This window comes from Carassius auratus, chromosome 8 (genome assembly GCF_003368295.1).
Source record: "Carassius auratus strain Wakin chromosome 8, ASM336829v1, whole genome shotgun sequence".
NCBI lineage: Eukaryota > Metazoa > Chordata > Actinopteri > Cypriniformes > Cyprinidae > Carassius > Carassius auratus.
In genome coordinates, this window is record NC_039250.1 from 6310625 (window position 1) to 6434943 (window position 124319).

General features: G+C 38.8%; 3 protein-coding genes across 6 annotated transcripts; 1 reads left to right on the plus strand and 2 right to left on the minus strand.

Annotated features, from left to right (window-relative positions):
• The first annotated feature begins 460 nt into the window (after nucleotides 1–460).
• On the plus strand, nucleotides 461–75480 carry LOC113107106 (zinc finger protein GLIS1-like). 4 transcript variants are annotated; one of them, XM_026269328.1, is made up of 11 exons: nucleotides 461–1089; nucleotides 1201–1569; nucleotides 29420–29612; nucleotides 31829–33026; nucleotides 49546–49707; nucleotides 52516–52614; nucleotides 53980–54148; nucleotides 60397–60553; nucleotides 71976–72136; nucleotides 73856–74014; nucleotides 74640–75480. In XM_026269328.1, exons 2-11 carry the CDS (start codon nucleotides 1251–1253, stop codon nucleotides 74771–74773), a joined length of 2751 nt encoding a protein of 916 aa, XP_026125113.1. In that variant the 5' UTR covers nucleotides 461–1089; nucleotides 1201–1250; the 3' UTR covers nucleotides 74774–75480. The 4 variants fall into 4 exon arrangements, with proteins under 4 accessions (XP_026125113.1, XP_026125112.1, XP_026125114.1 ...); XM_026269327.1 differs by having other exon boundaries at nucleotides 464–1089; nucleotides 52516–52626; XM_026269329.1 differs by having other exon boundaries at nucleotides 464–1089; nucleotides 29450–29612; nucleotides 52516–52626.
• An 11913-nt stretch (nucleotides 75481–87393) lies between these two features.
• Nucleotides 87394–113102, minus strand: LOC113107108 (40S ribosomal protein S8-like). The gene is made up of 6 exons (XM_026269332.1): nucleotides 112846–113102; nucleotides 103034–103131; nucleotides 102696–102795; nucleotides 96250–96425; nucleotides 89231–89360; nucleotides 87394–88830 (listed from the first exon to the last, which is right to left on the minus strand). Exons 1-6 carry the CDS (start codon nucleotides 112847–112849, stop codon nucleotides 88721–88723), a joined length of 618 nt encoding a protein of 205 aa, XP_026125117.1. The 5' UTR covers nucleotides 112850–113102; the 3' UTR covers nucleotides 87394–88720.
• Nucleotides 97727–100506, minus strand: LOC113107107 (uncharacterized). The gene is made up of 2 exons (XM_026269331.1): nucleotides 99558–100506; nucleotides 97727–97893 (listed from the first exon to the last, which is right to left on the minus strand). Exons 1-2 carry the CDS (start codon nucleotides 100066–100068, stop codon nucleotides 97733–97735), a joined length of 672 nt encoding a protein of 223 aa, XP_026125116.1. The 5' UTR covers nucleotides 100069–100506; the 3' UTR covers nucleotides 97727–97732.
• Nucleotides 113103–124319: the final 11217 nt, after the last annotated feature.

Sequence of the window (124319 nt, forward strand, 5' to 3'; positions counted from 1 at the left end):
AGCTTACCCTCCACATAACATCAATATTAAATCACGCCAAAATTCACGATCAAATCTTACTAAGGCAAAGGTTATGGTTATGTTTGCGTTGCTCTGTAACTAAATATTCATAAACCTTTGCCATAGCAGGCTTTGCTGATTCGCCAGGCGACCATCGACCACTTTCCTTCAGCAAACATCTGGAAGAACGTCATAGAGCATAATTAATATTCATGAGCCAACCTTCGCCATAGTAAGAATAATAACTTGGCTTTGTAATCTAAAAATGAACTTTTTTTTGTATTTGAATCATAGTGGGCCCATTTTTGGTTTTTAAAAAGTACTATGCTAATTCCACATTGTTTATGTATTTTTTTATTTATTTTTTTGTTTATAAAAAGTTCCAAGGTCTTTATAATTATTAAACCGACTGCTGTGTATAATGTTAGTTTCTAAAAATGTCCATAAGATGTCACTGTTGATATGTCTTGACTACAACACTTTTCTATTGTTTTAGCCTTTTGCAAAAAGCACTTTTTTTAATACTCTGCGATTCTCTACCGAAAATCTGAAAAAATAGCCTAACATATGATTCTTACGCTTGTTCCACATCATTCTCTACGTAATAGCCTAATATATATTTATTATTCATCTGTGTACACTTAATGGTCTTTTTTTTGTCTATTACACAATATATCTTAAATTATTTGTTGCTGTGTGATGACAAATCTTACCTCTGTCATGGGTTGATTATCTGAGGAATCTGTACAGAACTGTTTTAGTTGTAAAATGCAAATTATTAGTAGCCTACCAGTTTGATGCTCCTCCAGATCAATTTCACTATTCGCAAAACATGCATCCAGTTTGTTCCCGATTGGTCCCCTTTCAGCAATGGATATTCATTGGCACTTCGAGCTGTCAATCAAAGTAGGGACGCATGTTTCGCTTTTCAGAACTGATGCTATAGAAAACTCATAAAATTGCTGCTGAAACAGGAGAGAGGATGCTGTCGGTAAGAACACATTTAACAGCCTATTGGACGCAGAAGTTGAGAGTCATCATCATCCAGTCAAAATATTCGCTCTTTCTTACTTTGGAGGGTTTAATCAGGTAGGCTATGTTTTAAAAGTATTCTACAACATATGAAAACATTAATTATTCAGTGTGTTTTACTTTATTAGGCTATAAAAACGATTGACTGTATCCTTATCGTGTTTTTAGCGTCCTTTGAGAGCTGTAAGAGTTTGTTCTTTCAAGTGAAGTTCAAGTCCATGATCCTTCGTCCCACAGGTACAAGAAGCGATAAGGACTATTATTGTATGGGGACTGAAATGCACACTTGGAAGTCAGAGGTCCAGATGCAGAAATCTGCCTCGCTTATTGGGATGGTCAGTCATCAGACAGATTTCACCGAGCTCACTTTCTCCATGTTCAGCAGTAAAACAGACATCTGCCCGAAACGCGTCTCTGCTGACGGCTGTGGCTCGAATCCCGCCTCGGTACAGATGCGCTGCTGCGGATCTGAAGATCTCAAACTCCACGCGCATCACACCTCCAAACTTCACTGTTTCACCATGTCACCCGAGGAGGGTATGTACCTGCGGACATTTGTCTATACGGTTGTATTTATTTATTTGTTACCGTTTTTTCGGGACTTCGCCGTCTTAATCTGGTTTATGGATTTAAAGGATCCCAGCTATGGCTGAGCACAACTAAGAATGCATGTATAAAATAGCAATAAAAATATTTAGCATTAAAATAAATTTAGCTCTATCTTACAACGGCTTCTGTAAGGTTTAATTGAACGTCAATCTGCACAACAGAGCCTAAAGCCGTTAGTTTTTGGAAACCTTTAATGGTTTTAAAATGGCTTTATAATAAGAAAAATTATAAAATAAAATAAAGTAAATGAATTTACAATAGGCGAAATAAATGCATAAGAAAAAAATTAATAGATTATTTAGAAAAAAACTAAAAATTAATTAGGCTACATATACAATTTTATGTATTGGATGTATTAATTTAGTTGCATAGCAGCCAGATATAGCTGTCACATCCACACAAGGAGAGGAGAAGACGGGTAAGTACTTTCGTGAAGCTTTATTAACATGGGATTTCAACAGAGCTGGTAAGTGTGGTCACAGACGGTGAATCTTCAAGCACTGATCAATAGGTGAGTTCAAGTACCAAGCTAGGCCTGACAACAAAGAGTCACTTCCCTTAATCGCTGTATCTGAATCTCCACAGAGTCACAATACGGTCCACAAGAAGCAGGCAGAAGATCCACAAAGAGCGTCCATGTAATCTTGATTCCAGCCGGTGAGTGAATGAGTGAGGTGAGTATTTAAAGGTGTGGTGATTGCTGGTGCAGGTGCAGGTAATCAGTATTCAGGTGACGGTTCACGTGAGCGGTGCATGGGAGATTGAGTGGATGGTGACTGGCAATGGTGACTGGGGCTAAGGGAACGAGCTGAGGGTGTGACACTACCCCCCGCCCCACGGGTGACTCCAGGCATCCTAGAGCGGCGACGGGGACGACCACGACCTCTGGGAGCCGGGCGGTCCGGGTGTTGTCGGTGGAAATCTTCGAGGAGAGCCGGATCCAGGATGTCATTGCGTGGTATCCACGACCTCTCCTCGGGACCGAACCCCTCCCAATCTATGAGGTATTCCAGGTGGCCGTTCCGCCGCCGGGAGTCGAGGATCTCTTGGACCTGGTAGATGTTGTCTCCGAGGATTTCGGGTTGGTCTGGAGGGGGAGGCGGTTCTGGTTCTGTGGAGGAAGGAGAAACTGGATCAGTGTGACGTTTTAGCAGTGAGACGTGAAACGTGGGTGAGATCCGGTAGTGTGGTGGTAGGTCCAGGCGGTAGGTGACGGGATTTATCTGAGAATGGATGGTGAACGGCCCTATGTAGCGGGGACTCAGCTTTCTGCAGGGCAGTCGGAGGCGGATATCCCGAGTGGAGAGCCAAACCTTGTCTCCAGGTAGATAGATGGGATTAGGCGATCTGCGTCGGTTAGCGGTCTCTGTATGCCTCCGAACTGCCCGCTGGAGATGGACGTGAGCTGAGTCCCACACCCTCTCGCTCTCCTGGAACCAGTGATCTACCGCGGGCACTTCAGAGACTTCTCCTGACCAGGGAAACAGCGGTGGTTGATAGCCTAAAACACATTGAAAAGGGGTTAAGCCTGTAGTGGTTTGGCGAAGGGAGTTTTGGGCATACTCAGCCCACGGCAGATACCGGCTCCAGGTATCCTGGTGTTGGGAGCAGTAAGTACGGAGGTACCGTGAGATCTCTTGAATCTTCCGCTCGGTCTGGCCGTTGGTCTGAGGGTGATATCCAGAAGATAAACTGACGGATGTTCCGAGGAGTTGGAAGAACGCTCGCCAGACCCTGGAGATAAACTGAGGTCCTCTGTCCGAGACAATGTCCTCTGGAGTGCCATAATTCCGGAACACGTTGATGAAGAGGGCTTCGGCGGTCTCGAACGCTGTGGGAAGACCCTTTAATGGGATTAGTTTGCAGAATTTAGAAAAACGATCAACAACAACTAGAATGGTAGTGTACCCCCTTGAGGGGGGAAGGTCAGTGGCGAAATCCACCCCTAGATGGGTCCAGGGTCGGCGAGGAATGGGTAGTGGTTGTAATTTACCCACGGGAAGTTGACGAGGTGTGGTGGTAACGGCGCAGACCGAGCATCCGAGGATGTACCGGGTAACGTCACGAACCATGTTAGGCCACCAGTACTTCTGCTGGATGAGCGAGAGGGTTCGCCTGCTGCCAGGGTGTCCTGAGCCAGGTGACGTGTGCGTACTTTCCAGTAGGGGGAGTCGCTGGTTGGTGGGCACGTACATTAGACCCGTGGGTACCTCCGGAGGTGCAGGCTCCTCGAGGGTGGCGGCTCGAATTTCCTCGTCGATCTGCCAGAGGATAGGCGCGAGGAAAACGGAGGGTGGTAGAATTGAATCAGGCTTGTTGGTGTCTGGATCTGGTGAGTACATACGGGACAGAGCATCTGCTTTAGTGTTCTTGTGACCGGGTTGATACGTGATCTGGAAATTAAAGCGAGCAAAGAAGAGTGACCACCGAGCCTGACGAGCATTGAGTCTTTTGGCATTCTGCAGATATTGGAGATTTTTGTGGTCGGTGACAACAGTGAATGGGAACTGAGCTCCCTCTAGCCAGTGCCGCCACTCCTCAAGGGCAAGTTTAATGGCCAACAACTCACGGTCTCCGATTCCATAATTGCATTCGGCAGGAGAGAGTTTTTTAGAGAAGTACGCACACGGATGGAGTGAGCAAGGTTCACCAGACCTTTGAGACAACACGGCTCCAATGCCGTGATTGGCCGCATCAACCTCTACGACGAACGGCTTGGACGGGTCAGGATGTCGAAGAATGGGTGCCGAGGTGAAGAGGTGTTTTAGATGGCTGAAGGCCTCTCGAGCTTGGGGTGTCCAGCGCAGCCGGCGTTGACCTCCTTTTAGAAGGGATGTTAGAGGGGCCGAGTGCAGGCTGTAGTTCTTGATAAAGCGCCGATAGAAATTGGCAAAGCCAAGGAAACGCTGGAGTTCTTTCACCGTTGTGGGCTCCACCCAGTTGGCCACAGCATCTACCTTGGCTGACTCCATCTGAACTCCCTCCGCAGAGATCACGTATCCGAGGAAGGAGACGGTAGTGCAGTGGAACTCACACTTCTCAGCTTTTAGGTAGAGGTGGTGGTCTCGGAGTCGTTGTAAGACGTGGTGGACATGAGTTTGGTGTTCTTCTATGTTCCGGGAGTAGATCAGGATATCGTCTATGTAGACAATGACGAATTGGTGGAGATAATCACGGAATATTTCGTTCATGAAACTCTGGAAGATGGATGGACTGTTAGCAAGCCCATAGGGCATGACCTGATATTCGTAGTGCCCGGCAGGGGTGATGAAAGCAGTCTTCCACTCGTCTCCCTCTCGGATACGGATCAGATTGTAGGCACTGCGGAGGTCGAGTTTGGTGAACACCTTGGCTTCACGCAGTTCCTCCAGAGCCGCCGGAACGAGTGGTAATGGGTAGGCGAACTTGACGGTGGCGTCATTTAGCACTCGATAGTCGATGCATGGTCGAAGTCCGCCATCTTTTTTGGGGACGAAGAAGAAACTGGACGCAGCTGGAGATGTGGACGGTCTGATGAACCCCTGATCGAGAGCCTCCTGGATGTATTCCTCCATCGCCACCTGCTCAGGACGGGAGAGTGGATATATTTTCCCATGTGGTAGCTTGGCACCTGGCAGCAGGTCGATACAACAGTCCCAGGGCCGATGTGGTGGTAAGCGGGTGGCTTGTTCCTTGCTGAACACATCGGAGTAGGAGGAGTAAAGGGCAGGTCTTCCTATGGAGGTGGAGTGCAATTGAAGGTGCGGTGGCTCGGACTGTGAACTCTGGATAGGTGAACGGTGAATGTGACTCTGGCATCTCGGATCCCATGCCTGGATCTCCCCTGTGCTCCAGTTGATTTGTGGGTTATGTTGGGCCAGCCACGGCCTACCCAGGACGACGTCAACGGTAGCGCGAGGAAGTACGAGGAGGGCCAGTTGTTCCCGGTGTCCGTGGGGCAGAACGAGTTCCAGCTCGTGTGTCCTTTTAGTTATTTTGCCTCCCCCTAACGGTGATCCTTGGATGGTAGTGATACGGTAGGTGGTCTCATTCTGGGTGATGGGTATACGGTGCTTGGTTACGAAGTGAGATGAGATGAAGTTGCTTGCGGCTCCGGAATCCACCAGGACATGGATGGAAAGATTACGTGAGTTAATTGTTATCTGGGCTTTGATATGAGGTATGTGAGATACAGATGGGGTAATGGAAACTGTACTCACCATTGGGCGAGGCGGACGGACTGGGCAGGCGTGGATCAGGTGAGTGGCCTCGCCACAGTATAAACACAGCCGCAGCTGGATGCGGCGTCTCCGTTCAGAGGCATCTAGGCGGTAGGAGTCGGTGATCATGGGCTCCTCCTGGTTTCGTTGAGGCGAGGGCGTTCTGGCTGATGGAGAGATGGTATATGAAGCCGGGGAGGCACAAGCCGAGAGGTGCTGAGCAACATTTATAGTTTTTCTGATGAATGTCTCGAGATTGACATTATCGTCGTAAATGACCATTTGCTTTCTGATCTGGGGCTTTAAACCTTTACGGTATGCAGCTAGCAGGGCAGTTTGGTTCCAACCACTGGTGGCGGCTAATGTTCGGAAACGGAGAGTGTAGTCGTGAACTTCCGTGGCTCCCTGGCGGAGATTTAAGAGTTCATCATGGGTTGAAAGAGGAGTTAGAGCCATCCCGAACACTTCATGGAGGTGGGTGGCGAAGGCATCGAATGAAGATAGAACCGGACTCTGGGAGTTCCAAAGAGCCTCCGCCCATTGTAGCGCTCGTCCGGTGAGTAGAGAGATCACAAAGGCGACTTTGGTGGCCTCATTGGGGAATTTACTGGTATTCGCGTTGACGAACAGTGAGCACTGCAGTATAAACCCACTGCAGCCACTCGGTTCACCCGCATAGCACGCGGGACGTGCAAGGGGCGTGCTGTTGGTGGTGGTAGCACTAGTTTCGGTGGGTGGTGAAACTGACTGTAATACTTGGCGGAGAGCAGTCACCATTTCGGTGAACGGGTCCGAAGCCGCTCCCTGAGCAGCAGCGTTAACATCCATGGGAGATATGAAGTTCTGTTTTCCGGGGCTGGAATCCTGTCACATCCACACAAGGAGAGGAGAAGACGGGTAAGTACTTTCGTGAAGCTTTATTAACATGGGATTTCAACAGAGCTGGTAAGTGTGGTCACAGACGGTGAATCTTCAAGCACTGATCAATAGGTGAGTTCAAGTACCAAGCTAGGCCTGACAACAAAGAGTCACTTCCCTTAATCGCTGTATCTGAATCTCCACAGAGTCACAATACGGTCCACAAGAAGCAGGCAGAAGATCCACAAAGAGCGTCCATGTAATCTTGATTCCAGCCGGTGAGTGAATGAGTGAGGTGAGTATTTAAAGGTGTGGTGATTGCTGGTGCAGGTGCAGGTAATCAGTATTCAGGTGACGGTTCACGTGAGCGGTGCATGGGAGATTGAGTGGATGGTGACTGGCAATGGTGACTGGGGCTAAGGGAACGAGCTGAGGGTGTGACAATAGCCTACATTAAAAATCAGACATAGAAATTTACATTTGCCGAAGAAAATGTAGTTAGTGCGGATCATGTCCTTTCAGGGAAGGTTTATACACTCTTTACCGTACCTTATCTTACCTGTTTCAAACTGACAGTGGGATATATTGGCGTGTGTATGTGGGCGTAATTTACAATAACGTCTAAGCGCAAAAGCAAAATTGTGCACATCATTCTGTTGCGTTGTACCTACTTTTGCACGAGTCGACATATTTCCAGCTTGCTAGAATGTATCGTGTCTTGAGAAAAGTTGAATGTGTCGCGCATAGCCTAGTAACGGAACCTTTAAAAAAACTGTGAAATAACAAATATAGATTAATATCGCACGGTTTGTCTTTTGACAAAATACTTGATCGCGTTATCTCTCGTCAGTCTCGCCTTCATATTGTTCCAAACTTTACTTAATTGCTTTTGTGGAACACAAACATAGATTTTAGTGATTCAGGTTCACTCACTGTTCCTTGCATCTTTTTTCATGCACTAAAAGTGAATAGGAATAGACTAAGGCTGTAATTCTGCCTTACATCTTCTGTGTTCCACAAAAGAGAGACAGTCATACAGGTTTACTGCATGAGGCTGAGTAAAGGAGAATACCGTGATATTGCACCGGGATATCACTGTAATCAAAACATAAAGAATGATTCAGTAATTTCATTCATATTTAATCACAAAATCATTTTAATTCTTGCATCTTACCTCCCTATTTTCACTGGAGAAGGAACACACATTCTATTGATTAAGCTCTTTAGTAGCTATATTTGTGACACTAATATCGCAATTCATGCTAGTTGTAATTGAGCATGCATCCCTCAAGAACAGGGCTCTCTGGTATTGGACTAGGGTGGTCACCCTGTTTAGATGATGCTACAGAGGCATGGGATTGCGGGGGTTGGGAAAGCTAACCACTTACTTCATCTTATGATTATACAAATTTGACTTGTATTAGTAATAATACCTTGTCACAAAAGAGAGTCAGAGGGTTTGATTATGACGTTTGCCTGACAAATTCAAACCAAATGTTTGTCTCAGCATTTCTGAGACTTGGGTCCACAACTCACCCCCGTCCAAGGTGAATAATTTCAGTGTTTCTCAGATGTATTTGACAGAAAGGAACACAGATGTTTTAGATACAGTATGCCTATTTGAGCATCCTAATTTACATACTGGGAAAGGAATGGAATAGATTTTAATGAAATGTTTTGTGTAGTGTGTTGCGTGATCTTGCTGATATGTTTCAGAGAACAGGTTACAGATATTATCCCACTTGTTTGAAATGTGCAATGATTTTCAAATGTTAAATAAAAAATATCACTGCAATTAAACATTATATGATTCTGCATTCATCTGTGAGTCTGTTTTTGAGTATAGACCACAGTTCATCCGTGCTCATTTCAACTGCAGTGGCAGAACATGCTTGATTGTACAGTAAATGAAGTGATATGGAAGAAAATGTACACATTTTTAAACCTATTTTAAACCTAAGTCCTACCTATTTTTTGAAAATGGTGATTTTAGTTTTTCTGAAGAAGCATACTCTTTTTTTCCCCCCATTGCTCTTGCACAGGTTTTTTTGTTGGCACGTAGTGCTGCAGCTAATTTTTCAGGTCTCAGTTATAAGAATTTTTACTCATTCAGGCCCATAGTCAGATTTATACTTATGCATGTCTACTTTTTTAAATGAGGCAAAAGTAATGGCAAAAAGTATATGTCTGAAAACATTATATATATATTATACAGCATGTGCTGTTTTCATTGTTAATGAAGACATTTATTTAATTATGTAATCGTTTCGTAGCCAAGTAGTTTCAAGCTCTTATCTAGACAAGGTTTTGTAGAAATGCCGTGCTATCATACAAGATAAAGTGATCTGGGTGATGCCTATAAAGCAGTGGCATTCACATTGTACCGTACAATTCAGCAAGATCATGAGAAAGTTATGGCCATACAATTAGTGAGCTGGCAAGACATCGCACATGATCAAGATCCTAAGAACGGAGCACTTGTCCTATGGGACAAAATCTCTCTACCATGCCAAATTTAATTGTTCTTTGGCTTTCTGTGTCCTGGATAAGTCAACTAATGATTTGTGGTGCATTGGTAAATATAGTGGGATCATTTTTCATTGAATCAACACATTTCCAGTTTCTGAGCTGAATTGTATTATATCGAACATTCTGAATTCATCCCATCAAGTTACCTTTAAAACTTCAGTGTAATTTTGATTTGATTATGATTCTCAGAGCTGCTGTGGTTGTCAGTGCTTGTGTATTTTTTTTTTTTTTTTTTTTTTTTTTAAAACACAAGGTAATACTTAGTATTCACAGACAAACTCCCACGTCGAAGTGTTGATTCAGCTCATGAAAAAATGAGTAATTGACTCTAAAAGGAGTTATTGGTATAGTGTTTCAGGTTTCTATGGCAATGCGTGTACTCCCACTCACATATACAAACTCAGCAACGCTCGGTCACTCTGTAAAATGTGGCATTTGCACTCATTGTTGAATTCCTATAGCTTGATGAAGTTTCCTGTGCTTGCTTGGCTGATAATTAGTATGTCTCATGATGTGTGGTGTGGTGCTTCCATTATTGACTTAAAGTATAAAGCTCTCAGACTGATCAGATTCAGAAGTTCTCATTCAGGTGATTTTATAGGTGGATGCTTTATATACAACAACTAGCTTTATTGCTTCCTGTAAACATGTGTTGTCCACAAGATTGCTTTGTTTTAGTTGCTGTGGCTGATTGCACTCAAGTTTAAAAAACTGTTGACGTCGGTGGTTGCATCACTAGTAAACCGTTGTGGGCTGTGCAATTATCTGCTCTCTCCTGAGTGTTTTTCGTTAGTTTCTCTGGTTTTTGGGCTTTCTCTCTCACACTTGCACATGCTTGATCTCTATACAGTTGTGTTCTCACTCCCACACATTCTCCTCGACAGCGGCCCACGTCTTTTGGGGAACTCCTATGACATCAGAATGAGGCATGGATAAATTGATTGTGTGGGGAAACTGTAACGTTTGCAGCTTGTTCCATTGATTCACAAAGTCCTCATGATCAATGTGCAGTGCTATTTCATCCTGGTCGATGACATCACTGAGCAAACCTTTAACAAGTGAACATTTTTCAGCGTCAGTCACCAAGCCTTTGAGAGCCAGCTTGCTGTAATGGAAGCCATTGAATCATTTCTCACAAACAGGTCTCTAGAGGACCGTCTTGAGTGTTGATTCAGCTTAATTTGGTTGGGAGTTTACGATCTTATTTTTGAGAGAAAGATGCGGTCGGTGAGGCATAATGTGCAGAAAAAGTTTGAAAACATTTAATCTAATCGAGTAGCGTTTTGATGAAAGCTGCTCTTGTGGTTTTAGAAGATTACAGCATCTGACGGTCAATCATTATGGTTTGGGATCATTCCGTTGTTGTTTTTCAAATAATATGTAAAACCTCAACCTACTTAATCAATCCTGAGGTACAACATTCAGACGTCGACCACCTTTATTGCTGGTTGGATTATAACTACAACTAAGGCTTTTTATGGCACCTGTGATGTCATAGCAATGTCCAGTTTTGTTTTAAATGCTTGCGGGATGTGTAATACCAAGCCAAAGAAACGGCTTGAATCATCCTTCATTTCAAGGGCACCCTTGCCCTGCCAATACAAATCAATAATTCTGTAAAAAAAAATATTATCTGTTTTGAAGAAGTGTCGAAATATCGCTGGAATACCAGAGGAAATGTGCTCTGGACCTGGGCTTAAACGGAGGAAAAACAGAATTGGAATTAGTTTATACATCATAAAATGTATTTTTAGCTTGGACCATGTCTTGAGAATCACTCATAAAAATGCGCCCACACTCTCCAACCTTTTTTCCCCCTTGCTTTTTGATATAGGGGTCGAATTCCTGCCTCTTGTGAAATGGATCTGATTGTTTTGCCTACTCGCTCTGTCTCCCTGACTCCGTACTGAGATGAAGGGGCTACTCGCTCTTGGCCTGTGCCAGGGGGACATGCCACAGCTAACCGCACATCTACATGGGCTGAATTGCTCATGCATTTTTAGACGGCAGCGACTGCGTCTCCAGACTTCTCGAGCGTGTGACCGTGCACGCGGGTGGTTTTTTGATTTACATTTCGACAGTGGCACTTGCTGTTCTTGGCCCGGTGCTAGTTTGCTCCATCAAAGAAAAATCCTCTTTGTGGCTGCATTGATCGTGAGGCCTAAAACGGACACGAGGGCCCTGGCTTCCCGTAGCGGGATGCTGCAAGATGGCTAGGTGGCTGGGACCCTTCGTATCCACTGTTGATTTAGTGTTAAAGGTGACGGATGGCGATTGACACCCCGCTGGTCTTTGTACCAATACAGCTGTTTTTCTACTCCGCCCAGTTCACTTGCCTGTTTAATAGAACATAAATATGGATACCAAAACCTGGGCCAAGTTCCCTGGTGGGTCTTTTATTAGAATAAGTATTATTCTTTTATATCGAGAAATACCACAAAGATTACAGCAGATTTTCGGTACAAACACAAATCTGGCCCCACAAACCACCTTTAATTTATACAGAGGACAAAGTGAATGTAGACAGATTCAAAAGGCATTTTCTGCCAGTCCTTTTTATTTACAAGTCTGGGCATGTCAGCTGTCCAATCAAGTGCTGGCTTCATCCTAGTGGTCAAAAACAAATGCGCAAACATTTATTCCTTCATTAGTAGGGAGCAGAAATCATTCCAGTAGGCACAGTTATATCCTCTCTGTTGTTCAGTAGTTTTATCGTGCCAGGAAGCTGCCATGGGGCAGTGCCCATTCGGTCTGCAATCTGATTGGCTGGAATGACCCTTGAGGGCTATGAAATACATTATAAAGTCTAATAGTGCAGTTTATATACTTTATTGCTGGTTGTTAATAAAGCGCCGGGTTCTGGAAGAATTAGTTATTCTCTCGTCCTCTAGTGATCCAACACCAACCGAGTGTAATATTACATTACGCTCAGGGATTTCTGAAGGCTAATAACCTGACGTGGGCCCTGAATGCAGATTGTTTAGAATGAAAACACTTCACTTTTACGAACAGACCTGGATTATGTGATGGGAGCCGTTCGTCTTTAAAATGATTGAAGGCTGTAAATTGTATATATTCATACAGTTGTGCATGTAACGATGGTTGAGAAGTGATTGCTAGTAAGATGAGAAACCTTTATGTATGTATTGTTTTTCATTGCCTTTTTGTCTAGTAAAGTTCAGCCTCAGAAATAACATTTCACTGCCTTCCCAGCTGAGCATGTGTCAAGTAAACTTAACCTTTTGCAGTTCAAAGGCCAAAAAAAGGAACTGACAGACATTAATAATTATTCCAAGACAGACCGTCTACAGTCATGAATCGGTAAGCTTTTAGCATTCCTACTTCCTGTTTCCGTCGAGCTGCTGTTGGATTACTCAGACGGAGACATGCTCAGAGCAATGTTAAAAGAACACGAACATTATTAAACTTTCTCGGTCAGACAACTCTGTCGTCTCATCTCCACACAGTGCTCTGGGGTGTTTACTCAGACTTAAAGCATAAATTGAAATCAGCAGTTTGGCAGGTTAATATTTGGAGAAAAAGATGCCGGCGAATGATAAGAGGACACCATTTCCCACGGCACAGACTGTCCGATCGTTTTCTTTTCCTGATCCTTCACTTTGTTTTTACGGTATGGGAATTTTAATGTGAAATACAAGAACTTTTGACCAATAATTGTTACATGCCTTGTAAAAATGTTGACCGGATTGCGTCTGCAGGGCGTGTGCATCACAGCAATGGCAGACATGCAGCGCTCTTGTGTGAGTGTGTGCTGTGACTCTATACATACAGTACAGACCAAAAGTTTGGACACCTTCTCATTCAAAGAGTTTCTTTATTTTCATGACTATGAAATTTGTAGATTTACACTGAAGGCATCAAAACTATGAATTAACATATGTGGAATTATATACAGAACAAAAAAGTGTGAAACAACTGAAAATATGTCATATTCTAGGTTCTTCAAAGTAGCCACCTTTTGCTTTGATTACTGCTTTGCACACTCCTGGCATTCTCTTGATGAGCTTCAAGAGGTAGTCACCTGAAATGGTCTTCCAACAGTCTTGAAGGAGTTCCCCGAGAGATGCTTAGCACTTGTTGGCCCTTTTGCCTTCTGTCTGCGGTCCAGCTCACCCCTAAACCATCTCGATTGGGTTCAGGTCCGGTGACTGTGGAGGCCAGGTCATCTGGTGCAGCACCCCATCACTCTCCTTCTTGGTCAAATAGCCCTTGATGCCTTCAGTGTGACTCTACAATTTTCAGTCATGAAAATAAAGAAAACTCTTTGAATGAGAAGGTGTGTCCAAACTTTTGGTCTGTACTGTAAATTAAAATAAATTTTAAGTTACATGTATATATTTATTTTAAAAATAGATTTAAATTAAGAAAACTGTTACTTGGGAATAACCATGTAGAATTATTTCAAACTAGTTCTTATTCGTAACTGGTGACATTTAAAACATAAATATATATATATATATATATATATATATATATATATATATATATATATATATATATATATATATATATATATATATATATATATATATAATACCAGAATGAAATAAATAAATAAATTTATTCTGTTAATCATCTGCATGGTTACACTGATGCAGACGGAATAAGATGCTTTAATACTCTGGAGTTTATTTTGCATTAGGCCTATTTATTTAATGATTTGATCAGAATGCGCAACAAGAAATATTATTTCCTAACAATGATTCTTTTGTGTCATTTAATCAGAAATGCATAAAGCAACCAGTGTAGTCCAGTTGCTGAATTAATAACTTGTATGTTTATGTACATGAATCTAAAACATACAGAATAAAGGACTTATAAACTATGTGCAGTTGTTTTTAATGACTCAAAACATACAGTAACGATTTGTGAAAAAATCAGACAATGCTGACAATGTGTTAAGGATACAATTATTTGTAATAATAATAATATAATTAATGGTAAACAATGTTTCATGTTTTTGTTTTGCTTTGTATAAATGTGTTTACTACCTCTAAAAAGTCATTAAAATATCTGTGTAACATAAATCAAAAAAAGTTATTTCTTAAAAGACTAAGAATTGGTAAGGATAATTACAATCTTTCCTATTCTCTTCTCTACCTGTCACCGCGTGTAAAACTTGTATTGTCTTTTTTTCAAATAATTGGTGATTAGTAGTCTGTGATTGGTCGGTTTATGGTGTGTTTTCAGTGTGTTTTCTTTAAATCCCACATGCATAGTCTTAATGCTGAATCTATACTCTGAATCTATACTTTGACAGTGTGAATGTAGTTAATACGGATGCCAAATACTGTAAATATGCAGTTCAGATGTAGAATGTGTAACGGACCTTACAGTTTAATGCATAAAGAGAACCAAAATCCCTAATAAAGCATTTGAGATATGGCTGCAATAGCTCATGAGAAAGCAGAGCATGCGAGGAAAGAGACTAATGCGTCCCGGCCCTTTAACAGGATGAGAGGAATTTGAGGAATGAATGTTGACTTCAGCTTTTTACAATCTGCACTGAGTTTGCTGACTTATCATCTACCACAGATATTTCCCCAACTATTTCACCCTTTAAGCCCTCACCACAATCTCACAGATGAGTTTTCCAGGACTCGTCCTGTGCCAAGCGTTCCACTGGAGTCACCCCTTAATGTGTGTGTGTTTGTGTGTGTGTGTGTGCATGCTGCAGCAAATGTACCATAAATGTTAAGATACTTCTCTAGTGCTGACACAGCATTAATTCCACGGAGAAATAAGACATCCCATAATGGCAGACTGCTCGATTTTTCTTTCAACCAGGCGTGTGCTTATAGAAGGCACGAGAAAGCCCTTTCTGGGTGCTAATCAGATGACTTTACCATCACTTTAGACACTTTAAGATATCCAAGGGACGCTACTGTTAGCAGTCAAAGACAGGAACGTCACTGGTACTGGAAAAATGGGAAGTACGCTGGCGACCTCCAGGTCACATCTGTAAGTGACGGAGCGAGGAATCCATGTTGAGCGCATCTGTCACACGTAACCTTCATGGCTCATGCATGTGTGTTTCTTATTGAACTAACACGTGTGTGTGGAAACGAAAACAATTTCAGCCTAATCAGAACCAGGTCACTCTGTTGTCCAGGCCACGCTTGACATTTACGGCCTTCCCTTGGCTCCACGTTCGCGGTTTACAGCAGCTACGCTTTACCATATAACTGATTTGCAAGCGCTCCTAAATCTACACATAAAGCAATGCCCGACTTCACAAGGTTCCTATTTAAAGAAAAAAGATGATACAGGCAGCAGGAAACAGTTGTTATATATCACTTGCCGTTTCTGACACGAATATTCAGAGGAGAAATTCAGTTTGGAGTGTGGTATGTTTCTCTCGTTTTGTCCTAGCTCTTTCTTTTCTTTTGCTGTTTACTTGATTCTTGCCCTAAAGAGTCATATGTTGACTAATGCAGAAAAAATACACTGGTGTTGTGAATGACCTAACTGCTTTGCTTTTTAAAAACTGAAATGAAGTAAGGCCTTATGAAAGCCCTGACAGCCAGGTGCTGTGGACTTGGCCAGCAGTTTCACTTCTCAGGCCAGCTGGAAAATGAGTCCCAGAATTTATCTGCAGCCTTTTCCCTTGACAAATTATTTTATTGTTCTCGCACAGTTGGTTTGCATTTATTCTTTTGGCTAATGATAGGTTAAGGCAGAGTGATCTGCTTTCGCTGTGTTACACTGCGAACGCACCCCAACTGGGCCTGTTCCCGCAATGACAAAGCATATTTGCTCTTTACGCTGACAGAAAGATCGATTGGGAGTTTAATGCTCGGGAACTTGCGGTAGAAAGATTCATCAAAAGGGATTTTCTGATCTGCGACGTAAAGAAATTGCATTACGTTGCAAAAATTTTGCCTTGGGACACCTGAAAACCTAACCTTCGTGCCCAAAGGTCACATCTTTCACGGGGCTTAATTGGATTACAGGGCTGTCCATGTTGTAGGAATGTTTCTACCCGGCGTAGATGGAGAGATATCAGCATTATAACTGTTTGCTTACTGCACTCTACCTGACCCGAGCACAGTAGATGAGAGCTAGCCTGCTAATCTTTTGCAAATGCCGCTAGTCTCCAAGACCAGGCTTTCTCAAAGATGACCGAGTCAAAACAGCCCCTGCTTCTGAATGAGGCTTCGTCAAAAATATGTCTGAATCAAACAGTGACTAACACATACCTTCTGTCTGCAGGGTTACACTGCGAATGTGAGCGAGCCTTACAGGAGACGTTCGCGATCATCTGGAGGCTCTGGTTTCTCTTTAGAATCAGCCCACTTATTTTCAAGGATGTTTCAAGTGGAGACAGTGGACTGCCTAGAGGATTGTATTGTCAAAACAAGTCTGTGAGCCTTTACAGTGATTGACGTTTCTGCCAAGTTAACGCATGACGTCAAGAGGATTACCTAGAGAACATTTTTCGTTAGCAATCATGGCTAATGATTTTTGTATATTTGAAACCTTGTCATGCGACCTTTAATAAATTGTGTCTATGGCTTTTTTTTTTAATGTAAGTTTTAGAAATTTGAATTGTAAACATGGTATTTAAGAGTTCTGAACTCTTTTTTTTTTCTTTCTTTTTTTTTAGGTGAAATTAGCTGCAAATATTCAGATTCTAATGTTACAGCTTCAAGTATTACATTAAGAAGAGATGTGAAACTTTAAAATGACAAAATACATAATTCAAACATTCAGATCCTACAAAGACTTTAATTCAAAACTACTCAATTTTGTGAATTATGTCCGATTTTAGATCTAAAATTTGGATTTATAAAATGCTAATTTAAAAACTTTTGTCATTTAAGTGGCTCAGAAAATGGCATGTCAAAAGAAGTGATACATTTTTTTTTTCATATCTAATCTCTTCTGTTACTACTGTATGATTGAATGTATGTCAATGAAGAAAAATGTAGATACAGCTTCTACCAGCAGGGGCTGACAGGGCCATACTAACCAACCAGATCTTGATTGGCCTACTTGATGTATCCATATGGATCTCGACATTTACTTTAGTATTTACGCCAAATCACTCATTAAACTAGCAGTCCCGTCTCTGTAATGCTACAACATGTTTTTGCAAACATCTTATCAGTGAAGCATATGGACAGGAATGACGTTAGACATGCGGCTTCATTTCGAAGGCCTTTTTGGTTCTCCCACGCTCTCCTCCTCTGTTTCTTGAAAGCCTCTGCGATTGGAAGCACGGAGCTTTCTAAACATGTTTCTCATTCCAATTCACCAGATCGCTGCCAACCACACATCTTGAAAAGGACTTTGAGTTATATTTTCATATGTTCTCTTTGTTTACATGGGGTTAGCCACATCTTCAGATCATTTTGTGCTTTAATTGACTCCATATAGTTTTGACTTGACTCCAGTGACAAATAGAAGGATCGTCTTTGAGGATTACTTGATGGCAGAAAAATGCAGGGAAGCCAGCAGAAAAAAAAAAACTTGCGTAATAGCTTTCGAAGTACATGCTTTCTCTTCATTATCTCAGTGACTCGGTTTGCTTGCTTGTACTTTTGATAAAATGAACATCATGCCAGAACACTTAATGTTAAAAGCTGAAAAATTGATAAATGAGTGATTCTTTGATAAATGGATTCAAAATGTGTGAGTGCTTGCAGAGCACAAACTTTTCAGTTAATATTTTTAACTAGATGGGCCACTGTGTAATAAGGACTTTCTTTCTTTTACTCCTTAAAAGTTTGTCTTAAAAGTCAAATTATGCACACAACCTTGACTGAACAAACAACAGTCCACATAAAGGAAATGCACGACATACTTTTAGACCAAATCAAATCACTCCAAGGCAAAATGTGGTCCGCTATAGGATGAACGACACTAACTACTGTAAAATATCTTGGTTTGTAGCATGTCATCATGGGTTATTAGACTTGCCGATAGACTGGCGATGCCAAGTTGACCACTGCCTGCATGTCAAATTGCGTTTGTACAGTATAGATGCAGGCTTTCTATAAGCCTCAGGAGTTCTGAAAGCAGGGACCAAGTCCAATAATTGGTTAGCAAATCATTAGGATATGTACACTACTGCCAGCCAAAACTCACTCATTTAAGAGCACACAAAAAAGAGCGTAGGAACCCACCATGGACCCATTTTTAACATGTTTGTATTAGCGATGATGTAAAATGGCAAGAATTCATATTTCGCCTCAAATTTCGAGTTGATTTTTTGCTCGCAAAGGAAACAAATATTTGCATTTCAAAGCTCTTTCAGATTGAAATGAAAAACAAACTCTTTATGGGTTTGGAGTCTTTTTTGGAAAAGTCCGGGGATGAAATGAATATGATTTATAGTTCATAAACGCACGGCTGATGCCAGGTTGTGCGAAAATGCTGGTGTTAAGTCATGCTTGCAGCCCTGAGAGAAAATAAAGATCCGCCAAACACTAGCTGACTGACTTGCAGTTTATGATACATTAGCCAAGCTCTGCAGCTCTGGATCAGGAATCGAACCGTGAACTTGTTAGTTGAGCCATAACTAAAGGCATTTTGTTGTAATGATGTTGTTTACCACATGTAGTTAAGTAAAAGATGGCTATCAAGCAAGCAGAAAAAACACCCACTGAATGCTTGCACAGTGAGAATAGGTTTGCTCTTAAACCACGCTGATGGTGGGCCCATCTCCTCAGTTGGATATGACACGTTGTCTGCATAAATACCCCTTTATTTACCACCTTCCCCTACAAACCCTGTACTAATATTGAAAGAATTTCCATTAAAATCACCCCATGATGCCCTGCTTTTTTATGCATGCCGCCCCTGCTTTGCTTTTTTTGTTTTGGTTCTTCAGCCCTCATTTCTCAAACCGGCAGCCGGCGTGTTATTCCTGACATGGGGCTCCTGTGCTGACGGATGCCCTACCTTCTCTTCTCCTCTCTGGGGACGTCTGCATTGTGAGGGCCCCGTTTGATGTGTGATGATGTATATTGTCTGCTGATCTGTCCCTTCTCGGGTTACCAGGGCCTGAGCGGGACAGGAGTTGAGGGGGGAACTCCTGTCGGTGGGTCGGTTTAGAGTGATCCTTTGGTTTGTGAGGATGAAACCCCGCAAAACAAAAAAGAGTCACATTGTTTTGTTCACTTCCGTTCAGGGAAACTCTATGTACTGTAGGTTGAGGGGAAAAAATATTCATCCCTGTGGATGTATTCTGAGAATATGAAATGTGTTTGTTTGGTCCCCTGTGCTTTTTTTTAAACTTCAAAAGTAAGTTATTTTGCATATTAAACATTGGGTTTGTTTAATTATATGAGGATATTTCTATATCAGTTTGTCTGCATCATTTAAACACCTTATTTGGAAGATTGACTGTATAGAATACAGTATTCATTTAAAGTACACTTTAAATAAAAAAAATAATTTGTTTGATTACAAATACTGTAAAAACAGCAGTTTTTGGAAATATTATTAAAATGAGGCTTCACAAAAGTCTTCCGGACCACTTTTAGGATGCCTTAATAGTAGTTCTTTCACTCTTTTGAAGCTTCTTTGTAATTGCATAGAGAAAAGCATTGGAAATTGCTTTGAAATGTTCTCCTTGTGTGATCCGTGAGAGAAATTCATGTGGGTTTAGAATGCCAAATTGGTGAGAAAATGACAATTTTCATTTGTTAGTGAAATATTCCTTTGACCAAAATCTGGAGCTTTAATTGGAAAATGATGTTCTTGTAAACACAGTTATTGATTTTGAGCTCTCTGATGCAATATTCATATTAGAAAGAATCAAGAGTCAGCATGGACTCAATTTTGACAGTTATATGTATTTGCAAAGTTGCCTTGGGCTGAATTACTCTATTGTGTTCTTCAAAGCTTGAAACAGTCTTAACCAGGGCCATGATGCTTGACTGAGAGAGAGCTTTGATAATGACTAAGTTAGTTTACCATTGCAGAGTACAGCCAGCTCTGTCATCTGCTGTGAATTTGCAGATAACATTTGTTTGGGAATATCAGCAGGGATTATGTTCTTGTTTCGGCTTGGACTGGTCATCTCAGCACACTGTAATAGGAAAGCATGGGGCTTGGAGCGGGAGACATGAAACAAGCCGAATAATCAAATAAAAATAAAAGCTTTTCCTTCACTGCCCCTGTTGTCAAAGCAAATCATGGCTCCTAAAAAAAAGTCTTCAGAAAATATGATGGAGCCAAGTCATTTCTTAATCAACAAGACTAGTCAGTGTGAGAGTCTGGTAGTAAGATTTCATCCCGATCTCTGCCAAAAACCGATTATGCAGATTGCTTTGGACGTCTTATTCTGAAAGAAAGCTTCCACTAAAACAAACATAACAAAAAATAGGAAATGAAATACGATTTGCTGTTGTGTTCCTCACATAACCATCTGGTTTTACCATCTAAATTCAATGGATCCCGTAGAGAATTGCATTGCATTGAAAACAATACAATCGTTGTCAAACATTGTTCGATTTATTTACGACTCAATTACAAGCACTTATATCATTCAACTGCAACTGTCAAGGGGTTCCCCAAACGATTGTTGCCACTCATAATCATACGTGTAAACCATGATTAACTTGAATGATGTATTTGAAATAGACATTATCAGTGCCTTGAATGTAACGGTGTATGAATACAGTCTTCTTTATCTTCAGACAAGTGTTCTAGCATTTGGAATGAGGACATGCAATGTGTGTTTGTGAGGTTCCTCTCATGTTTTGTGGTTGAATTTGGCCACTGTCATTTGAGTGGAACTTCCTGCCATCTGCACTCAATCGAATTCTCTCAAAGTTTCAGGGTTGCTTGTAAATATTGGAAGCAGCATAAAGTGAAAGCCATACTCGTGGGCCAATACAGTTGTGTTCAGATCGCGCCACAGACAGTGTTAGGACAGCCATCGACTCTGTATTGGTTGATTTGTTATTTTTATTTCAAGCTAATAGGACAGATGAGAGTATACAGTAAAACTCCCTTCGTCATGTATTTATTGGAAATGGCGTGCTGACCATTAGCTGTCATACCTTAGGAATGCTCTAAATGAAAATATTAGCCTTGACTCATACAATACAGGAATCTGTGCTTAGAGCGTTGGATTCCGTACAAGACTGCATTTCACTTTTAATTGCAAGGGCAGTTTTCATAATAGGGATTATGCGAGAACTTTATTATTAAGTCACAACCTTGACAGCCTGATTTAGTGTGAAAAGAAATTTTGCAAATGGAATTAATTTCACATGATCTTTGCAGGATTAAATATGACTTCACAGTGGAAAAAGAGAAACCAAAGCATTTTGCTTAAGAAGAAAAGCTTTGTTTCTGTTCAAACATGGCCTGTTTGTCTTGACTCAAAGCTTAGAATAACTAAATAGTCGCATGCACACACACAAAATAGAAACAATGTAATGCAACCCATACAGTTGCAGCAGTATCGCAGGGCCTCTGAGTTCCCAAAGTTTTTTACAGAGCCCCAAAGAGCTGTCAAGATCTCATAAAAGCCAAAACAGCAGCCTGTGATGAGGAACCTTGAGTCTTAATGTTAAAGCAGTACATTTTATGGCACAAGACACAGGAATGTACCGCAGCCCTGTGTTACTGACACATTTACATTGTAATCAGCCCCAGTATTTTACACTCTATAGATTTAAGAGACTCTGATGTAAAATCCTTTCCAGTAACCTCATTCTGTAAGATGACCATAAAACGAGAACTTTATTTGTGATCCCGTTTCTTACTACTGTTCATTGTAAAACAAGTTTGTTCTTGTTCTGTTTTTGTACTGCATTATTTTTAAGGGGACATGAATTAATTTCGTTTTTTTTAAGACAATAGAATTGAATAGAACAATAAAAAATCATTGTAGTTGACTGGTTGCTATTTGAATTATGGAAGCATGTTTCCTCCGCGGAATAAAGCATAGAAATAGGAATTGCAACTATTTACATCACAGTTCTGAGTTGGAAAATGACAGAATTGCAAGATATAAAAAACCTCAGAAGTCTACATTTTGCATCATCTTTTTTTTCTTGAATTCTGAGTTTACGTTTTGCAGTTCTTTTTTTTCTGCCACAGAATAATAAAAAAAGGTAACCGCCACTTTAACATCCTAACTTTTTTTTTTTTGCAATTGCGAGTGCAATTCCGACTTTATTTCACGATTCTGACTTTTATTTTTCTTACAACTCAAAATTGTGAGTTTGAACGTTGCGATACCGTTTATTTATTTCTCCTGTGGTGGTAACAAAATCCCATTTTGAAGCTAATGTCTCATTAGACTCCAGTCCAAACCTCTTCCAAAAGACTTTAGCTCTGCAAACAAGCCCAAAATTCAAAGCTAACCAACCTCGCTTAAGCAAAATGACACATTAACAACAAGGTCTGACATTTTTGATGAGGGTCATGACCAAAATGACTAAATATAATGATCATAATGGCAGCATCGAAGATGACTGTTGATTTTGAAAAAGAAGACTTAAATGCTTGTGGATTTGGACAGTTCTAAAAGTCATTTAGGTGGCAGGAGTCGCATTGTATCTTATTTGATTTGATGAGAGCGTATCCATTACAAACTGAAAACCTGGAGCCATGAACCCCATCTCTGGCACAATGGGTACCGCCAAATCTCTGCCAGGATCTCCAGCACCACCCTGACCCAGCCTCACCCGCAGCTTACTGGAAACCGAAGTGATGGTGGTCCAGATCCACCCACGTCAGTCCACAGAGGACAGACTCACAGGCTCCTCCAGTGACAGCCAGTCACCAGCAGGTGGTGACATGCCCAAGTGGAACCCAGTAATTACAATAAAGGTATGGAAGAACATCAACAACTGATCATGATGACTGGAAGCACGTCAAGAAGCTTGTTACTGGCCTGATCACAAGCAGGACAGATCATCTTTTGCCTAGGTGTGTGTGTGTTACAGTTTTGAAATGGCTCTGTAATGCTTTAATCACTGTGAGGCTTGATTTATAAGGTTCTCTTGTCCAAGTGTGCGGTTTAGTCACTGAACCGTAGGAGTAGTGCAGGCAGTGTTTTGTGTTTGTTTGTGTTCAGTAGTCTGCGGTCAGTTCGGACTGTTTTAGGAGCCGAGGCTATTACGAAATCAGTGGCCAGCTGCGTCTGTCCCTCTCACGAGCAAACAATTTATCTTCTTTTGTTTGATGAACTCTTGTGCGGATATAATGTTACAGCAGATCTTTAAGCCTATTATTTATAAATTAATTTTGTCTGTGCAACTGAAAGTAAAGCCTTACATGTGGTTTGTTACAAAAGAGAAAATCTTTGCTGTGCTGTTATAGCTCACCCACAAATAAAAATTCTGTTAAATTGAATTTAGTCAGCAACCATGTTGTTCCGAACCCATAAGCTTTTTATGTTTTTTTTTTTTGGTCAATGGAGGTTTTTGCATATGACAAATAATGACAAAAAAAGAAAATATTAAATATAAAAAATAATTTATTCCATGTAATGCTATTTTAATGTAATTGAATTGTTTAATTTATAAACTATTATAGTTTTTGTTCATATTTTAAATTTGTTACATTTTATTTAAAAAATTTTTGTCATTTGTATACGTTTTTTTTAATACAGTTAATTTAAATATTTCTATTAATTTGTGTTTTGTTACTTCAATGTAGACTAAGCAGCAAGTAGCTTAAAACGTATATTTATTTTTTATTTAGTTTAGTCATTTATTTTATTTCAAATCAAGTTTTTTTTTTCTTCAATCGTTTTAGTTTTAGTTAACGAGAATAACCCTGACACAAAAGTGGTTTCTCCATAAAACGGCCGTCATATTCTTTGCTTTTGGTTTTCCCTTTTTCCTTTTGATATGAAATACTGGCTGAAGAATATATTCTTGCTAAAAGTGACATCTTGGAGTTTAAAAGTGAAACACAAACCAAGATTTGTCTTCATACAGAAACTGGCATAACAAACCAATTTCATCCTCATGAAAAACCTGGTTTGGTGGTACTAATAATCCAGCAAGAAAAACAAAGTCATCTCAGGCCCTCGTTTTTTAATCGAGTTTCCCCCCCTGCCCTTGCAGGACCAGGCACCTGTTTAGGGAACCTTTCCCCAGACTTTATTTTTCATTTTGTTGTACCCTCAGGTTTTCAATCAAGCCTTCATTACAAAGCAAACAAATAAGTTCCGGGTCTGTGTGGAGACACAAGTATAGACATGAGTTATGAGATTTAAACATGCACAAGGCTTTCGTCCATAATATGTAACATCTGCACAGGACAGTCTTGTTGAAGACTGTGAGAAAATCCGATATAAGCTCCACAGCTCCGGAGTCTAACCTAGTCTCTGAAAGACAAAAAGAGAAGAGAGGACAGGACTATTGAAAGGGAAGCAAAAGACAGCAAGAGAAGCAGAGAAATTAAATATGGAACAGAAGCTAGATGTTTATATTTTTTTTGAAGAAAATATGAAATCTTTGGCACTATAATAGAAATTTGTTTCCTTTTCTTTTAAGATTTGCACAATTTAAAAATAATTAAAATGAATAAACCTCAAGTTTTTTAATTTAATAATTGAATAATTCTTAATAAATAAATCAAATAAATTGCATATGGATTATTTTATTCAATTTAACGGAATTCTACTATTAGATTGCATCATTTATAAAAAAGGATTTTTTTTTTTTTTTTAATTCACCCAATTCACCCAAATTCAAATCTAGTTTTTAAATGCATATTATAAACTCTATTGTGAACAATTTGACCGTGCACGTTTAACCTTCTAATGTTTAATTAAAATGTCATAACTTGTACAAAATGTGTACCTATGCATGCGCATCAAATGGAAGTCATAGAGCAAAAGAAAAAGGCAAGGCAGTGCAAAAATATTGAAAAAAATATTTAAGTTAAATTTAGCTTTAAAATGGACACTATGGAAATTACTATACATTCATACAAGCCTTAATAATGTCACATGATATAAGTCTATAAGATTTTTTTTCTTCATTTAATGGTCCACCAGGTAAAACTGCATGTCAGATCCTCTAGAAAAGTATTAAAGCTTCTTTTCTCAACAACCGCATGATCCGAGTTATGACAGATGTAAACGTTTAATCCCTAACCCCAAATATGAACACTAGTAATAGTTATGCCCATGTTAGCTAGCCCCAATTATGAGTTAATAAGGCCGAAAAAGAGGAGCAAATGTAAGAGGAAGACTGCATCAGAGAGTTCTGATCGTTATTAACTGTTTAAGTGTGGATGCTATGATTTATGGTGCTAAAGTGGCCTGAGTAGAAATGTCACAGTGCATTTCCAGATGCATCTATCTTGTGGTTTTGGCAGCTTGTTGTTCTTTAGACTTACATGTTTGACGTACATTAGAGTTGATCCACACATACGTGCACTGGCACACATGCGCATATGCACAGTTCTCTCCCATCCTCTCTGAATCCCCGTCTTGTTCAGTATTCCAGCGTCTTCGGACATCTGCTTTCCATTGCCAGCATCTCTGAAGACTTGAAAACATTAAATGCTGGCACAAGCTCGGTCTCACTCCAGCACTTAATGCTGCACTTAAGTGACTTGAAAGGCAGGAGGCGAGAATTGTAGAAAATGAAGTGTCACCGAAATAAAAAATCACCTAAGATTACCACCAATTACATTTAATAATGGCCGACCCATCTGCTGATCAGATGCAGGGAGTCCCCGTGGTCCAGTGGTGGGGTTCTGGGGTGGGGGGTTGCACTGTGTCTACTCCTACTGTATATTTCTGTAAAGCAGTGATTCTAAGTAGCTTTTCTGGATTACAGTTTTGATTTTGGACATCAAGTTGTCATTTGGCCTCAAACCAGTAATAATAATTAATAATAATAATAATCTAAATATCATTAAAATATTCATAAAATCAAATGCTAAATGTTTACATGCGCAACAATACCCTGATAACTCTGGCATATAAGAAAAATATGTTTACATGAGATTTTAAATCTGTTTTTCAATCTGTTGACATCACATATTTGAAGAAAGATATGCCCTTGCAAAAAAATCAGAAAAGGTATTTTTGACTGTGCCAGTATTTTCTGCTTAATATTTTTGTGGAACCATGATTTACTTATGTTATTTTTCTTTTATTTATTATAAATTACTTATCTATATCTAACGTGATAAAACACAGTTTTTAACCTGAGCTTTCACTTTGTTGGGATATAATTGATGCAAGTTTGTGCAAACACACTCATACACTGAAAATATGCAAAGTGAACATGACAAATTGACAGTTTTCTAAATTTATGTTAAAAATGTGATCTACAGATCAAATAATGTGTTTTTAATTTCCCCAAATAATTTGTAACTATATTGACCAAATGACATGCATTTGCACCAAATAAAGCAGAGCTTGACTGGAAGCAGAGACTCTGATGTCACCAAAGTTATGGGAAGTGTTTTCTGTGCCTCTTTAAAAGTTGACAAGTCTGAATAAGATGGATTTATAGCATGGGAGTGTTTGTCTTATAAAACAGCTTTGTTATTTGCCCAGAGTCTAAAAGCCTTGTTCTTTTGTACACGTGAAACAAGGATGACAAAGGAAGTGTTTTTCTGCTCTGTGATTGTGTTCTTGTGCTCTTGTGAATGAGGCCAGCACACCAGTCTGGTTTTCATCACGGAGCTCTCTGGCTTTGCCCTCAGGTGTTATTGGCACCACACTGCAGTGATCTCACACCCAAGATTGTCATTCCTTAATAGCTTCTGAATGCTTGCAAACCTGCTCCCTCCTTTACCCTGGCTTACATTTGGTCAAGATCAGAGATCTTCCAAGAGAGCTGAAGAAACATCCTCTCTGTGTTCTGTCTGTCCTCCAGGTATAGATGAGAGCCAATGTGCTCTTCGTCCTTCATCCTTCTCAGTTTGATTTCACTGTGTGAGATACAGACAAAAAGTCTGGGAGAAAAATCTCTTCTGGAGGTTTCTATTGTGTATATATCAAGACTTTTTATGAGGTATCATCTCCACATCTGGATAGCTGACATAAAGCATTGCTGTGCTTCAGCCTGCAGCCGTGCTTCATATTTATATTATGTTATGTTATGTTATGTTATGTTATATACTTCTAAAAATATATTTAATGGATTATTAAATATATATATATATATATATATATATATATATATATTTATTTATTTATTGAAAATGCAATTTAGTATTATGGCAGATTTGCCTCCCCTAAAATGCCCTTTCTACTGACTCTATCAATGAAAAGTAGGATAAAATCCTTAAACAATATTTTATAATACAAGAACACATAATTTCGGTCATGCATCTGATGATACCAATGTTTTAAGTACAAGTAGGCTAGTTGTTCCACTCCTCTTTGAGCATTAAAATCCCTCTTTCTTTTTTCTCTCTCTCTTTTTCTCTTTGTTCCAGCTTTCACAACTGGAGCTTTCACAGACTCCCACCTTCTGACCAAAACCAAGTGCAATACCCAGAAGTGAATTACCATTGCAAATTCAATATAAATCCAATCTAACATTCTGTCCAAGTTTCCAAATGTGAGAGGAGCTTCTCTTATGCAGCCTTGGCGTAACTAATTCTGTTAATGTAACAAAGCATCATGTCTTTAAACCTCTCCCATAATTCTCTCCATATAGAGCAAGGATTTTAATGCAAACTTGGATCTGAATTGATGTAACTTGGCAGCACGTTTTTGGAACTGGACAATAATGCATTAAAGGAATCATATGGAGTGTGAAGTATTCTCATACTGAGCCATTTCCCTCGTCTTCTGCAGGTTGGATGTGCACATTTCTGTGTTGCACAAGCGTGTCGATTGGGGACAATCAACTCCGATCATCACCTTCAGCAAAAGGCATTTCAACTGCTGTTCATGATTGTTTTTATGCTTGTAATCAAAAGTGCCCCAAAGGTTCTACTGTTATTTTGAAACAAAAACTCCTATTTGTGTCTTCTGTTCCTCATGGTTGCTTAAATAGCTATTTTGGGGGTTAAAGGGTCTTAGCTAAATGGCTCACAGCAAAACTGTTTTCACAAGCTGCCTCTTGTGGCAAGAACTGCATCCCAGATATGATATTGAGCAATTCTGAAAATCTGTAAAACAGATTTGTGTTGAAAATTCCTGTGGCTTCTGGCTATATTCTCTCTGCACCTCACATCAGCAGTATAGTTTACCTCTACTTGACTTTGTGGCATTTGAAGACGTCTTGTGAAACCGATTATCAGTGTCACATACAGGAATCAAGCCTAAAATGGGTTTACCATATATAATTTCTATTTAAAATGAGCAAGACAGCATAGTAGCATGCTAAGGGATGAAAGAACAGGAGGACATAATTAAAAGAATGTTAGTTTTAGTGTGAAACAAACTATTCCAATGTCATTGACAAACCTCTCAATCCTCGCCAGATGAACCGAGAAAGCCCTGGCTTTAGCTCAGCGAGCAGTGATGTTATACACAAACACAGTTTGACATTCCAACTGTGGGATTTCGAGGCCAAGAAAAAATGATCCAAGATTTAATAAACAACCATTATTGTTCTTTGAAAACTAGAATGGATGTGAAAAAGTGTGTTTCTTCTGTTTATAGAGTTGAGTGGATCCAGCATGTGCTTTACAGGACCTGCGTGTCTTGTGACCTCCTTCTCCTTCTCCTTCTCCATCTTTTCTTTTTCTCTTTCTCTCGTTTCTTCTAACCTCTCAACACTCATTTCTTTGTTTCCCTCACAGTTGTTTGCTTTATAGCAATTACTTGTCACCTTTTCATTTTGTGTACTTGGAAACAATATCTTACAGAACCTCTTTTGTCTTCGGTTTGGCTTTATCCACATGTTTAGATGCTGGTTTTGATCAGAATCCATTGGGTGTTGCATTAATATTTCATCATTGCGAGCAAATTAAATTTCTAAAATCGAGTTAGTAAAAAACTTGAAAAATGTGGTCACCCACACTGGACTCCAAAAGAGTGTCAGCTTTCCTTCTGGAAATATTTTCAAACCGTATTTATCTCAATTTTGATTACATTTGCTACACTCAGTTTAAGAGTTCTCCCTGTGCAATGACATTGACTGTGTCTCGTTGATAAAATTAAGTAGGCTACTCCGTTAAAAAAAGTCGTGCAATGGGATTAAAAGATTGTTGAATCATTTTTAAAAATCTGTAAATGTTAATATAGCTGTCGTATTCTCCACCTGTTTCAGTGAATGGGGGATGTATCTCATTCTGTTCAGAGAAGGAAAGCACTCCTGAGCTGACAGCAGAAGAAGGATCCTTGCTGCGCTGTGGACAGAACCTGCCAGTTCAGTCTGGAGCCCTGTACCACCACAGCAGCCACTGTGGACCGCCCACACAGAACCTTCTTCACCTGCAGGAAAGCCCCCACCGAGACGCCAGGTGAGACTAGCACAGTGCAACACTTTTGTGGTTTTATGGCTAAAAAAAGTAACTGAATGTGCTATTTAAAATATATGTTAACATTGGCAAAGCGTTATTTCTTTCAATTTTGACTTTTCAAAATTAGCCAATAATCTACTACATATCTGATGTACATTTATTTGATGGAACTGTGAAACTGTTTGCATCATGATTTATGCAGTCTAATTAATATTCATGAATGAATCATTGTTATTTTGTGAAATGACAAACAGCAATTCCCCTTCCTCCTACTTACACTACCAGTCAAAAGTTTGGGGTCAGTGAGATTTATTTATTAATATATTTATTGGTTGGTTTGAAAGCATTTATTTGTTTAAAGGGAGGTCGCAGGGAATTGGACCGTCCGAGCAGTGGTGGTGGCCCAGTATTTATTTTTAAAAGTGACAGTAAAGACATTTGTTGATTTACAAAAGATTTATAAAGATACATATTTATATTTCAAATAAATGTTCTTCTTTTAAACATTCTATTTATCAAACAATCCTGAAAATAATTGGGCCAATATCATAGTTTCAGCCTATTAAAATTATTTCTGAAGGATCATGTGATACCAGAGACTGGAGTAATGGCTGCTGAAAATTCAGCTTTGCACACAAAGGAATAAAATACATTTTAAATTATATTATAATAGAAAATAGTTATTTTAAATTGTTATAGTATATCACACTTTTACTCTATTTTTGATCAAATAAATACATTCTTGGTGAGCATAAGAAACATCTTACTGATCCTTAACTTTTAAATGGTATATTAGTACCATTACTGATGAAAAAACAAACATATATTTGCTTTTTGTTCTCTGAGACATCCAGGATTCGCAGTTCATGTGAGTAGGATCTAGTAAAGTGCATGTAAAGTATTTAAGATTGCAAGTTTATAGTCCTGCTTATTACATTAGAAATGTAAACACATATCTGCAAAGCAAATAAAGTAGGTTGTTTAATAAAGCTTTAATGTAGTGTGGAACAAATCAAACAAGCTAGTAAAACACTGCAGCACTGATGGCACTTCTTGGCTGCGTTTGTTTTTTAAATGGGTAGGGAAAGAGACTGCCGTTGGTTTCTGTTGGCTTCTGTGTAGCCACAGTATAGTTGAAACCCATCGTTTCAGCGAGGGACGCTATCCAAAGTGCTTTCACTCAAACATGCCATCCAACTCTCCCAATACTGTCGCTGAATGTCACTGCTTCAGCCAGACAGGAAGTGGTGAGCCTGAATGGAGCGACTCATGACAAACTTGAGGCTTCGGCTCAGCCAGCGCTCTAGCATTAGCGGTTTCCCGAACCAAGTGAAAAGGGGACTTAGACAAAATCTTTCACAGGCTGCTGGGACAGAGGGCCCTTCTCACATCATCCCGGAGCTTTGCACACAAATCCATAATGAGCAAACTGACAGGAATTATTATGTGGAAGATCACAGCGACGCACTGAGAAATATGACCTCCATGGGGTGGGGGGTGATGGGGTAAGCAAAGATTTCCACTATGAAGGGGAGTATTGTAAACACAGAGCGTTTAGAGGCCCACCATTATACCACCAAAACCAGGTGACTTCTATTTAGCTCCCATGTAGGCTTCGGTTAACTCCTTTTGTGTCATCAAAGCCTGTCATACGCTGAGTATGATTTGAGTATGACAACCTGCTTGTATTCATCTCTCTCTCTTCTTATTTTTAAATACCCATTCATAACTATAGTTCAGGCCAAATTTCCTGCATCATTTATTCATGGAATTGCTCAGGAGCATTTGTGGTGGAACTAACCGGTGTTTTAAAACACACCGCAGTGGAAACCCATCCAAAGGCTGTTTCTTGAGAGAGAGAGAGAGAGAGAGAGAGAGAGAGAGGGGCATAACAACTAGCTTCTGATCAGCACAAACCAAACAGTATAACCTAATAAGATTCTGTAAGGGTTTACAAAACGAATCTCCAATCGTGTCGCTTTTGGTCAAACATTGTCCGTGTTAACAGAGATGATTGAGAGTGCAGGTCTGCCAGGACCGGAGCACAGAGCTTGTCTGTTCCTTTGGTGTCTGACAGTGCAGAGTTGGCAGTGCTTTGAGAAGCCCTGGCCTTTATCTTTCAACAAGCCAGGCCGCTAATAGTGTGCATATTCTTTCTGCTCGGTTCTTCCTAAATGCTCCTCATATTCCTCTGGGTGTGTTTCATTCTCCCGCAGGTCTGCTGGCTTTCAGACGTCTCTCAGCTCATCGTCTCTGTCCGGTGGCGTCAATGGGTGTCATCCGTCCTATCCCATCAAACAGGAAGGCTACAAGCTGGGATCGGCCCTGGTTGACTTTTCAGAAGGGATGGGAGCAGGTCGCAGGGAATTGGACCGTCTGAGCAGCGGCAGCGGTGGCGGCGAAGGTAACTTAGCAACAGTTCTCTCGTTGTCAGCAATGGCGGTGACTGTGTATCCATTTAATAATGAAGATGGCTCCTCCCTACCGGCTTTGTCCCCGAGCTCGCGTCACTCAGCAAGGCCGAACACGAGTGGACTGAAGAGACGCTGCCTCTCGGTGGCCTCCCAGTCAGCCTCGGAGGGAATCGATATTGGCGCAAACATCTGCTCCTCCCAGATGTCCTGCGTTAACGGCCTGCGCACCAATTCGTCGTCGCCTACCGCTGCCACGTTCTCCCACAAGCCTCTCCCAAGCCCTCAGCTGCCGTCACCTTCCACCTCGTCCTGCCTCCTACCTCTCTCCTCTTCGTCTTCGTCCTCCTCTGTGTCATCGGTGGAGCATTGTGAGGACGTGGGCTCCATGCATCCGGGGCCCGGCGTGGGTAGCAGCGACGGGCTTGGACTTCTCATACAGCCCGGTGCTGTGCTGGACGGCTGTACGGCGACGCTGAAACAGGAACCGGTGGATGAGTTCTCTCCAAGTGAGGAGGAGCTCTTTCAGCATCACTATCACTATCTGACGACCCACGGAAGCCACTGCGGTGGGCATTCCCACCATCACCACCACCATCAAACAGGCCCCCCACGGCCGCCCATGCCCCCTCCTTACCACCTGCACCAGTACATGGGCTCCAGCCCAGGAGCTCTACTGCATTTTCAGAGCCAGCAGGAGTCTCCACCCTCAGGCCTGCTGGCACAACACAAACCCACAGGCCTGGTCGAACAGCAGGTGGCCGACAGGGAGGACGTATTTAGCGATAAGCAGGTATGCCGATGGATTGACTGCAGCGCGGCGTATGAGCAGCAGGAGGAGCTGGTTAGGCATATCGAGAAGGTCCACATCGACCAGCGCAAGGGCGAGGACTTCACCTGCTTTTGGGCCGGATGTGTCCGTCGCTACAAACCCTTCAATGCCCGCTACAAGTTGCTCATCCACATGAGGGTTCACTCTGGAGAGAAACCTAACAAATGCATGGTGAGTATCTACCATTTTTAGCTGGCTGTCAAAAGCGCAGTATTTCCAGCGGTTCCCCATAATGAAATTCATAGAGGTGATTATAGCTGGCAGCTGAAAATGGCCTTGAAAATGCATACGCAGTATTTCGGACTGAATTGCTTTTTTTGGAATCCTCATTGGCTTAAATTTGAGTGGAAAGTTGGGGAAACCAAATGCCTGTGTAATTATTTTTAATTAATCAGGTCAGTTTTAAAATCAGTTTTAAGCATGTATTATCAACTAAGGACAAATAACTCTTTCATTAGGCTTTATTAAACCGAATTTCTTTCTAAAGGACCCACAATGTTTTTTTTAACAAATGTATTTTTACGTCCATTTATTCAAGGAATAGAATTGGAAGTTCTCTCCTAGCTTTATTTTTCGTAACAGCTTTCAAGGGACCACCTATGCCTATTTTCCTCAGCTTTTTTTACACAACCATATCACATGGCATGAGAAATTATGATTTCAACTGAAAGCACAACTAATTTTCCACTGACGGGTTTGGGTATTTAATTGGACCTGTAGTCTAGCTGTATAAATAGTGTTGTGGTGAAACCCAAGACATCCAGGTAAAACTCTCAGATTCCACAAGTCAACACACTAATCAATGTCAAAGTGCCTTTTCTAACATTCTCAGCTCAAGTGGAAAAATGGCTCCAGCCCCAGCAATGCACAAGTCCAAATACACAATTAGTCCACAATTTGTGTAGGGTGAAACTCTGTTTATTTTCTTAAGATCTCTTTCTCTCTCTCTCTGTCTTTCTGTCTTTTCCTTAAAAAAAAAATATATATATATATATATATATATATATATATATATATATATATGATTGAGATCTTAGAAAAAACCCTACACATCTGTTTAACATAACCAAACAATGCATGCACTTGATCCCTTTAAATAGGATGTTTAAATGTTTAGCCGTCCCACAAGTATTAAGCGAATTGGCTGTTTATCCAAACTAAACACTTGGAAAAATGAAGTAGTCTGTAAGAACGGAGAGCCGCAAGAGGAGATGACTAGCAAAATTCCCCTCTATTGCTCAATTGGAGAACGTTAGGTTTCTTGTCAGATATATTCAATTTTATACACAAGATTCTGTCCAAAAATCCTTTTATTTTACAGATACTTTAACAGCTTGTTTTTCGAAGTCGGCCTATTTATTTAAATCCCAGGATGCCTTTTTGTATCTGAATTATCAGTTTAGCCGTTTCAATAAGAGACAGCTGTACGATAATATTTGGAGCATGTTACAAGGGTAGCATTAAGTAGTTCCGTTGAGGTTATTAATGACAAGTTTTGTTTATTCTCGAGAAGACGTTGGTTTACTCTGAGCTCACAGCAGCTGGACTGACAGATGTAATTGGATCTTATAAATTCCTTCAAATCCATGCAACTACACTTTCGGCATTGCTGCGCACTCTGCAGCATAAACTTGGTAGTTCTGGAAATCATTTTTGACAATCGTTGCTTTGTTGTTGCATATATGTATTTGAGTATTATTGTTTTTTTTGTTTTTTTTTTATAGCAGAATTTCTGAAACTTTTTCTCACTTGCTCATACTTGTAGGCTAAAACAGTGTTGTAGGAGTTCTTACTCTCAAAACTCTGCCCGGACTATGTGGCAAGAGCCATGGTGTAACCTGTCAGAACAAACAAACACTCATTTTTATTAATTGCGATGCTAAGCAGATGCTAAGATAGGAACAAATGCATTATTGTTGTAAAATGGCTGGACATTGTCTCTGGATGGTGAAGGCCTCTCACTGAGTCAACTCTGTCCAAGTTCAGTGTCTGTTTTTAGGCAGTCCGATGGCCTGGACTAGAACCGCATTAAAATTTCCTGTGCGAAAAAGAGAAAAGGTCAATTTAAGTCAAACGTCAAAGGATTTCAAATTTAGTGGATCATTAAATGAATCCCAACTGGCAGTATGTGTGCTACTTTCAGGCCTATTCAGAAAGATTAGATTTTTATTTTGTAACTTGGTGCTTTCAAATATGAATTACTTGCATTTAAACAGATTTTTTAAAAAGGAAATAGTAAAGTAAATAATGTGTTCAAGTTCAAATTTTCAAGTATTGATGTTTTTTTTTTTTTTTTTTTTTTAAGTGACTTTAATGGTATTAATACTAATGCTGTATGACAGGATATTTTTATGGGAAATTTTTATTGTATAGACTCAATCACCCAAACTGTGTGATTCTGAATGAAAACTCATCTTGATTCATTCAGTAATGTAATCATTGGAGGAAAAAAAAATATTATATTTGTATTATTTTATTTATTTAAAATATAATTTACATACTATATATATTATATATATATTTTTTAATAGTAATAATAATTTATTTATATTTCACTATTGGATGAGTGCATATACTTGACTAGTTGACCTTTCTCAGGTTGTGAAGTGTTTTCATTTTTTCCTCTGTATCGATGTTTTCCTGTGACCTCCGCAGGAAGCTGCTTTTGTCTGAAACATGTTGCATTTGTGGCCTTTGCACAGTATACAAAGACATTTTGGTATTCTAGCTATTTGTGCAGAGGAAACCGATGAGACGTTTTGATTTAGAAGCAAATGCTTGAGAAAACGCAGCTAATCCCTTTATTATCTTTCCAACTGCAGATTCCTCAGAGAGCGCACGAGGCACGATTTCCCTGCATCCAAACATAACACTTTCTCATTCCTCTCTCTCTCTCTCCCTCTCTTTCTCTTCCTTGCTTTGTCTTCTCTCACAACATTGCTGCATTTCATTTGTATCATGCAGCGCCTTGGCAGGAAAAAGTAATTATCACAAACATAGGACGGGGTTCTGACTCTCAGCTTTGTCACCGTCCATACCTGGACGTGGTTTTATGCCCGGGCACGTAAAAACACAGCTACATCTGCAATCACTGAGCTCGGCAGACCTCTTAAAACCGCTTCGCAGAGTTTGAGAGGCTTTTTCGGTTCACCCAGTCCAATTAAAAAGTGCTGCGGGCTGTTTTGTGGTAGTCGGACAGCAGAGGCAAAAGGCATCTAAAAGGAAACAACATAATCTCACTGCAATATCCTGTTGTGTTTCATGTCTAATTCAAGTTTTGTTTTAGCTTATTGCTTTTTTGCCCTTTTGTCTGCATTAATATTAAAAATGTATCCAACGACTGCTGCCCCGACACTGTCCCAGGGCTCTTATACGTCAATGCTGTACTGGATTCAACTCTGGATTTGTATTTCGGATCACCTATCCCAGCAGCTCATGAAATTCATGTAAATATTCATCAAAGCGTATCTGTTGATAATACTCCTGTTACTTATCCAGTTGATCATGTTTGATGAGCAGATCCATGCTACAACATTGGACATTAATGATGGTTTCTTTATTGAATTTCCTCTGGAATGTATTGGTTTAATCTTATTTCATTACTATCTTGGCTTTGGTTTAGCGTTATTGCAGTCGACTTGAGGTTTTCTTGCCATTTTCTGCAGTTTGTTCCTGCTGTGACAGGTTAAGAGTATGGGCTGTGCTGGTCTGTATTTTATGTGGTTAGTGTGTGTTTACTACTGTACTAAACGGTCACTGAGTTCTCATAGTCATAATAACACCCTGTATTAATTCCTCCAACCTTTTAGATTTTACTATTTGGCTTTTCCTGCGTCATCTGTGCTGACATTCATTCAGGCATAAGTCTCATGCACAAATGTCAGTGTATTTTGGAACCGGATTGTTTGTTTGTTCAGTTTTTTTTAGTCTTTTCAAATAAAACGTTTTTGTTTATTCAGGGATTGAAACCCATATTTTTTTCATTGTATTTTATTTAATAATTATTTAGAATTAATAATAATAATACATTTATTTATAAAATGATATATTGTTATTATCAGTATTATTTATCATAATACATTATGAATAACAAAAAAAAAATTTTAATTATTACTTTACTCATTGCTCATTTGCTAAATACTACATCTTCAAAAGTGACCTCTTTTTTTTTTTTTTGTAATGCTTCTCATTTGTGAAATATTACATTTACAAGATCACATGGGAAGGGTGTGCAAGTTTTTGCAATACAGTTTGGATGTGTGACTTTAATTTTTAATGAAGCAGTAAATGTTTCTGGGCAGTACACACCCATCTTTGTCGTCGTCACCATCACAAGACAGCTGGTCATTGAACATTTGGCCGCATGCATGTTGTAATGTTAACGGATATTAGGACTTAACTTCCTGAACCACACCTTTTTTGTTACCTCATCGAAATTAAATGCGGAGCCACCTTTACGACGATGTTTGAACATACAGGCCTTTACTTGAAGAAAAATTGGCTTAAACAACCTTGCTGGAAAAAACATAGATCATGGAATTTCCTTTCTCACCCCCCCAACCCCCACCCGCTAGTGTGAAACCGGCAAACTTATATATAAAGATTTATTAGACAGATTTTTGGACAAGCGTTCAGAATTCTCCAGCAGCAGCCGGCCCAGACCTTTGCCAAAATGGCGTGTTTTGGACTAAATGGACGCTATTGTAAGCAATCAACACAGATGCTGGAAATGAAACGGCTAGCGCCATTAACTAATTAAAACGGATGGCCTGTGCATGAGCTGACTTTTTCCTCTAAAAGCAGTGGCGAAACCCGAGCCGCCTGAATTCTGCCCCAGCAAAGGCAGAAAGTGGCATTGAAACTAATGTGGATGCACTAGAATGAGCTGCTGACATTACTGCCCTGTCTACTTAACTTAGCAACTGCCAGCTCTCTAAGCCCCATTATGCTAGCAGGTAGCAACAGTTACCTGCACCGGAGCAGCAGGACTCGAGGACTGTTTCTGTTTCTACTCCATTTGCCAAAGCTTTGCATTCTGGGTGAATTGGATTTAAACGGTGGCTTGGGGAGATTGTTCTTTTTGGTGTATTTAATAAGAAGGAGGAGTTTATGATTCCAGCACGATCATTGTTCATATGAGTTTTCAGAAACGTCATAAATCTCACTCGAATCCAAGTTTCCAGATGGTACTGCAGAAGAATGCACGTGGCCAGAATCATTTTTACAATTACGGCTCATAATTTGCAACCTTCAACTCTCTAATGTTTCATCACATGAAAGTTACGGTTGAATTATATCTTTAATTTCAAGATCAACAAATCCACCTCTTTTTTTTTGCTTGCTGTCAGACCCAATCTACAACTCGATTGTCTTTCCGTCATGCTAATAGCTATGCAACGGAGACCATATGTGATACATATATTAGCATGATGAAACTGCTGGCATGAAATGTCTGAGATTTGTCAGGAGACTGATGTTTTGGCAATGGAATGAAAGGCCTGGGAATTGATGGATCGTGCTTGTTTTCCTTGTCAAATACACCAGGCCAAGTTCTTGTCAGGCCGTAAAAGGTTTCCAGTCATTCTGTAAAGTAATGCAATCCAGTCACTCCTCCTCTCCTCTCTCTTCCTGTCTGACATTCTGCCACTTAAGCATTCTTAATAGCTACTTAACCCATAATCATTGTCAAATATCTGGTAGCTCTTTTTTTTCTGCTAAACACACTTTATTTTTATGGGATGCATTCAGCTTAGCCGATTCACCTGATGGCTGTAGGGCTTTAAATGCGCATAGCCAGTTATCAAAGAATAATATAACCATTCATGTTTTGTGCTAATTACATTTGTCTGGAATGCTATATTTTCAGTAAGTAATTTCGTGACATTTAATTATATACCTGAAATGTGAAACAGACACACATTATTTTAGCACTGTGTCATATCTGTCCCGAATCCAAGTGCTTAATCGTTTTAACCCTTCGAGTGGGGTGGATCGTCTGCTAATATACTGAGGGGAATAAATACAGCTAATGGGCAAAATTTCCTCAGGCTTTTTGAGCAATATATCCTGCTAGATGCAGCACACAGATGTATGGCTTTCCACACAGGTAAACGGGCTTCATTTAGTCTTATTATGGAGAAAGAGGCTTAAAAATTGACTTTCCAGCAGGTTTGTGAATGGAAATTTGAAACATTTACCATTAACAAAATATTTGCCATTGAATATCTACATAAAAAGGTGGATTGTTGACTGAACTTTAAATTATGACTCCTTGATTCTATGTTTTGAGATATATTGTGAGATATTTTTTTGTTTATTTACAGCACAAAGTTTTATATATATATATATATATATATATATATATACATAACATTACAGCTAAAACCTTAATACAACTGTAACAATTATGAGAAATTTACAGCTCAATTTATACAAATGTAAACAATTTCTAAAATTATAAGATTCACATTGGTACTTTTACATTTGGAATTGGGCCCATTTGTTTTAACAAAAGAGAGATACACTGACATTTTTATTTGTTGTAAGAAACATAATGCTGTCGAATATTCGAAATATTATTCGAAACCGTGCTTTTTTCCTTGTGCTTTTTTCCATTATAGTAGTAATAATAGTGCCATATTGCTTTTATTATTCGGTTTCAGTATTTTTATTATTCCAATATAACCTTTGTCTGTTTTTTCTGTAATTGTTTATTAGCATTGCAGCACAAATGTGTGGAAAATCACTTGGTTTTACATGATATAGCCAGGTGACATTAAAAAAATCTGGCAGAGAGTGTGCAAAGAAAATGCTGAGCTGTTTTAAAGGGAAATGTTGCTAGTTAAATACAGATATTTGGATACAGTTGTATTTTATAGCTTATTTTATATTTAAAAGAGCTGTTAGCCATATTTCTTATGCTCCTTGGTCATACAATTTTCTTTTAAGTTGATATGCATTGACTGATGGGTTCACATTTGACAAGTTAAGCTCACTCGACAGCATTATGTTTTTTACAACAAATAAAAATGTCAGTGTATCACTCTTTTATTAAAACAAATGGGCCCAATTCCAAATGTAAAAGTACCAATGTGAATCTTATAATTTTAGAAATTGTTTACATTTGTATAAATTGAGCTGTAAATTTCTCATAATTGTTACAGTTGTATTAAGGTTTTAGCTGTAATGTTATGTCACTTGTCAACTCTTTTTTTCTCAAATTTTTGTGTTAATCAACATTAAGTCTAAAGTGTTGCAAATTGAACTTCATTTATGTAGATTCCAGAATATTCCTTTAATAAAAAAGGACATTTGTCTCTACCATTTTGGTCACAGGTACAGTATGGTAATACATATATAAATATTTTATTTATTTTAGTTTTTTTATTTATTTATTATGAATTTTAAGTGCTGAAAGTGTTCCTATAGTGCTTTTATTTCACTAGTTACACATTAGAAATGTGGTAATAAATTTGTATAATGGTGATTTAATGTCTCAGTGTGGGCCCTTTATGGCTTAAATGTACACAGGGCCAGTCATGAATGTGTTTAATTTAGAGTATCTTCCTCATTGTCACTATAGAGAGCATGTTGACACATAGCCTACGCCAAGTATCATCTGCCAAACACTCCTAAAAATAAATAACAGTAGTCAAGGCGCTATTTACATCGCACCCAGCCTTTCCGCAAACATTCACCATAAACCCCAGCGTGTAAACAGAGCACGGACAGTTTTGAGTTAAGACTGAATATCCCAGTGTTCTCAGAAAGGGTTTGTTGAGGTACACAGATGGGCCATGGGACTTAGCAGCACAGAGAGCCAGGTTAGGATCCCAAGTATCTCTCAAAACCAAACCAACCCAGTTAATAAACAGCCACATAACTGGAGACTTCATGGTGCCCATCTAGCCCCAAACCACGTCCCATCTGCGGTCTGAACAGAGCCCAAAACTAAGTGTGGGAGGCTTGTGACAGCGTCTCTCTTACAGACTTATGGACTGTGACAGCGTTCTGTCTCATTTGTCATCTGCTGTCACTCAGATGGATGTAACCAGAGCAACTTCTTTTACCAAAAGCCTCTTCCCATAAACCCTTCACCACAGCGACGGTTATGGGTGTGGATTTGGGGGGCAGTAAGAATGTGGTGTGCTGATTCGATTCCACATTTCAAGCATGGTGTAGAGATCCGGTTAGGACATGGTGCGCTTTACTGCTGACGCGCAGCTGGATTCAACAGACCAATTAGAGCTCTCCCCATGCAACTATTCATTCCCCACCAGAAGAGCTGTCCACGCTCTGTCTAAGCACTTGTCTGATTATATTGTCAAGATTTATTTCAAGATTTGGTATGGAAGTACAGCACAGAAACAGCCAGCACTACAGGCTACACTGTGAGGCACTATTTCCACCAATAATAATAATAACAGTAACTTTTTTACTTAATATCAACACTAACTTCTGCCCTTTAATACTGTTCACATCATTTTTTTTTTTTATTACAAATTGCGTAAATGATGGCTGCTGAAAATACAGCTTTGTCGTCACAGGATGTATATAAAAAACAGTTATTTTAAATTGTTATAATATTTCACAATATTGCAGTTTTTAGTTTGTTTTTGGTCAAATACATTCGGTAAGAGACTTTTAAAAGCATGAAAAAAATCTTACAGACCACAAACACTGGCACATAGTATTATCCAAAGCAATTTATATAGCTTTTTTTTAAAACTAGTTCATGTACTCTCTGGGAATCGAACCCTTGACCTTGGTATCATTGCACCAACAGAAATGTTTCCATCTGAAAGACATTGCTTTGTTTGTCCCTGTGAGTTTTCATTGAGATAGCATGTGGCTTTTTATTGTGTGCAGCTCACTGATGTGGATTTCCAAAGATCAGTAGCGCAGACATACAACTCTTGTCTTGTTCATTTTGGTGACAAACTGCAAAAGACTTTTTGTCTTCCAAACAATGATTTCATTCCTTCTCTAAAGGTCTCATGATGCATTCTGATACATTCTACGTGACCTCAAAACTCGTGCCTCATCTATTCACCCCTTAAATTTGATTTAAAATGACAGGTTTGTGAAGCTAAAAAGGATTCAGTTTCTTAATGGACTTGAATGTGACCATAAAGATACGCTCCAAATCTCTGTATAATGTCCAGCCATTGTTTCCACAGTAGTGAAATATTGAGAAAATAGCACGTTCTATGGCTCCTTGAAGACTGGATATTATCCTCTTCAAAGCTTAAATACAACCAGAACAAGTGACACGGATGAGCCAAAATCATATTTCTGCATAGAAAAGCCAAAACTTAGATTAGGTCATGCACAATTTAGGATATTAGCAATGGAAAAGGGATATTAGCATTAAAAAAACAGTGCGTTGTAATACCGTGAGCGTCTCGTTCGCAAATACCAAGAGGGGATTGAATGCCAGCCCCAGACTCATATTACTGCTAAGGTAAACAAGTGTGTGATGAAAAATTTCAAGTTAAATACTCCATAAATATATGAAAAGGTTTACTGTGGAATATCACAGGACAGTGAGGCCTTGTTATTTGGGTCTATTTCTTTTTCTTTCTTTTTTGTCTTTCTCAACTGAGTTATTGATTTTGTGAGAGGTATTTGAAGTGAAATTGGACTTTAAATATAGATATTTGTGGTGGTAATTTTTAATAATGACTTAGTCTGAATGTTGATTACTTTATCTTTATAATTATTACTGTCTCCGATTTGAGTTATTGATTTTGTGTGTATTTTATTTTATTATTTTATTGATTTCAGAATAGTTTCATCTAGTTAACCTTTCTTCCTTTTTTTGTTGCACTGTTAGATTTTCATTTTATGAGTATTACATATTTATTTTCAGTTCAAAACCTTATGCCTCATATTCCACTGTGATTCAACATGATTTAATGTTGAGTCATACTGTATGACGTATCAATATTAATAATGTGTTCTGTGGTGAAATATGACCTGATAAATTGCCCTTTTACTGCACTTTTGAGTAGAAAATAACAAAACAAGAGAATCCTGAAGGGGAAATGCAACAATCAGGCTCCCAAAAGACAACAACGCAAGCTCTCTCTATTGTAGTTGAATTTCATCACATTTCTGGCCGGCGTAAATGTTCTGCTTCCAACTCTGTCCAACTGTGCTAGATGTCATTTGACTGTTCTCAATACATTTAACCTGCAATGTTGACCTATTGTTCAGTTGAATAGTTTTGTTTTGTTCATGAATCTGACAGAGCCTTTGACGCAGAGGCGTTTGACTTGGCAGGTGCAAGGCACTCTGGGATGTTTATTTGTTGTCAGGTTGGAGATATAGAGTAACTTAGAGAGCGGGCATGAGACAGAGCCAGCTGTGTCAACTGTAGACGTTATGCCAACAGGGTGGAGGGTGGAAAGAAAAGGCGAGAGAAAGACGGGAAAGTTTATAGTCTACATATTCATGTCATACAATGAGAGATGTATGAAATGTGGCCTTTTTTGGTATTCAGCCTAGAGTTTTGATGACATTTGAACCTGATGAAGTATGGCATGACCCTGACAGCCAATTTTTTATAATAAAGAGCTCTCATGCGAAAATTGTGAGTTTTTCTGGTGTCACTTAGAAAGTTCAGCAAGTGTAATTCCTAAATCGAATATATAAAAGGAAAAACGCACACTCCAGCATATTAAAAGTGACGTGTTTCTCGCGCTGACCAGTTAAAGGGGAAGTTTCTGAGCGATTAAAGTCAAAGTATCTGTCACTTTACGCCACCGCTGCTGGGAACCGAATGCTAGCAGGTGTTAGTGAGTAGATGGGGACTGACGGCTGTTAATGGACGCTGAGAGCCCTCTGCCTCAAATACTGGATTTGTCCCTCCGCATGCATGAACCGATGCACATATCATGTTGAGGAGATTCATCACATCTCACTGTGTCCTGGGTCATGTTGCACGAAACGGGGAGATAATTGATGGCTCGGTGGTATTGTAAAGGCATCGAGGCGAGTGTAATACTCTCTAATTAGCTATTAGAGATACTTAGAACAGATAGAGTGAGAGGCCGGTTACTGGAGTGACAGATTGTGCTTGGTATCCATCAGCGCTTTGAGAGCTTCCACAGTATGGCCAGAGAAACTGAGAACGCTGTTTGGCTTCTTTGGTGTTCAGTTTAACAAAGAAAACACGGATTAAATAAATTTGACACTAAGTTAATGGTGCCAGGTCTTTAGGCCTGTAACATGTAGGGTAAGATGAGGGCATATGCCCTACTTAAGAGCAGTGTGCATTTACTACTAGTGATGACTATATATACTAATGTGCATATGTGACCCTGGAGCACAAAACCTGTCTTAAGTCACTGGGGTATATTTGTAGCAATAGCCAAAAAAAAAAAATAGATTTTTCTTTTATGCCAAAAATCATTAGGATATCAAGGAAAGATCATGTTCCATGAAGATATTTTGTAAATTTCCTACCGTAAATATCAACTTTTTTTATTAGTAATATGCATTGCTAAGAATTCATTTGGAAAACTTTAAAGGCGATTTTCTCAGTATTTAGATTTTTTTGCACCCTCAGATTCCAGATTTTCAAATAGTATTATCTCGGCAAAATTGTCCTATCCTCACAAACCATACAACAATGGCAAGATTATATATTCAGGTTTCAGATGATTTATAAATCTCAATTTCAAATTTCGGTCACATATATTATTAGAGGTACATCTCGCACAAAAATGAAAATTCTCTCATTAATTACGCACCCTCATGTCGTTCCAAACCCATAAGACCTTTGTTCATCTTCGAAACACAAGTTACATTTTTTAAATTAAACAAATTTCTTTATGAAATTCGAGAGCTTTCTGACGCTGCATTGACAGCAACACAACTACCATGTTCAAGGGCCAGAAAGGTAGTAAGGAAAATATTAAAATAGTCCATGTGACATCAGCGGTTCAACCTACTTTTTGTGTGCAAAGAAAACAACAATAATGACTTTATTCAACAATTTGAGTCTGTTTTCAGGATGTTTAAATGAGCACGCTACCTAGTCATAAATTCAGATTACTGCAGCAGGTTAGGGACATTAGAAGTTACAGGTTAAAGGCTTTTAGAAAGGAAGAGAACCTTCAGAAGCAACAGTTGACCCGGAAGGAGACCTTCACCTGTCTAAATATGAATTTATTTCTAGGTCAAAAGAAGATCACAGCTAGTTTTTTGTGAATACTGTGTCTCCTGGCTGGTAACACTTTGACAGTGTGCCCCAGAACGACACTGGGTTAAGTGCTCCCATAACGACCCATATGTTTCCTGCATGTTCTCGTTCAGGATTCCCACATGTAGCATAAGTTGCTCATGCCTGACTTTTCAATGGCGACGAGGCCAGAATCCATAATACACCTTCAATTCAATTTCCTTCAAAAACCTTGCTCAGAGTGGGGTGGGGGGGTGCTTAATGACTACACGAGAGGCCCAATTTAGTCATCATAGGTTGCTTCCTGTGAAGGTCCCATCTACAGTCTACATGGGTTTCAATCTGGTTTTACCAGTGTTGCATGAGAACAAAAAAACTGTTCGAAGAAGCAATTTTGCTAGTCATTTACATGACTACTTCCTCCACCGGTTTATCGGCCAAGCTTTCGATCCCATCTGGACAACATTTGTCAGCTGAGGATTTGTATACGCATAACATCAGGTATAAATCAGATGTTTGGAAATTTGAAAGTAACGGACGAAAGAGCAACAAAGAAAAATCAAAGATTCGTGAGAATAATTGAATGTGAATTCACATCAGCTTCGTTCCAAAAATATGTTTTCAAAAAAAAAAAAAAGAGTGAGAGAGAAAAATTAACCAGATCTTTGATTCATATTAGGCCTCCTATTAGCAACAGATGAAGCTGGCTGCTAAAACGAGTGGCGTTTGGATGGGGAAATGATATGTGTAAACTATGTAATGCGAATGTTTTAGCTAAGCTGTGTTTAATTTTGTACCCTGATGAAGTGCATGAGAAACCTGTCTCCCCTTAGCTGTCTCATTGAATCATATGGATATAATTTCAACCATTTACGTTTTTCTGCTCTTTGCTGTGGTTGCCAGGGGGCATTTGGAAACAGGCAGATTAAAGGCACATGTTCGCTTTCGCCTGTAGTTTTTAGCCACTCCGTCTGAGTGAGCTCCGCTGTGCTCCGTGCCGAAAGACGTGTCGGCGGTTTCTCTTTTACAGGTCATAGTTACTCCAGGCGCTCAGCGGTAAACCTCGTAACACCTCTCCTTCTCCAACAGGAACCAGAATCGATTTTGTACAAGTGCTGATCACAGAACATCGCGTTACCTGCAGACATTGCATATCTGAGAGCGCTGAGGCAATTTGGATGTCACACCGAATTACAGAAAACGTGTCTGGCTGTAAGAAAAGTCATGGTGCTCATTAAAATTTGCCTTTCAGCCCACTAATTACGAGTAATAATGTATTTAATGCTTGTTAGTTGCTAAAGGTTTTAATGTCAGAATAAACGCAAGCCTGAGGGAAGGTGAGATTGGTAGTTACAGTATAATGGGGAAATATGTTTTATGTTTCAGAGCACCTCTGAATGTTAACGGGAACAGCGGTGGACCTTTGACTCCATGGGAAAGAATGTGGCCTGAATGCAATTCCCATAATAAGCACATTTTCTCTTCCTCTCAGTTCATTTAATTCCTTCAGAGCGCAGTGTGACGTCGACAAGTGACACGACGTGGCCTTATTTTTACATGCACCATAATAGCGGGCTTGTATTCTACAGGTATTTAAGGGTATTAATGAACTGTTTTTTCTTCCGATTGCTTGTGTACACTATGAGCTTTTAGCTGCCCGATGCCCCGTTGGACGTTTTCGGCCGCAATCATGCTTCATTTCCCATATAGTCATCAGGTTAGGGTTCGTGTGGCCCGCAATCATCCGTGATTGGCTGTGCGCCTCTGACCTAAATGTCAGCCCGAACTATCACTCTGTGTGTATACAGCAGATCCTGAGGCCCACTTCGGAAAGATGGCGTCAAATGACTTACCACCATCCACTTTCGACGGTTATCACTCTGTTTACCCTCACACAGGCCTTTAGAAGGGGAAAACTAAACACGTTTATGGCAATTAATGTGATTAGTGTGCTAAACTGTTTTCACAAATAAATTCAAAGGGTTGTGGAGACTTAGGAGCTGTCATAGTTGGTTTATAGCGGTTGGTTTAAAATGCAACCTATATTTAGCGTGTTTGGAGTCTCACTTTTCTCTCCGATTTTTATGATAAACGTCTGTGTGTATCTCAGAAACTTCACATTCCTCGGTTAACATTTGGGGATGTTTTGATAGATGTTGACGTCAGCTGTAAAACCGGTTGCATTAGAATTATTTGGAAAATAATGTTCAGGACTTGGCAAATAGAGATGCATTTTTGCGCTATTATACAAAAGAGAATGTTGTGTTCTATAAAAGTTGAAAAAAATCCAGAGATAAGTGGAGAGACAATGAGAGACATGAGTAGTGAGAGAAAGAAGTTCCTCCCAGTCATGTGGATTAAACATGTGTTAGATTGCTATGTTTGCATGACATCCCAGAATGCATAGCTGTGTTTGAAAGGTATCCCAAAATGCTCTGCACCTCGCTCCATTGGCAGCCGATCCTAACGCTAATGGCGGGCTTTACGCGATTAGCAGGATTCTCTCTGTGGACTCATAAATTCAATTTAGCCTGAAATTTGTATTACAGCAAAGAAAGCAGTGAAAGAATGATTATTTCCCCTATACATAAATACACACATGTTAGGACATACGTAATCGTTTTTAAGGTAAAGAGGTTGTTTTGAAAACTCATATTTTGGGAGTCAATACAGGGGAAATATCTCAAACTTGCCTGGATTTCAGAGACTTTATTAAGCTCTTTTTTATGGGTGCGTATGTTCAGACAGTTTTCATGCTGTGGAATAACACAGGCCCAAGTTGACATTGTGAGGATTGCACGTCCAAAAGCCCCATACAGTGTCTCAACTACTGTGTTGCTCCATTGTGTGAAATAAATTTGGAAAAGTGCTTGGCAGATTGCAGAGTGCATTGATATTCCTTTCACAAACCCCACATCTTATCTCTGCAATTAATTCAACTTTAACTACTTAACATAAGATCTTAAAATTCAGTTTTATGTAATATATGAACTTTTATGTACTCTAATAAGAAGTTTGATCTGTGGATGTTTAAACTATAAAACTTTTGGCACTTTTGAGTTTGGACACATTAAATTGATCAAAAGCGGATGCAATTTTTTTCAATTTATAATGCTGCAAATGATTATTTGTTCAGTATCCTGAACAAATTTATCAAAGTTTCCACAAAAATATTAGACAGCATAATATTTTTTAATATCATGAAAATAAATGTTGAGCACCAAATTAGCGTATAAGAACGATTTTTTTAAACATTATGTGACACTGAAGACTTAAAAAAAGACTGCTGAAAATGTACATTAGCATCATAGGAATATATTTAATTTAAAAAATAATTTACAATGTTAGTATTTTATGTGTATCCTAACTAGAAATGATTAAGGCATATTTCCAAACTTTTGGATATAATGACAAAATTAAAGTTCCTTGAGAAATAAGCATTAAAAAAAAGCAGAATATTGTAATCCTCAAAAAATTTAGAGAAATAATTTTCACACCAAATAATTTAATTGTTTACTCTTTATTTATATCATCATACTTTTACAAATACTACTGTATATATATATTTATTAATGATTTTTTTTTAAGGTTAATAGTCTGGATTTTACTGGATTTATGGCAAAGTTTCTCTGATGTGACATTTCATTTCTGCAGAACCAAAGTTTTTTTTTTCTCTTTTTTTGTAAATCCAGTTTTGTCTGTGTGTCTAAAAGTGTGCAAAACGTGTATGAAACTGACTTTTTTTCTCTCTAGTTTCCACATGCTTTTAATGTTCCTTATAAGAATTCTGCACACACAAATATACACACACACACACACTGTATAATCCAGGTCACTCAATATATCCCGAACGTGGCAGTCTAAGGTTTCGCCCCGTATTAAATGGCCTGGCATCAATAGCAAGCCTTTTGCGAGTGATTGAAGGAGGCCAGAGCCCGAATGATGTTCTGAGGGCCCATTAGAAGAATGGAAGGCTCTTTCCTTCAGTGAAACTGGAGCTGCGATAGAAGTGGGGGCCTCAGTTAGAGGTCAGTGGACAATAGAGACCAAAGCTGCTATGTCAGGTTTCACTCTCTCTGACACCTCCATAATCTGCAACCCTGTCCCATCCAAGGCTCCTGATTGGAGAGCTATTGACATTTTGTGGGTGGAGCTAAGAGATTGCATAGGATGTATGAGGCCCTTAAATTACAAGACAGCATGTACTATCAGTATGTCCTGAGCCTCATTACACAGGTGCCTTAGAGACTGCAGATTGCAGAGGGCCATGCTGTAATGACTGTCTACAGATTCTGATTGGCCAGACCAGTGCTGACATGAAAAATGACATGCAAAAACAAATCTGAATGGCTTTTTCTGATTCAAATGTTTACCTGAAAGCTTTGTTCACATTCATGCACATATTAAAGGCAAGGCCTGGTAAACCACCATCTTTCAAAAAAGCTGGCATTTCTATAAAGCACACTTGTTGATGTTTCCTGATGTCATATTTCTCTCTCGCAGTTTGAAGGGTGTAACAAAGCTTTCTCACGGCTGGAGAATCTGAAGATTCACCTGCGGAGTCACACAGGAGAGAAGCCGTACCTGTGCCAGCATCCGGGCTGTCAGAAAGCATTCAGCAACTCCAGCGACAGGGCAAAGCACCAGCGCACACATCTGGACACTGTGAGTAAATGAATACAACCGACCCTAACCTGTCATAGCTGCGACTCAAAAAGAAGTGCCTCAAAACACAAGAATACAACCACTGCTCTTTACTGACATCATCCTAAATATAGAAATCAGCAGTGTTGTTAAAACACAAACTAATAGCATAGTTGTCCTAAATGCTTAATGCATTTCAGTGTGGCAGTAGTTTTCATTGGAAAGATTGTTTTAGTGAATCGATTTGTCTTAAACTGTCCTCCTTCCTCCTATGTAGTGTTGGCAGTCTGATTCATTCTATTGAATCGGTTCTACCTAAATCATTCTCTCTCTATGTAGCACTGAATAGCACAATATTACAAATCAGTTCATCCTAAAATGTCTTAACTTTCTTATGTTGATGAAAGTTAAACGTAAATGTTTATTTTAGTGATCTGGTTCATCATCAATGGTTTTTTTTTATAAACTGTATAGGATTGGAAACTCTGGTTCATTCTAGTGAATAATAGTGAACTGTAGCACTGAAAAGTTGTTAAAAAGCAGTTAAAAGTTTATTCTAGTGATCTGGTAAATCCTAATGGTTCTTTCTTATATAGAATTGGAAACTCATTCCATAATGTTTTTGAATGTTTTTTTTTCATATATAACATTCAACACTCTGATTCATTCTAGTGAATCAGAATCATTCACTTTCATATTTATAGTCGGAAATGTATATATTTTTTTCATCCTAAATCATACTCTCTGGTATAAAGCTCTGGGAATGCTGATTCATTCTAATGAATCAGGTAATTTAGACAAGTAATGTTAACAAAAAATGTATGAAACAATCTGAGTCTGTGCATAGCATTTTTTTATTTTTATTATTTTGTTAAATAGTGCTGTTCTTCAACTTTTTTACATATAATTTAGGACTTTTATATAATATAATTACATATTGTATGTGCAATGTAGTTTGCTGCTTTTGTTAGTAGTTTTCTGTGTTGCTAACTACTTTTAAAAGATTAACTAATCTGTATTTTAATTTTAGTATTGCGTCTTTAACAAAACTAAAGAGTGGACCATGGGTGTTCCAAGGGCCTTCTAGTTCAGAGCAAAAATCCTAAGCGCTCAAGTCCCCAACCTAATGGACCTTACAATCAAACCCATAAATGTGCTGTTTGCTACCTTTATTTGACCCAAATGTTAATTTTGCATGCACAAAACAGCCATAAGGTTATGTCTCTATGGGTTGACGAGGTGAAACACGTTTTATCATACATCGTTTAACACCATGCTCCGTTTGTGATAGTAACGACACATGGCAGAGAGAGATAGAAAAAGAAACCGAGAGAGGCAGTAATGTCTTGCATTCAATTTCTAACAATGTGAGGAAAAATAAAAGTCGGGAAAAGCATGAGTTAGTAATTCCTCACTAACTGGCAGAACCCTGTGCTGTATCTCATCGCAGGACAGCTCCAGCGTTGCGCTACCGTCACACTGCCACGGCCAATTAGCCCCCCGACTCCAGATGCCCAGCGCTGCACATTAACTCTCCTGTGCACCCTGTCACAGCCTTCCCACACGCCTCATATACAGTGAAAAAATCACTTCGACTGTAATGATATTTATTCGTGACAGCCTTTTTTCTTTTTTCCATTCCTAAGCTTTCTCGGTTTCTGTTTTCAGTGCTTTTAGACAGCAGGGGGATTATATGGCATTGCACAGCGAAAACAAATAAATGCGCAGAGACGAGCTGCCCCGCGAGCAGCTTGTAAAAACAGCGTTATTTAGAGAACGAGGGAAGGTAGGAAAAGGGAGCTAATAAAGGAAGCCTATCCACTTACACTTTAATGACTGCCTCTGTTTTAAAAAAAAGACCAGTGTAAAATGCATGGGAGAAAATCACCACTGCATGTTTTGGACCGAGTGAGAGTGTTTCAGTAAAGTTTACCACTAAGAATCATGGGTACATAGATATATATCTTAAAATGTAGGCTATGTACTTTAACTCTGAGAAAATGCAAAATAATACAAAACTGGCATAGTAGTTTGTTACCAGCAAAACAGTAAATGAGTGTTTGTACAGTACCTGTATGCTTGTCTGAGATTTACCAAACAACCTGTATTCTTCTTTTCTTCTTCCTATGTCCTCTCAGCTGAAAGGTAGGATACTGTCTTTCCTCTTAAACTTTGACTATTTATAAACTCTCAAAGCAAAAAGTTATTGCACTTGTGTTTGTCCATTTACACACAGTTTGAAAGTATAAATATTAATGCTGAAAAAAGTAGGCATATTCAGTGGGTTTAAAAGTAAATTTTTGTCTGATTTAACACAAATTTAAATGCAGAAAGAACATATCCAACATCTGTATTAGTAACCCATAAAGTGCAGAAGAAAAAAATAATTATATATATTTTATATATAATATAAAATAATTATATATATAATTTGTTATCTGTAAGATTTAAATGCAATTTTCAGTTCCAAGTTTAAAATGTATAATTGAATTAACACTTTTTTTAAATGTATTTAATATTTATACATTTGACTATAAATTACTTTATATAGACTTTCATTTATAAAAACACAACATTTGTTTTGCGATTTTAAAATAGTTGCTTGACTAAATTATTGTCTATTTTTGGTTTCCATGTCTGTTCATAAATGCTGTGCACTCTTTCTAATGTCTGTTCCAAACTATAATTATAGCTGCTCAATTATAAACGCTGTCATAATGTAATGATTTTGTGGTCTTCGTGTCCATAGCAGTGTGTTTCTGTGCCCTCTTTGTGGCTGAACTGTGCATAATTATGATTCTCAAACTCATTGTGCATTTCCTGTTTCAGAAACCATATGCGTGTCAGATCCCAGGCTGCACTAAACGCTACACAGACCCCAGTTCTCTCCGCAAGCATGTGAAGATCCACTCCGCCAAAGAGCAGCAGGTGCGTAGGAAGGTAAGGGTAAAAACTTAATATCTCTCTCTCTCTCTCTTTTAGAATGGTCTCTGTTCAAATCATCTCATCAGTACATCAGAGTACAATTAGCTTTTTGGCTCTTGCCTTCAGCCTTGAGAAACATTTCTAGTAGATATTTTTCTTGGTCAATTGTGTCTTTTTCACGGCTTGGTGCAGTTGGTTCTACTTAGGTTTGTCTTTGAAAATCATTTCCCCAACAATAGATCAACTCTGACCACATTTCAGCATCTACATGGTGAAGAGTGCATTCCTCATTAAAGTGGGTAATTATAAGCAGAATGGCCTCATTGTTGCGCTGGTCTAAACGACAGCCGACTGATGCGTTCTTCTTGCTTGCCGCTGTAAGCGGAAACACATGTGAGCGTGTACCATTGTTAATAAGCTGTGCAGCGCTATACCCCAGTGGCCAGATGTTGTGGGCCGATGTCAAACAAACACTCCCACTCCATCTATCGTGAGCGACGCCTGTTATGGCACGCTGCGGCAAAGCACCAAACCTTTGACGAATGGCTGGGAACTGAAAAACGTGCGGTTTGTGCTCTTTTGCCAGTTTGCGTGTAATTAAAATGTGTTTGTTTTATATCTAATTCACAAGTTGGTGAGCTTTTATTTTGAAAATCTTAATTGCAGTGGAATTAAAATGACATAACACGTTCAAGTTGCATGTCATGGCTCATTTCGGCTATTGTTTATTACGAGGAATTGTCTGCAGGTTCAGTCCACTCTGAATTCATGTGTCTGAAGATCATTTTCCGGTTAAACATAATTCCATGCTACAATCCGAGCTTTCAAAGTCAGTCTAAAAGTCCTAAACACATATGACTCCCCAAACTATAAACAAATGTCGCATATAATGCATGATTACTGCCAGGACTTTGATTTTATTGCCTCGCGAAGGGAAAAATCAGCCTTGCATGCTAATCTCACCAGCAAAAGACAGCCCTCCACTTCTCTGTAGCTGGTAACGTGGCATCCCAACCTGTACTCAGGGCGATGGATGTGTATGTGGGGTATGTCATTCCCCTCATCCCCTCATGTTTCCAATCAAAGGATCCTGTTTGCGGTGAAATATCATTCCTCTCTAAGCTTGTCATTTCCTTTGCTGGCTGGTGTGGGATGCCACCACAGACTGATGTGTTTTTTTAGTTTGATTATTATTTAAGACTTTTGTTTGGACTCAGTCCATTTTACACAAGTGTGACTCTTTTCATTTCTTCTTTGACACCATCACATTCTAGAACAGACGTTCCATATGTTTTTAATGTGCATTCTTCCTGTCAACATTCTATTTTATTGCCTAGTCTTTTTATTGCTTATATTTTTGATTGACAGCTAAGGGCCTGCCCCCATTTAGAATCAGAAGCTCTGAGCGAATGTCTGTCAATCCAGCATCTTCATGGCCCTGCCCCTTCCCAGCATCCCCACTGTCCTGCCACCTCCCAGCACTCTCTGAATGGGAAAGAAGGCCGTTCCCCAGCACTCGGGCAGGAGATATTCACAGGTACGTCTTACTTTATCCACTGTATGCACTTTCTTTTGACAGTGATGTAAAGTGGGTGAAGTAAAAAAATAAATAAGATGGAATGGATATTTAATTTCAATCATGGATTATAATTGTAATTAGAGTTGCTCACTAAAAAAAGCAACACTGTTATTTTTGCTCATACCATGAGTATTAAACTTGGGTGCAGCTTCGTTTGTACTATGAACATGATGTCTCAAGTCAAGTGGCTTGTTACTACAATAGTGCATCCCAGTTCGCCTTCTTGTACTTTGCCCTAAGAGTATATACTCTTTTAGTGAAGAAAAGGTATATACTTCTGAGTATATAAAAGAAAAGTATATGGACTTTGGGACACTATTTAAATGACCTCGCCTGTCATGTTTCACATTAAACATCCTTTATGTTTTGTCTAATCTAATTTCCTACCATACTAGAGATATCAGTCAACAATTACCCATGCACAACTGTAGGTAATCAATCGATAGATGAGTAGGAAAAATGACCAAAAAACAGGTCCAACATCAAAACAAAAAGAAACAATCCTGCACACTATACGTACTTGCAAATGTATACAAAATAGATTTCATCACTCCCAACAGTTTGGTCCTATGACCTTCATAAGGCATTTTTCAGGAATAGAGCTATTTTGGTAACACTTCAATATAGGGACCAATTCTCACTATTATCTAGTTTCTTATTATATCATGCCTTTTAATAACATATTGGCTGTTTATTAATACATATAAATCACATATTCTGCATAACCATATTCCACGCCCTTAATCCCACCCAATACCTAAACTTAACAACTAACTTACTATCTATTAAAGGGGTCATATTATGCGATTTAAATTTTTCCTTTCTCTTTGGAGTGTTACAAGCTCTTGATGCATAAAGAAGATCTGTAAAATTACAAAGACTAAAGTCTCAAATCCAAAGAGATATTTTTATTTTTTAAATTTTTGTCCTCGCCCCCCTAAAACGACTCGTTTAAACACGCCTCCACATCTCTACATCACTATGTGGGAAGATTTGCAAAACGCTGCACAAATGTTCACGCAAAGACATAAGGCGTACCTTTTATTTTCTCTGTTGCTGCCGGCTCCGTTTTGTTGAGAAGCTGTGTGTTTCATTGTGAAAGGGAAACTACTTTTTTTGGCCTTCCAAAGGAGCACGATATTCGCTTCGTCATACCTAGAGCTGACTGTGCTGGTCACTGAGGAAATACATCAACTTTACTCTCTGGATCGCCGGATCAGCTTACAATTTGGAGGGAGCGGAGTCCAGCTGTTCCTCACTCTAGCCGCCGGCTGCCGCTCACTCAAACCGCTTACTCAAGTCGCGGATTTCTCCGATCACAAATGCAAACATGGTAATTATGTTTCCACTGGATGCAACAACTTCCTCATTTGTAATGTGTTTTACTGTTTTGTCCTGTCATGCCGGTGTTCTGACCGGCACACCCCATAACAGTATTTGTTGAGGGGTGTAACATTTCCGTCAGACGCTTGAAATATTTGGCCAATCACAACACACTTGATAGCTGGCCAATCACAGCCCACATCGCTTTTCAGAACATTGAGATCTGTCAAAATCGACACGTTTCAGAAAGCGGGGCATAGAGGAGAAACAATAATGTACATTATGTGGAAAATAATGTGTCTTTTGAACCTTAAACTGCATAAACACATTTCATTACACCAAATACACAAAAATAATGTTCTTATTAGCAACATCAAATGATCCCTTTAAAAAGCAGTGGCCAAAAGTCATAGTTAATGGTTTGTTAATAGTGAGAATTGGACCTTAAAATAAAGTGTGACCGCTATTTTTGATAGATTTGCAAGTACATATAGTGTGCAGGATTTATTATTTTTTCTACAGTTTTAGAAAGAAATTAAGTACCACATTGATCTGAATGTGGGTCTTTCATGCTAAAAACTCTCTTCATTTGGAGAGCATAATGATTCATTTGATACAAAGTTAACGATGAAAAGTTAATGACCAAACATATAAAAAATTCACTGTGATGTTACAGATAAAATATAACGTGGACCACATTAAATAAATATATTTTCTGGATATAAATTTTTGATCACCTAAATCCCCTTTCTAACTGTTGCATTACAGTATGTCCACCTTACACCATGTAGTTTTTAACACTTTTATTTGTGGTTGTAGTTCTAATTGAATACTTTTCCAACATGCAGTGGGTTGTGGGCAATATAAGTCATTAGAGTGTGCACAGATCAGGACCTCAAATTTTCATTTAAAATAGTAAACAATCCAGGTACTTTTGGAATACTTATTTCAACATTTTAAGATTTGATACACAGTAGTTTTAATTTTAAATACTAGTTAGGATGCATAGCATGCAAAGTATCAATTTTAACCTGGTGATTTTAATGATTCTAAAGATTATATTGACTGTAATTTTATATTTGAACTTGTGAGATTAACTGCTGCTTTCAAAACCTTGGGAGAAATGATTGTATATCTTGGTCTATAGAATCCATTACTGCTTGTTTTTGTAGGAGCATACGTGCTGTCTAATTTATGTATCCTGGGATGTTTTGTAGAGATGGGTAGAGGACTGTTCCCTCCACCCTAGAATGTACCAAAACCCAGATGTGTTTAAGTGTACATTCACTTGCAGGAACATTTATGTGATCCAAAACCAATAAGCTACGATTTAACAGCTCAAATGGACATGACAGAATAAAGGGATTGTTAATGTTATGAAGACCATATGCTATGATAATATTGCAAACAGCTGTAATGCGCAATCTGGGTTAGATGTACATTTTCCCATGCTACTTCCAATGTTATGCAATTTACGCTAATTCGGACCTAGTGGACACTTACCTTAAAATACCCAGCTATGACTCATGACTCTTAGATTTTGAGAGGGAGGTCAGAGGTCAAGGTTTTGCATGTTTTGTATTTTGTTTTGCATTAGTTAAACCAAAGTAGTTATGGTCCTTGCTGTAAGTCATTTTTCTTGTTCTTCTGATTGCTCTTGTCATAATGCTGGGCATACTGTAGTGCAATAGTTAGCAGAGGAGATTTCATGAAAAGGCAAAGCCTAGAATACTGAAGGGATAGCTAGTTCCCCCATAATGAAAATTCTGTTATCATTTACAAACTTTTTGTCATCCCAAACCTTTCTTCATGGAACACATAAGGAAACTTTCTAAAAATGGTGTTGCTCTCTGTCATCTGTGCAAATAAAATGAATGGGGATTGAAGCATTCAGGCTTCAAAAAGGACGGGAAAGCACCATTAAAGTATCATAAATGTGATCCATGTGACTATATTCTGGTCTTCTGAAACCAGATGATGGTTTTTGTGAGAATCAGACTGAAATGTAAGTTTTTATATATTAATAAAATCAACCATCTTACCAAACCTATAAGAAATATAGTGTAATAATAAGAATAAGTATTATTATTTTAATTGTGATTTTGTTATTGTGCATATCTATCTATCTATCTATCTATCTATCTATCTACTATCTATCTATCTATCTATCTATCTATCTATCTATCTATCTATCTATCAATCATTTTTTCTCCGAACTGTGCAGGCCTTACCTCCAGAGAGATTTTAGCCACAGTTATCAGTGATTAATGACTTAAATTTCAGACAGTTTCTCACACATCATGTTTAAAACACAGCATATGGACCACCTTTACTAGTTGCTTTTGCTTTTTCTCCCAGCATGTTTTAGTCTCTTTAATTTAATTGCACAGAGAAACCAGAGCATGGAAAACAGTCTTCAAAATGTCATCTTTAGAATTCTGTGGAGGAACATTCATTGTACAGGTTTTGAGAGTAAATGATTACAGAATTTAGATTTTTTGTGTGAACTATTCCTTTAAGAGCAGCAATTCAGGCAAGAGAAAGGTAAAACAGACCCGTAATGTCCGTGTGAGAGTAATTTGAAGGACAATTGCAGAACTCCCCATCATTAAAGCATCCTTGAACAAAACACACTTTGCAGTGCAGCAGCTTAAATCACCGCCAACATGTGCCAGGGAAAATAGACGTCCTGGCTAGCACCGTCTCTCTCATTCGCTCGGTTCAAAGGGGATAAGTTGTTGCTTCAATGTGCAAATCTCTTTAGCCTGAAGGACCTGTTATGTTACTGTGGCTGTTTGTTCTTGTTTAGAGGAGAAGTTGTGGTTGTGTCTGGCCAAGATGCCTGCATTTAATGTAGATGTTTCTGCTCTCCCTATGCTTTGTTCTGGGGCCAGTAGAAAAAGTAAAGCAAAGTTGGGAGCGGGTACCTCTGTCATTTTGTAATTTGCACATATAAAGTGCATTCTAGTCCAGTGTCCAGTCTAGTGTCTTTGTGTAGGTTTGCATTTGGTTGCTTCATACGTATGTGTGCAATCTCTTTGGCTGCTTGAACATATGCTAAACATGCCATAACTATATGCTGTGAGAAAGTGGGTTATGGATTTTTCAACACTAACATTCCTTCAGCACTAACAGTCGCTTACAAAATAAAAGTTTTTGTTTTGTTTTGTTTTTTTACATAATATATGTATGTGTGCTGTGTACATTTATTATGTATATATAAACACACACACATGCATATATATATATTTCATATGAATATAAATATAGACATTGAAATACATGTAAATATTATATATTAAACACATACATATATATTATAAAAATAATAATTCATTATATTTATATAGCGCTTTTCTAGGCACTCAAAGCGCTTTTTATAGTCAGCTTTACATAGTCTCCTCATCCACCAGCAGTGTGGCAAGTTTTTGTTATGGTAAGTTTTTGTTATGCAAACAAAAACCTTTTTGTATGCGATCAATTGCAATTAATGGTTTGACAGTACTATATATATATATATTATATATATATATATATATATATATATATATATATATATATATATATATATAAACACACACATTTTTTATGTAATAAAATATGTAAATATATAAATGATCTATATTATTTACATTATATTATTTCTAATCATGTATTTTCCAATACAAATATGTATAATATGTATTTTCCTATACAAAAATTCCCTATACAATTTTTTTTTTAATAATACTTAATTTTTATATTATATAATAGAACTTTTAAGAAATGTAAGTGCATTTGTGTGATAGAAAAAAGTCACAAATCAAATTAGAAAATTTCATTAATAAAAGCATTTAATTAGAATGAATTCATGAAAACCTATACTAATAATTGAACGCACATTAATGAATGAACTCTCAGCCATTAGAGTCTGATTCTGCCTCCTGGTGCACCCCTCCCATCTCTCCAGCAAATAACAACTAAAGCAATCATGGCCATTACTTGTTGAATGCTTCCCAGTATGGTAGCAGATGTAAGGGCTAAAGGGGAAAGCATTTAAAGACTTTGATTGATGATTTTGGGTAATGAATCAAGTTTGTAACCAGTTCAGAAAACTGTCAGATGGGCCCCGCATCCACCGTAAAGCATTTGAAGAGGAGCACAAAGAGAAGGGCAGCTGGAACGAGCCACTGACGACCGTCAACGTACAGCCGTCCCTCCAGAGGGCTTCTGGGAAATGAATTACTGGGCGAATTCAGAAGAACACATTAACAGCCGGAGCAACCGGGAACAGTGTCCACCTGTCAGTCTCTCAAGCTACACAAGAAGCCTGGGGACGGTAGAAGCCCCTTTGCGGAACAAGCGACTATCATTTTCATCTGGCCCGGTTTGCGTACAGTAGTATAATCTATGGTGGGATGACATTTGGAACAGTTGGAGCTCTGATCTACACTGTTATTTCCATTATAAACTGCAGATGAAGTTGATGTGTCCACAGTTTTTTGCTTCAAGGTTATGTGTCCTTGGCTAAAGATCCAGCCTACCTATTCCTTTCATTTCAATACAAGTAGCTTCAAGTAGATCTGTCTCTACTTATTAGTTCTACCATTCCATTAAAATTGAACCGATCTGTCAAAGATGTCACGTTCAAAACAGCAACAGTCAATCAAATCCATGCTGCACGGCAACATAAATCATGTACAGTAAATTGCTAACAGCACAGCACAGAACAGGAACATTTAATTTCATCCAAAAGGGCCGTGGTGAGTTTGTGTTGTCATAACAAGTGCTTGTTGCCATTAAGGGCTGTTTTGTGGAGATTTAATTTGGTCAATGTGCCGTACTTGAAGGCTCCTTGAGGTTTATCAGGCATGTTTTGCGCATTAGTTTTGTTTGTCTTCCAGGCCTGTACGCCGGCTCCAGCACGACACACAATGGAGCCCCACTTGAGTTGCTCTCTTCTGGACCTGACCTGCCCCCCAGGCAGCCCCGCCTGGACCGCAACATTGGAAGCCCCCACCATCTCTCCCCGCTGTCTGGCCTCGAGAACACCCGGGAAGGGTGAGTACCTAACCCTCTGAGCATCACGTTTACTCCCAGTTGCTCTGACATATATGCAGGTTGGATGAGATCAATGTAGATGACGTTTGTCATCACAGTAACAGATATCACTGTAGGCAAAGTTACACGCACAAGAGTGAGCTGTAACAGAAAGGCTGTCCCACCATGCATTGTGATATGCTCTGTGAAAAATCTGAGATGTCTGACAAAATGAGAAATGAATGATGAGGAAATGTTGTTGTTTAGTCTGATTAAAAAGTAATTCTATAATGATTCACTCAGTAGTCACTTGTTTCATCCTGAATGAATCAGTTTCAGTGAATCAGTTTAGTGTATTGGACTCACTCATAATGACAGTCAGTTGACTGAATTCAGAGTAGCACTAAATAGAATGCTGAATTAAGCCATTGTTTTTGAACGAATCATTAAGTTAATGATTCATTGATTCACTCTTAAAGATAGACTTGTTTCAATCTGGCATGAATAAGTAGTTTTGAACTAGTCACAGAAAATTATTCATTGAGTCACTTATAAAGATAATCACTTGTTTCATTCCTGAATGAATCTTTGTTTCGGAATGGATCTTTTGAATAATTTATAAAGTCAGGGTCACTTTTTTCTTTTGGAATGAATCGGTGGCTGAATACAGAATAGGACTAGCATTCAACTCTTACTGTTTTTGCCAACTGAAGACATATTTCAAATAGTACAATTATTAAATTGTATGCTATATGCATCCACTGTTTTGGATCAATTTCTGAATAAATCAGTAATTTGAATGAATCATTGAGTAAATTATTAATTAACTCACTCATAAAGAGACTTTTCTGGTCTAAATCAATATTTTGAAGTAAATGGTTGACGTAGTGATTTATTAATGCAAATAATGATTTTCACTTGTTTCATTCCTAAATGAATCCATGTTTTTAAATGAATAATATGCTTCACTCATAAAGACAGGGTCACTTTTTTTCACTTTGGAAAAATCAGTGGTAGAATTCAGAATAGCTCACAGCTCTAACTGTTTTGGCCATAAAACATGTATAAGCCCTACAACTATTAAGTGGTATGCTGAATTAAGCCTCTGTTTTTGAATGAATGGATAATGATTCATTGATTTCAGTCTGGCATGAATGAGTGATTTTGAATTAATTATTGAGTAAATTATTAATGGACTCACTCACTTATTACTAGATTTTCACTTGTTTCATTCCTGAGCGAATGCATGTTCTTCTATGATTCTTTTGAACAAAGACCGGTCACTTTTTTCTTTCTGGAATGAACCCATGGCTAAATTCAGAATAAATATTATTTTTGCCATGTAAATGTATAATACAAATAGTAGGTCACTAGAATGTATTTTTTTTCTCAATTCAAACACTGTTTTTGACAAATAACTGAATAAATCAGTCATTTGAATGAGTAACTGAGTAAATTATTAATTGATTAAAATTATAAATTAATTATTTATAATCAATTATTATTCTGGTATAAATCAATGTTTTGAACTAACTGGTTAAAGGAATGTTTTATTAACTCATTCATAAAGACAGTCACTTCTTTCTTTCTGAAATGAATCAGTGGCTGAATTCAGAATGGGATACTAGCATATTACTCATACTATTTTTGCCATAATAGATATAGTACAAATAGTAATTTGTACTCAAGTATTCAATTGCTGAATAAGTCAGTCATTTGAATGAATCATTGAGTATTTTCTGGTGTTTTACTAATGTGTTGGTGTAACTAATTGGTTGAAGGAATGTTTTATTGACTCACTCATGAAAACAGTCAGTTCTTTCATTTCTGAAGTAATCTGTTTTAGAAAGAATTAGATGTGTCGATTCATTGACTTGTTTGTAGAGACAATCTTTTGTAGCCACTTACTGGTGTAACAATGTAACTAGCAGAAAGAGACTCTGAAAAACACACTGAATAATAAGTTTTTTATTTCAAAATATAATAACTACAAAATGCACGTTTGCTTTTTGATGTCATCAAATTGCTTTGGAATAACTAGTCACGTCGAGATCTTGTTACTATTACAAGGTTTTTCTCATAACAGGAGATTTTCTTTGGTAATGTGTGCTGTCTAATGGGTTTTTCACTGTGTGTATGAACCATATTGATTTAGGGGCCTGGATTTATTTACCATCCAAAGCACCACCGGCAGATTTTTCCCTTGTCCATACAGAGCTTTTGTTTTCATTGTAACACGCTCCTAAAACACACACCCTACGACGCATTTGATCCATGTGGCTGCACTCTTCCCTTGTCACCCTAACACAACATAAACCAACTCTGTGTCAGTGCTTTGTAATTAAAGCAGAACTGTGTTGCCAAAAAAGATTTTGGAGTGCACCTCTGTTACTCTCTGTCCTCAACACTCTTAAAAATTATGTTTGGCCCTATACCTACACTACAAATGCCCTCAGATAGAACATCATTATGGAGTAACACAAAATGCACAAACATGCTTTGAGGTTCATAAACAGAACAATTCATATGCAACATGTCTAGGCTATAGTCAAAGTTTAAATGTAATATTAAATATTCATTATAATATAATAAACAGGATTTGTTCTCTCAGTTGAGAGAGCAAAACCCTGAAATAACTATAAAAAAAATAGTAAAAAAAAAAACAGCCACAGATGTTGGCTTATTAGTATTATAAACGTTAAACGTTGTAAACGATTCGTTTAAAAAGCTGCATAGCTATGTTATAAAAACACATTTTTTTTATGTAGAATCATTTTTCATATATCTTCCCCACTATGTCTAATGGCAGTAAGACAAGAGAGAGTGCTCAAAACTCATCAGATGATCGCATAATTTAGTGGAACATTGTAATATAAAACCATCCTCTGTAAAGAAATGAGGTGTGAACATTTGAGAATGAATAATTATCTTTATAAATGTGCGCTCTTTGGGGCTATAATGGAGCTGAAGTAGCCATGTGATAACAAACCAATCGCGATTTTATGCTGTTTGATTGTGGCCTCAAAGGTTGTAGTTGTGAGCTGTAGGTTTGGTTGGCCCATTTAGATCTCGCATGCAGGGTTGCCAGGCTTTCACAACAAAACTAACCCAATTGCTACCAAAAACTAGCCTAAACTATCCCAATCTTATTTCAATGTGGTTCCCTGGTAAAAATTTAAGGGCCAAATATCACGTTTTTGTGGCGCTTAAACCCAGGGGGGCTGGGTTTCATATTTTATTGAAATAGCCCTGGGCGCCGCCATTGGCTAGCGGACCCCCACCTGCTGTTAGCATTCCATTGACTACCATTCATTTTGCGATCACTTTAACAATGAATAACTTTACATCTGAGGCATTTAAACACTCAATTTGTCCATTAATTATTTCTAAAGAAACACGAAAATGTATAAAAGGCTCAATTACCTTGTGTCTTACGTTATGGGCCCTTAGAAGCAGTTTTTGTAAAAATAGGCTAATGATTGCATCATAACCTGCGACACTCTGTCGCACAGTAGAGAAATTACCGTATGGACAGGAGGAGAAGCTCGCAGACAATCTTTTACTGTCTATGAGGCTCCTGTTCCTGTTCACGCTCGCCGTCTCTGCAAGATTCAGTGGGTGATTCAGATTTCTCTTGGCACAGCTATTAGAAGACTTACAATTGTCAGACAGGTTGCTCACATCACATCTAAGTCATCAAGCTCAATTTGAGTCTGCACAGTAAGCTCGACCCCCTGGAAGTGCGTGCTTCTAATTGACTTGAATCCAATAGGGTCGCTGTGTCCATTTCCTTTAGTGCCTATGCTTAAACCTGCTGACATGAAAAAATAGTGTTAAAGTAGCCCATTTCCATGGCGAAACCGTGGATTTGGCAACACTGCTTGTGTGTGCAGTGGAAATGCAACTGAATTCTAAATGGCGTGTAGCGAACAAATAAAACAAAAATATAGGGGTAAATGCGGGGGCCCATGGGCTGCAGCCCACTCAAGTCCATTGTTAAATCTGACCATGTGCTTCACGATGCCAAAGAAGAACCTTTTTGTCTAAATGGTTCCATAAAGTAGGTCAACATTTAATATCTGAAGTACCTTTCTGCTTTACAAAAGGTTTTTCGTGGTGAAAGAAGGTTCTTCAGATTATAAAAAGGTAAGAAGGAGATGATTCTTTAAAGAACCTTTGACTCAATGCCTCTTTTTGGAACCAAAAATGGTTCATCTGTGACATCCCAATGAAAAACCTTTTAAGCATCTTTATCTTTAAGAGTGAAGCTGTGTTTAGTGTTCTGGAACACTCAAAAGGATGAATACAATGAAGCCTAATATGCCCCTAACAGGACTGTTTCCCATTAAAAACCATGATTTCCCTCTGGACCAGCCAAGTCCTGAGCTGCAAATCCAGTGTGTCATCAAGACGTGCAATGTGTGTAGTGACAAACAGAGTTGCTGGAAATGAGAAAGAGAAAAGGAGAAAAAATAGAACAAATCTGTTCTTTCAAAGCATCAGATTTAAATGGGATTTTTGTGCTTTTTGTCATAGTTAAACAAAAGCAAAAGTACAGTGTTAAGTAAATTAACTAATTTCACCCACATCTTAGAACAGAAACTTATTCAAGAGCTTGTATTGCACATGACCATATTGAAACAATAATGAGCTGTACTTTAATTCCGTTTCTCTTCCTGTTTGCTAAACTGGTAAATCATTGTGCTAACAATGCCAAGGTTGTGCATTTGATTCCCAGGAAAAACAAAATCATGTATACTTTGAATGCACTTTTAGTATGTGTAAATATTAGAGTTTTTTTCCAGCTTGAAATTTCAATCAAAGTGACGTTTTTGTTAGCATAAGCCCATTGGATACGTCAATTTCTAGCAAAAATACTCCAACATCCATAAAATGTGCCCAGGCAGCAGTGAGTTGTCATTCTTTAAAACCTTTTTGGAAGGTGAGCTGTTTTTCCAGGTCATGTAAAGAATGCAGAAAAAGCTCAAGAAAATTAGCGAGACATTTTAAAGCTCCATAAACAATTACTGCTACTCGGAGAGGAATGAGAGCTGATCGAAACTAGCTCAGAGGATACACGTGTAACTCTATATGCAATTGCACCGAAGGTCACGATGACATATTCGAGCGTATAGAGAACTCTGCTCTTCACTGATTCTGAAGGTTAAAGTCTGAGAAAACGTAAGATTATACACACCCTTCACACAAAGCATGAGATGAAGGTGGACATGAACTTCTTGTGGAAGTAATGAGCATATGTTGAGCTTGAAATGTAGTATTTTATCCACCAAGTAGGTCTAGTGTCAGCTGTAATATCATAACTTCCCCATAGAGTCGCACTGACAACGCAGTGTTAAGAAAATGGTCTTCTTGTTTGCGAGAGTCATTAGAGTTGGGGTTCCCGATCAGAAATGTATACGCACATATAGCACGCTTTATGCCATCCATCTAACGCCACATCTCTGCCAGGACCTTCAACTAACCAGGTATGAAACGTCTACTTACATTTGAAGATGGAGCATTTTGATTTACATGTTTAAAGCCTAGAGTATACACTTGGCTGCCAAAGTCAACAGCAGCTGCCGCTCTTGTTTTTCCCAAATGGTTTAGCAGGACGTTAAACATTTTGACAAAATTATCTAACTTGCTTGACTCCACTGCTGCAGCCTCTGACCTCATTGCTAAATGTGTTTACCCTGGCTGAAATGGTCCATTTAGACTCCTTTTACTTCGCAAATACTAGTGTCATTTTCTGAAGCTAATATTAAAAAATATGCCAGTGAAAATACATCTAGTGGTCTCCGTTGTGTGGAGTTTGAGATGGAGGGAGGCAGAAGTGTTCGGCTTTTGCTCAGAGGAGCGTGCTCACCAGCCTGGAGGGCCGAGGGGCTTAATGGGTGGCATTGGCACCTCAACGGCTTCATTTACATGTTTTGTAGGTGACAGTTTTACAGTAAAATTAGGAATAGCCGATCCTGGTGTACCTTAATGGTAATGAGAAACAGGTTTGTATTAACGAGAAGATATTAAAAATGTCATATTTTTATTGGAGTATGCATATGTTCACTACTGCTCAATAATTTGGGGTGGGATTTTCATGTTTTTGAAAGAAGTCTTTTATACTCACCAAAGCTGCAATTATTTTTGCCAAAAATACAGTAAAACCATAATACTGTAAAATATTACAATTTCAAATAAATAGTTTAATAATTTTAATATATTTATTTAAAATGTAATTAATCTCAAGACAAAATTGAATTATTTCAGTCTTAAGTGTGTCACATGATACTTCATAAATCCTTAATATTTCAATATTATCAATGTAAAAAAAAAAAAAAAAAAAAAAACATCGAAACCATGATACATTACCATTCAAATGTTTAGGTTAAGTAAGATTAAAAATCATTTATAAATCAAATACATTTATAATGTTACAAAAATACATAAAAAAATTAATGAATAATAAATAATAAATGTGCCCCGCCTTCCATCAAAGAATCCTGAAAACATTATATGGTTTACACAAAATATAATTAAAACAAATTAGCAGCAAAAACTGTTTTCAATACTGATAATAAGAACAATTATTAATAATTGAGTACCAATTGGTAATATATGTAATCAAATATATCAGTTAGTTCTAAAATCGCACAATACTAGTTTTTACTGTATTTTTATTAAATGAATCCAGCCTTAAGCATAAGAGACTTGAAGAGTGAAGAAAATCCTAGTAATTCTAAACTTTTGACCAACATTGCATATATTTAGTCTCATAAAAGTCTAATTCATGAGTTCACACTTAAATATAATAAACAGAGTAAAGCTTAAGCGTATTTTGCGTGCTGTCAGAGGGGAGGGCTTCCGAGCTCAGAATTTCCCCCCTAACTCAGAGTACCCCAACTTTGTTAATAAAACATCATTTTGTGTCATAAAATATAGTAATAAATAATACAATTCCTTGAACTTGAGTCCATTTCAGCAGGTTTCTGTATCACCCGCTGATCTAAACAGTAGCTACAATGATACATTGTATCTTAAACTAATTTCCCTGCTTGACTGCGCATTGAGCGTTTGAGCACTTTAGCTTTTGAGTGTTTAGAAGTAAGCAATATGCTTGGATCAGTAAGGGCCTGATCTCTCACGAGTGGCTTTAGTTTGCTAACCAAAACCAGAAAGGTTCCCACCGACCCGTGCCAAGTCAGCGGCCACTTCGTTCTTCAATCAGAAGAGCTTACCGTGAGACACCGGGGATATCCACGCTCTCTCATACATACCGGCTCCCAGCGGAGCACAACCTGACAGGTGAGACAAGACAAACTGAGAACAGAGGACTCTTCTTCATGAATCTTCATTCAAAAAGGATGTGAGGGAAAAAACTCCATCTTGATCTATTTTGTCTCCAGCCGAATCCTGGAGGATTTGTGTCTGTTAGCATAAGGATTGCCTCACCCCTCAAAGCAGCACCTCTGTTGCACGATTTGTAAGGTCTTTGACCCCTCTTAAACTGGAATGTGACACTACGACAGAGCTTTTCATGAGCCTCGCAGCCTGCATTTAATAACAGTATTATTCCATCATCCAAAATGTAACTTTTCAATGCGTGTCAGCAGTGTAAACTTAACTTCTAACCCTCAATGGTTTGTTCACATTAATGTTATTTTTTTCTTTACTTTTTTTGTGGTCAAAGTTGCTATGTCCCATTTAGACAGTAGTTCTTTGATCCTTTTGATGGTTACTTTCAGAGCCAGACGTAAAGTAACTATGTTCTTTAACATGGAGCACGTCCAGTGAATCATATTCAGAAGAGTCATGTTCACTGAATCATGTCTGCTGTCCTGAGTAAGGACTTACTCATGTCAACTGAGCGATGCTCTGGGATATTTAAACATGTTCCCATGGAGTCACATTCACTGAATCACAGTCAGTATTAAACACTTTGCCTTTATTACTCAATCTGCTACTTTGAAGAAATACCATTTGTAAACACTTTGTCCACAAGAAAACTATTAAGGGTTAGGTCATTATGCTTTGAAGTTCCCGAAGTCGACTCATCCTCATTGCCTTTTTTTAAGATAGTTGACCAAAGTTTCCTATCCCATCACTCTTGACTCAAAATAACCAATTCAAAAGGCTCAGGAAAAATCAATCATAAGAACAATTTTGCATGACTCAATTCCCCGTCTTGCTGAGTGTTGAATTACTGCTGCTGAGACCGAAAATCCCAATTTACATGTTTTTGCTGAAAATAATGACAGGTACTGTGTATCATATTATATATATATATATATTACATATAATGACTGCAATCTCCTCAAATGCTATTGAAGTTAGCAAAGTCTATACCAATGTCGAATGTATCTTTAGAGACATCCAACGTCAAGCCAACTTTAAGCCAGCCCAGTTGCCGAATCTGCCGCTTTGTCCGACAAACAAAGCAGACAGGAGTCGATTAATGTGGGTGGACTTGAACTTTTGAAAAAGTGGTGTATATTGACATCTTTCCGAGGTTGAAACAAGACACCTTCTGATGTTCATTCATGTTTACTCCATACTTTAACTAGTAAATATTAAACAATTCGGTCCACTTGCCGCTTAAACTACGGAGCTAATGCGATCTGTCGCGATACATTAAAGAGCCAAATGGTATTTATAGTTAGAATTTCTTTAAAAAACAGAAATGTTTTAAAACTGTGTAAAAGTCTATCCATTAATTCACATCCAGTTCGACTTAAGTGTCATACTTGAGCAAGCCAAATGCTTTTCTGTCACTTTTGAAGATAAGATGAATATCAACTTTTGGATGATCTGTTGGTCGGCACCCATGCAGTCTCTCTTGACGTGAGACACAGGCTGTAGTCACAAAAAGAGCTTGCGAAGGTGAAAGCAGATGATCAGTGAAGGTAAATATCGAAGGGAGAGATTAATCTTGCATATGAAAGATTCCCCTCATTCCTGGAGCCTTAGCGAGCTGCAGCTGGCAGTGATTATAGCCTGATTCACTTTAGCTGCACATAGAGGCTGCTTGTAAAAATATGAACAGTATAACTGTTTCCTGAGCTTGTGCTGACAGCATCTCCCAGGGGAAACGCTGCCGCCGTGCTCTCCGCAGAAACACATGGCTGTATGTCAGATCACAGCCAGCGACTAGATCCGAACAGCTTTCCTGCATACGAACACAGGCTAACCCTCTAATTCCTAAATGTATATTTGCTGCATGCCTTGTGAAATATGTTAGCAAAGCTTTTGAGGACATGGCTGTTTGAGAAGAGCCCCATGACTCATAGGGTTATATCCGAGCACAGTAAAAAAAAAAAAAGTGTCTTTTTTTTAAATGCTCTTTTGATGAAACTGAGTCCTTGGAATGTGAATTTGGCTAAGAGTGAAAAACTACATAATGGTCTAACAGATGTAACAGCCAAGGAATCCTTATCAGATTCTGGGCAAATGAACGATGGGAAATATCACTCCCACACGAGGCCTGAAACATAAAAAAAAGAATTATCAGCTCATTGGAGTCCAAGTTTTACATTAGCGCTTTGCTAGGACTTAACTCTGTGGACAATAGTACAAAAGGCAATTAAAATGTGATTTATAATGTGTTTGTTTAAATGTACATGCTCCAAAGGTGCATGAAATGTTTCCTTTGTTTAAAAAAGTGTTATTTGTAGCAATAGTGTTTTCTAAAAAAAAATAAAAAAAAATAAAAAAGGTTTAAAATCACTCACATGAGATCACTAGCCTAATTAACGCTAATTTATTTGTTTTTTTTGTATTTTGTATGGGACATATCAAAGAATAAAAGCAGTGAACAAACATTGGCTGCTTGCTGCTAGGTTGCACATGATATTGGGGGAGGGACATTCTCAATCAAGAGCATTTGATTGGACAGAAATTGGTGCAGTGCAGGATGAGTCATCAATGTTTTTGCTGCATTTTTCCAAACTGGAAATATTGTAAATAATAATGTGTATTTTTAATGTCTTGGAAAGAAGCCTCTTATGGTCACCAAGGCTGAATTTATTTGATTAAAAATACAGTAAAAACAGCAATATTGTGAAATATTATTACAGTTTTTAAAAAAAATTCTACTTGAATATATTTTAAAAATGTAATTTATTCCTCTGATGGCAAAACTGAATTTTCAGAAGTCATTACTCCGGTCTTCAGTGTCACGTGATCCTTCTGAAGTCATTCTAATAGGATGTTTTGGTGCTTAAGAAACATTTCTTATAATTACCAATATTGACAACAGCTGTGTTGCCAAATATTTTTGTGGAAACTACAATACATTTTTTTTTTCAGATTTCTTTGATAAATTCAAAAGAACTGCATTTATATGTGTATATTTATTGTGTAATTACAGAATAAAAATATTGATTTGTTTAAAAAGAATCTTGCTGACTGCAAACCTTTGAACCGTACAGTATGTTAACCTTCTAAAAGTGAACTTTATCAGTATTTGGGAGTAGACTAGCTGATACAGTGAATGTGTTTTAGCAAAGAGAAAGAATACCCCTTAAAGGGACTTTGGTTTTAGCTTTAAGGTCCGTTGAAAAAGCAATAAAATCCCAATATTTATTCTACGAGGTCTTTAATATTTAAGTAAGAAAAGTAAACATGTTTATAAATGCTGATGTCATATATCATTAGGGATAATGAACAGGCAGTAATTCATTGCATTAATTTTGTTTATTTCCTCTGTCCCTCCATATCTTACATTATAACTGCATGGCCTCATAATATCTCTCCATAACTAGCATCTGTTTGTCATACTTGTTTAAACAGGCGATTCTTTGAGTTTGTTTTTGTTCTCTGTTCATTTCTGAAATTCTGAATATGACTCTTTGATGTGTGCACTAAAGGCAGAGAGCCTTTACTTAGGGGGCAGGAACGACTTCACAGGGCCATTGGGCTGGCACTCCACGTCTCGCTGGAACTTGGTTTTGCATATTTGAAGACTTGCTTGTGACAGCTGCAACTAATGGCACTAACAAAGCCTTTATTTGTTCCATTGTGTGCAAGCATGAGCAAGCTATCATAACTTCCCCAAAGCCATCACTGTGTACAGTAATTCAGGGGCATGTTATGTATAAGTGGCATCTGGAGTGAAGAACAGGCTTGTACGCAATCAAAACCAGGCTCTTGACTTTCCATTCTAACAAGAATTGGAAAAGGATAAAGCATGTTAGAGTAAATAAAAAATAAATGAATAAACTAAATAAATAATGTATCACTTTAGGCTATGTGACTATTTTTCTGAGGTAATCCTCTCAGATCTTTCTCAGGGTTAAAGGTAGGATGGGGTGAGGCTATAAAGTTACTATAAAGTAATATACACAGGACTCTAAATTATATACTCTACATGAAATTTTATAGCATTGTTTTGGCCTGCTTATCTTCCAAAGTTAATCTTAATAGTTACCGTTCACTTTCTCTCTTGCAGGCTATCCGGAGCTTTGCTGTCTCCAGGGATCAGTCTCCTGAAGGCCACAACGTCTCCTCCACCAACACTAGAGAAGCAACAGAACTCCTCTTCCAGCCAGCAACACCTCCACACTCACCATAAACCCTACACCACCTTCCACAACCTGCCTTCAGCTGAGGGTACGAGACCTTCTGTGTTTCTTTGCTCTTATTTTATTGGGTGAAAGTCTTAACACACATCAAAAGTCCAGCACTCCTTTCAGACTGATTTAAAACTCGTTATGAAAAAAAATAATAAAAAAAGTATTTTTGGAAGTAAATAAAAGAAAACACTGGATCACATTTTACAACAAAATACTACTTCAGTCTTTTTACATCAAAATTTTAATTCCGTGTGTTACTCGGCACTTCTTTGTAATTCTTTGTGAAATTTACTAACAATTTCAAAGTGAAAATTGCTTCAAAGTAAATCCTATACCAATTTTTTCAGTGTGGATATGAAACTAGATTTTTCCATTCTTTGTGGTGGTCACCACGATGATTCTTGGGTGTTGTGGTTGGTTGCCAGGGTGTTGTTATGTGGTTTCTAAGTTATTTAGAATTGTTTTTTTTATGTGTTGCTAGGTTGTTCTGATTGTTTGTTAGTTAGTTGCCAACTGGTTAAAATTAAAAGAGCCCACTGCACATTTGCTAAGATTATTTGAGTTCCTCAGATCCCTCTTTCAGTAGTCTATAGGATTTTTGATTTTTGTTCATCTGCTTTATAGTTCAGTATGACTGCTTTGAAAAGTCAGAGTACATATCTTTTCAAGAAGCCACATTACTTAACACAAATCTGAGCAATAAGATGAGGTTATAAAAGGTGAAGTCGGCATTTAAAGGAAATTGTGATTTGTCTTTACTTAACTATTTTAATCCTGTGAAGCCAGAGACTTTTATACTTTTATACATATTCAAAAAAGAGGAGTATCATATTTGATACATCGGGATTTATAGTTGATATGGTATGATATATAGGATATATGGAGCTCATACTCAAGGATGAAAAAATCACCTGTTTTATTCAGAGGCCAAAACTGAGAAAGAATATAAAATTTGTTGAAGTTGCAGATAATGATATGCCAACAAGTAAGATGGACATCTGATGCAGTACAATGCAGTAATTAAGAGATGAACCAATGAACATTCTTCAAAATTCTGATGCATTATATTTGATACTCACATTTTGACATGCTTTTTCTAAAAACTGAAGAAGTTGCTTCGGTCTAATAAGTGTTTATAGGGTTAAAATTATGTGTACAGATACTGAAATTATATATTAAGATAAGCAACACTGCAGTATCAAATAAAAAAAAGAATTTTCAATTCTGATTTCATTGTAAAACAACATTAGTAATCACTATTTCCTTCAGTTCCACTTGCCTGCCTTTACTCCTGATCTGTTGGAATATACCTGTTGAAAAATCTCAGCAAATCTCAGTCCTGGCGTAGTCTGCAGTGCTATGTGCATCAGCCAGAACATGTGGGCTGAAAGAGACGCCTGGAACCACAAGAGGAAGCTTTTTGCTCTGAAACCACCCAGTCCAGAACAGCTCAGCTGTCTGTCAAAAGAGCTGCTGGGAAAGAAAAATGTTCGACTTCCCTGTCAGGACACAGATGTACATGTGTGTACTACCTCAAATCCAAGACCCCCATTTGAGAGAGACTACTTGTTTAACACTTCTGGAAGCTACCCCGGAGAAACAGGGGAATAGTCCAAAAATAGAAATACAAACAGGAATGCAGGCTTTCTGTGGTTTTTGCCGTCACTAGTTTAAGTTTTGAACATATAGAAAATAGACACATTTGAAAAACATTTGATTCTGATGTTTTACTTTGTGTTTGGGTATGTGTTCACAGATTACCGGGGCAATTTCCAGAGCTGTTTCCATTTCGGCGACGGCTACAGAATGGACCAGTCCATCAGTGGTGGCCATCAACCTGCAGAGTCCCACAGCTTCAACACAAACCAACACAACGGCTTCCACATGAGCTGTTCCACCAGCACCTCTTCCACAGGTACACAAATACCCCCTAAAAGTGCAGTCTCTGTGAAATTAATAGGGCATAAAAATGTGCCTATTGTCAGTAGATTAGCGTTGTATAAAGCATAGCTCACAAACAAGTCATTTTCTATCGGTAAACACTGCACATTTGTGTGACTTGTGCGAAATAATAAAATAAAATGCTTTTAGTCTTTCCTACTTTTGCTCGACTCCAAATTGAGAAAATTTGCCATTGCCAAATTTGTCAGTTGCCATTATACATTATGGCACTATAGCTTCATTTCAGCTCATCAACAGTAAAAGGCAACATGGTTAGTAACAGCTCAACTGATCTGGCTTGTAGTCATCTTGTCATTTTTCTTTCCCGTATTACCAATCAATTTGTCTCCAGTTTCACTACCTTACAAATTATTATTGTTGTATTTCATCTTAGTGTTTTTTTAAACCTGCACAAATTGGCCAGTACCCTCAAAAAGACAATTTTATCTTCCCTTCATTGGTGCACATTGGTAGCATGATTAATACCTCAGGGTACTTACTGTATGGGCTAACAGGACTTTTTTTTCACTCTTTTTTCTGAGAGTTCAATACAAGTTTAACATTTTTCCATATTTACCTTTTTTTTTCATAATGCAAAGGTTTCAGCTTGGTGCCGGACATCATAGGATCCGGTTGCCAGTTCTCACCGGGCACAGAGGAGAGTGTTTTCTTTCAGGTGGGCGGCTTCGATCGCAGCTTGAGCCAAATGTCTTCAGTGTACACAGAAACATAGGACCAGCTTACCTGTCGCCAATCAACACAATTGTCTTCCTTCAGACCAAAACTCTCTTTTCCTTTATCTATGCAGTTTTAACCTATCAAGAATTTTTTTTTTCTCAGAATTCATATTTCTTCCCATCAAATGCATAGTTGGATCACCTCAATTGGACTAAAATATCTGATTCCTTGACAACACAAAAAGCTGCTATTCCACAGCAATGAAGGTTAAATGATGAGGGGATTGTGTTGTGGAGTGTTTATTTGTGGATGTTATGAAATTGTGCTTTTTTCCCAGTGTTTTGAACGATATGTTCAAAGTCTCATGAGATAGTCCCTTGTCGTCATCAAGGCATCACTAGTCTTAATAAATCCAGCTGGTCAGCTCCGATCCTATTGTGACTTTGGAAGGGTTTGATAGAAACTTCAGAACCACCACAGCTCATCAGTGATGAGTTCCACATTTCCCTCTCCGAGCTCTCTTTCTGATTTGTTGGCTGTTGTGTTGGAAACAATTATTTAGTGTTGCTGTGTTTTGTCAGTGAATGTTTGCAAATGTTTGTATTGCTTTGTCATTTGGTTGTCATCATCCCAGATAAACAGAGTTCTTTATTTTGTAATGGTTAATGGCTTTAATATCTACCACACTTCAACGTATGTATAAAATGTACAGTGTTTAATATTAATAATTCTCAATCTCTGAAAATAAATGACTCTTGAATATTTTGGTCTAATGCTCATCATTGTATATTTTAGAGCTGTGGTAATTATGTTGACTGTTTAACTAAATAAATATGGTGTTCCTCAGACTCAAATATCATTAAATTCAGTTTAAACACTATGAAATATACTGGAGAATCAAATTGCAAGATATTTTGCAAATGATTTACATATGTTACCTTTACTTTTAAAAGTTTATTGGAACTAGTCCCAGCCATATAAATGAACTGAGCAGGAAAAACTTTAGTAATATAATAAACTATTGCAGACTATTCTTAGGTGGAGTCTGCCCCCTTTTGGAGAGGATGAGGATCATTCATCTCAGAAAATCTGTTGCAACATATTCTTAAAGGATTTATTTTCATTTACTCACTCTCATGTCAATCGAAACCCATGACAAACACGAATGTAAAAAAATATGCGAGTGACAAAGTGACAAATATTGCAACAATGGACGGACTTAAAACAGTTACATCACTGAGCCAATTTGCCTAATGGAAGATAATTATTTTAAATCGAAAATTTGGTACAGTAGTCATTTTATAATAAATCCATAACCAAGACGTATCAAAAACTCAAGACGTGGAACCCACATGGAAAAAACCTATAAAAACATATATGTTTCAATATAGGTTTTGATATAGGTTTTTAATATATGTGACATATATAAAATTGGCCGGTTTCCTATATTATATGTACATATATATGCACACATATATATGTACGCATATATGTACACATATAAATACACACATATGTACACATGTGCATACATATACCTATATAGGTACATATATGCACGTATATATGCATCTATATGTTCACCTATAATAGTAAAATTAAAATCCATAGCTGCTAGGCAACATAAATAAAAGTCCAAAATGTAGAAATGTACATTATTTATTTACTCAAGATCAATCAAATAGTACAAAACAAAAAATATGAGCTAGGCATCGTGTATGACAGTCAAAAATGAGATATGAGCTACAAAATGACCAGATCCTGCCATTAGCTAAATAGAAGACATATCTTGTATGTATAGGGCTTATATGTGGATATGAAGAAGCAATACAGGAGACCTACATTTACTGTATATGCAAATATATGCACCTCAATTTTGCCTATATGTGGCATATATACGCACATATGCAGCATATATGCAGTATATATATACCCATATATGCAGCATATATGTGCATATACACTGCATATAGGTTTCATATATGCGCATTATATCCACATATAGGTTCTTTCCATGTGGCAAACTTGAGCTGATGCGTGATCCTCTGGTGCCACCCAGAGGTGCTACCGGGAAAGATGCGCACATCACCTGCGTCCAGGTTGTCCGTGGGTCCTTAAAAATGATTAAATAACGTTTTCTAAAAAAAATCCTGAATTCCTGAATTAATTAAACATTTAAACGATTCGGTTCTATCGCAACGACAGTCGCTTTGGTACATTTCTCGAATCAAACTCACAATTTGCAAAGCAGTAAGTGCATTTCTCAAAACAACTCGTAAAGCAAAACACCATGGATTACCTGCAAAAGCCAGTCTCTTGCTCAAAATCCTTAGTTCATCTCTCAAAAATAAATATCTGTGTCAATGAACATGTCAGTGCCATCAGAATGACAAGTCCTTGTGTCATAGTTTACGAATAAGACAGTCAAATTGCTTAGTCATGTTGTCAATATAACAGTGTACTCTAGAGGGATGTTATGATGTAAACTATGCCAACATTTTGGATGACAGTTACTGTATTGAACAGTATCCCATATGCTTATGTATGCCATATTTCCAATTCAAAAGTACACATTTACACATTACTGTATGTGGGATAGAATTCCCAGTTACACTTTTACTAGTGGTCTGTCCCAAAAAATGATACAGTTTTTCTCAATTGCTTTGGCACATTTTTCGAAACAGTCTTAACATTCTCTAAACTGTGAGTGCAAATGTCACAACTGTTTGCAGGAACTTCAAAACTTTATAGCATGTCTGCAAAATGTAGTTATTCACCCAAAACATTTAATTAATGCTTCAAAACCTAGTTATTGTGTCAATAATTTGGCCAAGGCCACCAAAATCTAAAGTATTTTTGTCATTGTGTGACCCACACTGATCAAAATGTTTAATTGTTTTTTCACCACAACGGTTAACAATGAAAATTAAGGGTTTAAACAAAAATCTCATATTTGTTGAGAAAATTCAATAGCATGTAGGGAAAAAAAGAAGTCTATGAACATTTGTATTTTTACAGTGTTTATTTTTGTACTTCATGTGTATATACACAATACAAGTGTATTTACTGTACATGTAAAGTAACTGACAAGAGTAACAAGATTTCACTTTACATTTCATATTTGTTTATTACCACACATACACAAACAACAAATAACATTCATGAAAAAAAAAATAATAATTATAATAATTCTTGGTGGACTTCTTGTCACTCACGTTGGTCAGGCCAAAGATTTTCATCAACATCACATCTGATGTTTTCCATTGCCACACACCGTCGAAGAAATCTCCTTGAATGCCGCACACATCCCCTGCAATGGTCAGCTGTGATGTCCTCACATGCAGCATTCATGGCTTCCAACAAAGACATCTGATTTTGTGGTCTATGATCATACACTTTCCACCTCCATGCTGAAAAAAACTCTTCTATTGGATTTAGGAATGGAGAGTATGGTGGAAGGAATTCCACTGTTATCCTTTCATGTGCAGCAAACCAGTCCCTAACACTGTTGGTTCGGTGGAAGTTGACATTATCCCAGACAACAACATAATTAGGCAAATGTGGTCTAACTAAACCTCTTTCTTGTTATGGAATCAGGTCTCTGTGAAGTGCATTTAGGAAGGCCAGGAGAAGTTGGGTATTATAGGGCCCTATGTGTGGAATATGTGTGCTCACACCGTTCTCTGAAATGGCAGCACACATTGTAATATTGGCCCCACGTTGGCCTGGTGTGTCAATTGTAAAACCATGATTTATGAAATGATCCACAAGTGTGGCTCTGATTTCATCAGAGACTCTGACTCTTCTATTTCCACCTCTTCCTCAATTATTTATTCCTCTACCACCACCACGTATTCTTACACGCCTTCCAATTGCTCTTCCATGATCATGTTGGTGCAGTTCAGGGTTGTGAACGTCCTCCATTCTCAAGAACTTCTACAGCAGTGATTGTGCTGTGGGCAATCTACATATATACATATATATATATATATATATATATCAATCTAATTGCAAATTACCTCTAATATGAATCAACCATTTACGTAACCAACTTTGGGAGTATATATAAATGGTCACGTAAATGGTTGATTCATATTAGAGGTAATTTGCAATTAGATTGCGAATGCAATTAGAGGTCATGTGCAAATTTAGCAGACATTACAAATAGTGTCAATGTCAGATATATTTTAGAATATACATTAATGTATACTAATTATGATTATTGAATAGATTGTTTTGAATGTGATGGCTTACACAATAAAAAATGTCTGAGAAGTTCTGAAGTGTTTGACAGTGTAAGTGAGAATCGGTCATCAGTTTTGATCAACAAGCCATATGCAATTATTTGTTTTCCAAACTGCAGACAGTTGTATGTACTCTTTGGACACGTGCCAAAGCATTTGCAATTTGCTCAAATCAATCAATCAAGAAATTCCAATCTGATGTGAAAAATAAGCGAATTGTTCAGGGATCTGAACTTAATGTTTTGGGAAATAAAAAAATCATTTGAGAACTGAGCCAAAGCAATTGAGAAAAACTGTAATACGTAATAAAAAAACAATGTCACTGTGATATAAAAATGGAAAAATAAATATGGGCACAAAGATGAAAATAAGTCAATTTTCATTTAATTACATTTACATTTAATCATTTAGCAGACGCTTTCATCCAAAGCGACTTACAAATGTGAACAATAGAAGCAGTCAGGTCAACAAGAGAACAACAGTATACAAGTGCCATGACAAGTCTCAGTTAGTCTAGTATAGAATGCATAGCCAGGTTTTTTTTTTTTTTTTTTTTTTTATAAATGAAAAGACAAGAAAAGGAAAAGTGCTAGTGTTAGTTGGTTAAGTGCAGGCGAAAAAGATGAGTATTTACATGTTTCTTGAAAATGAGTAAAGAATCAGCTGTACGAATTGAGATTTGGAGGTCATTCCACCAGCTGGGCACAGTCCAGGAAAAGGTCCGTGAGAGTGATTTTGAACTTCTTTGGGATGGTACCACAAGGCGTCGTTCACTTGCAGAGCGCAAACTTCTGGAGGGCACATAAGATTTAACCAATGACTTTAGGTAAGTTGGTGCCGTGCCAGAGGTCGTCTTGTAGGCTAGCATCAGTACCTTGAATTTGATGCGAGCAGCTACTGGTAGCCAGTGTAACCTGATGAGGAGAGGAGTAACGTGAGCTTTTTTTGGCTCATTGAAGACAACCCTAGCTGCTGCATTCTGGATCAATTGAAGAGGCTTGACAGTACATGCAGAAAGGCCAGCCAGGAGAGCATTACAATAGTCCAGTCTGGAGAGAACAAGAGCTTGGACAAGAAGTTGGGTTGCTTGCTCTGTCAGGAAGGGTCTAATCTTCCTAATGTTGTATAAGGCAAACCTGCAGGACCGGGTAGTTGTAGCAATGTGGTCTGTGAAGCTTAACTGATGATCCATCACAACTCCTATGTTTCTGGCTGTCCTCGAAGGAGTAATGGTTGATGAGCCCAGCTGTATAGAGAAGCTGTGATGAAGCAATGGGTTAGCTGGAATCACCAGGAGTTCTGTCTTTGTAAGGTTAAGCTGAAGGTGATGGTCATTCATCCAGCTAGAGATGTCACTCAGACAGGCTGAAATGCGAGCAGCTACCGTCGGGTCATCTCGTTGGAATGAGAAGTAGAGTTGGGTGTCATCAGCATAGCAGTGATAAGAAAAGCCATGCTTCTGAATGACAGATCCTAATGATGTCATGTAGATGGAGAAGAGAAGTGGTCCAAGTACTGAGCCTTGAGGAACCCCAGTAGCAAGGAACATAGAAAGCTGGTTGAACACAGCTCTCTCAAGTGTCTTTGCAATGAATGGAAGAAGGGATACTGGTCTGTAGTTTTCAAGAAGCGCTGGACTTAGAGATGGTTTCTTGAGCAGTGGGCTTACCCGAGCCTCCTTGAATGCGGAGGGAAATGTTCCAGAGTGAAGAGAGGAGTTGATAACGTGAGTAAGCGAAGGTATGACTGAAGAAGAGATCGCTTGAAAGAGGTGAGTGGGGATCGGATCAAGTGGACAAGTAGTAGGATGATTGGACAGGAGAAGTTTGGAGACGTCCATCTCTGAGAGTGGGGAGAAGGAGGAGAAAGAGTGTGCGTCGGTCATTGTGAAGTTGTCCTCAGTCTGCGGTGTGGAGAATTGGTCACTGATGGATCTTGTCTTATTTGTGAAGAAAACTGCAAAGTCGTCCGCTGTGAGAGACGATGGAGGAGGTGGAGGCGGCAGATTAAGAAGAGAAGAGAAAGTCTTGAAGAGTGTCTGAGCGTCACAACAGCTGTTAATTTTGTTGTGGTAGTAGGATGTTTTAGCCGTGAAGACATTTGCAGAGAAGGAAGAGAGGAGATACTGATACACACTGAGGTCGGTAGAGTTTCTTGATTTCTGCCATTTCCTCTCTGCAGCCCTGAGTTTAGAGCGATGTTCACGGAGAACCTCGGACAGCCAGGGGGCAGATGGGGCGGTGCGTGCTGGTCTAGACAACAGTAGGCAAAAGTTGTCCAAGCAAGATTTTAAAGTGGAGCAAAGAGTGTGTAACTCTTGTGTTGTCCTCTTTCTATACAGTATAAGCTTTCTAACTGAAGATTCATGAGATGAACCTTTGAGCTATTTCAGAGAAATGGTTCATCTTTGGTTTATCATCTACATTCTCTTCATTAGTAAAGATTCACTTGTACAATTCATGCCAGATTGACAAAGGTCTAATAATAATGTGTAAAAAAAAAAAAGTGTGCTTGGAAATTTATGACAACTAGATTAACCATTTTGCATTTAATGACTTATACGGTGAACTAAAGACCCAATGTTTTGGGGGAAAGACTATTGCACAGAAAACTATATAATAAATTTTGAGCAACATGACATTAGCAACTGATAATGTAGGAAACAACAGAGAATTGTACATAATCATTTGCATGGATGTACCACAGCATTTGCAACTTGTTCAAAGAAATGAGAAACTGCTTTTTTGATGTGCACAAGTGACATAATGATGTAAGAATTGAACAGGTAGTTTTGAGAATTTCAATTCTGGTCTGAGAAATGTACCAAAGTGACTGAGAAAAACTGTAACAGTGACTTGCTGCCGCCTACTGGCGGTTTTAATTTAACATTTCAAGTAAATTTGTATTATTTAAATAATTTCAAATATCGCAACGTTTTATGTTTAATATATCAAATAATTATTTATGAATACATTACATTATTTATATACAATATTTTAAATGATTATATAAAATTTTTAAATATACTTTTCATTTTACCACTTCATTGGTTCGCCTCTGCTGCTATCTACTTGTTATAATGATAATTTCATATCATTTTCATCTTAAAAGTCCTTGCTTTTCTCCAGGAGACACATTCATGAATGAAAAATGAATAAAATAGGCTTTGATATATTTCAAGTGTTTAAAAAATATTCACTATAAACAAACAGTGGGTAAAGGGCAGAGCGTAATTGTGTGTGTGTGTGTGTGTGTGTGTGTGTGTGTGTGTGTGTTAAATATTCATGCATTTCACTCCAGCCAGGCAACCAGTGTTGGCAATCCTGATATAATATAACATTTTACTTAGATTAAAGCATTTGACTTCTGTGTAAAAATAACTTTTCTGTGTATATATTTTTGTAATAAAACAATTCTGTTTCACAAAATTGGTACTGATAATAGCTTAACACTATTTACCTTAGCCTATCTTTGAGTTCTTGCTAATATATTCCTATATCATGATGCCTCTGTAAGGGTCCACCCGGCGGCCCAAAAAGCGGAATCCAGCAGCCTGGTCGAAGGTTTAATGCATATTTGGTCTTTTACTTGTGCCTCTGAACTTACCAGGATTTAGTTTGAATTTAAGTCTAGCTCCGTGTTCAATCTGACTCCAATTTCATGTGATCATTAAATTTATGCAACTGATCACAAATATGGATTGTTTATTAATTTAGATTTTTGATTATCCTGGACTCACTATACTCTCAATTATCCATTCACTGGGGACATAATGTCTCTTTTTAGTCTCACACTAGCTTCACGTGGATCTCACGATCACAAACTCGCCAGTCTGATGTTAGTCAGAGGGTGTAGGTGGAGTAATATCTGTTTTGCCTGCCGCCTACTACTCTTATGACAAAAAGTGTAGTTCACTTAGTCCTTTCCTATACAACTTGCTAACAGCAGCAATAGACAGAAATCAGAAGGTCTCCGATGAGGTGCGTACTGCTCCTATCATTCTCGAGCCTTCAGTTTGACCTATCCTGGCCGTAAATCTGGTAACAAAAGCCTCTTCACAGTTTACTATTCATAATGATTTCAGGATAGTTCAGAATACATCACATATAACATTTTATTAGTTGTAGAAATATAACATATAATATTTTATTAGTAGTATTTACAATTATAAGCTCATTTATAAAAAATAATGCAATTGTGAATTACATTGTAGCTGGTGGCAATCCGCTCCTGTACATAGACACTGTAGCCATATGGGAAAACAGCCAAGAGTTCCACACAGGAGACAAACAAATTTAACAGTCACACATGTAACAGTTATCCTAATATAAGACACATGGTCTAAAATGCATAGCAAAGCACTCAGGTGGTTTAGAGAATAAACTAGCTTATGTGCACATGTAGTAGCAAACAACTATATAGTGCTATATGGATACAATCTGTTTTAACACAGTTACATTTATGAATCATACCTTACAGCAGTGAGACACACAGCAGCGAGAGTTCTGGTGCAGAGCTCCAGAGACTCTCACAGACTGGAAATAAATGTTCAAATCAGTTGTAAAAACATAAAGACCTTTTGGTGTGTTAGGTTCTCATGACTCCAGGGTTTTGTTTTGTTTTGATTGATTGATTGATAGACAGACCTTTAAAATGACACCAAACATGAGAAGTTTATGATCATGAATCCTGAAGATATACTAAATGTTTTATGTTGTTGTTTTTTTATGTACAGGTGGCTTGCTGCTGTGTATAACAATTTATTTTGTTAAAATAACATTCTGTTCTGTAAGTGCATTGTCTACTGGTTTATTAAGCAACTTTAAGCATTAAGCCACCATTAAGCATTCAACTTAGTCCTGCCAGACTTTGAATGTTAAAGTTCAAATTAACACCTGACCACTGTTAATGAGTTTGCTACTGTTACAATTAAAAATCATGGAACTGTAAAAACATTGGTTTGATGTAAGCAACACAGCTACAACAAATAAAATTGATAATGGGTGTGTTAAAATCATAGTGTGCGAATTATGAAGCACTGACAATAATCAGTCATATTGGCAGCACGAGGATGTAAGGTCCGGGCACTCGGCCCAAGGAAAGGTATCTGGTGCTGGATGAAGGTTTCCTGCGTGCTCTGTCTTTCACCGTGTAGAGTTATTCAATTTAGGTTAAACTCCATTTTATTATCTAATCTGACTGCCTTTTTATTATCTAATCTGACTCCATTTTAATATGACCTCGAATTTAGGTTGAAAGGCAAATTGGTTGTTTGTCGGTCTCTAATTACTATTGTTATTCTTCTGCCATTTGATTATTCTAATTTAACTCTTTACTTTATTTTACTCGTTCATTAGGAATCTATGTCGCACAGGGTGCCCCACGACGACCGCTCTTCTACGTGTGCTGCACGTTTTCGCACGTATTGCAATTTAGTTTAAAAAGTGCTCAAAATATAGTATAGTATATAGTAAATATAAGTATAATAGGTTAAATAACTTTTTCTAACAAAAAATAACTGAACATTTTAATAAAATAAAGCAATTCAGAAATATATATAAAGTTAAATGTTTTGCACAGATTAAAGTGCAAAAGAACTATAAAGACCAATACGTAAGATGAATATCATAGCAAATACACAAATCTGAATGCCTATTTAAAATTATTTAAATATGTTTTAGAAAGTAGTGCAGCTGGTTTATATATGGGGTTTCCAGGGTAAGGACTGCATTCTCTGCAGTTTAGCGCCATCTACTGTCAGAGAGTGAATGTGCTTTCATTCAGCGTGTCTCTCATGTGTTCCTCCATGTGCTTCTCATGCGTTCTTGTTTACATCAGAGTGCACACGCGTCTTTCAAGCTGCATGCAGTGGTGTTGTGCATTTTGACCAGTTGATTGGAATAGTTTTCTTAAAATGCATTTCAAATTCTGAATAATTTGTAAAATATAATTATTTGCGGTATTTATAAGTGCCCACAATAACAATATTGTGCATATTCATTACCGTAATATATCACATTAACGAATACCGGAAGTCCGAATACCGAATACCGAAGTCTAGTCAGGTAAGGATTACGCCAATTACATAGCCAATTCATAGGCTATCAAATTCATGCATACCTGACTTTTAGAAAAATACACAGTATGAAGTGTGTGAACACACTTCATGCTATGGGCTCAATCTGGCTACAGAAAGCCCTGATCCTTTTGCTGCAGTCCTTTAAATACATCAGACCAAGACAAACCTCCACCGAAATGGAGACAGGTCCCAAGCCTGGGTGATTTTACAACTCAATGGGAACAGGGGGTAATTTACGTGGAGGACCCTGCACTGTAAAAAATCCAACTTACAGTTTGTATTACAAACTCAGTTTTTAAAGTTAATTCAACAATTTAACATTAAAAAAGTTGAGATTACACAGAAATGTAAGTTAAATAAAAATTTAGATCAATTTGTTACACCAAATTAATATTTCAAGTTAGAACAACTAACAACTTTAAGTTGGTTATTAGTATTGCCCACAAAGGCTGATGAGCATGCGCAGTTCGATCGTTTTTTTATAAACAATGCCATTTTAATTTCTCCTGTTTCATTTTCGAGTTTCCTTAAGCGGAAGGTTTCCTGTTTATTCCCTCATTGTGATCGCTCTGGTAAGTGAAGTTCTATGTGTACCAATTCATGATATGATTTAAATGAAGTATGTTCACAACATGCGCTTTTGTAGAACATAGGTGGCGGCAAGTTAGTCAATTCAATTTTTCCGCCTGGTCTTATTGTTGCCTCAGGTCAGACATCGCCTATTTTTTCTGCCTGACAGTGTAAGTTAATCTCTCCGGTAGGTGCTGTTCTCTATATAACATTTTCCATAAGCGTTGAAATGTGTTTGTTCAAAATATGTGCTTTTGTACGCCGTTTTAGAGTTGCCTCAGGTGGCGCCCAGTTAACGTTGGTCCTTCATTGTTATCACTCCGGAAAGCGGTGGTTCTTTGTGTATCAATTCAAGCCATGATTTGAATGAAATTTGTTCACAATATGCACATCTTTACAACGGTGTAGGTTGCAGCAAGTTAGTTATTTCAGTTTTCCTGCTTCGCCTTCGAGTTGCCTGAGAAGGGTCAGACGAGCGCGAGGTTTTTTTTTTCTCGACAGTGCAATCGCTCTGGCAGGTAATGTGCAGGCTATGAGAATAATTAACAATAAGATCTGAATGGTATTTGTTCACAATATGTGCTTCTGTACAGCTGCTTAGGTGGCTCTAAAATGGCCAGTTCAACCTCTCCTGCTTCGTCTTCGAGAAGTCTTTAAATTCGGTGGCTTTTTTTCCCGACAGTATCATGACTTGGGTAAGCACTGTTTTATATAGTAAAGTAAAAGGATTTAATTATTGTTAAGGATATAGAGTTTTCCTTATTTGTTTATAATATGTTAATTTTGTACAGTTGTGTGGGTGCCTTTGAGTTTTGAATAAGGTTATTTAAGTTATAAGTGTATTAATAAAAAAAGGTAAAACAAATGTAACCGTATAAGATAAGCTTGTGTGTTTTCGCCTCAAAGATGTATTTTCTTCATTTAACTTATTTTAAATTTATGTGCTTATGTTTGCTAGGTGTACTTTAAATCTGTATGTTTTAAAAATGCAAATAACTTAAGAGCTATTTTAAAGCTTAAATTCATAGTTTTTTTTATTTTATTTTTTTATTTGATATTAGTTTAACCAGCTTGCTTGCTTTTAGATAGTACTTAAAAGGGATAGTTCACCCAAAAATCATAATTATGTCATTAATAACTCACCCTCATGTCGTTCCAAACCAGTACCTCCATTTATCTTGGGAACACAGTTTAAAGGACATCTTTCAATTTAATTGTATAACTAAATTTATACGGATTTTTGTATGAAAATTTTAATTTAAAAAGACATACATAAGAATACATATGTTTTACAACACCCACGGGCAGAAATTAAGAAAAAAAGTGTACCTATTCTAAGCTACAGTACGCTCCAAGAAACCGGGTTTCCCAGAGAACGCGTCATATGACGTAACGAGTCATTATCTGTCTCGGCTCGGTGTTCATCTTCAGTTCTCTCTTCACAGATGTTCAGTCAATGTACTGTTTGAGTAAATGATTTACTCCGGGATATTGGTTTGTTCTAACTCAGAGGGAGCATCAGCCACATTAAAAAAGTTAAGAGCTTAAGTCATTTGCAGATTAATGCGTATTGGAGACGCGAACCGTTTAAAACGATTCAGTTCGATTTGGTGAACTGTTTCAAAAAGATCCGGTTACATCGAATGATTCGTTCGCGAACCGGATATCACAAACTGCTTTGTTTTGAACTCTCTCACAACAGACACAGAAGAGAAGACAATGCTGAATAAAGTCGTAGTTTTTGCTATTTTTGGACCAAAATGTATTTTCGATGATTCAAAATATTCTAACTGACCCAACTAGAATCTCTGTTATTTTGAAAGAAGGGAAAGATCCTCAGAGTTGTGCATCATATAAGTCTACTTAACAGTGATTATAAAATTATCACAAAACTGTTAGCAAAGAGATTAGAAAAAAATCTCCCTAATTTAATAGTTAGACCAAACTGGGTTTATTAAAGGCTGTCATTCATCTGACAATACTAGACGGCTATTTAATAATATTCACTATTTGAATCAGTAAAAAACACTTTCACTATTAATATCCCTCGATGACGAGAAGGCGTTTGATCGCTTAGAATGGGATTTTTTGTTTTTAGTACTAGATAACTTCAAATTAGGTCATAATTTTATTCAATGGATTCAAACAATATATGCTACTCCAAATGCAACTGTTTGCACTAATAATGTGAAATCTCCCTTAATGTATTTAGGAAGAGGTACCAGACAAGGTTGCCCTCTCTCTCCATTATTATTTGTTATTGCTTTAGAACCGTTTGCTGAGTTGATTCGAAATAATCCTATGATAAAGGGAGTGACTACAGGTACACAATATCACAAAATTTCACTATATGCGGATGATACTTTACTTTTTGTCACTGAAACTATGTTAACTTTGCCCCATGTTTTGGCAGATATTCAAAGATTTTCTAGGATTTCAGGGTATAAGGCTAACTTACAAAAATCAATTGCTTGCCCTCTTAATATTTCAAATGAAGAAAATGTTAGAAAAGAATGTCCTATCTCTTGGTCCGCATATGGTTTTAAATATTTGGAAATACAAGTGACACTCGTTTTGGATAAATTATTTAAGAACAACTATAACTCTTTACTGGAGAATTGTAAAAAAAAACTTCAGACTTGGTCTGTTCTCCTACTATCTCTTATCGGGAAAATCTGTGTTATTAAAATGAGTATACTCCCTAAGTTTATTTATGCTTTTAATATGTTACCATGTTATATTTCTTTTTCTTTTTTAAAATTAATTAATAGATGTTTAAAAAAGTTTATATGGAACAATAAGACTCCCCGAATTAAGTTGTCTACTTTAATGAAATCATGTCGGAAAGGGGGCTTAGGACTTCCAAATTTTCTATGGTATTAATGGGCCTGCCAAATTAGAAATATTATAAGTTGGAAGCTGGAAAATAGTTCCTTGTGGGTAACTTTGGAATCACATACATGTTATCCATTGGAGATTACAACTATACTTTATGTTAATAATTTGCAGTTCCTGATGAATGTAGAGGGATCGCCCCCCTTACCAGCCACAATGAAAGTTTGCCAGGACTGTAATAGGTACTTGAGTATAAAACGCTGCATTCAGTTGTCTATTTGCCTTTCTTGGCTCTGATCTTTCGGAGGTAGAACTCCAGCTCTTTCCCTTCCAAGATGTATCCGTCTGCTCTGCCACACTGACCAGGCCTGGACGCAATACAGGCTAAGACAGAAGAACAGTAAAAAGCAAACTTAAACAGAAGCAGTGGGACTCTTTGACTAATTAAACAAAGGTTTGTCTTTGACTGAGACTAGTCTGACTGGTTTTGAACAACGCAGAAAAAAAAACTGAAAATGAGTGTGCGCGACAACAATTTGGCTTGTCTCTTGTTCCACGAATTATGAATAATGAATAAAAATGAGAACATCCTGTGATATTACTAAATCAGTCAGCAAGGATTAGGAATCATACTGTAATTTGTATTTGCTTTGAACAGTGGATTGAATGGATTAATGGAAATGAGTAACCTATAGCTAATGTTGTTGAAAAAACATGCTCTTCTTAATGATCAGTTTAAGAAAATGGAGGTGGTTGTGAATGGTTCAAATTGTGGAAAACTCACCAAGAAACTTGCCCTGCAGGAACTGCTCCTCCAGCCAACTGCTAATCTTGCTCTTCTTCCTGCGTCCATCAATCTTCTTCTGAACCTTCTTTGACCGTTTCTTGTTCAAGATCTCCTCCTCTTCTGGAGTCTGAGCGATGAAGATATATATGTAAATTCACAAAGGCAACTTCTCAAAATAATGCACTTAAAAGCACCAAGAAGGTTTAGATTTTGGTGTTATATGTGGTATGGATTGTTTGAACAAGGTCCCAGTCTTTAATTGTGTATCTGAATTGAATATTTGAGCTTAATGAGAAAACAATATTAGTTTATTCCTAGATGCCGGACTAACCCATACCTCTAAAGTTAAAAATCTGAAGTCTAAAGGTGTATTTATATTGCCATTTATTTATCAAATTGTCGCAGGTGTTATGATACTAGTAGGTGTCTGCAGTATTTTCATTGCATGAAGTTCAACTTTGCTCTACTTTTTCCAATGTTTCAGCATTGCATTAAAAAGCTCCTCTGGGGGTCCGGTTATGTAGGAAGACGTGTTTTTTGCTGCTCTGCTGCCAAGTTCGCATAAAAGCTCTCCTGCTCACTTATAGTCTCAAATAGAAGAAGTTTTTGAGGTGTGATGCCTAGCTCGGTAAAGTCACAGAAGGGGAAAGGTGGGACAACCAGACAGTCGAGCCTATTTGACTGTAATCTTCGTGACGAAGCAAACAAAGATAATCAGGCCATGACTACACAAACTGAAAATGAAAATGAACCAGCAGGTAGCTACCAAAGCTGATCAAATACTGGCAAAGTTAGGCTCAATGGAAACAGGGTTCACCTCTAGGCTTGATAGACTGGCAGCAACTCTACAAGATGTGAAAAAGGAGATTAGTGACTGCAATGAACGCATGTCCCATGCGGAGGAGCGCATTGCACCGCGGAAGACGAGCTAATTAGCTTGCAAGCTAAAGTCAATACGCTACAAGCTAAGAACAAAACCATGGAAGATAAACTTATGGATTTAGAAGCCAGATCTCGTTTAAACAATCTAAGGCTTGTGAATTTGCCAGAAGGTACTGAAGGTAGGGATATTAGTGCCTTTTTAGAGAAATGGATCCCCGAGGCGTTGGAGAATGAAGGGCTACAGTCCTCTATTTCTTTGGAAAGAGCGCACAGAATTGGACCAAAGAACGACAACGCATCACGCCCGAGGACCGTGATAATGAGGTTTCACAACTATAAGGACAAACAGGCAGTTTATACCGCTGCACGGGAAAAAAAGGAGGCTTATTGCAAAGACCAACACGTCCGTTTCTACCCGGATTTGGCTTGGGGAATTGCCCAGCTGAGGAAGAAGTTTGACCCAGTTCACGCGGAACTACGTAAACTGGGTATTCGCCATGGAGTGTCTCATCCTGCGACCCTGCTCGTTACTCACGAGGGCAAAACTCATTCTTTTAAAACCCCTGCTGAGGCACACATTTTTCTCAGGAAAATACAGGAACACTTACATGAAGAAGAGACAGGAACACAAGATGATAGAGCCAATTAATGTGATATGTGATTTGTTGTAAGTACGACACAAATAACCATTACAAGCCCTTTTTTTTTTTTTTTACTATTTTATTTCACTTAATAACTGACACGTAATTATTCTGTACTAAAGTATTTACAAAAGTGTATTATACAGCATGACTGTGTACTTCTATTCAACAGTGATCATAAGATGTCACATTATTATGAGACAAATTAAGGTGTTGTTATCATACATCAAGTCGAGTGTTAATCGAAGTGAGCAGGAGTTATAAGTTAATATTTTTTAGAGTGTAGCAGCAGCAGTAGTAATTGGAGTAGGTTGGAACAAGAGAGTGGTTTGACTGATCCTCACTGGTGTGGACCGGTCTTAGCAATAACGGGAGACCAACAGCAGGGAGGGGGGTACCCTCTTGAGTGGGGGAGGGGAGAGGGGGGTTATGCTAGTTCAGAGTGTTGGATGTTTGTTCTAACATCCCAGTTTGTTATGCCTATAAGCAAGGATAGTTTTACATTGCAAAGCAACCTGGTAAAATTCTATTTATTTTTTATAAGTTTTGTCTCAAGAAGTGAATCTTAATTTTATTTCATGGAACTGCAGAGGTCTGCAACGTCTTCAAAAGATAAAACAGGTTATGAATAAACTGAAAGAAATGAATGCTAAAATTGTACTGTTGCAAGAAACACATCTCATTGATGATAGTATAAGGGTGAGAAGGAGATGGAAGGGCACTGTGTATGTGGCATCGTTTACAAGCTAGAGCTAATAGGCTAGAGGGGTTATGACACTAATTCATGAGTCGGTTCCATTTAAAATAAAAAATATTATTAAAGATAAAAGGGGAAGATTTCTAATACTTCAAGGATCTTTGTTATCAGCAGTGTTGCCACAGTTACTTTGAAAAAGTAACTTAGTTACTTTACAGATTACTTGATTTAAAAAGCAACTTAGTTACTTTACAGATTACTTGATTTTAAAAGTAACTAATTACTTTACAAGTTACTTTATTAGTTACAATCAGCAGCTGACGACAACATAAAAATGACAACCAGTTTTGCCAACACTCACTTTATTGCAAGTGTATTTTTAACAGTAACATCCACAATCTATCTGCTGACAAAGTTGAACTTAAAAACTATTTCCTGAAAAAAATACATGTTTTTACAAAAAATAAAGGCAGCCCTTCTTGACTTAACATTAATACATTATTTAATAAAAAATATTAGATTTCTCTCCATCACTGAATACTCCTCCATGTAAGAATAAAAAAGCTGTTCTGTGAGGCAGCGCGGCATTGACAGTGGTAGGGATCTTCCTCCATTGTTTATGTTTGTGTCGCTGCGTGGCACATACACATGACGTGAACTTCATGAATGCTGAAAACGTGACTTGAAAAAGTGACTTCACTCCCCGAGATGCAAGAAGAAATAAATATATATTTTTATTAAGAAAAAAAAAAAAAAAAAAAAAAGTAACGCACTGTGACTTGGTTAAGTAACTTTAATCTGATTACTGGTTTGGAAATACTAATGCGTTAGATTACTCGTTACTGAAAAAAGTGTTCAGATTAGAATAACGCGTTACTAAGTAACGCATTACCGACATCACTGGTTATCAGAAATGCTAAATATAACAAATGTTTATGGTCCTAATGTGGATGATAGCAATTTTTATAATGACCTATTTCTTACTCTTTCAACGCTTCCAGGACTCCATATGATAGCCAGGGACTTTAATTGTACATTAAACCCAGAAATAGACAGATCAACTGGGGTTGACAATTCACATAACAACTGTAGGGCTACAATCCATAGGTTTATGAGAGATTTAAATTTATTAGATATATGGAGAGAGAGAAAACCGAATATTAGAGCTTATTCCTGTCATTCGGGTACTTTTAATACATACTCTTGAATCGATTTTTTCTTGTCTCTTCAGAATTGCAATCTAAAATTTCTGACTGCTCTTATGATAATATTGTGATCTCGGATCATGCACCATGCTGTTTGGTCTACAGAGATGATAAATTATTAAGAGATCCACCAAGATGGCATTTCCAACATAAATGGCTACAAGATGAAGACTTGGTGAAATATTTAGAAAAACAGATAGATGAGTACTTTCAAATTAACACTACACAAACTACTGCATGCGTTAGGTGGGAAGCTTTCAAGGCTTTCCTGAGAGGGCATATCATTAGTTATACAGGTTCTAAATCAAAAAAGACACAGGAAACTAGATTACAATTGGAAAATAGAATAAGAGCCCTTCAAACGAAAGTAAATAATTCTGAAAATATTAGTAATTCACAATTGAAGAAATAATTGTTATTACTGAGCGCTGAATATGATAAGCAGTCTGCTTTTAGAGCTGCCTCAAGTCTTCTACGCTTGAAACAAACATTTTACGAGCAAGGTGATAAGGCTGGCAAATTGTTGGCATGGCAAATAAAACAGCCTGAAACTAAATCGCCAATCACTTCAATAATATCAAATGGGCAGACACTGTTGGATCCAATAGAAATTAATAATGCGTTTAAGGGCTATTATGAAGAATTATATAAAGCACAAGCATCAATTAAACTTGACAATATAAGCATCTTTCTAAATAAAAAAGATATACCCATTATTTCGGAGGATGATAGAGTTAATTTAAATTCAAAATTTACAATAGAAGAAATTGGACAAGCCATTGATAGCATGAAATCTGGGAAAAGAGCAGGGCCTGATGGCATTCCTATAGATCTGTATAAGAAATTTAAGAATAAACTTCTGTTACCTATATTGGACATGTTTGAAGAAATCTTTCAATCGAATTTTCTTCCTCCTTCATTAAATACAGCCTTGATTACTCTCCTGCCTAAGCCAGGAAAACCTTTAGATAAATGTGAAAATCTAAGACCCATTAGTCTTTTGAATTCAGATTTAAAAATCATTTCTAAATTATTAGCAAAACGATTACAAAAAAACTCTCCCTTATTTAATAAATCTAGATCAAAATGGATTCATCACAGGAAGGCAGGGCTTCCACAATGTACGGAGATTATTAAATATTATTCATTATAAAGAGGATGCAGGATACAGCTCTTTTATCATTAGATGCCGAAAAGGCCTTTGATAGGGTTGAATGGCCATATCTTTTCCGGGTAATAGAAAAATTTGGATGTGGTAACAATTTTATTAAATGGGTCAGAATATTATATGACAACCCCATTGCTGAAATCATCACTTATAGAAATATTTCTCAACCGATAGCAATAAAACGCGGGTGCCGACAAGGTTGCCCGCTCTCGCCTTTATTATTCACGTTAGCAATAGTACCATTGGCAATTGCAATACGTTCCCATCCTCAACTTAGTGGAATTACAGTAGGACCAACTGAACATGGGATTTCTTTGTTTGCAGATGATGTGATCTTATTTATTTCAAATCTGAACACATCAATACGGATCATTCTGGAAGTCATCCAGTCATTTAGTGAAATTTCAGGTTACAAGCTCAATAAAACCAAGTCTTCTATTTTATTGTTAAATAAACATGAAAGAGCAAACCCAATCCCAGATGTTATACAGTTTAATGTTGTGACACAATTTGAGTACTTGGGGATACAGATTTTACCAAGTTTAGAAAAAATAGTTGAGGTAAATTACAATCTTTTAGTAACAGGAATACAAAATTCAGTTGATAGATGGATGCCGCTGCCAATATCTATAATTGGGAGAATTAACATTTTAAAAATGAACATTCTTCCAAAGCTACTATATCTGTTTCAGAATATTCCCCTGCCATCCCCATTTGGTTTTTTCTCACAAATGAAGAAAATGTTTATACGCTTTCTCTGGAATAATAAAAGGGCAAGACTTTGTTTGTCTTTAATGTACTTGCCTTATAAACGTGGAAGTTTGAAATGTCCTAATTTTAAGTTGTACTATTGGGCTGCGCAACTAAGGTCTATTATGTTTTATTATACTAATCATTCACCGCATTGGATAGAAATGGAATCACAAGGATTGAACTTACCTCTTCCCTCATATATATACTCAAATACAATAAAGAAACTATTGAGAGAAATTGAAAACCCAATTCTTAAAAACATGATAAAAGTATGGAGTGATGTGAAGACACTTATGAAAGATCCACATTGTCTGTCTCAATTTAGTCCATTATGGGGCAACCAATTTTTTCCACCAGGCAGGGCAGACGCAACATTTAAGTTATGGGAAACCAAGGGACTGAGAATGGTTCGAGATGTGTATTTACCAAAATCTGATATACTTATGACCTTTCAAGAATTACAAGATAAATTTCACTTAGATAAAAAAACATTTCTTTAAATATCTCCAACTCAGGAGTTTTATAAGAACAGGTCAAAACAATATATTAAAGAAACCCACCACTTCAGACTTGGAAGAAATGTTGTTAAAAGATAGTCAAAAGAAAGGCATTATTTCTCAGTTTTATAATCTGATTATGTCTTACGTTTCGGAAAGTTCTCATGATAGATTTAAAGCTTGGAAGGATGATTTGTCATTACAGCTTTCAGAGGAAGACTGGCAGAATGCATGTACTTTAGCCCACACAACATCAATAAATATACTCGTCTTAAAGTTATTCAATTTAAATGGTTAATGTGGACATATGTGACTCCAGTGGAACTCTGTCGATATAATGGAAATATTCCTGATGTGTGTTCAAAGTGTAAACAATGTAGAGGAACACTGGTTCACTGTATGTGGCATTGTACAAAAATCACACTCTTTTGGGAAGAAGTAAGAGAGATTATTCAAAATATTATTTCCAAACAAATAATACTAGATCCAAAATTGTTTATATTGGGCTTATATCCAGAGAAGCATAATTATACTAAAAATGAACGTACATTTATAGACCTTAGTCTGCTCAACGCCAAAAGATAGCTTTATTTTGGAAAAAAACATGTAGACCAAGAGGCACTTTATGGTTACAGCAGATGCTGTCTGCTCTGCCGCTAGAGAGGATTACATATGTGCTAAAAGGCAAACAGGGACTTTTTGAGAATATCTGGAATACTTTTATTGATTATGCCAAAGATTTGGATTTAACAGATGACAATGACTGAGATGTGTGGACACTGCAGTTCACTTCTGGATAATAATTTGTACCACCTGATTTGTACAATTCATGTATTTTATTTTATATTTTTATTTTAAAGATAAGTGATAAATATTTGCAGACCGTTGCTTTGTAAAGAGATGGCTTTCTGAAAGGCATTGTGGTTGTTTGTCTTGTGTTTGCAAAAAAATTTAATAAATATATTCTGGCAAAAAAAAAAGCTCCTCTGAAAATTTGCATTGTAACAACCATATAAAGATGACATATTGGAGCTTGTGGTTTTGGAAAAGCTCTTGCTATGTGCAATATGCATGAAAGGGAGCATAAACACTGCGGTTCAGATGCCTGAATTTCATTTCTAATAATACACATCTTCATCTTTTTATAGAGTGAGCTGTGAAATGAAAGCCTACCAGCTTTGCCCCTTTCTTGCGGCCCAGTGGAATGGCGTAGTGGGCTTCATACCACTGCCTGAACGGTGTACTGTCTACCAGAACAATGCAGTTCTTCACCAGGGTCTTGGTCCTCACAAGCTCATTGTTAGAGGCATTGTACACAATGTCAATGATCCTGGTTTTGCGAGTGCAACCTGTTAGTTAAAGTGTAATTCAATAGAGCTGGTCAGTTTAGTCCTCAAACTTACAAACCAAATTCATCTTATAAAGTTAAACTCCAGGGCCCGTATTCATAAAGAATCTTAATGCAAAAAGTAGCTCTTAGTGACAAAATTCTAAGAAAATTCTTAGAAAGCTGGGCGTTTACTCTTAAAATTACAGAAAAAATCCTAGTAAAGAAAAAAGTAATTCAGAAAGCATCTTAACCCTTAAAAGAGGTCTTAAGGTCAAACTTGTTAGGAGCACAGACAAGGACTTTTTAGAGGCTTAAGAGTTTCTTTAGCTGAGGAGAAAATGGCAGAAAGACGAAGAGGCAGAAGAAATGTGTTGTAGACAATGGATGACAGTGAGTTAATAAGACGCTATAGATTATATAATAATAATTTATAATTTAATATATAAATTAAAGTAATCACTACATTACGATATTTGGCAACTGGGAAAATGCAACAATGCAATAGTGATGATTTGGGTCTGTCACAACCTTCTGTAAGCAGAGTGATCACACAAACAATCACAGCACTTTCAGAACATCTTATTTTGTCGCAGTTCATTTCGTTTCCACTGGACATTCACACCTTGCAGGCTCAAAAAACTGCATTTATGAATATAGCAGGCTTATAGGTGCGCACAAGCAGGGGGAATGAACCGTTAATAGTGTGTGCTATACACTCCCATGTCTACTTCTTGTCCCTTGCTGTGACATCGGACCCGAATTTTCCTTTAAGAAAGGCAGTATTCACACAGTGCGTGTGAGGAGAGGCAATAAGAAATACCGCACGCTGAGACTGGACAGGGGGAACTTTGCCAGGGCTCTGAATGTGAGTGCACACACTGCTCATAATTAAAACTCCCTTCCTTCCTTCCTTCCTTATCTCCTCTTATTTTAGCTCCAAAAGCAAGTTACTACATTTTTATTACATTGATCTCATTTATAAGATGAATTTGGTTTGTAGGTTTGTAAGTTTGAGGACTAAACTGACCAGGGCTTCATTTCCCAAAAGCATCGTAAGCTTAAGTGGATCGTAAAAACGATCGTACGATTGATCTTAATATTACGGTCTGTTTCCCAAAAGCATTTTATCTAGATTTAACACACTGCAACGCGAGTAATATAATAATATTTTGATTGTACTTTATTGTACACTTTATTGTACTCGTTTTTTGTTTACATGAATTTATAAATGAAATAAATAAAAAGGGGAAAACAAGATAAAAAAAACATCTAAATTAAATGAATGAACAAAAAAAATCATAAAAGAAATAATGTGGGAAATTTGCTTCAAGGACTGGGCAAAATAGGAATGAATTCAAAAAAATCTGTCAATGACTTGCTGACGTGCAGGAAAATCAGCCATGTATTGGGCATTTCTTGGTTGGCCATGTGGTCCCATGCCATCTTCGTCCTCCACATCCTCCTCCTCCACCTCTTCATCTTCCTCCCTGTTAAGTAAGGGCACTCTCATCTGCACTGCAATGTTGTGCAGCATAGCTGTTACTATTATTACTGCACAGCACTTTTGTGGAGCAAACAAAGACCACCGCTGGACTGGTGAATTGCCCGAAAGCGCATCTTCCACCTCCCTATTGTGCGTTCCACAATACTACGTGCAACACGGTGTGCCTTGTTGAAATTTGTCTCCCTGTTATTCATAGGATTAGCCACAGGTGTGAAGAGATATGGCCTCAGTGGGTATCCACTGTCCCCAAGCAGCCTCCACTGTCCCTGTAAGTTTTGTGCCTCCTGACCAACAGATGAATTGGTGAGTCGTGTGTGCTTCCGGGCCACCTTGCCACAATGTCTGTAATCAAACCCTTATGGTCACAGATCACCTGGCAGTTTATAGCTGCATAGCCTTTGCGGCATATATATACATGGCCATCCACAGATGGTGTAAGGATAGGGATCAAGGTACCATCGATCACTCCAATGACCTGTGGGATGTGATGATGTGTTAAAAAATACTGTTGTATTTCTGTGATGTCCTGTCTTGATGCTGGAAATTGAATGTGTTCCACAGCAAGTGGAAGTAATGCATTGGTGACCGCTTGAACAGCTCTTGAAACTGATGCCTTACTTAGTCCAAGCCCATCACCAAGTACCTGGAGAAAACTGCCTGTTGCATAAAATCTCAAGGCTGATAGGAGTTGGATTTCAGGGGACAAGGCAAAATTTCTCCTGGTGGCATGCATTCAGCAGAGGTCCAATGCTATTTAGCAATTGGGCTATTTGTCCTCTTGGCAGACGGTATCGCCTTATTATAGCCATGTCATCAAGGATATCCAAGGGGGTTTGATGCTGTCTGATGAAGGCATTTAAAGTCACCAGTCTACTTCGTGGTCATCTCTGTCTTTGTCTTTCTCTGACCCTCAATTGAAGAACACGCTGTAGTGCAGCCATGATTTCCTCTGCAAGTCTAGTGAGGTGTAAACTCTATACTAATCCTAGCTTAATTGAGGAAACCATGTGAAGGTCATCAGGCTGTGATAATGTTCACATATCCCACTGCCTATTATCAATTTCAGTAATGACATTAGGCCCTACCTTGAAGAAAGTGAAGGTGTGGCATGCTTAGAAACTATATAGATTACATATTATATTCCTTTAATCTATCCTCTGTTCATAATGATGAAAAGTTGTGCTTATTATAAAAATGTATACATAGAACAGTACTGGTAAAAAATTTTGTTGATTTTTTTGTCTATACCAAATGTATTGGCTAGATGAAGTACTGTATATATATTTGTGTTATCTGTCACGCCAAATATATAGACTTTATATTAATAATATTGAAACTTAAATGCTTATGTCTGAAAATAATCATCAACCATTAGCCATTTACTTCAGAAACATTTGGAAGAACTCATAACAATTATTATATTATTTCATATGGTCTTAGGCCTCGTGTGCATGGTTCAACAAACACATGGACATCAAAAACACTGCATATAGCTTTATTAATAAAAAAAACATTGCATAGTTTTATTAATTTGGGTTATTCAGTTCCCCCCAACCTGCAAAATACATTGTACAGTGAGATGAGTCATAACTACATATAGAAAACATTTCACACTGCACAAATTACTGAAACAATAAATCACATTACCTGTGTCTTCTGGCAAGATAATTGGCACAGAATTTGAGGGCCTTGCAAAACTCATCTCCTCTAGTGCAACCCTCCTCTCTTCTAAGGCCAGTTTGGCCTTCTTGAGCTCAATGAGCTGCTGTTGGAAGTTGTTATCTCTCTCATTGGCTTCTTGAAGGCATTGCCTAATGTCTTTCAAGACATCTAGTTTCTCTCTCTCCAGCTGCACTAGGTCCTGACTACAGCTACAGACATTCTCAAACTGCTGAGTTGTTGTGGCTGCAGTCTGGACCACTGAAGATGGAGGCTGTGTCCTGGGAGGGTTTTTTGGAGGACTAGGAGATGGTAGATGCTCGGAGATGGCAGATGAAACTAATGGTTCCTCTGAGCATGAAGGACCTGACTCAGGTTCAGGTTGAGTTATCCCTACTCCTCCATGGATGTCAGTACCACCACTAATTCCATCTGAAGCACTTGTGCCAAGTATTGACAATGCCTTTTCTTCCTCGGCTGGGAAGAAGGGGGGACTCATTGGTCCCACCACCTGTTTTTTTAATTGCAGTCCTCTGCAGTGCCCTCTTCCTTTTTGCCAGGCTTGCAAAATCCTGCCACTTCTTGCGGACCTCCTTCCCTGACCTTTGAACACCCCTGGTTGCAGTTAGTTTGGTAGCAATGTCCTCCCATATGTTTTGTTTTTCTTTATTAGTATGGTGTCCTTTAAATCTGGTAAAAATCACATCTTTGTTTTTCTCTATTTTCAGCCATTTTGTCAGTGTCTCCGCCTGTATGTAGGTGCTTTATATAGACTTGATTGTCTTGATTGGTAATCCAAAACAGATGACAATTATTAGGGTAAACGTTCAGAATACGATTCCATATAAGGTTAAATTTCAGCACTTCGCGAATGGACAGCGACTCGTAAGTAGCACGTAGAGCGCGTTCTCGCGCGTTCATGTTAAGTGCATTTTTGGGAAACACTCGTGGAATTGCTGCGAGCGTTCGTAAGTTTGCACGTAGAAAACGCTCTTAAGAGCTAAGATACATAGTTATCGGGAAACCCGGCCCAGCTCTATTGAATTACTGGGCCCGTATTCATAAAGATTCTAAGAATCCTCTCAGAAAACTCTTAATTTAGCTTAAAACTTTTACATAGGAGTCTTAGCTTAAGAGTGATTCAGGACCGATCTGAGAGCAACTCTGAGTAAGGAAAAGACAAAAACTTTCATCTTAGTGAGGAGGCGGGGTTGACCCCGTTGCTATGTATGACACAATCTTTTGAAGACTGTGATTGGTTGGTTATCCAAGAAGGGGAAAAAAAGAGTGATTTTAAGTATAGGGTCTATTCTAATTCTCACTTTGAATTTAAATGTGTAATTTTACCTATTTGACCGTTTTCTCTCTCACACACACACAAATAATAATTGGGCATTTCACACATTACATGTGTGTATATAAATCTTTTTTTTTATTCACCATGCTTTTAATTTCCTACAAGGTATTTGATTGGCTTAGAATGATAAAAATTGTTCCACTCTTTCTAATTACAGTGATTTCTGTCCTATTTAAGTGGCGGTTTGAATGTTGGTTGTAATGTATCAAACACTGAATCAAAACCAAGAAGGGCGAGAAAGCCAAACTGGACAGAGGAACAGTGTTTACTGTTAGCCCAGTTAGTGGATGAACACAAGGCCATTCTTAAAGGAAAATTCGGGCCGGGTGTCACAACAAGGGACAAGAAGCAGACATGGGAGCGTATAGCACAAACTATTAACGGTTCATTCCCCTTGCTTGTGCGCACCTATAAGCCTGCTATATTCATAAATGCAGTTTTTTTGAGCCTGCAAGGTGTGAATGTCCAGTGGAAACGAAATGAACTGCGACACAATAAGATGTTCTGAAAGAGCTGTAATTGTTTGTGTGATCACTCTGCTTACAGAAGGTTGTGACAGACCCAAATCATCACTATTGCATTGTTGCATTTTCCCAGTTGCCAAATAAAGTAATGTAGTGATTACTTTAATTTATATATTAAATTATAAATTATTATTATATAATCTATAGCGTCTTATTAACTCACTGTCATCCATTGTCTACAACACATTTCTTCTGCCTCTTCGTCTTTCTGCCATTTTCTCTTCTGCTAAAGAAACTCTTAAACCTCTTAAAAGTCCTCGTCTTTGCTCTTAACAAATTTGACCTTAAGACCTCTTTTAAGGGTTAATATGCTTTCTGAATTAATTTTTTCTTTACTAGGATTTTTTCTTTAATTTTAAGAGTAAACGCCCACATTTCTAAGAATTTTCTTAGAATTTTGTCACTAGGAGCTACTTTTTGCATTAAGATTATTTATGAATACGGGCCCAGCTCTTTCCCTTCCAAGATGTATCCGTCTGCTCTGCCACACTGACCAGGCCTGGACGCAATACAGGCTAAGACAGAAGAACAGTAAAAAGCAAACTTAAACAGAATCAGTGGGACTCTTTGACTAATTAAACAAAGGTTTGTCTTTGACTGAGTGGTTTTGAACAACGCAGAAAAAAAAAACTGAAAATGAGTTTGTGCGACCACAATTTGGCTTGTTTCTTGTTCCTCAAATTATGAATAATGAATAAAAATTAGAACATCCTGTGATATTACTAAATCAGTCAGCAAGGATTAGGACACATACTGTAAGGATTGAATGGATTAATGGAAATGAGTAGAGTAATGAGTAGCTAATGCTGTTGAAAAAACATCCTCTTCTCAATGATCAGTTTAAGAAAATGGAGGTGGTTGTGAATGGCTCAAATTGTGGAAAACTCAACAATAAACAGTTTTCCCTGCGCTAGCAAATTGTTTTGTTTAACAGTGATGTGTAACATCAGATACTTCACACAAAATTTCCAGGCACCCCTTCCATGATCTCAGTCTAAAGGCATTTAACGGTTTTAATACTTATAAATGCACATTTTTAAAAAGTCAATAATAAAGTACAGTAATACAATAGAGCCGGTCAGTTTAGTCCTCAAACTTACAAACCTACAAACCAAATTCATCTTATAAATGAGATCAATGTAATAAAAATATAGGAAATTGCTTTTGGAGCTAAAATAACAGGAGGAGATAAGGAAGGAAGGAAGGAAGGAAGGGAGTTTAATTATGAGCAGGGTTTGCACTCACATTCAGAGCCCCAGGCAAAGTTCCCCCTGTCCAGTCTCAGCGCGCGGTATTTCTTATTGCCTCTCATCACGCGCACTGTGTGAATACGACGGGGGCCGATCTAAACATTTTACAAATAATTATTAAATTGATTTATTTTTATGTAAATTATTATTATACAGGTTTATGTATTCTCTATGTAGTTTATGCATCACTTTTTAGTTTATGCACCATTTAACCACTTGTGTCTCTGTAGTCATTCAAATCAAATCCATATGAAATGATAAAAATAGCCAGATGATTATGTTAGTTGATGATCTTTGATGAAATCTTTGATTTTGTCAACTACAATATAGCACCTTTGTGTTGGCAGGAGGGCGACCCAGTTCATATTTTCTTTTCTTATGATAGGGCTTTCTTTTCCCTCCGGTTTTACGACGCTTGTGCCAGTGATTACCTGAAGAAAACAGAGACGATAAACAAACAAATGAATTGACATTATATTGAAATTCACGTCACAACAGCGGCTACACTTTCTCCGCCGGCTGAAAAGAGCAGAGAAAAGTCTCCCTCCGCTCATCCTGACCACTTTAAACAGAGGAACCATAGAGAGCGTGCTGACCAGCTGCATCACTGTCTGGTACAGGAACTGTAGTACAGCAGACCGCAAGACCCTCCAGCAGACCCTCAGCAAAGATCATCGGTGCCCCTCTCCCATCCATCCTGGACATTTTCCTTAAATGATGCTCCAGCAAAGCCAACAGGAAGATGGTACAGGAGCATCAGAGCCTGCGCCACCAGACTGCTCAACAGCTCTTTCCCCCAGGCTGTGAGAGCCCTGAACTCAAAACACCCCACCCTCCACTGAAACCCCACACGAACACCCTACCTCCAGAAACAGAATCAGAATCAGAAAGAGCTTTATTGCCAAGTATGCTTACGCATACAAGGAATTTGTTTTAGTGACATAAGCTTCCAGTACACAGAGACAACAACACACAGAAAAAAAAAAGAAAAAAAAAAGAGATTTACAAATTGGCAAATAAATAAGTGTATAAACAATTGTGCTATAAATGATAATGGAATAGGATTGAGTGAGATGCAGGAATGTTCTAGGATGGAGGGTTAACAAATAAATATAAGGATATTGCACGTTTATAAGCATAAGTAGGGAACATTTAACTGTTCATGAGGTAGATTGCCTGGGGGAAGAAACTGTTCTTGTGCCTTGCTGTTCTGGTGTTTGCGGCTCTGAGGCGCCGGCCAGATGGTAAAAGTTCAAAGATGGGGTGACTTGGATGTGAGGGATCCAGAGTGATTTTCTGAGCCCTTTTCCTCACTCTGGATGTATACAGTTCTTGAAGGGTGGGCAGGGGAGCACCAACAATCCTTTCAGCAGTCCGAACAGTTCTCTGTAGTCTTCTGATGTCTGGTTTTGTTGCTGAACCAAACCAGACAGTTATTGAAGTACAGAGGACAGACTCAATGACGGCAGAGTAGAACTATTTTAGCAGCTCCTGTGGCAGGTTAAACTTCCTCAGCTGGTGAAGGAAATACAACCTTTGCTGGGCCTTTTTAACAATGGAGTCAATGTGATTGTCCCACTTCAGGTCCTGAGAGATGGTGGTTCCCAGGAATCTGAATGACTCCACTGCAGTCACAGTGCTGTTCATGATGGTGAGTGGGGAAAGTGCAGGTGGGTTTCTCCTAAAGTCCACGATCATCTCCACTGTTTTGAGCGTGTTCAGCTCCAGGTTGTTAAGACTGCACCAGACAGCCAGCTGCTCAACCTCTTGTCTGTAAGCAGACTCATCACCGTCCTGGATGAGGCCGATGACTGTAGTGTCGTCTGCAAACTTTAGGAGCTTGACAGAGGGGTCTTTAGAGGTGCAGTCGTTGGTGTACAGGGAGAAGAGCAGAGGGGAGAGAACACATCCCTGAGGGGCACCAGTGTTGGTGGAGCAGCTGTTTGATGTGAATTTCCCCAGTCTCACTGACTGTTGCCTATCTGTCAGAAAGCTGGTTATCCACTGACAGATGGAGCTAGGAACAGAGAGCTGGGTCAGTTTGGTCTGAAGGGCTGTTGGGATGATGGTGTTGAATGCCGAACTAAAGTCCACAAATAGGATCCTCACATAAGTCCCTGTTTTGTCCAGATGTTGCAGGATGAAGTGCAATCCCATGTTGATTGCATCATCCACGGACCTGTTTGCTCGGTAAGCAAACTGGAGGGGGTCCAGTAATGGTCCAGTGATGTCCTTCAGATAAGCCAGAACCAGTTTTTCAAACAACTTCATGATGACAGACGTTAGAGCCACAGGTCTGTAGTCGTTAAGTTCTGCTATCTTGGGTTTCTTTGGGATGGGGATGATGGTGGAGCGTTGAAGCAGGAAGGCACTTCACACAACTCCAGGGATATGTTGAAGATCTGTGAAAAGATGGGGGCCAGCTGGTCAGCACAGATTTTCAGACAGGCTGGTGTAACACCATCTGGGCCTGGTGCTTTTCTTCTTTAGTTCTTCTTGAAGACCTGGCGCACATCATATTCACAGATTTGAAGAGCAGGAGGTGTGGAGGGTGGGATTGCAGGATGTGTTAATGGTTGTGTAGGGAGATGGTCAAAATGGGTGATGGGGGTTTCAAATCTGCAATAAAACTCATTCAGGTCGTTAGCAAGTCGTTGATTAGCCTCAGTGCAAGGGGATGGTGTCTTGTAGTTCGTGATGGCTCTTAGACCTCTCCACACTGAAGTTGAGTTAGGAATGCATATATCCTCACAGAAACTAATATAGGATGTTACGGTCTCTGTGAGTTCGTCCAGATCGGAGGTAGCAGCTTCAAAAACACTCCAATCAGTGAGGTCAAAACAAGATTGTAAATCCTGCTCTGTTTCGCTGGTCCATCTCTTCACAGTCCTTACTACAGGTTTAGCAGATTTAAGTTTTTGCTTGTAGGACGGTATAAGATGAACCAGACAGTGATCAGAACTTCCCAAAGCTGCTCGTGGAACAGAGTGATATGCATCCTTTATTGTGGTGTAACAGTGATCCAATATATTACTGTCTCTGGTGGGACATGTAACATGCTGTCTGTATTTTGGCAGTTCACGGGAGAGATTGGCTTTGTTAAAGTCCCCAAGAATGATTAAAACAGAGTCCGGGTGTTGTTGTTCTGTGTCTGTGATCTGATCAGCAAGTTTCTGTAAAGCTGAGCTCACATGCGCTTGCGGAGGGATGTAAACACTGAGTGAACGAGTGAAACTCCCGCGGCGAATAGAACGGCTTGCAGTTGACAAACTGCATTTCTAGATCAGGACAGCACATCTTCTTTAACACGGTTACATCTGTACACCACCGTTCATTGATGTAAAAGCATGTCCCGCCGCCGCGCGATTTCCCAGTTGATTCTGATTCGCGATCCGCTCTGAACAGCTGAAAGCCCGGCAGATGGAGCGTGCTGTCCGGTATGGCGTCATTCAGCCAGGTTTCTGTGAAACAAAGAGCATCAGAGTGAGAGAAATCCTTATTTGTCCGAGAGAGCAGAAGCAGTTCGTCTGTTTTGTTGGGTAGAGAGCTGAGATTTGCGAGATGGATGCTAGGCAACGGCATTCGAAATCCGCGCTTCCTGAGTCTGACGAGCGCTCGCGCTCTCTTCCCCCGTCTGCGCGTCCTGAAGCGCTTGATCAGCGCCGCCGCTCCTCCGATAACAACGTTCAGTAAAACGTCTGAATAATTTAAAACCGGTAAAAGATCTTGTGGTGTGTTCTGCCGAATGTTCAGCAGTTCATCCCTGGTGAAACTGATCGTGTTTGTTAAACAAAAAACAGGAAAAACGAACAAAAAAAGCACAAACACTGGAGAGCCAAGCACTGAAGCAGCCATGTGCGGCGACATCGAGTACTAATACTAAATTATCATTTATATCAGTGCATTATCTTAAAGTGACAGTCTTTATATTAATCGAACAGCAACAAAGAAATCACTAACTTCCCTTAATTAAAAATCTTTTGTAACTTTAATAAAGAATAATCTCTAATTTATACAGTCCGATATGCAATGCTGTTTTACATTTGATTACCGTTTTCAATTTCTGTACCTAAAAACTTATGCTAGACCTGCCTAAAAAAAAAAAAAAAAAATTAAAAACCTGAAAATCACTGTTTATTGTTTGTATCTTTACCCTGTTGTATTTATTTGTGTTGTTGCTTGTAGTTGGATAGAATATTCAGTATAGTTTTTCCATAAACACAGCACATACCGAACTGTACCGAAAACCGTGACTCTAAAACCAAATGAAGTTAGTGAAAAGTGACTGGAGGTCCCATCTTACATCAAAAAGCCTCTGTGACTTACTGACTGTCCAGCTATCCAGTCCCTCTATTGAAAATTATGACCCCACCCCTGCTATCTCTGACATCAGGCTAGCATCCGGCCTAGAAGGCAGTGGCGGTTCTACATTGAAATACACCCTGGGGGAGACCCCTTTCGAGTGCACACCCCCCCCCCCCCCACACACACACACCAAAAAAATAGCGAACAAAGTTCTGCACAAACAGCAATATTTTATTATAACAACTGTTTTCATATGATGTGAGATCACTGCATGCATGTTTACAATTTGCCATTCCTGCACTTGTTAAATTGATGTTCCTCTTGGAAAACAATTTGCAGCAGAAGCAAAAGAGGCTGTTGTTCTTAATTGAATAAATCAGCCAACTTCTTGCCATCTTTTCACCACTTACTAATGTCTTCTTAAAATATTAGTGGTGGCAACTTCTCTCATTACTCTCATTCCTACGGAAAACAAAGCCAGGTGGCACTTTACTTGGTCCTCTGTGAACCAGCTCAGTCCGAATCCTGTCAGTCAGATGTGGGGCTCAGTGGGGGTTCAGCTCCAGGCATTTCTATCAGACAGCATATTGGCATATTACTCAAAACACATAGCAGTGAAAAAACACAGTCCTACTCATAAATTATCAGAAATATTAAAATTACATTAAATTGCAGTTGTCTTGTAGCCCACACACACACACACACGATATGCACACCTGAAAGCTCATGATGGGTAGAAGTAGAGGCAAAGAGGTCTTCATCCTCAATATCAGATATTTGTGGAGACATATGTGTAGCGGAGGAGGTGGTTGGCTCATCCTGACCAGTGGCAGAGGATGCTCCAAAATATTTTACAAGTGCCCATGTAATTGCAATTTAACTGCATTTGAAATCAAAAGACCATAGGATAATGTTTTAAAAAGCTAAAACAGCCTAGGGTCAAATTGACTCAAAACATAATAGAAGGGTTACATAAACATGCTCTTACACACTGTCTGTCATTACACGCTATATCCTCCTAGACCCGAAAAAAAAAAAAAAAACATTTATTTATTTCATTTTTTCCCCCATGTCATCACATTGTTTAGAGCATAGAAACAAATAGTAAAAAAAAATACATTGAAAAATTATATTTTATTCACGTTATGCTATGGTCACTGGGACTCAGTTGTTTAAAAAAATAAAATGACTTTAAATAATATGTATAGGCAAAAACAAAAACTTTTTGGGTTTCAGGATATTTTTCAACCAAAATTTGTATATCAATCCAACTTTCATGGAGGTGCCATTAGGTCACTGCCTCAAATTATACGCATAACACACTTTTAGTTATGACTTGTAAAACTATACTTAGGAAACTATACTTAGCATACTGTGTAGCAAATAAAATGGCGTTGGTTATTTACAGGGCCTAATGTTAAACCAACTGATGGAAATGATAACTGAACTTTTAACAGTTTTATTGCAAAGCACAATATTATAAATTAGATCTCGTGATTGAGTTGAAACCAAATTATTGTTGTATAAGCATAGCAAGCATCATAGCAAAAAGGCTAACAAAGAGTTATACCCACCACCAATTAACATTAGCCCTTAATTCATGAAATGGCTACTGTAATCATACAGAGACAATAGTTGCATACCTTTATCTTTTGCTCATTTCTCCTCTTCTTCTTTTCTTTTTTTTCGAAATTGGGCACCTGGCTTTGACCTTTTCTTCTCCATCTCCATCATGTTTATTTGGCACTCGACAATCAACAGATTTCCCATCCCCCCAACTGTCACTCAGGACCAGAAGTCAAGACTAAACCAATTCACCTTGATGACCGCATAATCGTTTTGTATTACCTAGTTTCATTTGCAGGAACTATAGGCCTGTATTATAACATTATGAATGAAATGTGCGTTATTTGGAAGAAAGTCGAGGTGTGTGACTGACTTTAGCCGATCATTAATTATATTACTAGTGTGGATCCCCCGTCCCCGTCCACCCCCGCCCTGTCCCTTCCATTTGAGAGAGACCCAGAGGTGAAATGTCGCACGCGCCTCTCGTCCCACTCCCTTACACTTCTCTCACAACACAGAGCTTCAGTGGATATTTTCAGCAAGCAGGGGCGCCGGCAGCTGCAGGGAGCGCCAATTTGCCAATTCCACACACAGTGAAATGATATAAATGACGAAAAAACCGCTTCGTGACACAGAGGATTTTTTGTTTATCTGCTCGTGCTGCCGCCCCCAATGTGTCACGAAAAAATGACGCCCCGGGCGGTTGCCCGGTTCGCCCGTGCCTAAAACCGCTACTGCTAGAAGGCCACAGTTCATGGAGGGGAAGAAGAACGCCCAGGAAAGCACCTCTGAAACTTCAGAATCAGATTCTGATAAGCAGGAGTAAATTGGACTGGGAGTGGGGAGGATGGGTGGAGGAATGTTAGTTTTTTGTTTAATCTGCCCTACTCATGGTTTGTGTGTGTATAAGAGAGAAAGAGAAAATGTCAGTATTTCACTGAGACTTGAGATTAAATAAAATGCTTAAATCTTGTAGATCTTGTAGTATAAATTTTCACATGCAGTTACACATTGTCGGTTGAAAACAAGAAAGTGGCTGGTAAAAACATTGAGTGGCTGGTAGATTTTGAAATCCACCAGCCACAGTGGCCGGTGGACAAAAAAGTTAAATTTCCATCCCAGATCGTACAGCAGACATAGCTGGCTGAACGTAGGCCTACTGTATCAGTGCATTATCTTAGTTCACCCAAAAAATTAAATTATGTCATTAATGACTCACCCTCATGTCATTCCAAATCCATAAATCCATAAGTCCTCCGTTTATCTTCGGAACACAGTTTAAGATATTTTAGATTTAGAGAGCTTTCGTTCCCTCCACTGAAAACGTACGGCAAGATTTCCCCTGCCACTATATAAGGGGGGCGCCCCGCCCCCTTGAAGGTCAATTAAATTTGATTAGATTTTTTTTGTAGCGCCAGATTACTATTTGTTACTTTATTAAACTTAACCTGCACTGGCCCGGCCACGGGCCGATAGGGCGTGGCAGGGCATGGCTGTCAATTTAATAACCTTTGTTTTAGAAAAATATTCAATAAACTATCATAAACTATATATCATTTGAAAGCTAAAACACTCAATATCCACGTTCTGAGCTTGTTTTTTAAATCAATACAGCAGAGAGGAAAGGGTTAACATAGGACCGGTCATTTAAACTTGTACAAATTGCGCGGAAGTACTTACGTTTCATCGCCTATAGTTCTGGTCAGCTCGGACTATTCCAAGAAACACCAGCACACATTTCAAGGTAAGGGTCCACTCTTCAAGATGCATCCCACTTTTTAATCCAAAACAACAAATAAATAGGGGAAAAAATGAAAGACCCTCCTTTGTTTACATGCGCGATTTGAGTTATAGTGGTAGATAGCGTCCATTTTCAAAGAAATATCGATTCTAAATCGTATTCCAGCTCTTGTTTCTCATAGAATGGTCTCTTCCGAGTAAAACCCTCCCTCGTCTCTTTCCTTCAATCACAGGCGATGTTATAGCCCAGAACACTCCAGGGGTCACTGAGTGGTTTAGCGAGGTGTCAATCGCCACACCTCGTGTTTGGCTATTGTAAGCTAGCCAATGCCTAGCCAGCACAGTTTTGATCGATGGAAGTGTTAGCCAACCATAAGGACGTTTAAAGCGATTCACATGCTGAGTCCCAATTCGCATACTATCCGTCCTAAATAGTATACGAAACTAGAATTAGTACGTCCCAAATCGTAGTATGTTGAAAATAGTATTCCAAAGATACCCGGATGGTCTACTATTTCCGGTTAGAATTCGAAGTGCAGATCAATGCACACTCTAAGTGCTAATATTGCCCACAACCCATTGCGTACGGGAGGGAGGAGCTTTGCGGTGATGTAAACATGGCAGCCGGGTGCAGCAGCGGACATGCGCCCTCAGCTTTTAAGTGTAAGAATTCAAATGTTTAACCCTAATTAAAGTTATATTTTATTTCGTTACACACATTGCACATGAACGTCAGAACCAGCCGCCTCACAAACGACCTGCGTTTGGTTCTACGACGCAGCCTTGCTTCCTCACTTCTCAACTTGGTAGAAGCACACATAGAAAAATGTATTGAGAAAAAAAACGATGAGAAAAAATGATGGGAATAGTAAATACAATTTTATTGGACATAAAGAATGAATGAAACGTTAACAGTTGTGGTGAGCGTAACTAGTCAACCACGTTGTCGTTCATGTTGCATGACGTCATCGAAGTATGTCCCAGAGCGTGCATACTCTTTTGCTACACACTCAAAAGTATGTACTTTTCCCTCACAAAAAAAGTACATACTTTTAGGTCGTAGTATAAGTAGGCGAATTGGGACTCGACATAATCAGTTTGAAGAATCTCCGTGCGCAAATCTTTAGTGTGTTTGCTGCGCTATTGTCTTCGCGTACTTGGAGTACTCAGATCACTCTGTCGCGCAGCACACGGGTGTTTGTCAGCGAGAGGATTTTCTCCAGAGCTAACATCTGAATCTCTCCATCAAAGAACGTCGACTTTAGAAGAGTTTTTGTGGTTTGATCGTGTTTTGGTGGCGTGATGAGAAGCAGCAGGAAGACGCGGAGAGATGGTATAAATGGCCATTAAGTTAAATGTTATTTATTTTATTTCCACGATGGCATGTCTTTTCTGTCTGTTTTTGTGCATTTACAATTATCCCAATGAGTGTGCACACTCACACATAAACTAACACTTGCCTCGCATACAGTCTATGGTCACATACAGATAAGCACTAGCGTACAGAGCCCGCGGCGGGAAAAGTCGCGTAAAACAGCGGACAGAGAGTGCGCGGCGGTAAATATGTCACGTCAAACAGACTTTCACCTATGTCAAGAGCGCATTATTTTAGCGCCAAAGTACATTAATATAATGCGCGTGCGCAAATCTCTCTGCTTGTTCTGCAGTTCAGATGAGAAAAACATATGCATTATATGTGTACATATACATATGCGAGTGATTTCATATGTGGATGTGCATGAATTTTCAGTATAAACGGAAAGCGTTTCAGTGTGAACGGAAGTAACCAAATTTGCAATCATGGACAGGGATCTGTGTCATTCCTAATCGTTTGATTTTGGTCTATATACCTAATTTTGCCCTTCATGACAACTGTGAGGGGGGTGAATTTTTTTGTAACTTATCCGTTTAAATTATATTAAGCCTTAAAGTTCTGCATAATTAAGGGCGTGGCCACTTGAGTGAAAGGTGAATTGCCACTGCTGTCACAGCCGTCGCGCTAGGTGGGCGTGGCTTCAGCAACCAGCTCCCGCTCTTTTGCCCATTTTCGGTTGTCCGTGAGAGTCACGCGCTGCCAAGATGGTGACGGCTCGCTCTTCACACTTTAGGCTTCAAAAAGTCTCTTCAGGAGTCTACGGGTGACGTCACTGACATACGTCCATGTTTTTATACAGTCTATGATGGTGACCCATACTCCGAATTCGTGCTCTGCATTTAACCCATCCGAAGTGCACACACACAGAGCAGTGAACACACACACACACTGTGAACACACACCGGGAGCAGTGGGCAGCCATTTATGCTCTTGCACCCTAAGTCATGTTATTGAGGGTGGAGAGAGCACTGTACATGCACTCCCCCACCTACAATTCCTGCCGGCCCGAGACTCAAACTCACAACTCATGCTACATGCTATAACTTACAGACTACAGTTGATTACAGCGATAAGCAGGAAATACCGTCATCATGCCAGCTCTGAACTTTTTATTCACCTATCAAACAAACTTATTCACTTCATATTTTGAAAAACTCACCCATTCTTCCAAGTGTGTATAACTGCAGATCTCCAAAATGGGGTAGGGTCTCCTTTTGAAAAATAAATTTGCTTCAGCCAATTGTTACTGACTTACATTTAAAAATAAAACTTTATAAATTAAAAATTATTTCTAGTCCATCTAAAATAAAATATGCTTTATAAAGAAGTGTTCTCCAAGAGGAGAAGGCTCTGTCTGCAGACTGCAGGGGTGCTTCTCAATTCTTATTTGTGCATCCTCGTTTCTTTTTCCTTTCAAGTATAGGTCTCTGCGGGAAAGTAATGGGAGTTACCAGATAAGGGTGTTTTTACACCATGATACCTGATTGGTTGACGTCATAGTGACATTAGGTTTAGGGGTGGGGTTAGGTAAGGGGGATCATTTAGATTGCATGATTTAGAAACACACAGCAAAGCCCACTTTTTTTTTATTCAGTATTAACAATACAATACAACAACATCTGTTTATGCCAGGGTTGATACACAAAATACACTACTAAAACAGACATACAAGACAAACAATAACAACAAAATAAAATAGAAATAAAAATAAAACAAGACCAAATTACATAAAAGGATGCAAATTAAACATTTAGAGAGTACAAGATCGATCTTAATAGCCTTTCTATTTTTAAGACCTCTTACAGTGGTGTGAGATTGTTTTAGCTCTGCTAAAAGGTGTTCAAGACTAAAAACAATTGGACAAAAAAAGAAAAATCCTTATCTGTTCCACCATCTTCAAAGTAAATAAACATCTTTTCCCCTCAATGTTAAAGTTTGTTCAGTTTTACGTCTTATATAGTTTTCAACATCTCTCCAAAATATCTTACTATATATACAATCAAAAAAACAGATGACAAATTGTTTCATCATAATACCACAAAAGGTACAGGAATATTCAATGTCAATTTTAAATCTCTCTAAAGTTTTCTTTGCTGGGTATATTCTATGTACAATTTTATAAGACACCTCCTTTATTTTATTATTTAAGAGGAACTTTTCCCCAATTAACCACATTCTTTCCCATTTGATTTCTTCAAACTGAGAAGCCCAAAAGGATCTTGCTGCAGGAAGTGTTTTAGTGTGCATTAGATTCCTAATGTATTTGTTTTAGGTAGTTATTTAATTTTTTTGGTAGTGATGTCAATGTCGCCAAGAAAGATTTCTTGTGTAGTCAAATAACTGCCAGTTACAACAGCTGAGTTATATTTTAAAATCTGAATGATATTTCTTGGCACAGCATCAAAAACAATAGCATACTCCTTAGGGGAGACAGGAAATTTTGCTTTTGAAAGAAACTCGTCGTAAGTACAATCTTTGATAGAAATCAGCAACGTATTTTGATATCTGGATTTTATCATCACAGACAACATCATTGATTTTCAATTTACTTAAGGATGATACTTCAAAGTTAATTTTTTCTAGATTAAAGAAATATTTAGTGCATTTTTCCCCTTTTTCAAGCCATTTCCTCCTAGATCTGACAAAGGCCCATTTAGCTTTGTCTTCATACATCTTGTCCAATTTAAGTTGTAAAGAAGTTCTGTAAATTCACATCCAGTTAAACTAACTTTCTCTGATAACTTTATTATTCTAGTGATAACTCTGGATTCTTCCTCTCTCTTGTCTTTGGCTATTTTCTTCCCTAGTTTTATAGCTAACTTACGAACTTCAAATTTCATCAGCTCCCAGCAGCTTCCAAAGTTGTTATCAAGACTAGCTTTTCTCTAATATTTTCCAATTATCACGGCGGCATCATCCTTAAATTTTTTATTTTGTAATAGCATTTGGTTTAGTTTCCAATAATCTCTGTTTGGTTTGTAACTAAATATTATTAAATATATATTTATAAAAATGGGTTGGTGATCATTGAGAACAGAAGGTTCTATATGAACTGAAACCATCTTGTCATCGATCTTCGAAGAAATCAACCAGAACTCTATACGGGACTTCTGTGACCTATCTATATTACTCCAAGTATATATGCTTTTTTGGGGATTTTTGTGTCTCCAGATATCAACAAGAATCATCCTTTGACATACATTCTCCAACTCATCTGAAGAACATTTTCTTGGAGGCCATCTATCCAGATTTCCATCCATAACTGTATTAAAATCACCTCCCCATATAATCTTGGCAGTAGGAAAAGTTGTAATCAGCTGCTTTATTATATTTTCTATTGTAAATAATAGCTTATTGCCTTTTTTGTTGTTACACGCATATATGTTTACAATAATGAATTGGGAATGATCTACATCAACAACCAGTATTACCCATCTCCCATTTAAATCTGCTAAATGTTTAATAATGTGCCCTTTAAAGTTTCCCTGTAAAATAGCGACCCCTGTTGACCAGTTACTCCCAAATGAAAACCATATATTTTTCCCCCATTGACTCTCCCAAAAATAAATATCCGATTTAGCAGCATGAGTCTCCTGTATAAAATAAAAATCAGGGCACCTTTGTTTTGAAAAAATAAAAATAAACCTTTGCTTTCCAATTGGTCTCTAGCAGATCTGGCATTTACAGATAAAACAGATACAGACATAAAAACTCAGAACAAATAACGTTAACTGTATGAACTTCTTTGCAAAAACTGCAGAGATAACTGCTCTAATGTAATCATTAGCTGTCTCAATGCCCCTTATTACACATGGGGGGTTACCTTAAGAAATGGTTGCACTTCAACAGAGCATACAAGATCTTTCCTTTTCAGGTGTCTTTAATTTTGTTTCCATTAACAAATGCTCTGATCCACACGAAATAAGCCTTCTCTCCTCTCTTTCTTGCCGCTTCTACTGTTGGCCAGAGCCGGCCGCGAATGGCTCTATCTTCAGCAGTCAGGTCTTCTTTGAAACAAAGCTTCTTGCTGCTCAGGAACTCACTCTTCTTAGATGCCCTCCAGATTAAGTCTCTCGCTGTTCTCGATATAAACCGGATGATCACTGGTCTTGGTTGCTGATTGGAATTGCCATCTTTGCGTCTCCCAATTCTGTGGACAATGTCGATTGCCTCAATCACTGCTCCAACCTCACTAGCCGGAAGAACACGGCAGACCTCATGCACACGAGACTTCAAGTTGTCATCCTCTCTCTCTGGGATCCTGTGCAAACGTAGGTTCTGTCGTCAGCTGTATCGATCACTCTCATTTACTTTAGTTTCCATTTCACAGACTTTTCTCTGGAGTGTCTCCCATGAAGCTTTTAAGATGCTATTCCGCATAGGATACCTGTGTATCCTCGCTCATCGCTCCTCATGAAGCCTCCTCCCTCCTCGATCCTCACCTCCTCCGAAACACCCCTCGCTGCAGATTGTAGCGTGGTGACGTCACGTATGTACATCACGTATGTACATCACGTATGTGTTTACCACGCATGCGCTTGTAATTTGCATTGCGTGATGACGTTAGTTGTTTTCGCGTCGTGCGTGCATTAAAACATGCGCATACTTAACAGAAAACTAATAAAATGTGTAAAGTATTAAAGAACATTAAGGTGTAAAAAAAGACGGGAAAACAACCATGTTTAACCATGTTTCATCTGAGGTATTATACGGAATTAAAGTTTATTCTGTAATATCTGTGTAGTAGCCTATCTTACAATATATTAACAATCTGTTGCACTTTACTTCACTGCGATATTGTAATATTACACTTTAATGGCACCTTATATATTTCTTATTGAGCTAGTCAAAATTACAACAGATAAAGTACAGTCGTCAGCTCTAATAGTGCAGATGGTAAAACGTGTGTTGTTCACAATTTGATGCAATCGATCCGGGTCCGAATCTGACTTTTGACAATTTGTTTTTATATTTTCAAATTTCAAATCACATCAAAAAAGCATTTATTTTAAATAAAAACCTAGGAAATAATAAAAAAGTTGTGAGGGAGGGCTTTCTTGTCCTAATATGGTGGCATCCATTTAATAATTTGAATTAAAATTATAATTTACACTCCGTAATTATTGCATACTGTTTTATAATGTACTACAGTACTGAGGTGCAAATAATTGCCACTATTTGCAATAAGTAATATAAATAGCAGAAAATCCTGCTATTTTAACATAGTATAAATAGAATCTATAGCCATTTGCACTTAGTGTAAATAGCCACTGCCTTTCTTATGCTATGGTTCTTGTTTATCTATTTTTTAACTATAAATTTGGACATTTTTCTTTTGCTTTGGCAACTCTGCATGTGAAACATTTAAGCCAATAAAGTAGTTTTAAGTTCAGTTGACTACATACAGTATATTTTCATTGTCTGCATCCCATTTTAATGCAAGGTGCCTATTTCAAATAACAAAACAGAAAATATAATTGTATATACAAATATAGATTAAGACTATAGACATGACACAAGAAAAAAAATCTGAAATTCACCTCCATCACTGATAAAACAATAAGTCAAGCATTAGCCCTCAAATTCTTTGAATGAATCAAACCCACACAGGACTCTCCTCCTGCGACTCCTCACACAGCCAGGCAGGGACGGACTGGGACTAAAAAACGGCCCTGGACTTTGACTAGGCCCGGCCCAAAGCAATCGGCGCGCGTAAACTCAACAACAACAACAATAACGCCTGGCATGAGTGTCACAAGTCTTTAATTGTGGCTCATGATACCATACCGTCCAAATTATAGCAATAGCACTGATGTTGACTGGATGTTGAGCTGGAGTGGGTGTCTTTCTCTTCTCTTGGTCTAAGCTCAACCTAAATAAACAACGATGGAATGGATTTTTTTTTTAACAGGTTTTATTCCAAGATGGCAAGGAATAGTTTATATAATATGCTGTTATAACATTATATTAAACAATATATTCCATGCTGTCTTAAAGGGGGGGTGAAATGCTCGTTTTCACTCAATATCCTGTTAATCTTGAGTACCTATAGAGTAGTACTGCATCCTTCATAACTCCAAAAAGTCTTTATTTTTATTATATTTATAAGAGAAAGATAGTCTGTACCGATTTTTCCCGGAAAAACACGAGCGCCTAGAGGCGTGACGTGTGGGCGGAGCTAAAGAATCACGAGCACCAGTAGGCTTTTGAGTTGAGAGCATGTGGAAGCTGTGACAGATCCAGAGGCTGAAATTTAACAAGAGCAGCATCAGCACAGGCGGTATGCTATGTGGTATGTACTGAAACTGTATATATTTGCTTAGCGGTTTTGGAAAATGACTAAGTTCCACTTTATGTAGTCTTTTTTTTTTTTTTTTTAACTGTACATGTGGAAAGTGCAGTTTGATGGCAACATCGCATGTTGTTTACTTGATGTGCTTATGCGCTGATAGCCAAGTTAACAACACAGAGATATTTGAAGCAGTTTTACTCACCGCCTGCGGTTCCAACACACAATCGTGACCCTTTTCCGTTGGGACTGCATTATCCTTAAGAAATAAACGATGTGCAATCCGAAATGCAGGGAACAAACAAAAACACTTGCCAAACTCCGTTGATGCTCTGTAAAAATAAACTCCATCCACTGGTCCCTTAATGCTGTTTCTCTTTTGGTAATCTGTGCAGGGTTGTCTTGCCCTGGCAACCAAAAACACACGTCTTTTGTGACTTTTCGCGACGCTCTCGCTCTGATCAGGCTGTGCTCAGCCTCTCTCTGCTCTGCTATACGGGAGCACGCGCTCTTCCGGCAGAAGAGCGCGCACTTAGGACCCAAATAAGGAAATTCCGCTCCATCTAACGTCACACAGAGCCATACTCGAAAAAACATCTCGGTTACGTATGTAACCTTGGTTCCCTGAATAGGGAACGAGATGCTGCGGTGACGTCACCACGTATGGGAACACCTCTGGTGTGACGAATGTCTGAAGCCCTATACCATCCCGCCAATCCTATTGGCCAAATGGCGCATAGCACCACCCTGCGCATGCGCACGCATGATATACCTGGGTGCAGCGCGCCATTTCGCTCAGATTTCATGACTGAAGATGAAGAGTTATCAAGGTACGGAACGGCCAGAACCGCAGCATCTCGTTCCCTATTCAGGGAACCAAGGTTACATACGTAACCGAGATGTTCCCTATCATAGGTCACTTCGATGCTGCGGTGACGTCACCACGTATGGGAACGATATACCAAAACGCCTGACGTACCTGATAACTGAGATCCGAGGAAGCAACTGCTCAAGCGGAGAGAACCCGGGAGCCAGGGGCCATCCTCACATCCAGACTGTAGGACTTGATAAAAGTGCTCGGTGAGGACCATCCAGCCGCAGCACAGATATCATCCATAGAAGAGCCACTGAGAAAAGCTTGAGAAGAAGCTACAGCTCGAGTGGAATGAGCCTTAACCCCTAAGGGCGAAGCGAGTCCGCGCGCCTCATAGGCCAAAGAAATTGCCTCCACCAGCCAATGGGACATGCGCTGTTTTGGAACCGCATGGCCCTTACTTTTATGTCCAAGACAGACAAACAGCTGGTCAGATTCACGCCAAGGGGCTGTACGATCCACATAAGTCTTTAAAGCTCTCACAGGGCAAAGACTTAGAACTTCTGATCCAGCCTCAGCAGGTGAAAAAGCTTCCAGGAACACTTGCTGAAAGCGAAAGAGGTTAGATGCGACCTTAGGAACATAGTTAGGCCTGGGCCGCAGCAGCACCTTCACAGAGCCTGGTGCAAATTCCATGCATGAGGGTGAAACAGAAAGAGCCTGTAAATCCCCAACTCTCTTGAGGGAGGATAAAGCCATGAGAAGAAGTGTCTTCAGTGTCAAGAATTTATCCGATACGGTCTCCAAGGGCTCAAACGGATGCCCTGATAAACCTAGCAACACAATGGATAAACCCCATGAAGGAACTCGCACAGGGCGGAAAGGCCTCAGCCGTCGCGCACGCTGTACGAAACGAGAAACTAGTGGACGACGCCTCATAGAGGCACCGCCTATGTATTCGTGGTAAGCTGAAATGGCTGCCACGTAAACCTAAAAGTAGCTGGTGTTACGCCATCCGAAAAACAATCCTGGAGGAACTCCAGCACTGAAGCCACTGGGCAGTAAACTGGATCCACATTACGATTGCCACACCAGGCTGTAATCAGTCTCCACTTGAAAGCATATAAGCGTCTCGTAGAAGCTGCTCTAGAATTCAATATAGTCTCAGTGGTTTCAACAGAAAGACTGGGACATACTAATGCACTCCGCTCAGTGGCCACGCCCACAGTTTCCACAGATCCGGCCTCGGGTGCCAAATCAGCCCCTGTGCTTGTGATAATAAATCCTGTCTGAGGGGAATCTCCAAGGAGAGCCCGCTAGCAGACTGATCAGATCCGCAAACCACGGCTGCGTGTGCCATCGCGGAGCCACCAGCAGCAGCTGATCCACTCTGTCCCGCCGTATTCTGCATAATACCGCTGGGATCAAACGAATCGGAGGAAAAGCATACAGACTGGTCGTGGGCCAGCTGTGAGCTAATGCATCCACGCCCAGGGGCGATGGGGGGCATAGGGAGAACCATAGCGGGCAATGCGTAGTCATGTTTGACGCGAATAAATCCACTTTCGCTTGCCGAATATCCGCCATAAAAGATTCACCGTCTGGAGGTGTAATCTCCATTCTCCCTGTTCCAGAGCCCGTCTGGATAGCATATCTGCTCCGAAGTTCAAACGTCCGGGGACATGAACAACTCGGATCGACAGAAATTTTCTCTGAGACCAGAGAAGAACATGTCTCGCCAGCCTGCACAGGGGGCGGGAGCGTAATCCTTCCTAATGATTCAGGTATGAGACAAACGCTGTGTTGTCTGATCTGAGCAGCACAAGACGGCCGATCAGCAGATTCGCGAATTACTGGAGAGCCAGAAAACTGCCAGTAATTCCAACCGGTTATATATACCAACTGCGTTGTGCAGCGGTCCACACTCCATGGGCTGGTAGCCCTTGACAAACAGCTCCCCAACCGGTCAAAGACGCATCCGTCGTGACGGTCTCTGGGAAAGCTCAAATCCCCAGCCGAACCCCGGTAGGAGAAACTCGGTTGGCATCCATAGCTTTAATGACATCACACAACTCCGTGTCACCGAAATCGTCGGATGCGGAAGACAACGGGGTGAAATATTTCGTCTTTCCGCCCACTTTTCCACTGAAAAGGGCGCATGTGAAGTAACCCCAGACAAATTACGGGGAATGCCGCTGCCAATCGTCCAAGTGGTTAACAGACGGACGCCCTGGAGCCGCAACGGGGCCAGAGCTACATCCATGCATTGAGAAGTACGGGGTCTACGACTTCTATAGCCCCTTTGCTCAGCAGAGTTGACATCTCCTGTCACAACACTGCTATTACCATCAGTCTACCACCGTGGAAAGAATTCAGCGGAAAGAGGCGGGCCTCTAAAAAAACGAATTGGTGTATCCGTGACAATTGTGCGTAACACCCATTGAGAAATGCCGGGCAAGCGTTCCACGCGACCCAAAACGATACTAGCAGTCTCAAATTTCCGCTTTCTGCAACGCTGTCATACACATAAAGTCCGTGCACGGAAAAGCCTGCGGCATTCGTGCACAGGGGAAGTGTATGCATAAGAGCTATTGCGTCCCGTTGTGTATATTCCTGAACGTGTCCACGGCAGGAATTAGACCAACGAATTGAACATCAGGCTCTGCCGCTAACTAAAACGGCGGCTGTGCGAGCCGTCATAAACGGGTCGTCTGTGTAAGACCCTTGAATCGCCCCTCAAGATCTGAAAGCTGGATTGCGCAGTGTCTGAGGGATTATGATTTATTATTTACGCCTGGCGTTACAGCCCGATCCAATGCTGCTCGAAGCGCTGTTTGCTGCGAGACAGTCAATGTTAGAGCGTAGGGACTGCAGTGAGAGTGTTGGATGCGCATTAGCGGTCCAACAGCACTCTCTAGTGGAGGGCACAGTCCCTGGCGAACATGAAGTAAAGCGCATGCGTAAACTTGCTGCGTTTCGTTGTGTATAATCCTGAAGCGTATCCACGGCAGGATTAAATTCACCAAGATAAAAATCGGGCCACGTCGCCATTGCGAGAACGTGGCGGCTGTATGAGCAGTCATAAACTGGCCATCTCTGCCAGCCTTTTGTGCCGTCCCTCAAACTCTGAAGGCTGGATTGTGCAGAGTGTCTGAGGGGGCGCTCAAATGATAGCTCAATCCAATGATGCTCGAGGTGCCTTTGCTGCGAGACAGTCAATGTTAGAGCGTGGGGACTGCAGTGAAAGGGTTGGATGTGCATTAGCAGTCCAACAGCACTCTCTAGTGGAGGGCACAGACCCTGGCAAACATGAAGTAAAGCGCATGCGTCAAACTCGCTGCGTTTCGTTGTATATAATCCTGAAGCGTGTTCACGGCAGGATTTAATCCAACAAGAAAACATAGGCCACGCCGCTAGCGAGAACGCGGCAGCTGTGTGAGCCGTCATAACTGGCCATATTGCCAGCCTCTTGTGGCGTCCCTCAGACTCTGAAGGCTGAATAGTGCAGAGTGTCTGAGGGGGCGCTCAAATAACAGCTCAGTTCAGTGACGCTCGAAGTGCTTGTGCTGCGAGACAGTCAATGTTAGAGCGTGGGGAAACGGCATCGCTATATAATAGCAGTCCGCCATGTAGAACACTGAGGAAGGGGAAGCGCGTTTCTCCTGTCCGCTCGGAGGGAGAGAACCGCTTATGCAGGTCAGAGCCTACTCTGAGTAGAAGCTGCGGTTAGACAACATAGTATAAAGCAAAACTGCTCTGATCAACGCGCTCGAGTAGGGGAGAGCGAGCAAGTGGAAAACTCCAGTGCATCACTGTACTCATAGTCAAGCCGCACATATCGCCCCTAACCAACACCTCGTGCGGGGCCTCGGCGACCGCAGAAGCGAACGGTGGGGGTTAGACGCGAGGCGACTGAAGAAATAGACTCCAGAGCGCGGATACTTTTCTTATTTTACCATAGCCGTAGGCTATCACAGAGAGAACATGAGAGAGGCTGCAAACGAATCTCTCATGAGTGCCTCCCTGTGATAAACCCATATACGGCTCTTACCTTTCGTTGACTCATCGCGTCCGCGAAAGAGGAGTTAACACTGCTCGAAGAAAATCGCTGGAGAACGCGAGATGATAGGGCACAGAAGATTCGCTATTCCTGAAGGAATGAAATCTGAGCGAAATGGCGCGCTGCACCCAGGTATATCATGCGTGCGCATGCGCAGGGTGGTGCTATGCGCCATTTGGCCAATAGGATTGGCGGGATGGTATAGGGCTTCAGACATTCGTCACACCAGAGGTGTTCCCATACGTGGTGACGACACCGCAGCATCGAAGTGACCTATGATAGGGAAACTTTCCGAAACTTGTGACAAACCGGAAGAGGTTTTTTTGGAACAAAAATACTCCTTCAAATGTACAACTTAATTTTTGAAACTTTGTCCATGTTTAGCATGGGAATCCAACTCATTAATAGTGTAAAAAACTCAGTATGCATGAAATAGCATTTCACCCCCCCCTTTAAAATGAATTTGTTACTTAATAATCTTAATTTATGCAGTTATTAATTAATTAATCTTACTGCACAGATAATAATACCAAATCTAAATGGAAATTCACTATTATAAATTTAACTTAAGTATTCAAAATCTTCAAAGTTTGTAAGCATTAACTGTAATGTTACCAACATTTTTAAAAGTAAAAGCACAACATATTTCTTCATATTAGCTACTGCATGTGACATTTTACAGCTAAAATGTCGAAGTTTAGCTGTTTTAACTGTGATCATTAAAAATGTAGCAACCTGAATATCACTTCTTAACATCATCTCAAGTACCTCTCTTTATCCTCTCATGTCTCATACTTGGATCTGGATCTGCCTGTGGAACCAGCTCATCTTTCTGTTCCTCATCACTGGTGGCATGTTGCTGCTGTCTGGCTCACTTCACTGCTGCTAATATTTAACTGCGAGGTGCTGCTGCTGGAAAATATTGCTATATATTTCAGTTAGTTTGGGAAATTTAGCGGCTTTAGTATCTAAATTCCGCTTTTTTTTTCTCTCGCCTTCTCAGCCCCACCCTTTTCTTTCCGTTTTTTTTTTTTTTTTACCCCCGGCCGCGTTATGCATATTGATTGTTTGTTTGTTTCTATGCTTCTTCTATCTAACGTTAACGTCCTTTCTTCCTACTCTTCCACTTCTTATTCTTACTTGGCGGCCACGGCCAGTGCAGCTGGCCTCCAACTTAAAGGTGTATTACTGCCACCTACAGTACTGGAGTGTAAAACAGATTAGCGGGGGGGGTGGGGGGGGGGGATGGGGGGGGCGGTGGACAGGTGATGACTGCTTGCGTGGCTGGTGGTGGGTCGGCCCGCCGGCCGTCCTGGAGTACCGGCCGTTCTGTGATTCTCCAGATCACACAGATGGCCAGTCCACCAGGTGGACAGTCTTTAAATATCTCACTGCACCGGAGGCACTGGGTCAGAGAACATGACGACCGGAACTCAGGTTGAATTCTTCAGACAATGCACTCCAGTTCAC

Coding starts and splice junctions, on each gene's coding strand:
- LOC113107106 (XM_026269327.1), top strand. CDS start 1,251: ATGATCCTTCGTCCCACAGGTACAAGAAGCGATAAGGACTATTATTGT. Junction 33,027..49,545: donor AGAAACCTAACAAATGCATG/GTGAGTATCTAC, acceptor TCTCTCTCGCAG/TTTGAAGGGTGTAACAAAGC. Junction 52,627..53,979: donor AGCAGCAGGTGCGTAGGAAG/GTAAGGGTAAAA, acceptor TTTGATTGACAG/CTAAGGGCCTGCCCCCATTT.
- LOC113107107 (XM_026269331.1), bottom strand. CDS start 100,068: ATGAGTCCCCCCTTCTTCCCAGCCGAGGAAGAAAAGGCATTGTCAATA. Junction 97,894..99,557: donor TATCTTGCCAGAAGACACAG/GTAATGTGATTT, acceptor CTTACTTAACAG/GGAGGAAGATGAAGAGGTGG.
- LOC113107108 (XM_026269332.1), bottom strand. Junction 96,426..102,695: donor CTTTGCCTGGGGCTCTGAAT/GTGAGTGCAAAC, acceptor TTTAACTAACAG/GTTGCACTCGCAAAACCAGG. Junction 89,361..96,249: donor GCAAGAAAGGGGCAAAGCTG/GTAGGCTTTCAT, acceptor TTCATCGCTCAG/ACTCCAGAAGAGGAGGAGAT.